The sequence below is a fragment of the Vulpes lagopus genome, chromosome 22, assembly GCF_018345385.1.
Source record: "Vulpes lagopus strain Blue_001 chromosome 22, ASM1834538v1, whole genome shotgun sequence".
In the NCBI taxonomy this organism is placed as follows: domain Eukaryota; kingdom Metazoa; phylum Chordata; class Mammalia; order Carnivora; family Canidae; genus Vulpes; species Vulpes lagopus.
This window is the reverse complement of record NC_054845.1, coordinates 25,818,473-25,932,710: the sequence shown is the minus strand read 5'-3', so window position 1 is coordinate 25,932,710 and position 114,238 is coordinate 25,818,473. Positions and strand designations below refer to the sequence as shown.

General features: G+C 52.0%; 12 protein-coding genes and 2 long non-coding RNA genes across 31 annotated transcripts in view; 8 read left to right on the top strand and 6 right to left on the bottom strand.

The window, feature by feature from the left end:
* Window positions 1-3,300: 3,300 nt before the first annotated feature.
* Window positions 3,301-9,691, bottom strand: LOC121480622 (tubulin alpha-1B chain-like). The gene is made up of 4 exons (XM_041737322.1): window positions 9,674-9,691; window positions 5,951-6,173; window positions 5,084-5,232; window positions 3,301-4,281 (listed from the first exon to the last, which is right to left on the bottom strand). The coding sequence occupies exons 1-4, from the start codon at window positions 9,674-9,676 to the stop codon at window positions 3,301-3,303; spliced, it is 1,356 nt and encodes a 451-aa protein (XP_041593256.1). The 5' UTR covers window positions 9,677-9,691.
* A 1,722-nt stretch (window positions 9,692-11,413) lies between these two features.
* Window positions 11,414-14,922, top strand: LOC121480628. Its single transcript, XR_005985033.1, has 3 exons — window positions 11,414-11,532; window positions 13,593-14,066; window positions 14,846-14,922. It is a non-coding gene; the product is annotated as an uncharacterized LOC121480628 (long non-coding RNA).
* A 4,079-nt stretch (window positions 14,923-19,001) lies between these two features.
* Window positions 19,002-22,873, top strand: TUBA4A (tubulin alpha 4a). Its single transcript, XM_041737323.1, has 4 exons — window positions 19,002-19,145; window positions 20,912-21,134; window positions 21,431-21,579; window positions 21,829-22,873. Exons 1-4 carry the CDS (start codon window positions 19,143-19,145, stop codon window positions 22,798-22,800), a joined length of 1,347 nt encoding a protein of 448 aa, XP_041593257.1. The 5' UTR covers window positions 19,002-19,142; the 3' UTR covers window positions 22,801-22,873.
* A 1,442-nt stretch (window positions 22,874-24,315) lies between these two features.
* STK16 (serine/threonine kinase 16) lies at window positions 24,316-28,219 on the bottom strand. 2 transcript variants are annotated; one of them, XM_041737329.1, is made up of 8 exons: window positions 28,117-28,219; window positions 27,628-27,816; window positions 26,362-26,581; window positions 25,964-26,097; window positions 25,669-25,789; window positions 25,446-25,541; window positions 24,904-25,025; window positions 24,316-24,788 (listed from the first exon to the last, which is right to left on the bottom strand). In XM_041737329.1, the coding sequence occupies exons 2-8, from the start codon at window positions 27,711-27,713 to the stop codon at window positions 24,650-24,652; spliced, it is 918 nt and encodes a 305-aa protein (XP_041593263.1). In that variant the 5' UTR covers window positions 27,714-27,816; window positions 28,117-28,219; the 3' UTR covers window positions 24,316-24,649. The 2 variants fall into 2 exon arrangements, with proteins under 2 accessions (XP_041593263.1, XP_041593262.1); XM_041737328.1 differs by lacking the exon at window positions 28,117-28,219 and having other exon boundaries at window positions 27,628-28,110.
* Window positions 28,220-28,237: 18 nt separating this feature from the next.
* GLB1L (galactosidase beta 1 like) lies at window positions 28,238-37,925 on the top strand. Of its 5 annotated transcripts, XM_041737316.1 has the most exons (18): window positions 28,238-28,407; window positions 29,178-29,235; window positions 29,345-29,652; window positions 29,828-29,994; window positions 30,239-30,389; window positions 30,557-30,617; window positions 34,266-34,360; window positions 34,448-34,622; window positions 34,706-34,764; window positions 34,857-34,978; window positions 35,085-35,125; window positions 35,324-35,442; window positions 35,755-35,829; window positions 35,948-36,037; window positions 36,179-36,292; window positions 36,545-36,676; window positions 36,910-37,125; window positions 37,503-37,925. In XM_041737316.1, exons 3-18 carry the CDS (start codon window positions 29,584-29,586, stop codon window positions 37,770-37,772), a joined length of 1,956 nt encoding a protein of 651 aa, XP_041593250.1. In that variant the 5' UTR covers window positions 28,238-28,407; window positions 29,178-29,235; window positions 29,345-29,583; the 3' UTR covers window positions 37,773-37,925. The 5 variants fall into 5 exon arrangements, with proteins under 5 accessions (XP_041593250.1, XP_041593255.1, XP_041593254.1 ...); XM_041737321.1 differs by lacking the exon at window positions 29,178-29,235 and having other exon boundaries at window positions 29,526-29,652; XM_041737320.1 differs by lacking the exon at window positions 29,178-29,235 and having other exon boundaries at window positions 29,514-29,652.
* LOC121480627 lies at window positions 33,055-37,087 on the bottom strand. Its single transcript, XR_005985032.1, has 4 exons — window positions 36,951-37,087; window positions 35,110-35,277; window positions 33,671-33,802; window positions 33,055-33,554 (listed from the first exon to the last, which is right to left on the bottom strand). It is a non-coding gene; the product is annotated as an uncharacterized LOC121480627 (long non-coding RNA).
* On the bottom strand, window positions 37,877-44,069 carry ANKZF1 (ankyrin repeat and zinc finger peptidyl tRNA hydrolase 1). 2 transcript variants are annotated; one of them, XM_041737314.1, is made up of 14 exons: window positions 43,911-44,069; window positions 43,507-43,684; window positions 42,551-42,654; window positions 42,222-42,324; window positions 41,906-42,099; window positions 41,423-41,535; window positions 41,180-41,327; window positions 40,681-40,909; window positions 40,372-40,521; window positions 39,204-39,690; window positions 38,929-39,040; window positions 38,626-38,793; window positions 38,403-38,488; window positions 37,877-38,206 (listed from the first exon to the last, which is right to left on the bottom strand). In XM_041737314.1, the coding sequence occupies exons 2-14, from the start codon at window positions 43,652-43,654 to the stop codon at window positions 38,083-38,085; spliced, it is 2,166 nt and encodes a 721-aa protein (XP_041593248.1). In that variant the 5' UTR covers window positions 43,655-43,684; window positions 43,911-44,069; the 3' UTR covers window positions 37,877-38,082. The 2 variants fall into 2 exon arrangements, with proteins under 2 accessions (XP_041593248.1, XP_041593249.1); XM_041737315.1 differs by lacking the exons at window positions 42,551-42,654; window positions 43,507-43,684; window positions 43,911-44,069 and having other exon boundaries at window positions 42,212-42,324.
* A 165-nt stretch (window positions 44,070-44,234) lies between these two features.
* On the top strand, window positions 44,235-53,494 carry ATG9A (autophagy related 9A). Of its 6 annotated transcripts, none has more exons than XM_041737309.1 (16): window positions 44,235-44,423; window positions 45,404-45,460; window positions 45,866-45,997; window positions 46,123-46,166; window positions 46,707-46,771; window positions 47,583-47,744; window positions 47,937-48,078; window positions 48,243-48,991; window positions 49,075-49,228; window positions 49,334-49,513; window positions 49,901-50,149; window positions 50,334-50,512; window positions 50,638-50,755; window positions 51,559-51,781; window positions 51,964-52,109; window positions 52,431-53,494. In XM_041737309.1, the coding sequence occupies exons 3-16, from the start codon at window positions 45,895-45,897 to the stop codon at window positions 52,434-52,436; spliced, it is 2,520 nt and encodes an 839-aa protein (XP_041593243.1). In that variant the 5' UTR covers window positions 44,235-44,423; window positions 45,404-45,460; window positions 45,866-45,894; the 3' UTR covers window positions 52,437-53,494. The 6 variants fall into 6 exon arrangements, with proteins under 6 accessions (XP_041593243.1, XP_041593242.1, XP_041593246.1 ...); XM_041737308.1 differs by having other exon boundaries at window positions 45,401-45,460; XM_041737311.1 differs by lacking the exon at window positions 44,235-44,423 and adding an exon at window positions 44,430-44,744.
* Window positions 53,495-53,856: 362 nt separating this feature from the next.
* On the top strand, window positions 53,857-61,269 carry ABCB6 (ATP binding cassette subfamily B member 6 (Langereis blood group)). The gene is made up of 19 exons (XM_041737609.1): window positions 53,857-54,710; window positions 55,023-55,160; window positions 55,415-55,601; window positions 55,796-55,897; window positions 56,066-56,249; window positions 56,878-56,999; window positions 57,528-57,637; window positions 57,959-58,024; window positions 58,205-58,330; window positions 58,466-58,542; window positions 58,632-58,695; window positions 58,814-58,899; window positions 59,131-59,188; window positions 59,405-59,509; window positions 59,891-60,065; window positions 60,212-60,324; window positions 60,563-60,657; window positions 60,733-60,801; window positions 60,983-61,269. Exons 1-19 carry the CDS (start codon window positions 54,162-54,164, stop codon window positions 61,083-61,085), a joined length of 2,529 nt encoding a protein of 842 aa, XP_041593543.1. The 5' UTR covers window positions 53,857-54,161; the 3' UTR covers window positions 61,086-61,269.
* A 105-nt stretch (window positions 61,270-61,374) lies between these two features.
* Window positions 61,375-64,231, bottom strand: ZFAND2B (zinc finger AN1-type containing 2B). 2 transcript variants are annotated; one of them, XM_041737610.1, is made up of 9 exons: window positions 63,981-64,231; window positions 63,633-63,727; window positions 63,294-63,425; window positions 63,011-63,162; window positions 62,655-62,750; window positions 62,519-62,579; window positions 62,363-62,430; window positions 61,974-62,046; window positions 61,375-61,769 (listed from the first exon to the last, which is right to left on the bottom strand). In XM_041737610.1, the coding sequence occupies exons 1-9, from the start codon at window positions 64,033-64,035 to the stop codon at window positions 61,725-61,727; spliced, it is 777 nt and encodes a 258-aa protein (XP_041593544.1). In that variant the 5' UTR covers window positions 64,036-64,231; the 3' UTR covers window positions 61,375-61,724. The 2 variants fall into 2 exon arrangements, with proteins under 2 accessions (XP_041593544.1, XP_041593545.1); XM_041737611.1 differs by having other exon boundaries at window positions 61,375-61,665.
* A 16,874-nt stretch (window positions 64,232-81,105) lies between these two features.
* Window positions 81,106-87,067, bottom strand: RETREG2 (reticulophagy regulator family member 2). The gene is made up of 9 exons (XM_041737385.1): window positions 86,659-87,067; window positions 86,280-86,386; window positions 85,124-85,154; window positions 84,642-84,777; window positions 84,148-84,232; window positions 83,672-83,815; window positions 83,425-83,519; window positions 83,137-83,272; window positions 81,106-82,874 (listed from the first exon to the last, which is right to left on the bottom strand). The coding sequence occupies exons 1-9, from the start codon at window positions 86,943-86,945 to the stop codon at window positions 82,243-82,245; spliced, it is 1,653 nt and encodes a 550-aa protein (XP_041593319.1). The 5' UTR covers window positions 86,946-87,067; the 3' UTR covers window positions 81,106-82,242.
* A 14-nt stretch (window positions 87,068-87,081) lies between these two features.
* On the top strand, window positions 87,082-92,619 carry CNPPD1 (cyclin Pas1/PHO80 domain containing 1). Of its 3 annotated transcripts, none has more exons than XM_041737386.1 (10): window positions 87,082-87,333; window positions 87,448-87,616; window positions 88,320-88,407; window positions 88,816-88,924; window positions 89,463-89,544; window positions 89,711-89,831; window positions 89,914-90,042; window positions 90,611-90,672; window positions 91,041-91,158; window positions 91,382-92,619. In XM_041737386.1, the coding sequence occupies exons 3-10, from the start codon at window positions 88,339-88,341 to the stop codon at window positions 91,925-91,927; spliced, it is 1,236 nt and encodes a 411-aa protein (XP_041593320.1). In that variant the 5' UTR covers window positions 87,082-87,333; window positions 87,448-87,616; window positions 88,320-88,338; the 3' UTR covers window positions 91,928-92,619. The 3 variants fall into 3 exon arrangements, with proteins under 3 accessions (XP_041593320.1, XP_041593321.1, XP_041593322.1); XM_041737388.1 differs by lacking the exon at window positions 87,082-87,333 and adding an exon at window positions 87,720-87,781 and having other exon boundaries at window positions 87,529-87,616; XM_041737387.1 differs by lacking the exon at window positions 87,082-87,333 and having other exon boundaries at window positions 87,467-87,781.
* A 1,598-nt stretch (window positions 92,620-94,217) lies between these two features.
* SLC23A3 (solute carrier family 23 member 3) lies at window positions 94,218-100,884 on the top strand. Of its 3 annotated transcripts, XM_041737747.1 has the most exons (12): window positions 94,221-94,527; window positions 94,663-94,820; window positions 94,980-95,074; window positions 95,292-95,365; window positions 95,573-95,754; window positions 96,073-96,196; window positions 96,353-96,467; window positions 97,401-97,654; window positions 98,208-98,313; window positions 98,605-98,772; window positions 99,996-100,091; window positions 100,188-100,884. In XM_041737747.1, the coding sequence occupies exons 1-12, from the start codon at window positions 94,327-94,329 to the stop codon at window positions 100,475-100,477; spliced, it is 1,863 nt and encodes a 620-aa protein (XP_041593681.1). In that variant the 5' UTR covers window positions 94,221-94,326; the 3' UTR covers window positions 100,478-100,884. The 3 variants fall into 3 exon arrangements, with proteins under 3 accessions (XP_041593683.1, XP_041593681.1, XP_041593682.1); XM_041737749.1 differs by lacking the exon at window positions 97,401-97,654 and having other exon boundaries at window positions 94,218-94,527; window positions 96,104-96,200; window positions 96,420-96,467; XM_041737748.1 differs by lacking the exon at window positions 95,292-95,365 and having other exon boundaries at window positions 95,710-95,758.
* Window positions 100,885-103,122: 2,238 nt separating this feature from the next.
* NHEJ1 (non-homologous end joining factor 1) overlaps window positions 103,123-114,238 on the top strand; it is an 82,688-nt gene continuing 71,572 nt past the window's right edge. Inside the window, exons 1-3 of one of the 2 annotated variants that reach the window (XM_041737720.1) lie at window positions 103,123-103,312; window positions 107,729-107,905; window positions 108,495-108,707. In XM_041737720.1, coding sequence (XP_041593654.1) covers window positions 107,729-107,905; window positions 108,495-108,707 — 390 coding nt within the window. In that variant the 5' untranslated portion in view covers window positions 103,123-103,312. Of the gene's footprint in view, window positions 103,313-103,507; window positions 103,855-107,728; window positions 107,906-108,494; window positions 108,708-114,238 lie in introns of those variants that run through there. The other variant, XM_041737719.1, reaches the window with a different exon arrangement.

The following is a 114,238-nucleotide window of genomic DNA, read 5'->3' as shown; positions in this document are numbered from 1 at the left end:
CAGGGGGAGGCAGCGTTCCAGAAGGAGGGAATGGTGAGAACGTAGCTTTGGAGACAGGCATGTTCTTGACACCCCAGAGATGAAGGAATAAATGTGTTGGGTGGAATCCACTTTGGGAATATGTCTCTTGTGTCTGCCTACAGGAGGTAATTGTACCCTGGTTTTAGAAGCATCGGGGATGAAAGCGCCCTGCACTGAGGGAGTCCCCGGGAGCCAGGCTGGGTGGTGCTCCTGGCTGTCCCGTGGAGGTCTGGGTTGCCACCTCCCACACCCATGCCCACACCCACACCCACACCCACACCCAGTCCAACTTAGGCCTGCCAGTGCCTGCCAGCAGACTTACTAGCTGGGAGGCCTGGAAGGGTCTGAGAGGAGATAATGTGGGATATGAGGCAGAGCTGATGAAAAGGAAAGAACCAGCTCATGCTATTTCAACTGCCCAGGGCAGGTGGGCTGGTGCAATAGATGGGGGGATGCCTGGCCCCCTCTCTGCTGCCCAGCCACCCTGGCTGGTTAAAGACCTCACATCCTGCTGGGCTTTTCCAAGCCCTCACCTCACCTCCTATGAGATGTTGGGGCTGGGGGCCCTTTCCAGAGGGCATGGAGAGCCCCCAAACCTGGCCCCAAAGATGCTTCTGCCCTGGTTCAGCCCCAGAGGCTGTGTCTCTGCCCCACCTAGTGCCCTTCACCGCAGCGCCAAGGCAGAGGAGCGTCAAACATCACCCCCTCCTTGCCTTTGAGGTGCCTGAGTCACTGTCTGGGCATTAGAGATCTGGCAGGTTTTGAGCCGCATCTGGAGGCGTGCCTGGAACTGCTGTGGCGGGAGTGGGGAGGGCAGCTGAGGGAGGGGAGGACAGCACCATAAGCTTCTGTCCAGGCTGACCTGGGTTTGAATCCCACCTCCTCCATTTGTAATTGAATAACCTTGGGCAGGTGCCATAACTTCTCTGAACCTCAGTCTCCACGTCTGTAGAATAGGCATTCACTTAGCAAGTCTATTCAATGACCATTCAACACATATGTTGCCTAATTTGTTCACCCAGCAACATTCTAGGTGCTGAGAATAGAGTAAGCCTTGTTTCCTGAGGCTTCCAGTCCAGTGTGTGTAACTGTATTTACCTCAGGATTTTTTTTAAGATTTTGAGAGAGAGAGAGAGCATGAGCAGCAGGAAGGGGGAGAGGGAGGAGAAGCAGACCCCCTCCTGAGCAGGGATCCCCAATGTGCGACTTGACCCCAGGACCCTGGATCATCACCTGAACCCAAGGCAGATGCTTAAACAATTGAGCCACCCAAGGACCCCCCACCTCAGGATTAAACAAGGTCATATGGGTACAGGGCCGAGTACATAGTAGGGACTCAATAAATGACAATGTTTCTTGGGATGTGAAGGGCTCCCAAAATGACCCATTTTCACTTCCCAAGTTTGAAACCAGGTGAGAGAGAGAAAGACCCAGGAGTCAGAGATTTGAAAGTCAAGCCCTTTGGTGAGGGAGAAAAGTGGATGTGAGGGTATAGCTGAGCTCCTCAGCCAAAATGGGCTTCTAAATACTGCCACTGAGTTAAATTACTCCCCGCGCCAGCACCGCCACACACGCGTACACACAAAACCACAGGCGCCTCTCTCCTCGGGACAGAGCTGTCCCCGTAAGCTTACATGTCATAGAGGAGTTGGAGAACACTTGCTCTCCCTGGGCAAATAATTGCAAAGTGGAAGGAGCAGGCTGCTGTGCTGGGCCTGCCCACTTTCTTCCTTAAACCCCCCACCATCTGTTGCTTTCACCGCATCCTCTGCTTACTACAGAGTTATTATCTGGATAAGACAGGGATAGGTGATGCTACCGGGAGTCACTCCGTTTCCGGTTTGGTTTGAGACAGGCCCTGAATGCTAGACCTGGTGTGTGTTTGCTCCAAGCTCCAACCCCCCACCTTCCCAGCCCGCTCTGTCTCTCACTCGCTGCACCCCCTTGTAGCTAGGCCCCCTTGCCAACTAGCTCCTGCCTAGGTTCAGAAAGTGGGAGCCGCCAGCCAGAGACTGAGGGTGCAAGGAAGGAGAAGCCAGGGTCTTTCTCTCCCTCTCTCTAAATCAGGGGGCACCTCTGGTTTAGTGGTTGTGTCACCTCCGTGGCTCTGGATCTTGCCAAATATCCCTCCCTCCTCGGTTCCTCCTGCCACCTCTGGGCAGCTCCACTGCGGCTCCAGCTCCCACCTGGCATCTCAGCTCCAAGGCTCTGGCATCACCAGAGCTTGGCTCCTCCAGCCCTAGGGTTGCTAGCAGCTTCCTGGTGTTGCTGACCTTTCGGATGCCTTCCCAGCATCCAATCTGAGGAAAAGGGAAGCTGCAGAAAGGACAGATCTGAGGGCAACACTGAGCATTGAATCTCTTCGGTGGGAGGCAGGGATTGCCCTAGTTTCAATTATTCTAATGGTTAAATCATCCCTCCAGCCACCAGAGGCTACAGAAAATCCATATATAAGGATTTTAGGGCCAGCCGTCTGGTTGAAGGTGGGGGCTTGGAGCTGTGCTTGCATAGCCCGAGGCATGGAATTGAAATAAAGGTCATTTGTCTGTTATCAAAAAGTGGGACTATCGATGCAGATCACAGGGAGGTCAGCCCCCACCCCAGCTGTTTCCCCATTGTTGCTGCCACTGGGCCACCGTTCTGCCTTAATGCCAGCTTCTGGACTCTCGATACCCAAACCTCCTGCCTGAAGGAGACAAACTTGTGATTTGTGGGACAGGACTAGTGAGCACCAGCTCTGTCTAAGGCACACTGCACACCCTCCTGGCCTCACTAGACTCTCCTTGCAGCGCTGTGTGGCTGGGACCAACGTCACCCATGTCCTGCCCCAGGGCTTCCCTGTGGGCACTGCCTCCCGAGCGTGTGCCACACAGAAGGGCAGGGGCATTCGTGCTTCATGGGGGGAAGGCTTAACCAATGGAGGAATGGGCCAGTGCATACATTTCCCCACCGTCCCTTCCTCTGCTGCCCCCTCACCCAAGAGCTGATCCCGAGATGCCATTTATTCTTCTCCGGGGTAAATTCTGTCTCCTTCTCTGCTTTAACCTCCTTGATCCCCATTGTGCTTCTTTTTTTTCCCCCATTGTGCTTCTTGGAACTTCACTCTTTCCTAAAATCTGGAACCAGATCTGGTTTCTGGGGAACCCAGGTTAAGATCCCAGCCTTCCTATCTCTCTTGAAGCAGAAAGCCCTGCTCTGCAGATTTTCCCAAGAGCAAAAGACACTTGCGAGAGGGGTAAGGCCACAGCACTTTATTTAGGACAGGCACACGGGGTTCCCCTAGTATTCATCTCCCTCCTCTTCTCCCTCCCCCTCCACGCTATCCATGCCCACCTCCTCGTAATCCTTCTCCAGGGCAGCCATATCCTCCCGGGCCTCAGAGAACTCCCCCTCCTCCATGCCCTCGCCCACGTACCAGTGCACAAAGGCCCTCTTGGCGTACATCAGGTCGAACTTGTGGTCCAGGCGGGCCCAGGCCTCGGCGATGGCGGTCGTGTTGCTCAGCATGCACACGGCGCGCTGCACCTTGGCCAGGTCGCCCCCGGGCACCATGGTGGGTGGCTGGTAGTTGATCCCCACCTTGAAGCCCGTGGGGCACCAGTCCACAAACTGAATACTGCGCTTGGTCTTGATGGCGGCGATGGCGGCGTTGACGTCCTTGGGCACCACGTCGCCCCGGTACAGCAGGCAGCAGGCCATGTACTTGCCGTGGCGGGGATCGCACTTCACCATCTGGTTGGCGGGCTCGAAGCAGGCGTTGGTGATCTCCGCCACCGACAGCTGCTCGTGGTAGGCCTTCTCGGCGGAGATGACCGGCGCGTACGTGGCCAGCGGGAAGTGGATGCGAGGGTAGGGCACCAGGTTGGTCTGGAACTCCGTCAGGTCCACGTTGAGGGCCCCGTCGAAGCGCAGGGAAGCCGTGATGGAGGAGACGATTTGGCTGATGAGCCGGTTGAGGTTGGTGTAGGTGGGGCGCTCGATGTCCAGGTTGCGGCGGCAGATGTCGTAGATGGCCTCGTTGTCCACCATGAAGGCACAGTCCGAGTGCTCCAGGGTGGTGTGGGTGGTCAGGATGGAGTTGTAGGGCTCCACCACGGCTGTGGACACCTGGGGGGCGGGGTAGATGGAGAACTCCAGCTTGGACTTCTTGCCGTAGTCAACCGAGAGCCGCTCCATCAGGAGTGAGGTGAAGCCCGAGCCGGTGCCCCCTCCGAAGCTGTGGAAGATGAGGAACCCTTGGAGTCCCGTGCACTGGTCAGCCTAGAAAGTAGACGGTGAAGAGAAATGTGGGATATGAAGCAGAGCTGATGAAAAGGAAAGAACCAGCTCGTGCTGTTTCAAATTCCCCAAATATTTCTTTCATTGAATCCTTAGAAGATTTTTTTCCAAGAGCACAAAACAGATCCTCATAAGAAGGGCCCACTCTCTCTCCTCTTGTTCCTCTTCCTCTCTAAACACACCTGAGGTCTCTAAAACAGCTCTCTAAAATCTCGTGACATAGTCACTTTTGTCACCATAACTTGCCAACCCCACCCAGCTCCATACCTGTTTACCCCTGATTTAATTTCACATGTTTCTGGAGGGCTTCCGTACTGAGATCAACAACCCAGGAACCTGATCCCCCATCCTCAGTGGAGGCCAATTTTGATCATAGAACCCTGGGTCAGGATTATTTGGATCCCTGCTTTTCATTGGGATTTCTGCCAGATCCCTGCAATTCCTATTTTAGGAATGCATATGGACCTCCATAGCTTGGCCAGGCAGCCCATGGTCATGTTTGCCCTGGTGGCCACTCTGCCAGGCCTCAGGCTAGTTGCTATAGGAGGTAAAGAGGACACCCAGCTCCAGGCTGGAGCTTACGCTCTACCTCCCCTGATCAATGTGTAGGGCCCCTCCTCACTGGTCCTGATCCTGCATCTTTAAAACTCATCCAAAAATAAAATAAAACTCATCCAGGAGGCTCTCCCAAGGGCTAAAGCTGCTCTTCCTGCATAGTGTCCAGATCTCTTCACTACAGGAATCCAGATTCCTCCTTCCCCAGCCCTCAGCCACCACCACTCACCAGCTTCCGAATTCGGTCCAGTATGAGGTCGATGAGCTCCTTTCCAATGGTGTAGTGACCTCGGGCGTAGTTATTGGCAGCATCTTCTTTGCCAGTGATGAGCTGCTCTGGGTGGAAGAGCTGGCGGTACGTGCCTGTCCGAACCTCATCTGCAATGGGCAGAGTTGTCGTTGTTTTTTTTTTTTTTTTTATGATAGTCACACAGAGAGAGAGAGAGGCAGAGACACAGGCAGAGGGAGAAGCAGGCTCCATGCACCGGGAGCCCGACGTGGGATTCGATCCCGGGTCTCCAGGATCGCGTCCTGGGCCAAAGGCTAGGCGCTAAACTGCTGCGCCACCCAGGGATCCCAATGGGCAGAGTTTTAAACGCCTCCCTGCCCTTGCAGCCTGGCTCCCCAGGTTACCCAGAAGGGGGGGGGTCACCAGGCCCCAGGTCCTACCCTAGGGGAGCCCCATTCGGGCTGATGCTATTGCCCTTGACTCTTAGTATTCTTCGACAAACAAGAAAGGGATATGGAGCAACCCTGAGACTCTGGAGCTGAGTGGCAGCAGATCTATGTTTGTTTTGTTTTTAAGATTTTATTTATTTATTCATGAGAGACAAAGAGAAAGAGGCAGAGACATAGACATAGGGAGAAGCAAGCGCCATGCAGGCAGCCCGATGTGGGACCCGATCCCCAGACCAGGATCACGCCCTGAGCTGAAGGCAGGCGCTCAACCACTGAGCCACCCAGGTGTCCCAGATCTGTGGTTTAATGAGCTGCCGCACATGGGAACTACAAATTCTAGTGCTCTAGTTATGGAGAAGGACTTGCTGTGGTACCTGGGACAAGGTGACACATGTGGCAGAGACTGAGCATCACTCACCAATCACAGTGGGCTCCAGATCCACAAACACCGCCCGGGGCACATGTTTCCCAGCCCCAGTTTCACTAAAGAAGGTGTTGAAGGAGTCGTCCCCTCCACCGATGGTCTTGTCACTGGGCATCTGTCCATCGGGTTGGATCCCATGTTCCAGACAGTAGAGCTCCCAGCAGGCATTGCCAATTTGCACACCGGCCTGCCCCACATGGACTGAAATGCACTCACGCTGAGCAGGCAAAGTGCAGAGAACACTCTTAGCAGAGAGGAGACTGTCGTGCCTGGTCACGGTTCCTGCCTGCAATCCTTTCCTGAGTGGCTCTCTGGCTGAGGCCAAAGGTTCCTGCCCAACTTGCCCCCTCTCCTGTGTCTAAGCATTGACTGGTGGCCTCAGAGATCCACAGGCAGTGGCTCCAGGGGGCTGGGCCCAAACTGTCAGGAAGCAGATGTGGGAAGTTCTAAGATTACAGTTTTGCTCAGTGACTAAGCATCTTAAGGAGCGTTGAAGGGGTCAGATGAGTCTGGAAGAGCATGATAGTCAATCCACCCGTGTTCAGAAAAAAAATTAAGGGCCATTGGCGAGAAAAGTAAGATCCAAGGCAGGTTTCAGGGATCAGAGGCAAGGGAGAGGTTTTGAAAGCAGGAATATCTCTAGATTCGTGCTACAGCTTAGAAATGCCAGCAAGGAAGGGAAGAGTGGACCTGGAATGGAGGGGGATATGCTGTTTTTTCCCCCTCTTGGGTGTGCATAATTCTGCAGTGGAGTGGAGTGGGGCTGGGTAGAAGGTCTTCCTCCCATGATTCAAGGCTGGTGTCAAAGAATTCTTGGCCCCTAAAGCAGGACAGGCATAAAATTCTTGGTCCCAGAAATCAGAAGGGTCAATGCCTTCTCCTGGGGAGCCCCGTGAGAATCAAGATGGTTGGACTTCTGGCTTCATCAAATATTTTGAGGCTCTGCTATGCTCCTGACACTGTGTTGACACTGGGGATACATGGCACCTAATGCATGGTCCCTGGCTTCAGGTGGCTCACTGTGGGGGGCCAGGAGAGTTTCACACATTAACAGGTGTGTGACAGTGTGGTAGGCGGGGTAGCAGACTCTGCCTCCTTGCTCTGCTTGTGAAGTAATTACCACAGGCCTTAAAAGCAAAATGAGCACATCCATCAGGTTTCCCCAAGCTTTAAGGCTTAACCATGTGGAGGATGTGGAGAAATGGGATCCCTTAAATAGTTGGTAGAAGCCTAAATTGATGATCTCTTTTGGAGAAAAATTTGGCAATATCTAGGAAAGCTGATGATGTTCTTGCTCTAGAGAAGTTCTCACACAGGTAAACAAGAATAGGTGCAAGAACAGTCACAGCACCATAGCAACGGAAGCCAATTAAATGTCCTTCCACAGGAGAAAATGGATGAAGAATGATTCAGAAGTAGAAATGGATGAGTTACAAGAAAGAATCTTACCAGAAAGTTCTTACCAGAAAAACAAAAAAGCAAATTAAGGAAGAATCATACCATATGATACCATTTATAAAAATCTTTAACTCGTAAAACAATGTTGTGCATCATTTACAGATAAATTTATATTTTACTAAATAATCTTGTAGTGTGTATATTACAAAAATAAAGAAAGCAAGAGAAAATATTAACACCTAAATTTGGAACAATGGCTCTCTCGATAGAAGAGGGAGGTGAATGCAGTTGGAGGGAGATTCTATTTCTTAAGCTGGGTAGCAGGTGTTTATTATATTGTTCTTTACACTCTCCTGCCTGGAATATTTCATAATTTTTTAAAAAGATTTTATTTATTTATTCATGAGAGACACAAAGAGAGAGAGGGGGGCAGAGACACAGGCAGAGGGAGAAGCAGGCTCCATGCAGGAAGTCCAACGTGGGACTTGATCTCAGGTCCCCAGAATCACGCTGTGGGCTGAAGGCAGAGCTAAACCGCTGAACCACCCGGGCTGCCCATATTTCATAATTTTTAACGAGGATGCTTTCTCCATAAATTTAACACTTGACTGACTTTTTAAAAATGTGACACAAGGGCCTTGATTTGGATTTTGAGATGACTGGGATTAAATCATGCATCGTTGTTACTTCTCTACTTGCCTTGGGCAAGAGCGTTAACCCCTCTGTGTGCTTCCCACCATCCCATGAACTGGGGCAATAATAAGAGTCCCCCCCCCCCACAGAATTCCTAGGAGGATTTTTTTAAAAGATATTATTTATTTATTCATGAGAAACACACACACACACAGAGGCAGAGACACAGGCAGAGGGAGAAGCAGGCTCCATGCAGGGAGCCCGATGTGGGACTGGATCCCTGGTCCCCAGGATCAGGCCCTGGGCTAAAGGCAGCGCTAAACCTCTGAGCCACCCGGGCTGCCCTCCTAGGGGGATTAAATGAAGAAATGCCTACAAGTTGCCTGGCTCACTGTTTATGACACAAACTGGGTGCACCATACATGTTGGGTCACCTGCCCAACTCCCATCCCCCAACCTCTGCGGTCATTAAAAAGAGAAGGTAATGAGTTAAGCTGGGGATGTTTAGGGACAAAAGGATTCCAGAAATCCCCCTATCTCACAGGGAGGACTAACAGGGTTTACCAATCCACTGACAGCCCAGCACCGGCTGTTGTAACCAAGCCCGCCCAGGCTCTGTCTACAAAGCCAGACAACATCTTGGCCCCTGTGACTGCTGCAGGCCCACACAAGGTGTCTCTGACCTCTTGGGTATACTTGAGATGCTAGAAACGATACCCCTTACTGTGGGGCAACAGGTGCAGGGCAAAGAACTCAACCCCTGGAATCACATAGATTTAAGGTCAAGTGCCCATCCCCCTATGACCTCAGACAAATTATTTCTCTTCAGCGTCTCTAGTGCCCTTTTCTTGAATGTAGAAATAGTATGATCTTGTACCTGTTGGGCTTTGTCATTATGCCACTTAGTTCCCCTGTGCTAAGCATTAATTAGGGACCCTATGCTAAGCGCTCCACCTAATGTTATCCCATTTCATCTTCGTGACAACCCTGTAAGTGGGTACTTTCATGCCACCATTTTGCACATGAGGAAACTGACCCTCAGAGAGATTAAGCAATGAGCTCAAGGTCATGAGTAAACCAGTGATATTCAGAGTGAGAACAGCTTGGCTCCAGCCATGCTCTTCACAGCTCTTCTATCCCTCCTGATGGGGAGCCTGGCAAAAGATAAAATGAGCCCCCGACACAGCCAGCTTTCAATAAGCAGGAGCACTTTCCCTTTCCCTCCCCTTCCTCCTCACTCTCTCTGTTGAAATAAGGGGTCAAATCAGACACATCAGCTGGGCAGGGTGGTAAGGATGTGTCCCTACAGCTGGGAGGTGAGATGAGAGGCCAACAGTAAATCTGCTGTGGGGCCAGGTTTGTAAAGTGCCAGCACTTCCTGCTCCAGTCTTGCTGAGTCTATACCCCCTACCCCTAAATTCAGAGCCCCTCAGCAGCCCTGCTCCTGAGCAGAGGCTCAGACCCTCATCCTGGTTCCCATAACCCTGTCCTCCACCTCTGCATGCGTTCTCACATACCTATACACTTGGGGAGCCACACTCACATCTGGAAGTCTTTCCTTCTCCCCACCTCACCTGGCCACACACCAGCCCCGGGAACACTTGGACTCCCCAAGGGTCCTTCACACCACCCACCTAGGGCCACTAGGATCCTCACTTACAGGCCCAAGCCCCCAACCCTGCTTACCATGCTGCTTCGCTTGGGGCTGGCTAGGATTGTCTGTTTATCTGTCTGCTGTTTGATGAGAGGCAGATATGGGTCTGTGAGAGACCCACCTGCCTCCTTATACTCTGCAGCCGACTATCAGCTGGGAAAATGTTGTTAGAAACGGCCCCAGGAGGGCAGGCTTGTTGACTTGGTTACCAAGTGCTGGGCCTGGGCTCAAACAGGGCAGCAAAGTGGGGTGGGTAGAAGAGGGGCTCCGCTGCTCACCCCACACAGGTACCCAGGCCCCTGGGTACACAGTGTCTGCTCCTCAGTCCCATTTCCTGGTGGTTCAGCAGTCTCTTGCAGGTGGGAGAGGATTCAGAAGTCAAACCCCCTGTGCTCTAGCTGCAAGGCCAGCCCTAGGGTTGGTGAGGACTGGAAGTGGAATGGGGGTGGTGCCAGGAAGAGTGCACTGAACCAGAAATAACGAGTCCTAGGGCAAGAGATCAAGCCCCAGGGTCTTCTGGGTGGAAGCTCAGAACATTATAGGTCATAGGGAACTAGAGCTCAGGCTCAGTGCCAGCTCTGGTATTTAACTTCTTTTCCCACCTCAGTTTTCTCATCTGTGGAATGGGGAGAGGAAATATGGTGAGGATGAAACAAGATAAACTTCTGTAAGTGCTTAGTCTAGAATTGCTGTTGTTCTCCACAGGGAAAGCAAGATGAGGAGCAGGGGTTCAGGGCTAATCCTCAGGGTCTCTCCCTATGCCAAGCAAGTGGCTGCCAGCCTTGCTTGGCCTTATTTCCCCACAGGAGTCTCCCTATGGCCTTACGCAAACTTGTGAAATACAAGTGTTAATCTCTCACGTTTGTACCCCACTTTGTGGCTCTTAAGGTGACTACACCCCTTACCTCCTTTGAGTCCCTCAACAGCTTTGTGAGGTAGGCAAGGTGGGGCCTCCATTCTCCCAGAGGAAGAAAAGGAAATGGAGCCTCTTGCGTCTTGCCCAAGGTCACATGGGGGTTCATTAGTGGTGGAATTAAAATTCATCTGGGACTCAGGCTCCATGCTTCTCTTTCCACAAGGCAGAGCTCTCACTGTCCCTCACCCCCTTCCCGTGTCTTTATCTCCTTCCTTTCCATCTTAAATTCCTTGGTGGGTCATGATCATTCTCTTGCTTCCCTCCAGCTTTAGCATCCTCATCGACTAAACCACAACCCTGGTTCATCATCACCAACTCTGTCTGTACTGACCCAGCTAAACAGTAGCTACAGAAAAACCCAGAACCAGGCTGGCTGATCTGACTTCAAATATATGACCGCTAACCTCAAACGGACGTTAACGCTGCCTGGAAACCACACTACGTCTCTCCAGTCATTCTCCAATTAACAACCATGACCAGGAATAGGAATGCCAGATTTAGCAAATAAAGGAATTTTATTTAGCAACCCTATCCATGAAGCAGTTGCTAATATGGAATTTCAGTCATTGTGGCAAATGGTGGGGAAGCTATTTTGAGGTGGGGGCTTTTTCAGAGCCCTTCTCAACACAGGATGCCAGGGAGTGACCTAGAATATCAAGATGGTTAACTCTGGTTTTGGCTGTGGACTACAGTCATTGTTCTCCCAGCTGGAATTAAGAGGCCAAGATCCCCAGAGAGAAGAAACAGCAAACCAACACTTCAAAGGTACGTAAGCCCAGCCTACACTTGGTTGATCCACAAAGCCATAGACTTCAGGAATTGTTTAACAGATGGAAGGATTTGGGACCCAGAGAGCCCAGTGTCCCCCCAAAACCTCTTGTCTAGCACTTCAACTTCCTTACTGGCCTTCAAAGTTCGGTATCTGAAGAGACAACATAAACATCACCAATTCTGGAAAGGAAAACTATCTTTAAGGTAGGCCGGGGGAGGATCTTATGTACAATCAAGTAAAAAGACTGAGATTTTTAAAGCATATTAATATATCTCAGTTATAAAATGAGAGGAAATCCTTAATTTCTTCAACAAATATTTATCGGGTGTGTCCTATATGCCACGTACTGTTCCAGGTGCCGAGAATACAGTGGTGGACTTGTGCTTATAAGGAGCATGCATTTTCATGGGGAAGACGGATAATGAATAAACAAACTAGGCAATTTCAGTTAGAAATAAACACATGAAGAAAATAAACCAGCATAATGGTGCAGAAAGAGATAAGGAGGGCTACTATTGAGAGGGAACAGCTCTCTAAGAAGCTGATGTCTGAAGAAAGGAAGGAAGGAAGGAAGGAAGGAAGGAAGGAAGGAAGGAAGCAAACAAGCAAGCTAGCTGATGTTTTAACTGAAACCAAATGCCAAGGAGTCAACTATAACAAGATGTGGATCGTAGTGCTCCAGATCAAGAGAATAGTGGGGACAATGGAGAATAGTGAGGACAAATGAAGCCAATGGTGTGTTCAAGGAGGGTGGGGGAGAGCTCTACAAGATGAGAACACAGAGTCTGGGAAGAATGGCTTCCATCACTGGGGCAATGAGAGGTTTAAGCAAGCATCATTGCCTACTTTGTGTTTTAGACAGATTATTGCAGCTGTTGTGTAGAGGATGCATTATAAGGTTAAGCAGGTCCAGGGGTTCAAGAATAGAAGCAGGAAACCAGTTAGGAGGCTACTTCAGGCATCCAGAAATGAGGGACGGTGGCTTGGACTGGGGTAGGGATTGTGGGAAGTAGCTGGGTTCAAAGTAAAGTTATAGGACATGCTAACGTGGGGTGTGCAAATCTACCCAACAGCCTTACCTGCCCCCTGACTCTATTTCATTTTTGCTGGCTGAAACTCAGGGTCCTGGGTTCGTATAATTATTTACCCTCCCACTTGCTCAAGGAAGATGGTCTTTCCCCAGACCTAGGTGTGAGTGTAAATTAGTCTAAACCATTCATGGTAATTCCATTCGCTCCTTCCAATGACTGGTTGAAGCAAGGCATTAGTGACACACATGAGAAGTCTGCAAGGGTGCTTGAAGGCAAGGTTTTTCTCCCTGGTAAAAAGAGATTATGGGAGGAGATCCCCCTTCCCAGCCTTAGTAAATGAGGACATGACACTTGGAGCTGCTGAAGCCATCTGGTGATCATAAGGAAAGACATCACCAGCCCACTGAGGATGTCAGAGCAGATAGCTGGAAATGCTGGAGTTGTTGGTAACATCACTGAATCAACCCTGGAAACTTCCCTACACTCAGATTTCTTGTAGGATAATAAATATCCTCATTGTTTAAGCCTCTGTTAGGCTTTCCATTATTTGCAACCAAGAAATTTCTAACTAAAAAAGAGAGGGAGGAGAAAGGGAAAGAGGAATGTAGGATGATTCTAGGTTTTTAACTTAAGCACATGGGTAGAAGACTTGAAAGCCTTAGGACAGATGCATTTTGGGCAGGGAGCAGGACGAGGGTAGGACATTGGGAGTTATACTTTGAATGTGTTATGTTTGAGATGCCTAACAGACTTTCAAGTGGTAATGTCAGAAAGTAAAATAAGCATGTGAGTCTGAAATTCAAAGAAGTCCAAAAGGACATATAAATTTGAGCAAATATATAAATTATTAGCATATAGGTGATATTTCTTCCTGTTCTTTTTCTATGGTTTGAGAATGTATACACTCTAGTTCTATCTCTTTTTGAATAACCCTAAAATGTTACAGTAACTTTTTATTAAGGACATTTAAAATATACCCAGGGACACCTGCGTGGCTCAGTGGTTGAGCGTCTGCCTTTGGCTCAGGTCATGATCCCAGTGTCCTGGGATCGAGTTCTACATTGGGCTCCCCAGAGGGAGCCTGCTTCTCCTTCTGCCTGTGTCTCTGTCTCTCTCTGTGTCTCTCGTGAATAAATAAATAAAATCTTTCAAAAAATAAAAATACACCCAAAAGTAGAGATAACGTAACAAAACCCCATATACTTATCACTTACCTTCAATTGTTCCTTCAGGGAGAAAAACAAATGAAAAAAAGAGAGGCCCTGGGAAACACTCATTAGGGGTAAGCCATCAAAAACCACCAAGAAGGAATGGCCAGGACCAAGAGAGGGATGTGTCACTGAAGCCAAGAAGAAAGTGTTTCAAGGAGGCAGGAAGAATCAGCTATCTCTAACATTGGTGAGAAGCTGAGAAAGATGTAGAAACGTGACCTTTGGCTTTGGCCAGTTGGAAGTCACTAGAGATTTTGGCAAGAACATCTCAGTAGAGCATATGAACCAAGCCTGCATGAACAGTGAAGAGAAGAGAAGACATGAAGATATCCCTTTGGAACGATTGTGCTGTAAGGAGGAGGACAGGTGGTAGATGTTCCATCCAGTCTAAAGAAATGGAAGGATATGTACTAAGGCCCCACTCCACCTTGCCCAGATGGAATCAGTGGAGACATTTTAAACTTTGAGGACCTTGCTGCAGCGCTCCAAGACAAGGTGAGACTCTGGGAAGGGGTTAGAAAAGAGGGAGATAACAAAGGGCAAGGGGAAGAGGGAGAGAGATCCAAAGAGAGAGTGGTCTACTGGACACTCCTGTAGGGTAGACACACTAAGCGGTGATTCAATTGGAAAAATGAGGAAGTGGCTGGCATCATCTTCTAGATGATGTCCATGTATGTGAATGTCTAAGTTTTCAATCTGGTAATATGGATTGTTAGTGTACACCCACCCAAACATTGTGACCCTAATTCAAGAGATGCATTCATACTCACAATCGTGTGCACATGTACATGAGTGCACACCCACACACACATAGAGTCAGAGTCAGAATCTGTCTGCCACTAACATGCCTTGGACGTTTCTCCCTGCACCCCTGTCTTCTCCATCTTGCTTGCCCGAAGTCCTACTCCAGGTGGGGTGGGGTGGTTATAAACTCCTTGCTACAGGGGGCCAGAGTAATGTAAATATGTTACAACTGAGTATATGATGGTAAATGGTAGATGGAGTGATGTGGAGCAGCTTGCTGTCCATCCTAAGAAAGGAGCCATCACCCAGCTCTATCTGTTGCCAAACTGGTTTCCTACTGCTGTTGTAACAAATTGCTACAAACTTAGTAGCCCTAAAACCACACAATGTTATTATCTTACAGTTCTGGAGATCAAAAGTCCAAAATAGGCCTTATGGGGAATGCAATACTGTGATTCATAAGAAAAATATTTATTTGGTTATTCAGATGACTAAAATATATTCCTGGTATATATTTGGTCTTTGTCTAGGATTCCTGGCTCACAGCTGCTAAAACCCTTGGAATTCCATAAGGGTTGAGAATGATGAAGATATGTTTTGTTATGTTAATGAGGTAACTTTTGGAAATCACCCTAAGATTGGGGGCTGGTTGTCAGTGGAGCCAACCAAGTGTTAGAGGGTTGGAATCTTCAGTCCCCTCCAACTCCAGAGAGGGGAGAGGGGCAGGATATGGAGCGCAAACATGGTCAATGGTCAACCATGCCTATGTAATGAAGCCCTCATAGAAACCCAAAAAGATAGAGTTTGCGGAATTTCCAGTTTGGTGAACATGTGCAAATACTGGGAGAGTGGGATGCCCAGAAAGGGCCTACAAACTCCTTGTCCCTTCTCCATACCTTGCTCTCTGCATCTCTTCCATCTGGCCATTCCTGATTTATATCCTTTTTTTTTTTTTTTTTTTTAATTCCTGAGAGACAGACAGAGAGAGACAGAGAGAGACAGAGACAGAGACAGAGACACAGGCAGAGGGAGAAGCAGTCTCCATGCAGGAAGCCCGATGTGGAACCCGATCCTGGGACTCTAGGATCATGCCCTAAGCCGAAGGCAGACACATAACTGCTGAGCCACTCCGGCGTCCCTATATCTTTTTATAGTAAACCAATGATACAGTAAGTGAAATGTCTCTCCAAGTTCTGTCAGCCACTCTAGAAAATTAATTAAACCCAGGAGGAGATCATGGGAACCTCTAATTTATAGCCAGTTGTCAGGGGACCAGGTAACAGCAAGGGTGCTGGAGAGGCAGTTGTATAGGACTATACCCTCAACCTATGGAATCTGATGCTATCTCTGGGTAGGTAGAGGCAGAATTGAGTTGAATTCTTAAGACACCCTGCTGGTGCCTGAACAATGTTCCGTGGTGTATGGGGAAGCCATCCCTACCCCACCGCCCACTGGAATTAATACCAGAACCTATTTAGGTACAAATAATTTAGAGATTCTAGGAGAATCTATCCCTTGCCTTTTCCATCTTCCAGAGGCTGCCCATATTCCTTGACTCATGGCTTTCTTCTATCTTGAAAGCCAATAATCGCATCACTTTGACCTCTGTTTCTGACTTCTCCTTCCCTGACTCTGACGCTCCAGACTCCCTCTTCCACTTATAAGGACCTTCATGATTATATTGGGCCCACCAGAAAATGTAGACCTCAAGGTCTCTACCTTAATCATATCAGCAGTCTCCTGGCATGTAAGACAACAATCACAGATTCCAGGTATTAAAATGCAGACTATAACTCTGCCTATCACAGTTGCTAAATGGGAATGCAGGTCTCATATAGCCAGATCTTCCAATTCGCTTCAAGGCAAGCTAGAAATCTGGATTGTTATATGACAATGCAGAAAGAGTTAACGCAGCAGGTTGAGACTTCTCCTTAGAAAGGTCTACTTGTAAGACAAGCCCTTGTCTTGGCCCTTAAAGTGTTCCCAGTCAATGGGTAATAGACCAGGCTGGTTTGTTGTGCCTAGACTGTGTGTATAAAGAATATGGTTTATGCTGTGGGGCACCTGGGTGGCTCAGTCATTAAGTGTCCAACTCTTGATTTCGGCTCAGGTCATGATCTCAGGGTTGTGAGACTGAGTCCCAAGCCAGGCTCTGTGGTGCTCAGCACAGAGCCTGCGTGGTATTCTTTCCCTCTGTCCCTCCGCACATGTTATCTCTCTCAAATAAATAAATAAATAAATAAATAAATAAATCTTTAAAAAAAAAAAAGAATATGGTTTATGCTGAACAGCTGCTTTTCTCCTAGACTCTGGAATTTGGGTATGTGCAAGGCAGAGGTGTCTATGTGACCAGCCTTCACTATAAACCTTGGGTGCTGAGTCTCTAACGGGCTTTCTTGGGCAGAAACACTTGCAGGGAAATGTTGCCCCATTTTCATTTTGGAGGCAGAGTGTGCTGTGAATCCCCCCGGGAGGGAGAGAGCATAGATTCCTTCAGATTCTGCTTGTGTCTTTCCCCCTTATGATCCAGCTGTGTAGCCTTCCTACCTCTGTAATAAACCCTAGCTGGGGGTACAACTTTATGCTGAGTCCTTCTAGTAAATCTCCTGACATGGGGGTCAGGTTGGGGATGCTCTAACACAAAGGTAGTCCCTGATTTTTCTTTCTACAGGCTATAGGGATTAACACTGTGAGGGTCAAACAAAACAATTCTGAGAGGGAACCTGGCCTCCAGGCTGCCAATTTGCAATTTCTGGCTTCTTAGAGTTCTACCCTAATTTTACTCTCATCTCTGAACTGAAACAATTCTTCTGACACACATTTGCCAAATGCTTACCATGTGCTAAGCTCTATGCTAGGATCTAGGGACACAAAGATGAATAAGACACAATCCTTACCTGGGATGAGTTTGCAATTTATAAGACGGACGTGCACACAAAAACTGCAGTGTGGTGCGCTAGCGCACTGAAGTAAAAGAATAAGATGCTCTGAGAATCCAGAGAGCCACTTACACAGCACTTTTGCCGTGTCTGTGCACATCCCTAAATTCATCTGGTCCTCGCAATGTGAAGTTATCCCTGTTTCACAAAGGAAGGACCTGAATCTGAAGGTCAAAGGAGTCTGGGGTTTTACCTGAGAGCTCAGGTCTCTTGCCAGACTCATTCTGCTGGGGTAAGGGTGTCTTGCCCCATGAGGGTAAAGGAGGTCCTGGGAAGGTCTGCAAGAGACTGTATGTGCTGGAATTACCAAGGGTCCTTCTCTGTAGAGATCATGACCCCATTTCCCAAAGCAGCCTCACAGTAAAATATGCCCTTGACACTTTCCATTTTTATAAATGAGTCTTGTTCTCCCAACCATGTGGCAAGTCTACCGAGAAGAGAGACCTTGGCATACTGCACTGTATTCCTTCCCATGCCTTGCCTAAGTAAGGTGTCAATTAGCTACTCTGTTGATAGGAAGTTGCCATCGCTAGTTATTACAGCCTCCTGGGTTGTCATGCCAGACGGCTCTGGCCCTAGGAAACACTGTGGTAGGAGAGGCAGGTGAATCTTTTCCAAGTGACTAGCCTGGGAGACAGGTTTCTTCAGGGCACGTGGATGGGCACAGGGGGCACTTCCTGATGATTTCCCCAGCGAAGGGAGGCAGAAAATGTAAGACATGCAAGGGAAAGCAGAAGATGGAAAAGCCCGTCCTTGCAGGAAGTGGACATGAAACATGGAAGGAATAACTGCCATAGAGGCCTCCACCTGAGCCCTAAGAGCGTCAAGACGCGGGGGTAGATCCCCGCCCTGGCTGGGGGAGCCGGAGAAGATGGGAAAGTCAAAACCAGCTATGATATCGGAATCTCTCCACTTTCTTTTTTCCTCTTCAGAGTCAACACGCGTTTGGATACCTCCCGGCAACGCTTTCAGTGTGGAATCATTATCTCCTTTTCACCGATGAATATGCCAAGGACTCAAGGAGGTCAGGTCACCCGTCCAAGGTCGCAGGGCAGTCGGGATGCGAATCCCGGTCCCGAGGGCTCCGTCCAGAGCTCCGGCGGCTCTGGCAGCGGGGCAGCGGGGCAGCGGGGCAGCGGGCCGGTGGCGGGGGCGGGGGCGGGGGCGGGGGCGGGGGCTCGCTAATAGTGACGGCGCTGATGACGGGGCCGGTGACCCGCGGGCCGGCGGCGAGCCGCGCCAGATGCCTGGGGTCGGCCCTCGCGGACGCGCTGCGGGGCTCGGCGCCCTCGGGCACTCAGGGATCGGCACCCTGGGGCTCAGCTGTGCAGCTCCCGGTCCGCGGCCGCCCACAGGCATTGGCGAAGGCCAGCCGTCCCCGCCGAGGACCAGCAGGCCGCGGGCCGCGGCAAGGGGCTCTCCGGGGCCTGGCCGGAGCCTCCAGGCAGGCAAGGCGGGGAGGGGGGCACGGGCGAAGGCCCGCTGCAGCCACCTCGCAAGGACAGCCTCTGCAGCACCCGGCCTAAGTCGGAACACCTGGGCCGCGGGCGCCCCCATGACTCCGGTGAGGGCGAGAGGCGCCCCGGCACGGCGCCCTGCGTCCCCGCGGTGGAGATCCGGAGCCCAGCGCACCGGCTCGAGACCTGGAGCGAAGGGCTAAGGCCCGGGTCGCTGCGCCCAGCCCGAGTCAGACAGGTGAGAGACCCGGACCCGGCAGGGGGAGGGGCCCCGCGCGGCCCCACCCTCGGGGCCGCCCACCCGGGGCGGGGCCTCCGGGCCGCGCGGGCCCGCCCCCCGCCTATAAGAGCGGTGCGGCACTGCAGCTAGCGCAGTTCTCACCGAGACCCGTCGCCCGGACTCCACGTGAGACCCACCGCCCGGACGCACCATGGTGAGTGCGGCCCCGCGGGATCGCGCCCCCCGCCTGGCTGCCCCGCGCCCCGGGGCCTCGCCCCTGGGACGCCGCGCGCCCCCGCCCGACCTTGCGGGTCTCCAGGAGGTGCGAGGGGTGGTGCGTTCCCCGCCCCCACTCCCTCCTGGTGACTTGGGCCGAGCCGCGCGGTCCACTTCTGGAGGCCGGGGAGGGAGGTGGGGCGGAGGGGGACTCCTCGCCCGCAGAGGGGAGTCCTGCTGGCAGTCGCCTCCCGCTCCTCCAAGCATTTGTGCCCTGAGCCTCCTGAGGGGAGCGCGGTCCCGCGCCCCGTCCTTCCTGCGGGCCGGGGAGACCCGCCGAGCGGCCCTCCGCCCCTGGCCTCCCCGACCCCGACCACCACCCGCGCTCCCAGGACCTGACCGAGCACGTGCTTAGCGCTGGAAGGTGGTAGGGGGTCGCGCTACTTGGTCCAGCATCCCCTTTCCTCCGACTGTGCGTGCATCCCTCCTACCCACCCCCCCACCGGTGACTCAGCACCCCGCTTCTGAGCCGGGAGGGGTGGCGGGAATGGGGTTCGGCCTCGTGAGGCGAGCCGGCCCCTCTCCAGCCCGGCCGAGTGAACGGACGGGCAGAGACAGCTGGCGCGGAGCGAGCGCGCGGGCCGGCCAGGTTGGGGGGAGGGGTACGAGGTGTGGGGGGGCTGGTATTTATAGCCCGGGAACGGGGGCCGAAAGCCAGTCTTCGCTTTCCGCTGGGATGTAACTGGAAAGAATCTAGAAGGGGGGCGAATGCAGGGCCCGGGGCAGGGTGGCCCCTGCGCAGGGGCCAGGCGGGTTACCTCTGGGGCCCCACCGCAGGTTCCGCTTCCTTTTCTGGGTGTTTGGAAACCGTCACCCCGCCATTTCGGTAGGGAGGCTGCGCGGGCCCTGCGCCGCACTACTTTGGCTCTTTAGGGGTTAATTTCCGACTGGCAGGGATGAGCCCGAGGCAGCCAGTGCCCCAGTGCCCACCACAACCCTATTGCCCGCCTGCCATCTGCACTCTCTGCTATTTCCGTGAGGGCCGCACGATGGAAGAAGGTGGTGAAGACACCCCAGAGTGCGTGGGTGGAGGTGGGGAGAGGAGCCAGCTGGGATCGATCCCCAGAGCCAGATGGCATTTAGAGGTGGGGGAGAGGGCATCCTGGTGGCCAGTGTGGTCGGCTGATGCCAGACTGGAAGGCTGAGACGTCTCTGCAGCTCACAGGAAAGAAAGGGGGAGAGGGTTTTTCGAAATTCTAGTTGTTTACCCTCAAAGAATTAAGTTGGGGGGCTTTCAGCTATAAATTCATGCCTCTGGGAAACCTGAACCTTCTCAGGCTGGGGAAGGTGGCTTCGGGAGCAGAGAGCTGCAAACAGCTGAGAAGTCGCTTGTCCTTGTCTGTTACTGCAGTGTCTGCCTGTCTTTCATATGCACTTGCCCTCTCTGTCCTCCCTGAGTGTCTCGTGAGTGTGGCAGGGTCATGTGGAGCCACAGCTCTTACTTGACAAGGTCCCCACAGAGAAATGGGCTAAGGGATTGTTTTGCTCTACTGGGTGCCTGGAGTGGTTAAGTCCTACGGGAGGGTGGGGGGAGGGGAGCCTGGGCAGGCTGCCAGCCTCTCTCGACCTCTGCCCAGCCCCAGGCCTCCACTTTTGCTAACCGAATCATCCTACCTGGTTAGGGGAGGGGGTGGAAGAGAGGCTCGTGAGAGGAGGACTGCAGAGGTGGGGCTTACGCCGTGTCCCCTTCTCTTTATCCTTCAGCGCGAATGCATCTCAGTCCACGTGGGGCAGGCAGGTGTCCAGATGGGCAATGCCTGCTGGGAGCTCTACTGTCTGGAACATGGGATCCAGCCTGATGGGCAGATGCCCAGTGACAAGACCATCGGTGGAGGGGACGACTCCTTTACCACCTTCTTCTGTGAAACCGGCGCTGGAAAGCATGTGCCCCGGGCAGTGTTTGTGGATCTGGAGCCCACTGTGATTGGTGAGATGAAGATGGGGCGGAATTGAGGGGAGCAGAGAACGACTCTAAGCTTCTCTCTGGAGAGATGGCAGCCAGGCCAGGCTCTGCTGGCCCTGCAAACGCTTTGCCCTGTTTGAAGCCGAAGAAGGGAGGCTCACCCGCAGGCTGCTCTGGGTTTCTCACACGCTGCTATCACAGGCTGGCAGGCGATGAGCTCTTCCCCACGTCTGACCGCAGCTGCCCCACTGGGGGAGGGAGATCCCTGCTGTGCACGGCCTCGTGGTTTGTGCCCTCATGATGTGTTTGTGCCCTTCCAGATGAGATCCGAAATGGCCCCTACCGGCAGCTCTTCCACCCAGAGCAGCTCATCACTGGGAAGGAGGATGCTGCTAACAACTACGCCCGTGGTCACTATACCATTGGCAAGGAGATCATTGACCCGGTACTGGACCGGATCCGCAAGCTGGTGAGAACTTGGGATGGAAGGGAGGGAGTTTCTGAGATGATGTTCGTGGTCAGGAACATTGTTTTTTTCCCCCAGGATCCACTTTAGGGGGTCATCTCTAATTTTGTGTATTGTAGAGCATGCTGCTGCTATGAGATGCTTACTAGTCCCTGCCCTGACTCCTGAAAGATTTTAGGCTTTTGGGGAGCCAGAAGGTAGGGTTTCTCAGGCCCCTCGCCTACACTGTTCTTTGTCTTTTCTGCCTTTCAGTCTGACCAGTGCACGGGACTTCAGGGCTTCCTGGTGTTCCACAGCTTCGGAGGGGGCACCGGCTCGGGCTTCACCTCACTCCTGATGGAGCGGCTCTCGGTTGACTACGGCAAGAAGTCCAAGCTGGAGTTCTCCATCTACCCCGCCCCCCAGGTGTCCACAGCCGTGGTGGAGCCCTACAACTCCATCCTGACCACCCACACCACCCTGGAGCACTCGGACTGTGCCTTCATGGTGGACAACGAGGCCATCTACGACATCTGCCGCCGCAACCTGGACATCGAGCGCCCCACCTACACCAACCTCAACCGGCTCATCAGCCAAATCGTCTCGTCCATCACGGCTTCCCTGCGCTTCGACGGGGCCCTCAACGTGGACCTGACGGAGTTCCAGACCAACCTGGTGCCCTACCCTCGCATCCACTTCCCGCTGGCCACGTACGCGCCGGTCATCTCCGCCGAGAAGGCCTACCACGAGCAGCTGTCGGTGGCGGAGATCACCAACGCCTGCTTCGAGCCCGCCAACCAGATGGTGAAGTGCGATCCCCGCCACGGCAAGTACATGGCCTGCTGCCTGCTGTACCGGGGCGACGTGGTGCCCAAGGACGTCAACGCCGCCATCGCCGCCATCAAGACCAAGCGCAGTATTCAGTTTGTGGACTGGTGCCCCACGGGCTTCAAGGTGGGGATCAACTACCAGCCACCCACCGTGGTGCCCGGGGGCGACCTGGCCAAGGTGCAGCGCGCCGTGTGCATGCTGAGCAACACGACCGCCATCGCCGAGGCCTGGGCCCGCCTGGACCACAAGTTCGACCTGATGTACGCCAAGAGGGCCTTTGTGCACTGGTACGTGGGCGAGGGCATGGAGGAGGGGGAGTTCTCTGAGGCCCGGGAGGATATGGCTGCCCTGGAGAAGGATTACGAGGAGGTGGGCATCGACTCCTATGAGGACGAGGATGAGGGAGAAGAATAGAACAGCTGCCTGGAGCCCACGCACTATGTTTATTGCAAAATCCTTTCGAAATAAACAGTCTCCTTGCACGGTTTCTTGTCCCCTCTGTGAGTGCTTGAGCTTGTGCTGCTGCCGCCCGCTGCTTCTGCTGCTGCCCTCATTCGTTGCTGCCCATGACCCTTTTCCCTTCCACGGCTGAAGGTGAGACCTGCCAAGGGGTCCTTGCCAGGCCCGGAAACGTGGCCCCAGGGACCTTGATGTAAGACCCCAGGGGCGCCCAGGATGGTAGAGAGAGGAAATGAGGACTGACTCCCGGACCTGGGCTGGCCAGCCACAAGCTGTTGAAAGATGCAAGTTTTCACTTCCTTTCCAAGTGGGAGTCTAAGTCCAGCACAGTTTCTGTATTTGAGTTAGATTGCTAGCCCGTTTCTTCCTGCTGCTTCTGCATTCACCAACTCTGGAAGCTTGGCCCGGGCACCTCTGTGCGTGATGAGGGCTTGGGAGCGGGGCTGGGCAGGCCCACAATTCCTGGGCATGGAGCCTAGTCATGAGCTTGGGGGATGGGAGGGGACGAGGGCAATCTCCTCAAGTTGTTTGTGTCGCCGCACCTCCAAGCAGCTTCGCACAGCTGTCTCTCGCTGCATTGCTGGGGCCTAGGGCTGTGCCATTAAAAGTCAGGTCGTCTCCCCTCTGTTTGTTCTTTATTTCTGGCCTCAGCCTCTATGCTAGCCTGGGGAGCCTCCCGCCGGGCCCTGGGGAAGATTTCAGCATTGCTAATAGGCACCCCAGGACCCATATCCACGTCAGCACGTGGGGGTGCACACTGCTGGGGTGGGGGCAGTCGGGGCGGAAGCTTCAATCTCAGGAGCAGGTGATGCCAGCCCTGCCCCTGCGTTCCCCTCCCTGGTGATTCAGGGACGCAGTGCCCTTCCCTAGGGAACAGGTTTCAAGCCCGGCAAAGGCAGGGCCCCTGTTTACTCAGCAGAGTAGGGCAGGAAGTGGCAGCTGGATACTGCTGCACCACACTGGCCTCATTAATCATTAACAGTGTGTGAGCTAGAACCCTCTGGGAGAGACTGGGCCAAATGGCTGCCACCTCCACTCCCCTTGCCCCCAGGCCGAGCCTGGGAGAGACCTGTTAAGTTGCTGTCAGGAAGCTTCCTCAGGTGTCTCCACCCAGAAGCCCTACCCTGGCAAACCGGCTGGGCTGCTTTGACTCAGCTACCCACTCCTGGGAATGAAGGGAAGAACAAATTCAACGTGCTTCTAGGGGGCCCTGGTCCTAGTTCTTAGCAGAGAAGCCAGCTCCATCCAGAAGAGCTTTAAGTTTTTGACTAAGACAAGCTAGGACAACTGACTCCTCCCAGCTAGTCAGATCTAAGGTAGGGACACCTGCCTCCTTAGGCAGAATGGTGAAGTCATGCCATTCCTCATTAGGCCAGTCCCTCTTCCCAAGCGGTTCCCTTGGAAATGGCAACCAGACCCTGGGCCCCGGGCACCTCTTCTCCCTCATTCCAGGAACAATGAGACTTAAGATCCACACCAAGCTGCTTTCACTTTATTCTTCTATTTATACATTCTCCTGCTCCCAGATGTGAAGGCAGACCATGATGTAAGCTCAGCAGTCCTGCTCAGAGCCTGTCTAGATTCATCCATTTCCCCTTCCCCATCTCCTACCCTCGTCCACACCCAGTCAGTCCCCTGTCCAGTTGTTGCAGAAACAAAGAAATAAGACTGAGCTGTCGGTTCCCATCCACTTGCCCCCGATGCCAAGAGAGCAGTCCTGGAGACACCGGGTGGAGATTCTAATGAGGGATGAGAGCCTCCTTCCAAGGCACAGGGCCACCTCTCAACGTAGCCACTGGTCTGTTTAGATTTGGGTGGTGTGTTGGTCTGAAGCTGGGGGTTGCAGTGCCTCCAACTGACTGAGGAGGAGAGAGATGGGAGGGCGCTCCTGGGGGTCTATAGTCATCATTGAGGCCAGCAGCTGCCGCAAGGCTGAAGAATGCCTGTGGAAGGAGGCGGGCAGGGTGACTGGAGGGTCTTCATTCCCCATGCTATGGTTCTAACTCCACTAATGCCAGGGAGGAGTCTGAAGTGTTTCGTACCCCTTTTATTGCTCACCTGGAGCTCTGCGGGATGCTGAGTTGGTTCTGCACAGCGAGGGCCACACTGTCACCCTTCTGGAACACCATGTCATATGGGCCTTCCCCAAACATCATGGCGTACAGCACGCAGCCTAGGGACTGAACATAACTTGGTTATTACTTGACAAGGGACCAAGAGAAATGATCTCTTTCCTCTGGACTCTGTAGTGAAAGGTGACTACATAAGCTAATAAGAATAGGCTGACCTCAGCCCCATGACACCACCAGGGTCCAGAGAAACCACCAGCTAGCTGGAGACTTCTGCACCCCCTGCTTGCCACTGCCTTCAGTCCTGACACTTAGCTGTACTCATTCTGTTCAAAGGGAGGAATGATACCACTTCCTGAGCAATTGAGTACAGTGTCAGTGACGGTTCCCAGGAAGGAAGTCGAGGGGGATGGGGACATACGCGGTTCCTGGGGCCCCATGCACTCGAAACCAAAGACCTGCCCCTCTGTTGCACAGCAGGTACAGAGCGGTACTCCTCCCCATCCATGTGCCCCCCCACATGCTCCTCACCCAGACATCAGTCCGCTCATCAATGACACAGTGGCTCTGCACGGAGAAGAGCTCCGGGGCGCGGTAGGAGATGGTACATCGCTGGGCTGCCCAGTCCTGGAAGAGTGGCCCCATAGCTCAAAAGAGAGGCATAGGTCATAGTCATGTGACCAAACTGGGGCATGCAACAGGAAAGGTTGAGGATGGGGAACAGGAGGGCAAAGGAACCTGGACACTCTTTTACCTGCAGGGCCAGAGCCTGGCGGGAGCCTTCCACATGGATGCAAGCTTGATTCATGGAACCCAAGTCCATTAAAACTGGCTGCCCCTCATCTCCAAGCAAGATATTGGTGGGCTTCAGGTCCCTGCAGGAAAGTGGAAATAAATGGCCCATGAACATCCCTGGACAGGGAGACTAGAATCCCTGGGGGCAAAAGAATCATGGGGACTGTTCCTTGGGAGGAGAGCAGAGACCACTCAATCCTTTTGGTGAGGCTCTTTCTTTCTGCCCCATAAGCACACTGGGCCCTCCCACTGACCTGTGGGCATAACCTCTGGCATGAATGGCCTCAAGGCCTCTGCAGATACCCAGCAGCAGCTGAAGGATTTGATCTTCAGTCAAGAAGTTGCCTTTGTCCTTCAGCCTTTCTATCTCGTTCCACAGCGTACCCCTCTGCAACACAAGTTTCCCCACGGTTGGACAGGTTTTCTGGGTCTCTGCTCCCTCAGCCTGATCCCTTCCCTGTGTCACAGCCTAGCAGCTCTTTCACCACACACACTACACACCTCACAGTCCCACTTGGGTTCCCCTAAACCCCAAATCTGAAGCGGTCCAACACAGGACATGGTCTCTGCTTCCTAACGTGCTTGGCTACTCACACAGCCCTCGGTAGATGACTCTGTTGCAAGCCCCTCCACTGCCAGGAGACTTTCTGACCTTGAAGAAGGGTAGCAGCAGCCAGGCCTCATGTTTAGTGCCCCGCTCCCTCAGACAATAAGCCACAAGGCGGAGGATGTTGGGGTGATGGAAGAGGCGATGCATGTCTGCTTCTCGTTGGGCTTCCTCCCGATCCTGCTGCTCGTGACACAGGATCCGCTTCAGGGCGTAGAAGTGTCCATCATGTAACCCCTCCACTAGGTCCACATAGCTGAACCCACTGTGGGCCAAAGGGGTCAGTGAAGGACCACGGTCATCTCCCACACTGCTTGGACCCAGAGGAACTCCCTGGGTGGGGAGGGGAGGGGGTGTCTTTCCCAGTCAGCAGAAACCCTCCCAAGACGTGGCTTCAGGAGAAGTCTGAAGATTTTACACTTTGAGCTCAAGGGTAGGAACACAGCAATCTTTGAGGTACCTTGGTCGTTATGCGCAGCTCTGCACATGACAAATGCTCCGGAAATGTTACATGAGTAACAGTCAACATCTGTCAAGTGCTGTGAACCGGGCCCTGGGTGAGATGATTTCTTTTCTTTTCTTTTTTTTTTTGGTGAGATGATTTCTATGCACTATCTCATTTAATCCTCACAACTCCATCAGCGACAAAAGATAATTATCTCCAGGGCAGCCCGGATGGCTCAGCGGTTTAGCGCAGCCTTCAGCCCAGGGCCTGATCCTGGAGACCCAGGATCGAGTCCCGCAGGGATGGAGTCCCTCATCGGGCTCCATGCACGGAGCCTGCTTCTCCCTCTGCCTGTGCATGTGTGTGTGTGTGTGTGTGTGTGTGTGTGTGTGTCTAATAAATAAAATCTTTAAAAAAAAAAAAAAAGATGATTATCTCCATTAAGCAGATGACAGAACCACGGCTTAAGGTCACACAAGGTGGAGCCAGGAGGCCTGGCTCCAGAATCCACTTTCTTGGCATTCGGGTTGCTGGGCTCTGTCAGGGGAGCTAAAGGCTACTTTAAAAGGATGAACCTGGGTTCATCCTTGGGTGGCGCAGTGGTTTGGCGCCTGCCTTTGGCCCAGGGCGCAATCCTGGAGACCCGGGATCAAATCCCACATCAGGCTCCCGGTGCATGGAGCCTGCTTCTCCCTCTGCCTGTGTCTCTGCCTCTCTCTCTCTCTCTCTCTCTGTGACTATCATAAATTAATAAAAATTAAAAAAAAAATTAAAAGGATGAACCTTCTGAGGCCCTATCACGTGCAGACTGCTGTCCTTCACTCTCCAGAACCCGGGGGCTAGCTAGGCGATTTCCAAACACTCACCCCTCCCCCAGTTTCTGGATGAAGAGGTAGCGCTTGTTGTCAATGAGGACGGTTCCCCGGGAGCAGACACACAGCGCGTGGCCCATAGCGTCTCAGTCATCCTCCTCAGGGGCGGTCCGGGCTGCCGACGGCCGCGTGCGGGCTGGGGGGGCTCTTCCAGGCGACGCGCTGGGGGCCCCGCGGATCATGCTGGAAGGCAAAGGACGGCAGGGTCGTGGGCCAGGCCCAGGCACGACCCCCGAAGTGCCGACGTGCAGAGCTGGCGCCCGGGCCTCGGAACGCAGAGGAAACGAGCCTTGGCGACGCCGGCTCGGCTGCCCTGGAGCCTCGGGCCAGGCCGCGTCCTCGCCGCCAGCCCGCCCGAGATCGGCCGTCGGGCCGCCTCAGCAGCCGCGGAGCGTGGGGGCGAGGCCCGGGCCCACCCGGCGGGGCCCGCCCCGGCCTCGGCGCGCAGAGCCCCGGGAGGGCCGGCCCCGACTCCCCACTGACCTGGCTCCGGCCGGAGACGAGCGCCGCGGACCGGAAGGGGCGGCTACGTCATCAGGCCGCGCCGGCGTAACGGCCTGCGGTATCCTAGCAACCGCAGGGCACCCGGAGGATGTGGGGGCGCGGAGCTGAGAGGCCGGGGGCGGGCTAAGGCGGGGGAGCGCGGGTCCCGGGACCCGGGTGAGGGTTCCACACAGGCCTTCAGTAGTGGGCAGGACGCAGGCACCCGCGCCCAAGGGGAGCAAAGCCGGGCTCGGCCCGAGGCCCCCAGGCCCCCGTCTCCCAATGCCGGAGGTAGGAAGCTGCAGTCCAGCCCCGAGGGGCGGGTGCCGGGCGGGTGCCGGCGGCCTGGACCCCCACAGCGCCGATCGGTACACCCTTCGGGGCTCCGGCCTGCATCCCACTACCCTAGTTTCAGTGGTTAAGAGCTTACTAGCTGCGTGACCTTGGACGACTTAACCTCGCAGAGCCTCGGGTTCCCCAGTTGTAAACACGCTCTAACAGTACCTAAGGTTAGGAGCCCGGACGGTGAGGCCAGGCTGCAGCTCCCAGCTCTGCTAAACTAGCGGCGTGACCTTGAGCAGACTATTTAAAATTTCTGCCTCTCAATTCCCTCATGGGTAAAATGGGAGTGATAATTACCAACTGCACGGAGCTTGTTGAAGATGAAGTGAGATGTAAAGTGCTTAGCACACTATCTGACACAGCCCTCGGTGTCAATAAATAGAAGTTGCTGTTATTTTTAGTATGATTCGATTTTTCTTATCCTGGTCCTTACATCCCAGGCTTGGGACTGTGAAGGCAGGAGTCATGGAAATTCATAAATTCCCAAGCCTTGGCCCCAGGTAGTTGCTCCTGACAGCTCTCGCGGAGGCAGGCAGGGATAAATAGAAGAGCGGGGGACATCCAAAGAAGACAGAATGGCTGAGGTGGTCTCTTTTGCTGTAGCAGGGCCACTAGGAGAAAAAAAAATCCCATTTATAACTCGGTCCCTACTTTCACACCACTGGGAAGATTGATTCTGCACCTGTTTTAGCCCCCTGGTCTGACATTCATTCATCTAGATTTAACCTGCTATGTACCGAGCCCCGTGCTAGAAGCTGAGGATGCAAGATGGACAAGGTACTCTTCACCCTCAGGGAGCTCAGTTTAGTACCACAGTGCTTCTCAATCTTGAATGCCTTTAGGATCGCCTGGGAATCTTGTTAAAATCCAAATTCTGATTCTATAGGTCTGAGGTAGGACCTGAGACTCTGCATTTCTAACAAGCTCCCAGGTGATGCTGATGAAGCGGATTCAAGATGTAGAGGATCTTACAAACTAGTAGAGTAGCGCGGGTGGACAAGTCCAGGCTAATCGCCTGGTGACTTGAGGTGGTCTCCGCCCCCTTGCTCGCTGAGGTTCCCTCCCAGGAATCCACCACGTGACAGCCGGACCGCCCTCTCTGACTAGAGGAGCCCTGTTAGCGCCATGGCTCCCAGGAAGCGGCTCTGCCTTCCCGTCCTGCTGTTGCCACTTCTGTCCCTGCTGCTGCCCCAGGTAAAATGACAGGATTGAATTGGCAGGCTGGGCGTGGTGAGGCGGGATGAGATCCAGCCCGGGAGAGAAAGTGAAAATAACAGAACAGCAGGCTGGGCTAGTTCCATCTCCTCTGCAGACTCTGACCCCTCCCTCTGTTCCAGGCCTCTGCTGACCCCGCGCTCTCTCTTTGCAGGCAGACAATCGGTCGTTCATAGTGGATCGGATAAATGACAGATTCCTTCTAGATGGGGCCCCGTTCCGCTACGTGTCTGGCAGCCTACACTACTTTCGGGTACCACGGGTGCTTTGGGCAGACCGGCTTTTCAAGATGCGAATGAGTGGCCTCAACACTGTACAGTTGTAAGAAGCGCTCAGGATGAGCCATGGAGGGTGGGATTTACTCTTCCTACCACCCCCCTCAGAAGGGGATTGGGACAGGACAACTAGCTGGGTATGAGAGCTCCAGGGCTTCCAGGCCAAGGGTGGGAAAGGGTGGGCCAGGACCTCCTCCCAACAGCTTCCTGGAGATTCCCTGCAAGGCCTGAGCCCTTAGGCCTCTCCAGCACCTCCCGCCTTGGGCCCTGTTAACCTCTTTCTTTCTCAGTTACGTGCCCTGGAACTACCATGAGCCAGAGCCTGGGGTCTATAATTTTAATGGCAGCCGGGACCTCTTTGCATTTCTGAAAGAGGCATCTCTAGCGAACCTGTTGGTCATACTGAGACCAGGACCTTACATCTGTGCAGAGTGGGAGATGGTGAGTTAGAAGGGATAGAACCAGAGCCACTCCTGTGCAGTTCCTTCACTCCCCCCATCTGCCCACACTGTAGGGCCACTTCCAGTGCTATACTCAATATTCTACCTTCATACCTCTTCCACCCCACTCCCAAACAACAAAACCTGCTGTCTTTATGTTTGTCGCAGGGGGGTCTCCCAGCCTGGTTGCTTCAAAAACCTGAAATAAATCTGAGAACCTCAGATCCAGGTGAGCTGAGACAAAGGTTTCAACACAGAAAATAAAAGCAACCGATAGGAACACAATGAGTCATTTGGGTGCTCAAAACTGAAGAGACTCTCCCCAAACTGGAGATCATCCATGCAGATATTTGAGTGTTTCCTTCATGCCAAGCAAGATGCTACAAACTGACACCAGGCAGACCCAGTCCCTGTGTAGTGGGGCTTATGGGGGAAAGAAACAGTTTTGTTTTGTTTTTTAAAAAAAACCTGTAAGATTATTGCAAGTTGTAAAAATACCACACAAGAAAAAAACAATACTCATGAGGCCATGAGTAACAGAGAAGGCCTGTTTTGGGTAGGGAGGTCAGAAAAGGCTTTTCTGAGATGATGATGACATTTCACTTGACTCTAGGGAAGGAAAAGCTTTGGTCATATGAAGAATGAGGTGAGAACAACCCAAGTAGAGGGAACAGCATATTCTAAAGCCCAGAGGTGGGAAAGAAGTGGTATGGTTGAGGCCAACTCGGCCAGACCATAGTGGGTAAGGGAGAGAGGAATGTGACGTGAAATTGGAGATAGATAGGGACTGTTAATGCAGGACCTTGTAGGCCACCGTAAGGGGTTGGTATTTTATCCTAAACACAGTAGAAAGCCATTGAAAGAGCTTAACCAGACAGGTTTGATTTGTTTTCAGATTACGTTAGCCCGGATGTGGAGAATGGAGGGAGGGGGCCAAGCAAGGATGGAGGTAGAGAAACTAATTGGGAGACTCAGGCTGTGATTGAGGAAGGAGGTGATGGCTCGTGGACTAAGGTGACGGTGGTGGTGGTGGAGATGGGAAGAAGAGAGCAGTTTTGAGATGTAGGTTGAAGATCAAAAATCACCAGGCCTTGTTAGATTCTGATGGGAAGGAGAAGGGTGGGGCCAGCATGAATCGGGTCTGGAAAGAAAGGAGTCATGTTTCCAATGAACATGGTGGTGCCATTTACTGACACAGGGAAGTAGGAGACTAGGGGTGGCAAAGGACCACCTTTTTTGGGGGTAAAACAGTTCTGGTTGTGTTAAATTTGTGTCATCACACACAAGTTAGGGTGTTAAGCCACAGGCTGTGTGAATGTGACGCTCAGCTCACGGGGAGCTCTGAGCTAGAGATAAATTTGGGATTTATCAGTCTAGAGATGGCATTTAGATCCATGGCTGTTGAGACATTGCCTGAGGGAAAGAGCATCAGGAGAGAAAAGATGAGAACTCAAGATTAAGCTCTAAAATGCCCTATATTTTAAGGAGTTTGGATTTTACTTCAAGTGTAGATAGGAAGTCATCAGAACAAGGGAGTGATCTTATCTGATTTATCTTTTAAAAAGATCACTCTAGTAAAAATGCTTTGTATCTGTTGGGGACCAACCGGCTTCTTAGGGCGCTGAATAGCTCTATGCTCCTCAGAACAATTCCCCAACTCAGCTGGCTCTGAAATACATTTGAAATGGCAAAGTAGTGCTGGCACACCGGCATGCAGTGTCCACTTTTCCCAAGAAAGCAGCGACCTCTTCACTGCAAGTCCACAATTCCTTTCCAGGCCTCTCGCCTCCTTGGCCAGTCAGGAGCATCCAGCCCGGCTGTCCACCCCATCCTTTCACATACACTTTTCTCTTGGCTCTCCAGATACCACCTTTATGTGGTCTGTGCTCCTTTCCCTGGATCCCAGCCTTGCTGACCACTCCTTCTTAATCTCTTGCTGGTTCTCTGCCCTTTCTCTTTCTGCTAAATACTGGGTGGGGTGCTGAAGGCCTCAGTTCTCCAACACTTCTCTTTTCTATGTGTTCACTCCTTAGACAATCTCATCCATTCCCATCGCTTGCTTTTTTTTTTTTTTTTTTTTAAGATTTTATTTATTTATTCATGAGAGACACAGAAAGAGGCAGAGAGGCGGCAGAGAAGCAGGCTTCCCGCAGGGAGCCCAATTCAGGACTCACTCTTTCCCAGGACCAGGGATCACGCCCTGAGCCAAAGGCAGATGCTCAACCTCTGAGCCACCCAGGCGTCCCTCCCATGGCTTTCAGTCCTATCTAGTAGCTAACAACTCTGAAATAGGAAACCTCTGCAATAGGTTCTCCTCTCCTTCAGAATATGAACCATGGATTCCTTAAAATGGCCTCTCAGGTCCTACCTAATGGACCCAGTCACCTCCCTGACCTCTACTCTTTTCTTCATTGTTCACACTGGCCTCATTGCTGTTTTTCAAACCTATCAGGCACATTCCTACTTTGAGGCCGTTGCACTTGGTGCTCCCTCTATCTTCCTGCAGAATCACCTTTTCAGAGAGGCCTTCCCTCGGCTGCCCTCTAAAACTTAAGCTCTTCTGCCATTTTATATCCTTCCCTGCTTTATTTTTTCTCCTGGGTATTAACATACTGTGTATTTTAGCTATTTATTTATTGCCTGCTTTCCTCACTTGGAAGGAAATTCCACAAGGGCAGAGGTTTTTATCTATTTTGTTCCATTCTGTATCCCTAACACCTAGAATGTTGCTGGGTACATGCTAAACACTCATAAATATTTGTTGGATGAGCTTTAATATATGCTTGGATAGAAGGAGGCAGTCAGACCTGGCACCCTTTGTACAGAATGCAAAATGGAAAGGAATTGAACGTTTTAAGAATGCAAAAATACCCTCCAGTACATCTTCCATTGAATCCATTTTTGAGTCTGCTACATGTTAGGCATTGTCCTCAAGGATAGGGATGAGGCAGATGGACCTGACAAATAGGTTCCTGTTCACTGGGTGAGGGAGACTGACAGGAGACACTTAGAGAGGGGCACCTGGATGGCTCAGTCTGTTAAACGTCTGCCTTTGGCTCAGGTCAGGATCCGGGGTCCTGGGACGAGTCCTGCATCAGGTTCCATGCTTAGTGGGGAGTCAGCTTCTCCCTCTCCGTTTGCTGCTCCCCCTGCTTGTGCTCTCTCTCTGTCAAATGAATAAAGCCTTTAAGGGGGGGGGGCATTTAGAGAAATACTGATAATTTGTTATGTGCTTGAAAAAAAGTAAGAGGTGACATGAGAGTATGTAACAGGGACACCTACCCTCATCAGGATTATCAGAGGTTTTCTTGAGGAAGTGAAATAGAAGTTAAGATCTGAAAACTGTACTGAGAATGGCCAGATGAAGGATGGTGGAGAAAGTGTCAAGCGGAGGTCATAACAGGTGTGAAGACCCTGAGGATGAATCAACAAAAATCACAAATAGGGGCTGAGATTTTAAGGCACAATACTGAATATAGTGGTCTTCTGATGGGTGACTTAAATCACCAGAACTGTCAGTTCCATCAGGGTGCAAGTCATCATTCTGCATTTTTGTGAACTCCCATGCTACTTCACAGCTCTCTCAAGTATACATCGATTACTTAATTAGTTCCCTATGATGCTTTTAACATTTTTCTTACATTAAAAATTTTTTTAATTTACAACTTTAAGGTTTCCTGTGCTTAGATGTCCTTGCCATGCAAATTCACAAGTGCTCAGGGTTCAGTCACCACTGCTCAGGTTCATTTGTGGGCGAGTGGGCTGCAAACAGTAGCCCAGGGTTCAGGCAGCACTGAAGTTGCTGGCCTTGATGCTATGGGTGGGGGCTGCAAAGGCAGTGGTGTCCTAATGAGCAGAGCACTGCTCCTTCCTTTAGACTTTCTTGCTGCAGTGGACTCCTGGTTCACGGTCTTACTGCCCAAGTTATATCCATGGCTCTACCACAACGGGGGCAACATCATTAGCATTCAGGTACAAGGGACTGGGTGAGAGGAAGGAGGTGCCAGGGGTCCTAACCTCCGCTGCATGGCTGAGCTCCATTTTCCATTTTCCTGGCAGGTGGAAAATGAATATGGTAGCTACAGAGCCTGTGACGTCAACTACATGAAGCACCTGGCTGGGCTTTTCCGTGCGCTGCTAGGAGACAGGATCTTGCTCTTCACCACAGATGGGCCTGAAGGACTCAGATGTGGCTCCCTCCAGGGCCTCTACACCACTGTGGATTTTGGCCCAGGTCTTCTGAGCGAGGGTGGAGTAGAGTCTGGGGAAGGGGCACCTCTTCTATGTTTATCTTTCACTTTTGTCTCCTCTCTGCAGCTGACAACATGACCAAAATCTTTGCCCTGCTTCGGAACTATGAACCCCATGGGCCACTGGTGAGGAGCTGGAGGGGAGGGCAATCAAAGCAGGAGTTGGGGTTGGGAATGGGTCGAGCTCAGTCCCCATCTCACTTGTGGCTGCTTTCTAGGTGAACTCTGAGTATTACACAGGCTGGCTGGATTACTGGGGCCAGAATCACTCCACACGGTCTGTTTTGGCTGTAACCAGAGGCCTAGAGAACATGCTGAAGCTGGGAGCCAGTGTGAACATGTAACTGGAGACACGGGGGCCAACATGAAGGCAAAACGGGATGTTGGGGAGGAAAGTGATTCAGTGGGTCAGCTTTTCCCTTTCCCCCCACCTTACCCCCCTTCAGGTACATGTTCCATGGAGGTACCAACTTTGGATACTGGAATGGTGAGTCCAGATGGTCCCTGGGGTGGAAGCAGGGAGGCATCAAGGAATTAGAATCCGAGGGCTGGGTAGATTAGGAGGTCTCAAAGCTGGATGTGGCCACCACTGCCCCTTCTGATGGCAAAATTCTTTTTGTGAATTTCTTTGCTTAGTGCCTGTCATTTGAAAGACACTGAATGAATGAAATTGGTTTGACCCCAGGTGCTGATGAAAAGGGGCGCTTTCTTCCAATTACTACCAGCTATGACTACGATGCACCAATATCTGAAGCAGGGGACCTCACACCTAAGCTTTTTGCTCTTCGAAACGTCATCAGTGAGGTGCCCTACTACTTCATTAAGCGCCAAAGGCTTTTATCAATTTGGGGAAAGGGAGTACCTAAATTGTTAGTAATGGGATCCCATAAATCATTGGTTGTTGTCTGGGCCGCGGAGCCTACAGAACCACTTCCCAGCCACCCAAACGGGACTATTTGGGAAGACGCATATAAGCATGTGCAAAATTACAGGATCTTTGTGACCCCTTAAAGCCTTTCCCCGGAGCCCAGGTTGAGAGCCCTGTGCTTAGTAGGGTCTGGGAGTAGGGGTTGTTTGTGTGGTTTTCCTATGGCTCCTGAGAGAATTTGGGCTCAGTTCCAGGAAATTCCCTTGGGACCTTTACCTCCCCCCAGCCCCAAGATGATGCTTGGACCTTTGACCCTGCATCTGGTAAGCTCTGGATCATCTTTTCTCTGATCCTACCCCTTTGTTCTCTAAATGGCCCAGACTTTCTGGCCCTCTATTCTGACTTCCCTTTTATTCTAACACCTTCCCCTTATCCTAACAGGATGGGGATTTGCTGGCTTTCTTAGACTTCCTGTGCCCCCAAGGGCCCATCCATTCAATCTTGCCCTTGTCCTTTGAGGCTGTCAAACAGGTAAGGGACAATCCCATGTCCTGGAGGCACGGGAGCCTTCCCCAACAGCCACAGCCAGAGGTTCCCTCTGCTGCCCATCTTCCCCATAGTATCCTCTCTTCCTCTCATTTCATCTTAAGTACTTAACTCTTCCACACCCAGGACCACGGCTTTATGTTGTACCGGACTTTTCTGCCCCATCCCATTCCTGAGCCAACGCAGTTCTGGGTGCCTAACAATGGAGTCCACGACCGTGCCTATGTAATGGTAGATGGGGTAAGGACCTCATTCCGGGCTACCCTGTGAGCCCATCCCCTCTCCTCCCAGCACCCCGTATCTGCCCATGTTTGCAGGAGGGGCCACAGATAAGCTGGGATGAGGAAGAATTTGAGGCGAAGGTTCCAGAATACATGGGTAATGAAGGACGGACTACATTCTCTTTGCTCTCCAAACACGTGTGCTAATGTAGCTTCCTGTGTCATGGCCACAAGCTAGAGCCCTTCCTCTCAGAGTGCATCTTATCCACAGGTGTTTCACGGTGTCTTGGAACGAAACATGAAACACCAACTATTTTTGACGGGAAAAGGCGGGGCCAAATTGGACATCTTACTGGAGAACATGGGGAGGCTCAGTTTCGGATCTAACAGCAGTGACTTCAAGGTGAGCTAGCCTTGCCTGTCCCTTCTCCTGCATATTCGTGTCCATCAAACTCCCTTGGAAAAATAGGGGCCTAATGGAAGACAAACAAGAGCCCTGTGCTTAGGAGTTAGGCAGCAAAGTAGTCGCTTGTGGGGATCTAGACATGGCCACTAGTTGCATCCCAGGGCTTGATTAGGGACAGTTACACCATAAGAACTTAAGAAATGATGAATTTTTATTTGCCTTCTTCACAGGGCCTACTAGAGCCACCAGTTCTGGGGCAAATGGTCCTTACCCAGTGGCTGATGTTCCCTCTGAATGTTGATAAACTCGTAAAGTGGTGGTTTCCCCTCCACTTGATGAAAAGTACACGTCCTCAAGCTCCTTCTGGCCCCACCTTCTACTCCACAACGTTTCCAATTTTCGGAGAAGGCGGGGACACTTTTCTCTTTCTACCTGGATGGACCAAGGTACTGCTGACATTGGGGTCAGGGTGATGAGAAGAAAATAACGTTAGAAGGGGGAGTGGAAATTATTCCTAATTAGAAACCCAAAAGGAGGGACACCTGGATGGCTCAGTCAGTTGAGTATCTGACTCTCGATTTCGGCTTGGGCTGTGATCTCAGGGTTGTGCAATTGAGCCCCACATCAGGCTCCATGCTCAGCACGGGGAGTCTGTTTGGGATTCTCTCTTTCCCTCTCCCTCTGCCCCCCTACCCCCACTCCCGTGCTTTCTCTTTCTCTAAAATAAATCTTTAAAAAAAAAAAAACAAAGAAACCCAAAAGGGGGTGATTTTACCCCCTTGAGAGCTGACCATTTTCTTCCACTCTCTATTCTCTTCTTCAGGGCCAAGTCTGGATCAATGGGTTTAATTTGGGCCGGTACTGGACAAAGCGAGGGCCACAACAGACCCTCTATGTGCCACGACCTCTGCTGTTTTCTAGAGGAGGCCTCAACAAAATTACATTGCTGGAGCTAGAAAGTGTGCCTCTCCAGCCCCAAATCCAGTTTGTGGATAGGCCTATACTTAATAGCACTTCACATAAGACATTTGTCTATTCCCTCTCAGTTGAAACGTCAAGCGCCCCTGAACCAATGGAGTTAAGTGGGCACTGAAAGAAAGGTAACCTTGGACCTGGGACATGGAGTGGGCAGGATCCCTTGGTGCTGGCCACGGTGACCGCCAGGAACCAAAGGCCACAGCCTGAATGCAATACAAGTGCAGTTTCCTTGCCAAACTTTATTACAATTAAAGTTCCAGAGACAGTACCAGCTCCACACCCCTCTGTGGCCCTATCTTTGCCCTGGTTCCTGAGTGTCCTTAATCTTCCAAATACTCCGGTTTCACGGGAAAGAAGAAACCTAGGGCTACTGTGAATGCACCCTCTCAGGGCCCAGAGTTGGCCCAGGTGCAGCTGTAAAGAGGTCAGGAAGAGGGCTTGGTGGCCTGGCAGCGGTGATCCCGGAGGCAGCGTGTGGAGCAGAAAGAGAAGTCAAGATAGTGAAAGGGAATGAGGCCTTGGAGGGATGTCCCACAACTCCAGCAGCGCCTGGACAAGAGGAAGATAGATGGCTGAACAGGTACCCCAGAAACTTCCAATCCAAGCTCTTCCCCGCTCCTCCGGCCATATCTGGTTTTGTTCCAGAGGTTTTCTCAGAACATCTCAAGTCCCCCCTTCCCCCAACAGCCTTTTGGAGGACTCTGCAGCATTCATTCCACTTGCCCACACCTGGCCCTGTACTTACTGAGCACAAAGGGTTGCAGGACCGGGCGTCTGCGGGGTGGACACTCCCAGCTGGGCAGCCAGCCTGCGCTCTGCGGCCAGAGCTCTCTGAGGGGAAGAGAAGTCTTATTAAGGACAAGGCCTCAGAGGTGGACAGGGTGCCTAAGAAGTGACAGCTGCACGCTGGGAAGGGGTCAGACCTCTGAGGAAATCAGGGCTGTGGAAGAGAGAACCTCCAGCCTCACCTTCTCACGATCGCTGAGGGCGGCAAAGCGCCGCTGCTCTTCTTGCTCCCTCTCCTCCTGCTCCCGCTGCTTCCGCTGCTGTTCCTCCCTTTGCCGCCGGGCAGCCTTCTGCTCCCTTTTCCGCATAGCCTGCCGTGCCTCCATTTCTGGCGTCAGTGGCCCTGGCACCTGGAGGATTTCCAGGGAGGTGTAAGGTAAGACCCATACAAACTGTCCTTGGGAAAACTATAAGAAAGTGGAAAAGATCTTAGCCAGGATCAATGCTGCCTTCCTACTCTACTGCTGCTTCCTTTTCCAGCTGACCTGAGCCTTGCTGTAATCGTAAGCATCTGGATTCTTCTCCATGAACCTTCGGAACTCATTACGCGTTGACTTGTCAGCTGCAACCGTATATGGTGGCCGGGCCCGGGAGTCCCTAGGTGCGAAAACCCCCCAAAGTGGGTTCAACTCGCCTCTTCCATCTCCCAACCTCACCCAAACAGATCAAGGGGAATACTGTCAAGTAGCCAGTACCAACGTTAGCCTCCAGATGATCCTCTCTGTACCCCAAAGGGCTCGGTTTGGGGACCATTACTTACTGTACAGTGGGGTCAGCACCTGCCTCCAGCAGCAGGCGAACCACTGAGCCTCTCCCAGCTGCAGCTGCTGCATGCAGGAGGGTGAAGCCATTGGAGCCCAAGGGGGCACTGAGCAGAGACAGAACTCCAGGGTCTGTGGGGCCAGCAGCTAGCTGGAGTTTCAATATCCCAACATCTCCAGCTCTGCAAGCAGCCAGAAGCATGTCCCAGAGCTCTGACTGATCAGGGGTCTTGGCCTCATCCAGGGAAGGCCCCAAAGGGGCTGCATATGCCTGGGCGGACTGTGAGAAGGCCTCATCTCCTTGAGGTTGCTGGGGAAGAGTCACATGCACCCCGGCTTCCAGGTCCTGGCTTCTCTCCTTCTTATTCCTTTTTCTCCTTCTCCGCTTTGGCAATACCTCAAACTCACGAAGATCCAGGGTCCCTACTGTCAATTCTACTAGCTCCAGCTCCACCTGGAAGCTGTCCTCTCCCTCCGACCCTGAACCTAGGGAAAAATACAATGTTAGGTCCATCTAAAGAAATACACAGAGGGTGGAAGGATGTGGGCTGTCCCAGATGTATAATAATACATAAAAAGAGAATCCAGATTGTCTTGAAATGAAATTAAGTATTTGTATTTTGTCACCAAAGATCAAGTAGCACATTAAGAGCTGAATCCATTAGTATCCCATGTAGAAATGAGGCTCTCAGCTCAGATGGAGACAGGCCCAGAAGGACCCACGCAGGGACAAACGTCCTTAGGCTCTCCCCTTGAGCAGCCTTAGGATGGTACACAACAGGGGAGAGCATGGGAGCTGTGACAGCCGTGCAGGCTAAGAACCAAGCAGGCCTCAGCTCAGCTCCAAACTGCAGCATCCAGTAAGAGGGCAATTATGTGAGATTCGCGCCACACAAGCCTCTGTTTCACATACTTATGTCATATTTCCTAAGTGCTGGGGATACATCAGTGAACAAAAGAGAACAGGAAGTTGGGAAAGGTGATTAAACCCATCTTAGTAATTGCTACCAGGTGCCCCTTATCGTAACAGCCCTATGCATGTGTGTAATGGTATGTGTGTTATGTAAGGGCTCATTATAAAGAGGCAAGTGACAGTAGGAGATTTGACACTGCATTTCCAGGATAGACACCCAGATAGAGTTGACAGTTGCCAGATGGTGCTCAAACCCTGTTTGGGAGATTCCTCATTCTGCCCAAGTGTCTCATTTTCATCACTGGAGACCTTTCTTTCTGCCTCGAGAGCCTTCTTCCCCACTCTCATTGTCTTCCTATGTGCTTGAGGTGAGTCCAACCTGGCTGTCTCCCGGGGGTCTTCTCCTGCCATAAAACAAAAGATGTTTCTCAAGTTTAGCTGAGGAGAAGCCAGCTCAGGTCTCAATGAAGATGCTGTCTGGATGTACAAATGAGAACCCAAGGCTTGGGCTGGAAGGTACAGGAAGATCTAGGGAGTCTGGGGGGTCTGGATCAAAGGCTCACCATGGACATGCAAGGTGGTCAGCTTATGGAACACACGCTGTAGCTCTCTGAAGGTAGGTCTGCGGGTAGCGAGGGGGATATCCCAAAGTCGGGGGTCCCCTCGTTGTAGGGGTGCACCATGGCCTCTGAAGAACAGGGACCGGCCAGAGCGGGGGGCACGCAGCAGTATTGTCCCAGCCTCCTCCAGTGCTTTAGCCCAGCCTGGCCCTGCCAGCAGGTCACGAACATCCTAGGGAAGAGAGTAACTCAGCCCTGTGTATCTTCACTTGCTATTTTTAAATCTCCAAACCCAAAAAAATGGGCCACAAGATGATGTATAAGGAATGTGAAATAGAAAATAATACGAGGGAAGAATGAGAGGATGAAGACTCTTGGGGATCCATTCCTAGTCTACTGTTGCCTTCCCAGAAATAATGGGGTCAAGCTCCCCATGCTAACATTTGATGAGAGGGGGGAAAAGTAGATTAGTAAACCACCAGATCTGAGACGCCTAACTTACCTTGTATAATGTGGCTTCATTATAGCGCCTCAGGTTGGCTCCGGCAGACCGAGAAGCCCCACCCCGGGCATCGCGAATTCCCTGGGCTGTGCCCCGCTTGGCCCGCACTGTGTAGCGGTGAAAGGTTTTGTGTGTCACCACGTCTCTTCTGTAGACAACACAGACTCAGTACTGGAAATTAGCCCGTACTCCCAGGCTAACGGGGTCCAGTCCATCCTTCTACCCCATGCAGCACCCTCTCACCCTTGGAAAATGGCGCCAGCAAAGTGCCCAGCTGCAGCCATGAGCACCACATAGGATCTGGGACCTCCGTTCTGCAGGTTCTGTAGCAGCAGTTCTGGTTCTTCTGGTGGTACCTGGACGACAGCACAAACATGCCCACTGTATTCACGGAGAGGAAGAAATCAGTGCCAAGTGTCTCACGTGCATGATCTCATTTCATACAACCATCCTGAGGCTTGTCTTCACTTTACAAATGAGGACATTTGAGGCTTGTAGTCGCGATCAAGTGGTAGCACAACCACTCAAACCTATATTGGTCTGTTTCCGAACTTAATTCCATTACACTTGACCTCAGATTCAGGCCAATTCAGTCCAACACTGTGCTGTCCATTGTGGTACCCACATTCAACAGGAAGAAGAGAAATAAATGGCCTGGGCTTAGGGGAGATCTAGGCTGAGTGCTCAAAGGCCACAGTTGACCACACAACTTATGCTGCCACTTGCCTGGCGAGGGCCTAGCACACAGCGATAGGCATAAAGAAACTGGCCCTGGGCATTTTGGAAAAGAACCCGGTGTGGGTGGAAGCCTTGGGGTCTGCTGGGCTTCTCAAATTCAGCCCTCTCCTCATCTGGTATCTGCAAGTCCTCCTCACTGGCTGAGTCTGAGTCTTCTGATCCTGAGATGCTGGAAAGATCTCCTGAAAACGACACGAGGTGCACAAGTTTGGTGTTCCATCTTTGACCTTTCCTCCAGCTCCTAAACTAGGGCCTTCCTCCACCCCCATGTCCTACTCAACACAGGTCTCCTACCAGCCGTCACCTGTGGAGCTCTGCTTTTCAAAATCCAGGGCAGACAGGAGAGGCTTGTCCTTGAGACGCTGCTTTAGGTTAAACCGATGCCAGTCAAGTTTATAATGTTCCCTCTGGTAGGAGGCAAAGAAGGAGGCTGATGTGGAAATATGCCCCAGCCTGGCCCTTAATAGTAAGTATTCAAGACCAGAGAACTCCAGGAAGTATGACCAGGTAATGCCAACTGCCTTAGTCAAAACATGGACCTTTATTAATTAAAGACAAATCACATGTCTGCCTCTCCTCACCCACCATTATACTTTTTGCTTCTACCATTTAGCTCAGCACCTGGCCTTTTACCTGTTCCTGGTGGTTCTGGAAGGCCTGGTCACAAGTGGAACAAAATAACTTCTCTGAAATATCCAGGAGACCCTGGGGTAGTTTTCTTTCTGGGCTTGCCGAACCTAAATAAGGGGAGGGTAATTAGAGGTGGAAAGGGAGTCCAAATCTGCAGTACCTAGAAATTACATGCAGTGTCTGATACACAAATGAAAAAGGTGGCACATCCTTTCCTTCAAAGAATTTATAATCTAGGAATCATGAGATAAATGGCACAGTGATCACTTTATACGGGAAGTATGCTTCTGAAAAGATGTGAGACCAACATCTATCAAACAGTCTGACGGGATGGGCTAAGGGAATCCTGTAGAAACGTTAAAATTTTTAACTGCAAAAAACACTTCCCAAATGCCCAGGTTTTAGCTTACATTTACTTTTTTTTTTTTTTCTTAAGATTTTATTTAGTCATGAGAGACACAGAGAGTGGGGGGGCAGAGACACAGGCAGAGGGAGAAGCAGGCTCGATGCAGGAGCCTGACGTGGGACTCCATCCCGGGTCTCAGGGATCAGGCCCTGGGCTGAGGGCGGCGCTAAACCGCTGAGCCACCGGGGCTGCCCATAGCTCACATTTCCAATTACCGTGTGGTTTGTTTAAAAAAAAAAAAAAAAAGTCTAGGAAAAACAGCCAGAGACAAATTAAGGTTGTAAAAAAAAAAAAAAGTTTTACATTCAGCAAGAACGAATGATTTGATTGGAATCCAGTTACATTTGGACAATAGGAATTTTGAAGGATTTTTTTGCAGGCAGTCTCACCCAGAGACGGAATGAATGTTAGATAAATTTTATCAGTAGGAAGATGTCAACAAGAGCTCTTAAACCGGGGAATTTATCAATTAGAATGTGTTCCCTGGACAAGCGCTAAGCTCTAAAGAGCCTGTCCCGTTCCTCGTGGGTCCTCCCCAAACCTTCCCAGGTACCTGGACAGGAAGTCCGCAGAGCCTGGGCCGGAGCCGCCTCCGATGGGAGGCTCACCAAGCTCAGGCCCTGACACACCGGAGCATCCGCGTTGAGGTCAAACAGGGAGACCAAGGCAGGAACCCGGGCTGCGGCTGAAACCGGCGACATGGCTGGGCAGAAATTATGTGGGAGCAGCTCCTGGAGCAGAAGGGAGTGTGTGTGGGGGGGTAAGAACGGAGCCCCCCAGGGCGCGATCCTACCGCCCGGCGGCCTGCCTCGGCCTCCTCCACGCCGCGGGGCAGCCAGTCCGCTCTCGGGGTTAATACGTGACCCCAGCCCGGTTTCTCAAGGGGGAAGCATCCGGCTCCCCCATCGAGTCCGAGAGAGCTGAGGCTCCCCCAGCTCCTCGACCGCTCCTCGTTACCCGTGCGACGAGCTCCAGCAAGGGCTAAACCGCGTGGACTCGCCGCCGCCCCCAGAAGCTGCACCAAAGGTCCCGGGCAGCCGAGCGCCACAGACGTCCACGATTCCAAGCCCGGATTTCTGCAACACCACAACAATCTCGTCACTACGGGGCCGCGGAGGGGACACGCGGCGTCGCCCGCACCTTGGCCCCGCCCCAAAGGCCGCGCACTATTGGTCCTCTGGCTGCGCGAAGCCCACTGCGAACCCTTAGTCCCGCCCCCGAAGCCGGGAATGGGCCGCCGTGTCTCCGCCCCCTGCCGCTCATTGGTCAGACCGGCTGCGGGTGACAGTGAGTGGCAGGCGCCGGGCCTAGAGCTTCGGGTCCGGACGAACCCAGTGGAGCCGACCGAGCCCCTGGAATCACTCGGGTCACGGTTCCTGAGGTGAAACGCGAGATCGACTCCTGGGATCTCCGGGCCCGGGCCGGGCCTGACGGAGGGCGCCCGCGGGGCCCTAAGCGAGCGCACGGCGGGTAACGGGGGGCAGGGGGCGCCGCGGGAGGGGCGGAGGCGCGCGGCCGGAATGTTTTGATGGCGGGGGCGCGCGGGCGGGGGCGCGCGGGCGTCGGGGCCGCGCGCGAGGTTGTCCGCTGTTGGGAGCCGAGCCCTCGGCCTGGCGCCGGGCGACCCAGGGGCGCGCCGGGCTGGGTCTTGGCTGGGTGTGGGGAGGCAACCCAGCCCACCCGGGCCGTCGGCTGTCGGGCTGGCTCGAGTCTTCCAGCATCCGCAGGCCCCCCGAGCCCGCCCGGCCCGCGGGGCTCCTTGACCCTGGGGCCACACTGCCCCCGTGAGTGGTGAGTGCCCCGAGCGGAGCGCCGTCAGCCCTTCCGACCCCGGGCTCCCACTAACCCAGGGAATCCCACTGGGGCCAGGCCGGGCCGCGTTCCACGGCCCCCGGGGTCTGCACCGGCGGGTGAGTTCCCCGAGCGCCGCCTAGACGCGCCTGGCTGCAGGGACCTACAGACCCCACAGTTGGCCCAGGATCTGGGTCCACACCGGCCCAGTCAGTGTTTCCCGTCCAGGAATTACGCCTGCCTGTTGGGCCTTTGGTGCTAGGGAGCCAGGGGAAGAGGATGAACAGAAAAGTCTTTTCAGAAAAGACTCTTCTTGGGTGTTGGCTTTCGGGGGGCTTTGAGGACCCTGTGAGGCCTAATTTCTGAGAATGAGGTGGGGCGATGGAAAAACAGTCCAGGGTAGCTGTCTGACCTCAGGCCTGTACTGACTCAGTCTTTACAGGTTCAACAAGCCACTTCTTGGGATCCTAGAGTTGGATGAGTGGCCCAGTATAGTACAGACCGGAGGAAGTACACGGAGCCCCCACGCCTCTCCCCCACTGCAGCCTCCCTGCCCCATGCTTGGCCTCCTCTTAGTGGAGGGTGGGTGGGCAGGAGGGCTGGCTTTCTTTTATCCCCACTCCCCACTCTCTGGGGCCTGACACCTTCTCCTCCAGCAGCTGCAGAGCCAGGGCATCAAGGGCTGGAGTGTGGAGCAGACGCTGTCCATGGAGCTGGTAGGGCCATGTGCTTATCTCAAACCTTTGTTTACAGACTGCTTCCAAACTGCTAGTCTCTTGGGAGACCCGGGTTTCTCCAGGAGGGCAGAGGGAAGTCCCCTTATCTCCACTAAATAGAAGGTGAAACAGCACCCCCCCACCACCAGCACCAAAGGGGCAGAGGCTGGCTTCAGACCAGCAGGACCTCAGTAGGCACTCAGTAAAGGCTCTGGGATTGACTGGCTTCCCAGGCCCCAAGCTCTCGGCTCTCCTTTGGTAACTACTCCTCTGCCTCTGAGTGGAAAAGACTGGAAGTAGACACCAAGCCCAGAGATCCTTTCTCACTCTTTCTGGTCTACGAGGCAGGGCAGGAGACAAGCAGCACAAGAGTCTGAACCTGGATCTCTTTGTCCTTACCGTTAGGTGGACAACGTGGACAGGGGGCGGTGGTGATGGCGCAGTTCGACACGGAGTACCAACGCCTCGAGGCCTCCTATAGTGATTCACCCCCTGGGGAGGAGGACCTATTGGTGCACGTCCCTGAGGGGAGTAAATGTGAGTTCTTGGACATGACAGCAGAGCCGGGGCATGGAGAGGAGAGGGTTGGTGGAGGAACATCGAGGGAGCAGGGGGGCTCGTGTTCCTTCAGGGCTCTGACCTCTCTGCTCCTGCGCCCACAGCACCTTGGCACCACATCGAAAACCTTGACCTCTTCTTCTCTCGAATATCCTTTGTGTCTCTGTGTTGGAGCTGTGGGACCGTTAGCCCCTCTCTAAGCTGGGCCCCAGATGCGAAGTTGGGGTGGCTTTGATTCTAATCTCTGGAAGGGAGATGGGAACTCTTCTGAAGGCTGAAAGAGGCTGGGGCAATGGTGATCGTTATAGATAATGATACCTCACGTTTCCCAAGAGCTACGTGCCTTTCACTTTGTGGTGTCAGTTTTTATAAGGAACCTCTCTAAAGAGGATCTTTCTTTTTGACGGGACACTAATAACTATAATAATTAGTATCTTTTGATTTACTCTGTGCCAGCTTTGTGTTAAAATACTTCACGCTCATTATCTCATACCTAATAATACCATGAGACAGGCGCTATTACCTCCAAAGTACCACTGCAGACGAAAGTTGAGGGAGTAACATTGGCCAAAGTCACACAGCTAGAAAGTCCTAGAGCCAGGAGTTAAGTTCAGGTATGTGACTCCCCAAAGTCTGTGTCCCGAATTGCTGTCTCTCTAATCAACCACATTTTTCTTGACAATTCTACGTGTATAATCTACACCAGAAGAATGGCTTCACTTGCATGCTCATCGGGGAGGTCTTTGAGCTCATGTAAGTCTAAGAGGGGACGGTGATGTGGGGAAGCACTGTGTGTCAGCCTTTTCCTCTTCCTGAGCTCAGCCAGCCCTGGCCATTCCTGCCAGTGCGGCTCAGTCCTCTGCTCAAAACCCTGCACACCTAAGAGTTCAGGGACTGGGTGTGGCATCCAAATTCACAATCCTGTTTATTTGTTATCTCTCTTTTAAGGAATTCTTCCTAAATCCTCACTCTTCTCTGAAGAGAGCTCAGACTTGACCATTTCATCAGAGCTCCCGTGGGATGGACAGGGTTCAGTCAGGAGGTCTCAGAGATGCCCGCCACTTAAGAAAAGTGTGTGTTCTGCTTTGGTTATACCTAGGAAGGCAGAGCGCTTTCTCAAAGGAAGAAGCCACAAGACCTTGCCAAAAGGGAAGGGATTGAGAAACCCTCCCTCAATAACTAAAGACTGTAAATCCCTTTCGGGCTTCTAAATACTATCTCAAAAGGAAATCAGGGATTGGGAAGCCAGACCACAATCACAAGATCTTGGAGCGACTCTAGTAAATGGTGGTAGAGATTACCATGCGGTGAGGTGAGGAACGCAGGCTAATTGTGCGATGCCCAAGGCTAGGAGGAAAAAGCAGGAGCTGGTTTGGGCCTAAGAAGGTCCCTGGGGCTGAGCAGTGGAGAGAGCCCATGGGGAGTTTTCCAGCCTCAGCACGTCCCCCGGGGGTTGCTCTCTCACCTCATTCTGCTGCTTCCTCAGACTCTTCTCTCTGCCCCACACTATTTCACTGGTGCCCCTCTGACTCTTGGGCTGTGGCCCCTCTTCCCAATTCCTCAGGCAGTTCCTTTTTGTGGTTGCCTTCACCACCTTCTTGGTCAGCTGTGTGGACTATGACATCCTATTTGCCAACAAGATGGTGAACCATAGTCTTCACCCCACGGAGCCTGTCAAGGTCACTCTGCCAGACGCCTTTTTGCCTGCCCAGGTCTGTAGTGCCAGGTAAGGGCCGCAGGTCAAAGGACACCAGAGCCAGAGTTCCACCAGCAGGTAGGGAATGGAGTGGGGTGTGAGGCAGTAGCGCATCCCCTAGAACACAGACCGAGGCTCAGCCCCGCCATAGCCTTCAGGAGTGTCCTGTCTGCCAAGATTCCTCAAGGGCCACCCCTCCTCCCCTGCTATTTCCCCCACCAGGATTCAGGAAAACGGCTCCCTTATCACCATCCTGGTCATCGCTGGGGTATTCTGGATCCATCGGCTTATCAAGTTCATCTATAACATTTGCTGCTACTGGGAGATCCACTCCTTCTACCTGCATGCTCTGCGTATCCCCATGGTGAGGCTGGGAAGTTGGGCAGCTGGCACCACAGCCTGGGGAAGGGTGGGGCCTCACTGGCAGGTCAAGGAGCATCTGCGTACAGGCTCCAGCGGGCTAATGCGAGGCGAGGAGTCCAGGCTGCAAGCCAGCCTTGCCTAGCGTGTCCCTCCTCCGCCCTGCAGTCCGCTCTTCCGTACTGCACGTGGCAGGAAGTGCAAGCACGGATCGTGCAGACCCAGAAGGAGCACCAGATCTGCATCCACAAGCGTGAACTGACAGAGCTGGACATCTACCACCGCATCCTCCGCTTCCAAAACTACATGGTCGCCCTGGTTAACAAATCCCTCCTGCCTCTGCGCTTCCGCCTGCCGGGCCTTGGGGAGGCCGTCTTCTTCACCCGTGGCCTCAAGTACAACTTCGAGCTGATCCTCTTCTGGGGACCTGGCTCCCTGTTTCTCAACGAATGGAGCCTCAAGGCCGAGTACAAACGCGGGGGGCAACGGCTGGAGCTGGCCCAGCGCCTCAGCAACCGCATCCTGTGGATCGGCATTGCCAACTTCCTGCTGTGCCCCCTCATCCTCATCTGGCAGATCCTCTATGCCTTCTTCAGCTACGCTGAGGTGCTGAAGCGGGAGCCCGGGGCCCTGGGAGCACGTTGCTGGTCACTCTACGGCCGCTGCTACCTCCGCCACTTCAACGAGCTGGAGCACGAGCTGCAGTCCCGCCTCAACCGGGGCTATAAGCCCGCCTCCAAGTACATGAATTGCTTCTTATCACCTCTGCTGACGCTGTTGGCCAAGAATGGCGCCTTCTTCGCCGGCTCCATCCTGGCTGTGCTTATCGCCCTCACCATCTACGACGAAGACGTGTTGGCTGTGGAACACGTCCTCACCACCGTCACACTCCTGGGGGTCACCGTGACCGTGTGCAGGTGGGCTGGGGCAGCAGGCGGGAGCAAGCTGGACCAGCGTCCCTGGGAAAGGCTTGTCTCTCACCATGGCCCCGATCCCCCAGGTCCTTTATCCCGGACCAGCACATGGTGTTCTGCCCCGAGCAGCTGCTCCGCGTGATCCTCGCTCACATCCACTACATGCCTGACCACTGGCAGGGTAATGCCCACCGCTCGCAGACCCGGGACGAGTTTGCCCAGCTCTTCCAGTACAAGGCAGTGAGTGGAGTTGGAGTTAGGGCCTGTTAGAGACTGGCCGATGGCTCGGTGGTGAGGGCTGGGAGCCCTCCTGCTCCCCTCTGACCTCGATCCCCTCCCTTATAGGTGTTTATCTTGGAGGAGTTGCTGAGCCCCATTGTCACACCCCTCATCCTCATCTTTTGCCTGCGCCCACGGGCCCTGGAGATCATAGACTTCTTCCGCAATTTCACCGTGGAGGTTGTAGGGGTTGGAGACACCTGCTCCTTTGCTCAGATGGATGTTCGCCAGCACGGCCATCCCCAGGTACCAGGAGGGTACGGGGGCAGGTGGCCAGAGCTGATGCTGGCAAAAAGACACCCCTCTGAGCCAACAATTTGCAGAAAGGCAGCCCTGCCTCTGGGCAGCCATGCACGAGGGTACACACTGCTTGGTGAATAGGAGCTTCAGCTGGATTTTAGCCTTAAACTTGCACCTTTGGCCAAGTGCCCTTGAGAAAGGCACAAACCAAGCAACTAGCCCAGCGAGCCGACTGCGCCGCCTGGGGTGGGCCTTGGGGCTGCAGACGAGAGACAGACAGCAGCGCATTGCTGTCTCGGTCCTCCAGGGGCAGGGCCTCCCTGCTGGCAGGAAAGGTACAACAAGCGTTTCTGTCAGAGGACGGTCCTGCTCACTGGAGCCTCCCTTGTGCAGTGGCTGTCCGGCGGGCAGACGGAAGCCTCAGTGTACCAGCAAGCTGAGGACGGGAAGACAGAGCTGTCACTCATGCACTTTGCCATCACCAACCCCGGCTGGCAGCCACCCCGTGAGAGCACAGCCTTCCTCGGCTTCCTCAAGGAGCAGGTTCAGCGGGACGGAGCAGCCGCTGGCCTCGCCCAAGGGGGGCTGCTCCCTGAAAATGCCCTCTTTACGTCCATCCAGTCCTTACAGTCTGAGTCTGAGGTGTGTCCTTGGGGACTAGGAGGTGACGGGCAGAGTGTGAGCTGAGGGCCAGGCCTGGGGTGGAAGGGCCTTGCTACCTGGTTGGTTTCCTTCTGTCAGTTCAGTCTGTGTCCTTGGGTGCTGACACCCAGGGCCTTGTGGCCTCCCTGCTGCCCTGGGAATTCAGCTCACCCCTTTTTCACAGCCACTGAGCCTGATTGCAAACGTGGTAGCTGGCTCCTCGTGCCGTGGCCCCCCACTGCCCAGAGACCTGCAGGGTTCCAGGCACAGGGCCGAAGTCGCCTCTGCCCTGCGCTCCTTCTCCCCTCTGCACCCCGGTCAGGTTCCCGCAGGCCGAGCTCCTAGCACCATGACAGGCTCTGGGTGAGTAGAGATGGGCCTCGGTGGAAGGGCGTGGCAATTCCAACCCCCCCCCCCCCCCCGCCCCAGTAACTTTGGGGCTCTTAGAAATGTTGACGGCTGCGGTCTGTCTGTGCTGGGAGGGACAGGGTGGATGCCAGGACAGCCAGCTCCGGGAGCAGCGTGTGGGAAGGACAGCTGCAGAGCCTGGTGCTGTCGGAGTACGCATCCACCGAGATGAGCCTGCACGCCCTCTATATGCACCAGGTGAGTGGGCAGCAAGGGGCAGAGCCACAGAGTCAAGCTGGCCACTGACAAATAGAATAGAGGGTTCTAGGCGAGGAAAAGCAAGACATGGGTCTGGAACCCTTGTCTGTTATTCACCTACTCTAAGCTCCATTCCTGCAGATACCCTTTTGCCATCCGTTTTTAGGCAAGCTTATTGTCATCCGGGGCCTTGCTTGACACATTTGCTATTTCCCTTGCCAAGAATCCACTTCCCTGAGATATGCTTATGGCTCCCTCCTTTAATCACCTGTCTGTTCTTAACTGTTCCTTGAGACGGTCTCTGGCCACCCTGACCAAAAGAGTCTCCCTTGGCCACCCCCGACTCTCCCTGCTTTTATTTTTCTCTGTAGCATTTATCTGATCTATTGCATTTTTCCTTTTTTATTTTATTGTCTCTGTTCCCCCCACCACCACCTCCGCCTCCAGCATACAAGCCATACAAGGGCTGAGATTTTTTTCTGTTGTTCAGTGCTATCTTCCTGGCACCTTGAAAGAGTGCCTGGCACTTAGGTGTACCACCAACTTGTTCTTGAGAAATGACTAGGCAAAATGAGTGCCATCACAACTTATGCAACAGGTTCGTTCCAGGGATCTGCTGAGAGTTTAACCTATAAGATGTCGTATGTGTCTTACACACTGTTAACATGATAGTTACTCTGGGTCAGTGATTCTGGGCGCGGTGCCAGAAATGGGAACATTTGGAACAGCGTAGTGGGGGCAGCTGTTTCAGATATCCTAGCCTTAACTAATGAGTGTCACCCTCCACTCCCCACACTTCTCAGCTCCATAAACAGCAAGCCCAGGCCGAGCCTGAGCGGCATGTGTGGCATCGCCGGGAGAGCGATGAGAGTGGGGAGAGCGCCCCTGAAGAGGGGGGAGAGGGCTCCCGGGCCTCCCAACCTATCCCCCGCTCTGCCAGCTATCCCTGTGCTGCACCCCGGCCTGGAGCACCCGAGACCACCGCCCTGCAGGGGGGCTTCCAGAGGCGCTATGGGGGTATCACAGGTATCCAACGGGGGGTACAGCAGGGTACAGTGGCTCTTTGGGGGGGCCTCTTGGGGAGGAAAGAAGTCAGAGGGATCAAGCCCAAAGAAACTAACCCTTACCCCCACCCCGAACAGCCCCAAAACCTTGCTCCACATTTCTATTTGTGTTTGTTCTAAGACCATGTTCACTTGTGTCTCTAGATCCTGGCACGGTACCCCGGGCTCCCTCTCACTTCTCCCGGCTGCCCCTTGGAGGGTGGGCTGAAGATGGGCAGTCAGCATCAAGGCACCCAGAGCCGGTGCCCGAGGAGGGCTCAGAGGATGAGCTTCCCCCTCAGGTGCACAAGGTAAGGGCCCCAGGACCGGAGAACAGCTACCAGAGGTAGTAACTTCCAGGCTGAGATCAAAGTCTCCTGTGAAAGAAGGCAGGCCTCTCGTATGGAGGTACTGTCCCTTCCCCTCCAAAATACACTCCCCTTTTTTGCCTCCCCTACTCTGGAATCCAGGGCTTAATTTTCCCCTTCACTTTCCTCCCCTGGAATCAAGCTTTCCCCTTCATTTATCTCCAAGGTTTTTGTGTGTGTGTGTGTGTGTTTTGTTTTTTTGCAGGAAGGTGGTAAGCAGATAGCTGAAGATGGTCTCCACTATTGACCCTTTTCTCTCTACAGGTATAGACAAGGCTGAGGAGGGTCCCTATGTCCCAGGATGGAGGCCACGGTTGCCCTGCCATCCCATCTGCCCGCCATGGAGGGCTCCTCTGACTGTTGCCTGGCTCCACGTGTGTGGTGTTTGTGTGTCTGTGCCTGGCCAAGGGAGGTGCCAACGCTGGGCTTGCCGCAGCCCCAGGAGAGAAATTGGGGGCCCAGGAACCAAGGCACACAGGACTCTAGCCTCATCCCCAGGACCCCCCTTGGCTCAGAGTGTGGTGCTAGAAACTGGTCCCCGGTCCAGCCCCAGTACTGCCACCTTTGCACCCACCCCTGCAAGTCTCCAGAGGACTGCCCACCACAGAAGCTGCCAAGCAGGGAGAACCTGTGCCAACTGTGGAGTGGGGAGGTTGGGCCCGGACCCTCAACCTCTGCAGCCTCCCTCCCCCACCCCGAACAGATGAGTAGCTCAGGCTGTGGCCCTTACCTCACCCCCAGTTCTCTCCCAGTGCTACAGCCTGCTCACCTCTCCTGCTTCCTGCACATGACAGGCATGTATGCCGCTTACTCCTGTTCTGTTCGCTTGCTCCCGTTCTGTTCAGCTTTTGCTTCGCACTGGTGTGGAGACCCTAGCTCCCAGCTCCTCTCATGCTACCTTTTGACACTACGAAGGAAGGTTTCTAAAAGGCAGGAGCAGGATGGAAGTTCTTTGCTGCCCTCTCCAAGTTTGAAGCAGGGCCCCTGAGAGACTGAGGCCGTCCTGGCCTCCATTGCTGCTTATTGTACCCCTTAACCGCCTGCACAAAGGACGGACTGGGCTGGTTGTGCCCTCGGCTGTCTACCTCCCAGCAAGAGAGCTCTGGGCTGCCTCCCGCTGTTCCCCCGGGGCTGGAGGGGCGGCCGGAGGCCTGCGCCCGCGGCTGAGCTGCCGCACTGCATGCTGGGACCCAGCTCCTACTCCGCCCCACCCCTCGCCCGCCCGGTCCGCTGCGGTGTGGAACGCGGCGCTGCCCGGGCTCACAGCGGAAGGCGTAGGAACTGTGTACAGCTTGAGAACCCTTAATAAAAAAGGGACTTTGACCGGGCTTGTTGTGTCGCGCGGCTGGCATCCCGGGAAGGAGCGGAGTGGGGTGGGGGCCCGGCCGGGCGGTGGGAAGGTGGGCCTACGCCGGCACTCGGATAAGCCGGGCGGGCCAGCGAGCGGGGCCAGCGGCCGGGACCACCTCCCAGCGCCGGCGCCGCGGAGGTCAAGGTCTCGGGTCGGACGTGCGGTCAGATTTCGCGCTCTGAGCACGTGACCGGGCCGGCCCCGCCCCTGTATTTTGCCTTTTCCGCGTGCACGCTCTCCCCGCGCCCCGCCCCCTCGGCGAGGCTGGCCAATGGGGGCCCCCGGTAGGGGCTGGGGCCGCCCTGTGGGCGGGGCTGCCGCGCCGGCGCCGCGCCGGCCGCACGCTCCACATTCCTTGGGCCCGGACGCGGCCGGAGGGTCCCGGGCGGCGAGCGGGGGGCGGACGGACGCGCGAGGAGGCCGTGCGTGCCCTGCGTGAGTGCGCGGCGGCGGCGCGTGCGCGGAGCGGGGAGCGTGGGCGGGCCCACGTGTGCCCCTGCGCCAGGCCCCCGCGGCTCGGCGCCCCTCGGGTCCATGACCCGAGACCCCGCGGCCTCCGCGCCCCGCCCCGAGCCGCGGGTCCGGGTTCCCGCCCCCGCAGCCCCCGCGGTGCCCGCAGCCCCGGCCGGCGGCCACGCATCGCCATGGTGACTGTGGGCAACTACTGCGAGGCCGAGGGGCCCGCGGGGCCGGCCTGGGTGAAGGGTGGCCTGAGCCCCTGCTTCTTCTTCACGCTCGTGCCCTCCGTACTCATGGGCCTGGGGGCTCTGGCCTTGGTGCTGGCACTTCCCTGCAAGCGTCGCGAGCGGCCCACTGGCGCCCACGAGCGCTCTTGGACCGCCGGCCCTCTTGTCGCTCCCTACGTGCTGCAGTTGCTTCTGGCCACGCTTCAGGTGGCGCTGCCCCTGGCCAGCCTGGTCGGCCGGGTGGGCACTGCCGGGGGCGCCCCGCTGCCAGGCTACCTACTGCTGGCTTCCATCCTGGGGACTCTGGCCAGCGCCTGTGGCCTGGGGCTGCTCGTCGTGGAGCATAACCAGGCCTGGCAGAAACTAGCAATGGGCATCTGGATCGAGTTCAGGCACAGCGCGGGTCTCCTGCTCCTCTGGACTGTGGCGTTTACAGCTGAGAACTTGGCCCTCGTGTCTTGGAACAGCCCACAGTGGTGGTGGGCAAGGGCAGACTTGGGCCAGCAGGTAAGGGACCTCCTGGGGACAGGAGAGTCATGAGGGGCAAGGGCTGGTTAGAAGGATGGTGTGTCTGGCCACACTGGCTCCATACTTTGGGATGCCTTTAAGGAGGTGAAGGGGGAGGCCTGCCTGGCCTGGTTGCTGATAGCCAGCTGGTGGGGTGTGTCTGTGCTGAGTCACTCTAAACTTTTTCAAAGCCTTCTTGATGCTGGGGCCCTGACCTGGGTGTGTGCCCTACCCCAGATCCCAGCCCTGTTGTAAGCGGTAACAATGGCATTTTGGCCTTCTTTGATGCTCTCCCTACACGTTTTATCCTAGGTTCAGTTTAGCCTCTGGGTGCTGCGATATGTGGTTTCTGGAGGGCTTTTTATCCTGGGACTCTGGGCCCCTGGACTTCGTCCCCAGTCCTATGCCCTGAAGGTTAATGAAGAGGATCAAGATGTAGAGAGGAGCGAGGTATATACATGAACTTCTGAACCACAGGGTCTGTCTGAATTTCATTGCCTGTCTTCATTCACATTTTCTCACCGTAGTACTTCTTTCCCAAATCTCAGTTTGTGCCCTGTAAGCCTTTCTGACCTCATCAGGGGATCATTTGTGAGTCTGAGATCACTGGGAGCTGTAATCCCATACGTTTTCCCTAGAGGAGTTCGACTAGGGCACTTCTGTTCAATTTCTGAGCTCCCCTCCTCTGTGTTGCACCATCCTAGGTTCAGACAACAGAGGCACCCCCAAGATCTACCTGGCGAGACCTTGGCAGGAAGCTCCGCCTGCTGAGTGGCTACCTGTGGCCTCGAGGGAGTCCAGTTCTGCAGCTTGTCGTGCTCATCTGCCTGGGGCTCATGGGGTTGGAACGGGGACTGAATGTGTTGGTCCCCATATTCTATAGGAACATAGGTGAGGGAGAAGGGGTGCCAGCTCAGCTCTGTGGTCCTTCATTGGCTGGATGAGGAGTAGGGACCCTAACTTAAGGGAGGTGGGACAGCATTAGGAACTGGATGATCAGAAAGAGGCTGTGGCTGGTGCCTGGAGTAGTTTCTCCTGAAGAATCCCTGGGGCCAAAAGTGGGCTCTGACTTATTTTCTCTGTAGTGAACTCACTGACCGAGAAGGCACCTTGGAACTCTCTGGCCTGGATTGTTACCACCTATGTTGCCCTCAAGTTCCTCCAGGGGGGTGGCACTGGCAGTACAGGTATGATAGGACTCTGCTGTCACCCTGGTTGGCGTTGGGCTCTCCTCCACTTCCCCCCAAGCATCCCTCCCCTGGCCCCTTGGTGATCTCAGACCTTTCATGTCTTGGTACTGGGCTGATATCATCTGGCCCCTAAGTTCTACTGAGGTCCACCCTGGCTTCCCCTAGGCTTTGTGAGCAACCTGCGCACGTTCCTGTGGATCCGGGTACAGCAGTTCACATCACGGCAGGTGGAGCTGCGCCTCTTCTCCCACCTGCACGAGCTCTCTCTGCGCTGGCACCTGGGGCGCCGCACAGGGGAGGTGCTGCGGATCGTGGACCGGGGCACATCCAGTGTCACAGGGCTGCTCAGGTGCCAGGCCAGTGGAAATGGAGTGTGGGAGGGTGGAGCTGGAGAAACAAGAATGAAGGGGCTGGCAGGAAACAGCACCCTGCTTCAGCTACCTCTTTATTCTTTTTTCTAATCCTTTTATTTTATTTTTTTAATCCTTTTTTTTTTTTGAGAGTAACATATATGTGCTTTCATGATAAGACGAATAAAATGGAAGAAGTACTTCATAAATTCGACTCCTTTCTCCAGAGGTTCCCACTCCATCTAGGATGTTGAGTTCTGCTCTTGGCATTTTTACATACGTTATGCGTGCAGACTCACAGCACTAATATGTTATTGGGCAGGGTTTTCCTAAAACACATGAGATCATGACATAGGTATTGTTCTGGAAGTGCCTTATTAACAAAATATTATGGAGATCTATTCTTTATCCTCCGTGAAGATCCTCCTCGTTCATTATAATTGACCCAGAGCATTCTGTACTTGGGGCATGCTACAATTTATTTGGCCATCCACCTCTTGAGGGGGCATTTAGCTTGATTCTAGTCTCTCGTCACTGAAAAACAAAATACCACATGAGACTCTTGGGGGCAGAGTTTCTGGCTCCAAGCCCCTAAACTGTCCTTTGTTGCTTGATTTGCATTCCTAGCTACCTGGTGTTCAACATCATCCCCACACTTGCTGACATCACCATTGGCATCATCTACTTCAGCATGTTCTTCAATGCCTGGTTTGGCCTCATTGTGTTCCTGTGCATGAGTCTTTACCTCAGTGAGTGCTGCTTGGTGGGAGTGTCTTCCTGAATTGTGGTAGGGACTGCCTTGGGTATGAGCCCTGCCCCTACTCAGTGGCCCAGCTAGGAGAGGCTGTCCATTGGTGGACTTGAATAAGCTCCTGCTGCTCCCCAACATGATGGCTTGGCCTCCTCCTCTACCAGGGAAGCCTTAGCTGAACCTGGATAGAGGGCCAGGGAAGGGCATCCTGGTCACATTGGGGGCCTGCTGTGGGGTGCACATCAAAGAGAAACCTCATTTTCTGTAACCAGATGCAGCTCGCCTTCGTTTGGTCGCCAACAGCATTTTCACACACAGGGCTTGGTGCAGGCTGCAAAGATATCTTGGGCACAGCCCCTTCCCTCAGGGAGCTTAGGGCTCTTTCCCTTTGGGATCTAGGTCCCTGGTCTGTAGCTCAGGGTTCATGTGTATGTGTTAGGTAGCAGACCTCCCTCTGTGGTCTCTGGTGTTGGGAGTGATGTCTTGATCTCTTCTTCTCCTTCTTCCCCAACCTATTACTCTGTAGTCATGACCATTGTGGTCACTGAATGGAGAACGAAGTTTCGACGTGCTATGAACACACAGGAGAATGCTACCCGGGCACGAGCTGTGGACTCTTTGCTAAACTTCGAGACGGTAGTGAAGGCCTTGGTGGCAGTAGTGTGAGACACAGGGATGTGGAGCAGTGGGGCCACCAGGAAGCTGGGGGTGGGGGTGCTGTTTAAAATGAGGAAGGCAGGGCACCTGGCTGGCTCAGTTGGAAGAGTGTGCAACTCCTGATCTCAGGATTGTGAGCTGGAGCCCCAGGTTGGGTGTAGAGACGACTTAAATAAAAATAAGACTTAAAAAAAATAGATAAAAATACGATGAGGAAGGAGGCATTGGGAAGGCTGGAGGAAATGATGCAGGCATTCATGCTGCAACCGTGTCTTAACACTGGTGATTTGACTTGGCCAGGTGAAGTATTACAATGCGGAAGGTTACGAAGTGAACCGCTATCGAGAGGCCATCACCAAATATCAGGTGAGGATGCTGGTTTGATGCCTGTTGAGAGCAGTGGCCTAGCTTTGTGGAATTGCCAGGGCCAAGAGGAGTATGGTTTGGGCTGAAAAATCAAGGTTGAAGATACCTGGGTCCAGTTTGGATTTGGTGAGACTGTATACATGACATTCCACTTACACCCCCTTATTATTATTGCCCTAGGATTTGGAGTGGAAGTCAAGTGCTTCACTGGTTTTACTAAATCAGACCCAGAACCTGGTGATTGGACTTGGGCTCCTTGCTGGCTCCCTGCTTTGTGCATACTTTGTCAGCGAGCAGAAGCTACAGGTGAAGAAATGGTGCTGGGGACTGAAGAGGGGCCCGAGGCCTACATCCAGGCCCCCAGGTGTCTGGGTGGGAAGTGGGCAGGGGGACAGCCTGTTGGTGGCTGGTGACTCCGTATTCCTCGTTGGATTTCCACAGGTCGGGGACTTCGTGCTGTTTGGCACCTACATCATCCAGCTGTACATGCCCCTCAACTGGTTTGGCACCTACTACAGGTAACCTGATCTCTGCCCCTCACCTGTCCGGGATGCACGGTTATTTCCCCAGCTCCTCAGAGGAGCCCCAGCCAGCACTGTTCTTGCAGGATGATCCAGACAAACTTCATTGACATGGAGAACATGTTTGATCTGCTGAAAGAGAAGCCAGAAGTAAGTGAAGTGAGGGGAGTTGGGGGCAGGGTGGGAAGCGGCAGTCTGCGAGGTTGCTCCTGGTGTCTGGAGAACCCCAGACCTATGATGGCAGCAACCATGGGTGGTACTCTCCTAGGTAAAGGACCTCCCTGGAGCAGGGCCCCTGCGCTTCCAGAGGGGCCAGATTGAGTTTGAGAACGTGCACTTCAGCTATGCGAATGGGTAAGGCCCCGCTTTTGACACCTCACAGCGCCCTTTTGCATCATCCACATATACATGGATAAGTATGTATCCCCACAAGTATCCCCACACCCCATCCCTGCCTTTCCACCCACCACTGCCTAGGAAGAGAGCTTGAGCAGGGGAGGAGCAGGGCCCAGTAGCAGCTCTCCCGATAGAAGGAGTCACTGGGAGCGCAGCAAGCCTGCTGACCGTGCTCACCCTTCCTTCCAGGCGGGAAACCCTGCAGGATGTGTCCTTCACCGTCATGCCTGGACAGACAGTGGCCCTGGTGAGAGAAGACCCAGGCACTCGGCCCCGACTCCTTGAGTTTCCCTAGCCCAGTATTCATGGAAGTTTGTGACTGAGGCTGTGGAGTCAGAATCCCGTCACGACAGGCCACAGGATTGAATGTAGCAGCCTCCTTGGACGTTGGTGGCTTTTTGGAGAGCAAGCCTTAAAAGCCAGCAGGCCTGAAAGTGTTCTCCCTTTGTTTCCAATGCAACAGGTGGGCCCATCTGGAGCGGGGAAGAGCACAGTATTGCGCCTGCTGTTTCGCTTCTATGACATCAGCTCTGGCTGCATCCGGATAGATGGGCAGGACATCTCTCAGGTGCGGTTGCTTGGGAGAAGATTGTAATTTAGGGGCCCGTGTGTGAAAGAATGGCAGTTTGTGAAGTGCTGGCTACTCTCCAGGGAGAGGAGATGTCACCCCTGCAAAAAGCTGCAGCAGGAGACCTCAGCCTTCCTGGCACCATGTAACGTACCCAAGTAAAGTAGTCATGAGCATAAAAAGCATCTTTTCTCTTTATAGGTGGGGAAAAAGACTTAGGGAGGTCGAGTGATTTGCCCTCAACAGCTAGGATTTGGGATGGTGGTGACAGGGTTCCTGTACTCATCCCTTGTGCTTCCCCCTCCAGCTCGTCCTACCTCCCAGGCTTGGGGGTGGGGTGGGGCAGTCTCACAGCCTGAGCATATGGTCTTCTGGCCCCAGGTGACCCAGATCTCCCTCCGGTCTCACATTGGAGTCGTGCCCCAAGACACCGTCCTCTTCAATGACACCATCGCCAACAATATCCGCTACGGCTGCATTACAGCCGGGGACGAGGAGGTGATGGCTGCTGCTCAGGCTGCAGGCATCCATGAGGCCATTATGAATTTCCCTGAAGGTGAGCCTCCCGGGAGAGAGAGTCCCTCCCCTGCCTGGTTTAATCCCATTGTTCCCTCCGAGCTCTGTTCCATCCATTCCTGCTCATGTGGTCACGGAAACCCCATGTATTGCGTGTGACTTGAGAGAGGTGGGCAATATTCACAGGTTATGAGACGCAGGTGGGCGAGCGGGGACTGAAGTTGAGTGGTGGGGAGAAGCAGCGTGTCGCCATTGCTCGCACCATTCTCAAGGCTCCAGACATCATTCTGTTGGATGAGGTGAGGGCCCTGGGCAGCCTGCTCCCCTCTTCCTCCCTTGCCCACTCCCGGGCCATTCCTACTGGATGGCTTTCCATTGCGGAGAGATACTGTGAGTCCCTGCTTCATAAAAACACCTTAGGGTTCTCAAATACAGAGAAGGTTCTTTTGATTTCTGAGGTCTCAGCTAGCAGCTTGTATCCTCCTTCTACTTGGATTTTGGGTGGTGGGGGCAGGTTTACCCAGATCCTCTCTGTAGGCAACATCAGCACTGGATACGTCAAACGAGAGGGCCATCCAGGCTTCTCTGGCCAAAGTCTGTGCCAACCGCACCACCATCGTAGTAGCCCACAGGTACAGGACTGGGCTGTGGGCAGCGGGGGGGCCCGCTTGTGTTGTGTGGTGCGTAACTCAGCTCTGATCTCTCAGGCTCTCAACCGTGGTTGATGCTGACCAGATCCTTGTCTTTAAGGACGGCTGGATCGTGGAGAGAGGACGGTAAGGAACACAGCTGGATGAACACGGCAGGGTCTCCAAATTGGGGGCCTGAGAGAAAGGAAATCCCAGGGGTTTCTGAAAGGGCTTTCCCTTGAGGATCCCTCTCACCTCTGTGGGCTGGCGGTGAGCACTCTTGGGGTGAACTGGGGAGTCGGGACTCACACTTTCCTCCTTGCCCCAGGCACGAGGCTCTGTTGTCCCGAGGTGGCATGTATGCTGACATGTGGCAGCTGCAGCAGCGGGGACAGGAAGAAGTCTCTGAAGACACCAAACCCCTGGACTGAGACATGGTGACCAAGGCTGTGGCCACGTCCCTCCCAAGGGATAATTCAGTAGGGAAGAAGATGTAGCCCTTTTCCTGGTATATTTCAAGCCAGTGTTGGGGTATGGTGCTAGCTATAGGAGGGAAAAGAACCTTCCAGAGAAGCACTTTTTGGGGGAAATAAAAAAGTGTGGATTGTGCTCGGATCCTTGTGACTGGTGTGGGGTATTGCGGGGGGCCCCTACCCTTAGGTCAGGGGAGCTCCTCTGCTTTCAGTCTGACAGGAGAAAGAAACACACTCGGAGGTCTTGTTGACTGCCAAGATCCTTTATTCCTTCCAGGACCTCTTGCCCTTAGAGATGGGGGCAGCCCCAGCGTAAAGGGGGATGACACGATGCAGGGGGCTGCCCTGCACGGGGCCTGGCCAGCACTCTCCCGGGGCCCAACCACCGACGGTTGTAACTGCTCTCTCCCATGCAGCTGGAGAGGCCAGCAGGGCCGTCTGTAGGCTCCGCTCCACAAGCTGCTGTTCCTGCTGCTCCCTGGAGGTGGCTTGCTCGTCTTCACTCCTGGCTGCTCCCAGCCTCCTCTCTCTGTGTACCCTAGAGGTGTGGGGGCCACAGTCCTCCTCAGTTGAGCCTCCCTCCCCAAGCCCAGGGCCCTAGCACAGGCTGCAGTTGGACGGCTTCAAGCTGCGGCTTTGGGCCTGGAGCAAGGAAAGGGGAAGGAAGGGAAGACAGGGCACGATGTCAAGGAAATGAGAGCCGGTCCTCACTTCAGAGCTCCGCGTGGGCTGGAGTCACGACAAAAACGGGAAGATGACCACCATTCCAAAACACTGTACAACGTGAAGAAAGCCCCCGGGCTTCCTCCTCCCAGGGCAGGACTTCAGCTCCCCCAGCCCTCATACCTGCTGCTGCCGGTACTCTGCCTCACTGGCTGACAGCGCCTGTGCTAATGCTAAGTCCTCTTCCTCCTGAGAACTGAGAGGGAGGTGCAAGTTGGAGGACAACAATATCTAAAACATGAGCCTCTGATCTGTTAGGCATCCTCCTGGTGCTGAGCATATGAGTATTCTCTGAGTCTTCACACAGCCCTATGGGGTAGGTAGTAGCACAGTCCCATTTTACAGAAAACCCTCAAGGGTTAAAGAACTTGTCAAAGGTCATAGAGTTAATCAGTTTACTTTTGAGCCCGGGTTCCTAATTATTATCCTACACGGGGTTGGAGTGGTCCCACGGCCCTCCTTCCAAACTGAACCACTGCCCACATCCCACCATCTTTCACTCGGCTAGGTACCTTGGGACCTGGGGTTTGGTCTCTGCCAGTGACAGTTCCAGGGCTCGTTGCAGAGCCTCGTCCTCACTCTGTGAGAAAGAAAAAGAAGACCAGTCGCCTTGCACTTTATTCTCCACGTGGGTTTGCTTCTGTCTGCCCAGCCTCCGCCCAACTCACCAAGCCATTCTGCAGGGCAATCACTGGAGGGGCTGTCCGGGATGGAGACTGGGTGGTTGCTCTACGGCAGACATTCAAGAGACTCAGGTCAGAGACGCAAAGGGAAAAGAGGGAGAGAAGAAACAGGCAGGCCTACCTGCTGGGAGAGGTAGACGAAGGCAAGGTCCGACTTGGGCTGGGGACGGTGCTCGTAGAAGAAGCTAAACCTTGTGCTCTGGAGATGGCAGCAAGTCTGTAGGGAAGAGACACTCTTGGCATGCCTCCAAGAACAGCCAGCTTGCATGCTCCTCCCAGGCCTTACCCAGGAAGTCAGGAGGGAAGTTCCTCCAAACAGTCTGGAAAAATAGGCACTTGAATAGGAAGCTAAAAGACTCCTCTGGCCAAAGGCAACAGGTTTGAAGCTCCCCAACTGGTAATGATAGATAGATGCTGAGTCAGTTCCAAAAGGATGGGGTGATCCGAAAGGCAAGTACTGGACTTGGTTGCAATTACCCTGCCCGGCTGGTTGGGTGACTCTGCCCAGAACAATCATGGTCCAGTGGGTGCCGGTGCTTGATGCAGAAGTTCCGGCCGCAGCGCTCACAGGTCAGTTTCATCATTTCTCGCTGCCGGCAGCCAGCGCGTTCACACTTATTGGTGAAGATCTGAGGCGGAGAGGGAAGGTTTCTCTCTGCTGAGACCTGGGCCCGCATCTCCAGCGCCATCATAACAGCTGTTGGGGCTTGCAAGCATCCGTGGCCCAGGCTGGGTCATGGCTAACCCCTCCAGTGCTTACCTTACGTTTTTGCTGGGCTGGATCTGAGCGGCAGTCTCGGTCAATGTGCTCCCCGACAGCGCGGTCGGGGGGCTCCCCTCTGGCCACAGGCACAGGCACATTACAGAGCGGGCATACAGGTACCTGGATGTCCTAGGGTTAAGGAGCAGGGCTGAGGCTGTGGCCCGCTCCCAGCCCTGAAATCCTTCCAGGCTCCTCCCTGAGAGAACCCGGATGTGCCCCCTACAAACGCACTAGGAAACAGTGCTCCCAGCACCGAGCCTCAGAAACACAAAGGAGAGGAAATGGGAGGCCGAGGGACTCCAGAGTGGCCGCAAGCACCTCCACCCGCCCCCTCACCTTTTGGTACGCGGATCCACAGTGATGCTGGGCGTAGGCCACATGGTCTGCGCAGAAGATGCCGGAGCAGGCGTCGCACTTGAGCGGCAGAAAATCTGCAGGGAGCGGGTCGGGTTGCAGGTCCAGCGGGACCTCGACGTCGTGCCCCCTCAGAGGAAGGGAAAACGCCGCCCGGTTTGCAACAAACTGCACCGGGTCCGAGGCCCCGCGCGCCTTAGCCACGCCCCCGCGGCCACCGCCCCCAGCGCCTCCCCCCGCCTCTCCCCGCGCTCCCGGCCCCCGAGACCCCGCCGCCCCGCCGCCCCCGGCCCCCGGCCCCGCCCCGGCCCCGCGCGCTCCGCCCCTCACCCAGGCGCTGACAGCTCGGCTCGGAACAGTGCGCCCCGAGGTCCGGAAACTCCATCGCCGGGCCGGGCCGGGCGGGACCTGCTGGCGGAAGCAGCGGTGCCGAGCGCGTCCGGGGCTCCCGCTCCGGGCCGGGACCACGACCCCGCGCTCGCAGGGGGCTCCGGCCCCGCCCCCCTCCCCCGCCCAGCCGGGGTTACGGGAGCCTCAGCCCTTCCCGGCCAGCGACTCCCACTCCTCCCCCCGCCGGCGCGCGCGGCCGTGCTGACGTCATCGCGCAGGGCGGGCGGGGCGAGGGGCGGGGCCTCCCTGCTGGGCGGGGCGGGGCGGGCGCGCGGCGGCGCGGGGCTGCGGGGTCCGCGAGCTGACCGCGCCCGTATTTCCTGCCGGTCCTTCCCCGGGTTTAGCTCCGCGGCCCTTTCTGTAAAACCTCCCTGGGCCTCCCCGCCCCGAGGGAGAGGCACGTGCTGTGGCGCCCGCGGCCCCTTCAGCCAACCCCCCAGCCCCTCCAGCCCCCCCGCCTTCTCCCCGGCCCCCTCCAGCCCCTCCAGCCCCCCGCCTCCCCGGCTCCTCCAGCCGCCCCCCCCGCCTCCCCGGCCCCCTCCAGCCCCTCCAGCCCCCCCCCCCTTCTCCCCGGCCCCCTCCAGCCCCTCCAGCCCCCCGCCTCCCCGGCTCCTCCAGCCCCCCCCCCCCCCCGCCTTCCCGGCCCCCTCCAGCCCCTCCAGCGCCCCCCCCGCCTCCCCGGCCCCCTCCAGCCCCTCCAGCCCCCCGCCTCCCCGGCCCCTCCAGCCCCTCCAGCCCCCCGCCTCCCCGGCCCCCTCCAGCCCCTCCAGCCCCCCGCCTCCCCGGCCCCTCCAGCCCCTCCAGCCCCCCGCCTCCCCGGCCCCTCCAGCCGCCGGCTCACCCTCCCGGGATCCGCTGTTCACACGCGCGCAGATAAATGTGCTGGGAAACCAGGGACCACCTCCGCCTTGTGCTGGGTCCCCAGCACCCGGCGCAGCGCCTACAACTGTGTGGTTTTGTGTGTGTGGGTTCGATACGACTTCAAAAGGTTTCAGTCGTAAAGTTACTTTGACCTAGGAATGAAGTAAGTTGTGTCGGGATGTCATCATCTGTTCTCACAGGTGAGAACTCAGGAGCGCAGCTGCTGAGGGGCCCCTGGGGCTTGTTAATAAACATATGAAGCAGCTGGATGATGCATGCAGCCGTGACTTGCAGGGCAGTAGATCTGTATATGTGGCTCAGGTGCCCCGAGTCTGGGCGGACACGTATTCTTCGGTCAAAACCTGGAAGGGTGAATGGCTGTTGGCTAGGTGAAGGCCAAGGGAGACAGGACAGAGGGGAGGGAGATGGTATTCCAGGTAGAAGAATCAGCAGGACAAAGGCTTGTAGATAGGAGAGGGAACGAGGTCCTTGAGATGAGCTTTTAAAAAGCTCTGGGCATCTGGATCTTGGGGTATAAAAAGCAGTCTGCAGGAAGTGAAGCTGGAGAGCTAGCAGGGGCCAAATTAGCTCAGATGGTGGAGGGCACAGCAGTATTGAGAATTTCAACATAAATATAACAAGAGACGAGAGATAGCTTTACGCAGGGGAGTGAGATGATCAGGTTTGCATTCTGGGAATGTCACTCTGGCTTCAGAGTGGAGAACAGATCAGGGAAGCATGAAATTGGAAGAAGGGAGACCAGGTGGGAGGCTGTTGCTGTAATCCAGGCAAGAAATAATGGTGGCCTGAACCAGAGTAGGGGCAATGTTTAGAATTAGTGAGAGTTCAGTAGAGAGTTTAGGTATGAGACAGATATTTTAAAATCAGTAACTTTCCAAGATATCACTGAAAGAATAAAATGGGTGGAGGGAGTGTTATTCTATTCCCAGAGCAATTATGAAGTACTCAGAAAAAAAAATTAATTAAACGAAAATTCTAACCGTACCTGTGGGAAACACTTTGACTCACCTCTATGCAAAAGTTCAGCCAAACAGTGGGTTAGTGTATGGAGCACCTTTGGCCATTCCTTGGGGGAGATTCTGACAGTTTCTTCCCTCGCCCCACCCTCACACCCTGGGGTGGCTCGGGACAGCCGTGTTTCTGCCCTCGCAAAGATGATTGGTCTGGGAGTGATCATCTGACACATACTGAGTAGCTAGCTAGGTTTGTGCTCCCCCAAAAGCATAGCCTGAGAGGCAAGGATTTGGGTGCAGGTAGTTCATGTGGGAGGTAATCCTAGCCAAAGTAAGAGAGACAGAGAGGCAAGGAAGGAAGGAAAACCAGTAATGTTATTGAGCTGATTACCACTGTGGTAATAAGAGCTCAATTCCATTGGGAACCGTAGGAAAAACCATATAGAATGCCCCACAGAATTATCTTCTAAAAGTCAGAAGGCTGGGCTGACTCCTGCCATAAGTTGGCGTTGCTGCTGGGGGAGATAACTCTCCCACACCCACTTTGCACAGCCAGTCTGCGCATGTGTGCAAGCTGACTGAGAGTGATGGAGGTTTTGTCTCGAGGCAGAAATGGCTAGGCTGGGCTTTGAGGTGGGAGCCATTAGGGCTTATAGGAACTGTCCACAGCATGGCACAGAGCCCCAGGAGCATCTGCTATACTTGGCTATACCAGGCCAATTAGTTTCTCTTCCAAGAATTTGGAATCGAGGCCAGGAGAACCAGTGTTCATAAAACCATGGGGCCTGTAACATGTAACCTACGGGATGGCCATCTGCCATACTTCCATACTGTCATACTGACTGGGGGAAAGGAAAAGAGATTATTGTCTGCAATACTCTATTTTCTGCAGTGGGACACAGCGTCATAAAAAGAGGTTGATCTTGTAGCTCACATATATGGGCTTAAGTCATATCATCAGCTAATTATTTTGCCTCCTCTCGAAGTCTACACCTCAACAGAACTATAGCTAACTGCCATTACTCACTGACTTTGTCTGTTTTTTTATTTTTATTCGTGAGAGGCATAGAGAGAGAGGCAGAGACACAGGCGGAGGGAGATGCAGGCTCCCCACGAGGAGCCCGATGTAGGACTCAATCCCAGCACCCTGGGATCACGTCCTGAGCCGAAAGCAGACGCTCAACCACTGAGCCACCCAGGCGTCCCACTTCGTCTGTTTTAAGATAGTTATATAAGTCATCCCACTAGATTCAGGGTATTTCTCAAGGTTTTGTCAGAATCTCTGATCACAACCCAAAGGCAGGTAGATGACATTGTGGAGGCTCCTGATACAGTGTATACATTAGGGCCCTCTGCCATGGGGGTTTAGCTTTTGACCTAGGCTTTTTAGAAAGAAGAGTTGTTGCCATTTGTGAATTCCAGAACTCCATACCTGTAAAATCTAGCACTAATTCTGTTAGACTTAAACTTACGAAATGGCTAATATTTGTTTTTTTTTTTAATTTTTATTTATTTATGATAGTCACACAGAGAGAGAGAGAGAGAGGCAGAGACACAGGCAGAGGGAGAAGCAGGCTCCATGCAGGGAGCCCGATGTGGGACTCGATACTGGGTCTCCAGGATCATGCCCTGGGTTGAAGGCGGCACTAAACCGCTGAGCCACCCGGGGATCCCTGAAATGGCTAATATTTGACCTTTTTTTTTTACTTAAAAATGTTTCAAATGGGGTGTCTGGCTGACTCAGTTGATAGAGCATGAGACTCTTGATTTTGGGGTCATGAATTCAAGCCCCATGTTGGGTGTAGAGATTACTTTTAAAAAATGAAATATTGAAAAAAATTATACGATTTAATCTAAGCTGCATACATCATGGGCAAGAACTATTTTTCTCTGACCTTCTATCTAATCCTCAGCCTGCTGGGTTTTTGAGCCCAGACATGAAGGCAAACAGTTACTGTCTGAGAGTATGGTTTAAGTCCACACACCTTAAAAACAGATGTGCCACATCTCTATGTACCTCTGCCCTTCAAACTTCCATTTTCTACTAATCATATATAAGAAAAGGATATTAGATAGGATACAAGCTATGCCGCCATAACAGGGACTCAAAACCAGTGGAATAAAGAAGAAAGAAGTTTACTTTCTTGTTTGTGTAATAATCCAGGGCTGGTAGGAAAGCACGTGTCAAGGACCTGGACACTTGCTATTTTGTGGCTTCATCAACCTAAACTGTTGCCTTTGTACCTACAGTCTCAAATGGGTAGGAGACCAGGCAGCAGAATGAGGGAAAGAAAAGGAGGTCACCCCCAGTGATTTAAGGGTATGATCCTGAATTTGCAAGCATCACTTCTGTGTGCTTTGGATGGACCAACACTTAGTCACATGATCATACCTAGCTCCATCATGTTCATTCCCTAGCTGGGGAAATGGAGTTCTTAGCTGGATGGCCATGTGCCCAGATCAGATTTCAATTATTACGTCAGTAAAGGAACATAGATATTTGGGAGAAAACTTGTGTCACAAGAGGAAATAAAGGATACGTTTTATGATATGTGGGCCATCTTAAGCTTGAGGTGATGAAGCAAGGGGGTGGGTCACTTAACATCACATAGCAGCCAAGACTGTAGAAGGCTTCTTAGCTCATGTGATCTGAGGATGAGAAGGACAGGATTGAGCACCACTTGACCAGTCTCCTGTTGGTTGTCTACCCAATAATTTTTTCCCCAGCTCCCTCCTTGAGGACAAAACGTGATTTTAAGCACTCTTCTCGAAACAGTTGTGTTTTATAGGGATCCCTTTTCAGCCCCCTGAATGAGTCTCAAATGGCCTAAGTCAGTGTTTTTCAAACTTTTTAACCACTACCCACATTTTATACCCATTTTCTAACTATATTTTATAGCCTGACACACACTTAGGCCAAAACTGATGTGACCTTATTATGTTTGATACATTCTGATGTTACATTCTATTTCATTTTTTATTTATTTTTTAAAGATTTTATTTATTTATTCATTAAATACAGAGAGAGAGAGAGAGAGGCAGAGACACAGGCAGAGGGAGAAGCAGGCCCCATGCAGGGAGCCCGATGTGGGACTCGATCCTGGGACTCCAGGATCACACCCTGGGCTGAAGGCAGGCGCTAAACCACTGAGCCACCCAGGATCCCTATTTCATTTTTTAAAAATCTGGTTGCCCATTCACTATATTGATTTCCATCTCGCCATCCCATTAATGGTTTCAACCTTGGTTTTGGGGGCGGGGAGAACAGCCCAGCTGGTCTAAGCCAATTAAGCTGCCATCATTTCCCTTGGTTAAAACATATAGCATAGGGATCCCTGGGTGGCGCAGCGGTTTGGCGCCTGCCTTTGGCCCAGGGCGCGATCCTGGAGACCCGGGATCGAATCCCACATCGGGCTCCCGGTGCATGGAGCCTGCTTCTCCCTCTGCCTGTGTCTCTGCCCCTCTCTCTCTCTGTGACTATCATAAAAAATTAAAAAAAAAAGCATATAGCATAATTTGTATCTAAAAGATAAATTTATCCTTAACTATTTTTTAAAAGATTTTATTTATTTATTTATTCATGAGAGACACACACAGGGAGAGGCAGAGATGGAGGCAGAGGGAGAAGCAGGCTCCAAGCAGGGAGCCTGATGTGGAACTCAATCCCGGGACTCCAGGATCATGCCCTGGGCCAAAGGCAGACGCTCAACCACTGAGCCACCCAGGCGTCCCAATTTATCCTTAACTTTATTTTTTAATTTTTTTTTATATCCTTAACTTAAAAAAAAAACAAAATTATGATCATTCTCTTTAAAAAATAGAATACTAAAAAAGATAATGCTGGAGTTTTTCTAATAATCCTACATGACCTTCATCTGGTGCTCTTGGAAGCATAACTGTTGTCATATTTGGCTAACAATCCACTAATGGTAAAAGCACAGTTTACAGTTTTGTAGCATTGACATGTGGAAACTGATAAGTTGTTCTTCACATATAGCCTTGAAGAAACTAACCCGAAAGGCATTATTTTTTTTGCCCTGTGGAACGTTAATCAGTTTGTAACCAACCTAGTATTTTGTTCATTTATTGATATGCAGATTTCTTCCTTGAAAACACCAGCTTTTTGTATTCTTTACCAGTTCCCTCGCTCATGATTTAAATAAAGGCTTTATATGCACATACTGTCTATTTAGATGAGAATTTATTTCTGTTCTAAACATACCTGTGACATGCTGCACATAGTGACCATGAGTGGAGCCAAGCAGAGAGGATGACATCTATAACATCAACATGCTGAAGATGGCAGAGAAGAGAGATGGAAAAGACCCAGGACCATTGATAAATTAACTACACTGACCACATCTGATCTTTTGTTATAAGAGAGTAAGTGTCCTTATTAGCAAAATCTTCTGCATTTTGTAACCCAAAGCTTCCTTTGTGGTGTGCCTGTTATGGAAGCTCATATCAATAGAAATGATATGACTATCATATCAATAGAAATGAATATTTGATTCATTCATTTGGAACTTTTTGCTGGTGTATTGTCTACATACGGTGTTGGCTGTGATGGTAACAGTAGAATGATTTCTGAGCTCCCTAAACCAAACTTATAGACCCTACCCTCACAGCTCTGGTAAGACTCTTGATATACTAACATTACACTTTGTGCATTAATATTCTATTTACTTCTTTTTAATTTTAAATAATTTCTAGGGCTCTATAAGCACTTTTATTTTATTTATTTTTTAAAGATTTATTTATTTATTTATTTATTTATTTATTTATTTATTTATTTATTTTTGATAGACACACAGAGAGAGAGAGGCAGAGACACAGGCAGAGGGAGAAAGCAGGCTCCATGCCCGATGCGGGACTTGATCCCGGGACCCCAGGATTGCGCTCTGGGCCAAAGGCAGGCACCAAACCGCTGAGCCACCCAGGGATCCCCAAGTGCTTTTATTTTAATATACAGTTGTCAGATTTTATTTTATTTTTTATTTTTTTTTCAGTTGTCAGATTTTAAATCATCTTCATATTAAACTATAATCCTTTGGTTTCAAGTTTTTTTTTTTTTTTCTCTCCGCATTCATCAGTGGCTTTAGAATTGTAGGCTTTCAGTTTTTGGAACCTTGTTTGGAGCAGACTAAACAATGATAAACACTGTGTCTCTCCCCACTCCTGCTCCAAGGTTGCTCAGATAACCCAAGGCTTAGAGAACCCTGAAAATAAAGTCTTCAGAGCTCTCTCTTGGGCATGAGCCAAAATGTTTTAACCGTCACAAGACTTTCTTCAGACACACAGAGACCGTAAGAGAGAGTGAAGCTCTCTCTTTTTGAGGCAAGACTTCTCCTAACGAAGGGTTAGAGTCTAAGCTATTCGTGGGGATCAACAGCCCAGGAACTTTCCAAGGCTTCAAAAGGGCGATGAACAGATCAAAGTCACCACTCCTTAGTGCAGAGTTTGGTTGTAGGTTCTTCACTTTCTGAATAAAGGAATAAAGGAGAGAAATCCAATAACATTTCCACCTTGACCAAGCTGTATCAGAAGGGATCAGTTAACAATTGAGCACTGAGTAAAGTCTCTTTTATTGTAGCCCAACAAAGCCTACACAGACCTGATAAGCAGCTTTGTGCTTCAGCTGCGAATAACTGAGCAGCAGCCTCCTTTCTGGAGTAGCAGAAATCAGCTCCTCTACAGCTTGGCAGGTGGGGTCATGGCCGGACACCTCTTATCTCATCAGCAGGTTTAAAGCAGACAAGGTCAAAGTGAGGATGTCAGCAAGGATGTCTCGGGCCCAATTCTACTCAAATATTAGCTTAATGGTATCTGTTCGGTGGTTTTTGTCCTCCTCAATCAACTCTTAGAGAAAGAGGGCATAAGGAAAGGGAAAGGAAGACTGTTGTACACCATCCTGTCCTGCTCTTCCTCAGGTGTTAATTTAATCCCATTTGAAGTAGATATTATGTGTTCCCATTTTGCAGGTAAGAAAACTGAGTTTGAGATAAGTTCTTTGCTTATGAAAATGGGATCTGAAGCCAGATTTTTGTATTGCTTAAGTCCCATATTATTTCATTACACAACATTGCCTCCTTGAAATCTACTCTATAGCCTTCTTAACAACTGAAAAGAGGAGCCTTAAGTGGTGCTTTGTTTGTGGGAAATCCCAAATCTCTTTATGGGTTATCAGTAATCAAACACCCTATCACAGCAAGGTCTTTAAATAACCAAGTGAGATAACCAGGATGGAGAAGCTCTTTGGAACTGGCTTCAGGGGACGCCTGGTTGGCTCAGCGATTGAGCGTTTGCCTTTGGCTCAGGTCGTGACCAGCCTAAGAGAAAAGATCCACAGATACTGGTATATAATAATATTTTTATTATGTATAATTATATGTAATGTATGGTTATAGGACACATTAGTAATGATTAATACAATATCTTTACAGAGCAGATTTTTCATCTAACACACAAGAGGAAGAAACTATAACAAAGGATATTTGGAAAACGAAGTGCTTAGAAATACAAAATATAATCACAGAAAAAAAATTCAGGAGAATGGTTGCCATCTAAAATTGAGAAGATCTTTTAGAAAGTAGAGCAAAAAAGAAATGTAAAAATGGAAAAGAAAGATAAGAACATCTCTGTTTTAAAGAAGGAGTCAGAGTTGGCCAGGAGGAAAACATAGGGAACCATGTTCCCGATTGAGAGACACAAATGCAGAGGAGTGACTAATGACAATGAGGGATTACAGATACTTGTGCTGTGGTTGGAATATCAGATCAGAGGAGGGGAAATGGACAGAGACAGAGGCCAAATAGCCAGGTAACTTCTGTATTATTTTGAAATGTGTGCTTATAAACATTTATACACAACTAGTAAAATAGCATTCAAACTCATCTTGATTCCAAGTGTAGTATTTTTTCTATACAGCCAGGGGCGGTATAATTTAGATCAATAGTTCTCAACAGGGGGCAATTTTGCCATGAGGGAACATCTGTGTAGGTGGAGGGGAATCAAGGAGGGTGCTACTACTGGCAACTAAGGGACAGAGGCCAAGGATCCTGTTATCCATTCTACGATAAACAAGAAAGTCCCTATCACCACCGACAAAGAATTATCTGGCAAAGAAGGTCAATAGTACATTTAGTCAGTAGTTGAGAAACCCTGGTTTAGATGAAATGTAAAATTGAAGCTATTCTGAGTGAGCTCAAATCAGTGTCAATAATTACTCACTGTTAGGAGTTAACAGATCAGAGCAAAATGACTTCACTGGTATTTCAGTATTTATTTTACATAAAACAACCATTTATTTTACAGCAAAATGCTTAACATTTTTAAAATTCTTTTTAAAAAGATTTTATTTATTTATCCATGAGAGACAGAGAGAGAGAGGCAGGGACATAGGCAGAGAGAGAAGCAGGCTCTGTACAGGGAACTAGATGCAGGACTTGATCACAGGGCCCCAGGATCACGTCCTGAGCTGAAGGCAGACCTTCAACCACTAGGCCACCCAGGATCCCTGCTCATCATTTTAAAAAGTAGTTTCTGAATACCATTGAAAGACATATACAGGGCAGCCCGGGTGGCACAGTGGTTTAGCACCGCCTTCAGCCCGGGGCGTGATCCTGGAGACCCCAATCAAGTCCCGAGTCAGGCTCCCTGCATGGGGCCTGCTTCTCCCTCTGCCTGTGTGTCTCTCTGTCTCTCATGAATAAATGAGTAAAATCTTTAAGAAAAAAAAATACCTATGCACATAACTAAATGTAAAAATGTAAGTTTAAGAAGCATGACTATTAAATATACATTATTTTAATACAAATTACTAGGATATAAAATTAATAAAATTATTTTAAAGTACACACTAAACACTAGTACAAATTAAAATGTGATCATAAATCATTGAAAATAAAATTATTTGCTCTTTTTAAGAATAGTAATCTCTTTACGAAAATATATAAAGGTGTCACTGTTAAGTCTTAAGTGTATTTTTTGTGCAAATTTTCCTAGCTGCTGAAAAAGCCCTTTCTGGTACGATACTTCTAAGAGAATGTGAGGATATGAAGTTATAAATCTAACTTCAAATATAGTTATCTGACTCTTCCTTATTCAAGTAAATTCATCTCTTGATTTTAACTTTTTTTTTTTTCAAAGATTTTATTTATTTATTCAAGAAACAGAGAGGCAGAGACACAGGGAGAGGGAGAAGCAGGCTTCCTGCAGGGAGTCCAACGTGGGACTTGATCCCGCGACCCCAGGGTCAGGCCCCGAGCTGAAAGCGGCTCTAAACCGCTAAGCCACCCAGGCCTCCCGATTTTAACTTAGAAAATTTTTTTTATTGGAGTTCAATTTGCCAACATATAGCATAACAAACACCCAGTGTTATGTCAAGTGTGATTTTAACTTTTTAAAGGAATAGTTGACACACAATGTTACATGAGTTTCCAGTGTACTGCATAGTGATTTGACAAGTCTATACATTGTGCTGGGCTCAGCACAAGTGTAACCAGGAGATATTTTTTAGCCAATATTTTTGTTTCTTGGGTTAAATGTGATGTTTTTCCTTTGATTTCTGGCAGCTCTAGTTTTTGTTTCAAATACAAAGTTTCTGATTTGTATCAATCTCTTCAATCTCATAGATTGAGATTCTGATGCAGAGAATTGAAATTAATTTTAATATTGTCCTGTTTCTGGGATGCCTGGGTGGCTCAGTGATTGAGTGTCTGCCTTCAGATCAGGTGGTGATCCTGGGATCCCAGGATCCAGTCCTGCATCAGGCTCCCCACAGGGAGCCTGCTTCTTCCTCTGCCTGAGTCTCTGCCTCTCTCTGTGTGTCTCTCATGAATAAATACATAAAATATTAAAAAATATATATTATCCTGTTCCTAATTGTACTAGTTTAAAATATTTCTGAACTAGTACCACTATTCTTGTTAAAGAGAAGCTTGTTTTGTTCATTGACATTGTCTCTCCTCCCGAAGTCCGTGAGGTGCAACAACACTTTCTAAACAAATAAAACGTTGTGTTCAAGTTTTTCATCATTTATAAATGATTCAGAATTCAGATTTCTTTTTCTAATGTTGAAAGAATGATTTTACCTCAACTAAAATTCTATGTTGGTAATTTAAAATATGAGGCTATATGGGAAAACCAAAATACTGAAAAATAGTGCCATAACCACAACTAGCTGTGTAACCTTGGGCAAGCCCAATACCTCACTCAGCCTTAATTTCATCATCTGTAAAACGGGCAGGGGCAGGGGAATCCTACATCAAAATGCAGTGGTGAGGATCACATAAAAGGATATGGGTAAAGCACTTAGATCTATGACTGACATGTGTGTGTGTATATGTGTGTGTGTGTGTATATATATATATATATATGTAATATATATATAACTTAGCAAATGCATATAATTAGTTATTACTAAATTACCCACTTCCCATTAATACACTGGTCTTTTTTTAAATATGTAGATTATCAGTCCAAATCTTTTAATATAATTTCCAGATAAGCTTGGCGTGGTGGTTTTAAAATGCATCCATAAATGCTTTGCTACGTCTCCCTTCACAGGTGTGAGCTGGACTCAGTGATTTGCTTCTAACAAATTGAAGACAGTGGAGTGTGACTTTTAAAAAAAGATTTTATTTATTTAAGAGAGAGAGCTAGAGAGTGAGCATGAGCAGGAGGAGGGGCAGAGGGAGAAGCAGACTCCCCTGCTGAGGCGGGAGCCCAATGCGGGGCTGGATCCCAGGATCCCAGGATCCCGAGATCATGACCTGAGCCAAAGGCAGATGCTTAACTGACTGAACCACCCAGGCATCCCATAGAGTGTGACTTTTGACACTATGTCAGAATGAAAATGCATTATGGCTTCCTTCTTGCTCTCTCTTGGATCACTTGCTCTAGGGAAGGTAGCTATCTTGTGATGATACTCAAGCAGCCATCGGAAGAGGTTAATATGATAAGGAATTAAGGCCTCTTGCCAACAAGTGAATAATTGAAGCTTTTAGCCAACGCCGTATAAAGGAGCCATTGTGCAAGCAGATCTCCTGGCCCCGGTCAAGCCTTCAGATGACTGCAGCTACCCAGCCCTAGCTGACATCTTCATTGCAACCTTGTGGAAGACTTTGAACAAGAACCACTGAGCTAAGATACGTCCAGATCCTGATCCTCAGAAGTAGTGTGAGATAATGTTTTAGACTGCCAAGTTTTGGAGTAATTTGTTGGGCAGAAATAGATCATCAATACACTTGGTATTGACATTTTTTATTGATGTATAACATACATACAGACATGTACATGATTGAATTTTCACAAATTCAACACTCCCATATAACCAGAACTTTGATCAGGAAATAAGACATTACCACTCTCAAGAAGACCTCTCCAATTGCTGCTCCTCTACCCCAAAGGGTAGCCACTATCTTGACTTCTAACAATATAAATGTATTTATATAAATGGAATCATACATTATATATATGTGTGTGTGTATATATATATATATGTATATATATATATATACTTAAGATTTATTTTTTTATTGGAGAGAAAGAGAGCACAGGTGGGAGGGGCAGAGGGAAGGGAAAGAGCATCTCAAGTAGACTCTGCTGAGCATGGAGCTTGATGTGGGGCTCGATCGCATGAAGACCTGAGCCAAACAAAACAAAACAAAACAAAACAAAACAAAACAACCTGAGCCAAAACCAAGAGTCAGAAGCTCAATTGACTGTGCCATCCACGCATCCCATATATCATATTTTTTATGTCTAGTTTCTTTTACTCAATATTTTATTTATGATATTTACACATATTTTTGTACTTAATTATAGTTTGTTCATTCTATTTAGTTTTCTGAATATACAACACTTATCCATTGAATAGCAAACTTCTATGTGTTATATTTATATGTATTTCTTCCCAACATTGTGCCATATTTGCTTTATCATTCTCTTTCTCTTCACACACACACACACACACACACACACACACACACACACACACCATATATTCATACACTCATTTATTCACGTTTCTAAATCATTTGGTATAATTTGCAGAGAGCATAACCCTTCACCTCTAAAATCTTTGGAATGTGTAATCTTCTCTTATATAAACAAAATGAATCTCAAGAAGTTTCAGCTTGATGCAATCTTTTATCTAATATACAATCCACATTCAAATTTTACCAGTTTTCCCAGGAGAGTCCTTTATAGTAACATTTTCCTCCCACTTAGCATTCCATCCAAGACCATCATTTATTGCCTTTATTGTCATTTCCTTTTGGTCTCCTTTTTAATCTTGAATAGTTCATCAGCTTTTCATTACCTTTTATGAAATGGACATTTTTGAAGGGGAGTCAACTCACTTTTCATACTTAAAAAGAAAAAGTGAGATTTCTTGTAACCTTATCCCATTTCTGCAGAATCACATTTTTTTCAAACAAGCACTGATACATCTAATTGGATTTTTGATCAAACTATTTAGCTGTGTCTAAATAGTTTGGTCAAGATTGTTTTTGAAATAATATGATACTTCTATATAATCGCAGAAGATCAAGCCAGTTGGGTAATCTTGCTTTAAACTCAGAAAAGCCTTTAGCTCCAAAACCAACAAATATGAACCTCCTCCAAATCTAGATCATTTTCACTGCCTTTGGCCTAGTCCAGGAACAAAGAGTTCATAAGCCTATATGCAGATTACCTTAATTTAGCTACCATCCGCTCTAAAAAATAACAAAGGCAAGATATCTACTCTCAATAGGCATGTACCAATCACCAAAATCTATTTCTGTTGGCTGCTTCAAAAGTTCAAACACCATTTAGTTTAGCTTAACATATGTTTATTGAGTATCTACTATGTGCCAGGCACTGTGCTGGGCTCTGGGAATATCCAGATGGCTAGAACATAGTCCTTACTTTCAAGAATAAGCATTACAGTGCAAGGTACACATATACACATACATCTATGTCTCCTATACCACACTTGTATAGAGAGAATGAAGCTCCTAAGTGATATGTAGAAAAAATAGAAGTACACTGAGGGAACAGTAGAAGAGCAAGTCTGATATGGGGGCAGGTGACCTGAGACATCAGGGTAGTCTTTGTAGATGGAGTATGGCCTAAAGTACATGTTAAAAGACAAATGAAATGTTTGCCAAACAGAGGGATAGGGTGTGTGTTTGTGTGAAGGTCAGGGGTGGGTGAGGGCAGAGTAGCCAAGCAGAGGGAAGGACAAGCTGTTTGAAGTAGTGTAAAAGCAAGACAGGGCATACTCAATTTTCAGGCCTCGCTGAAATAAATTACATTCTTGTTTCACCACCAAAATAAAAAAAATAAATAAAATAAAAAAGTCAAGACAGGCAGGGGCAGATGTCAGAGGCTTTTCAACCATTATCAGGGAGCTTGATGAAAGTTTGTAGGAGAGCCTTTGATCAATATTAAACGGTAGAGGGCAGCCCCGGTGGCTCAGCTGGTTAGCGCCACCTCCAGCCCAGGGCGTGTCCTGGAGACTCGAGATGAGTCCCATGTCAGGCTCCCTGCATGGAGCGTGCTTCTCCCTCTACCTGTCTCTGCCTCTCTGCCTCTCTCTCTCTCTCATGAATAAATAAATAAAATCTTTACTGCAGAAAGGTCATCAAATTTGTATTTTAAAATAATCTAGTGACATTTGGGGGCATGAATTTCAGTGAGGGACAAGAGTGTAGACAGGGAAACTGTCATAGTATGTCGGGTAAGAGATGAGGAGGATGTGAATCAGGGCTGTGACACATGTGACAGAATCAAGGAATAATTAGGACATCAAGTTAGCACCAGCTGTGATTGGGTGTGGGATGAGGGAGAGAAGTGGGCCTTCATAGTTGGTGGTGCCAGCAAGCAAGATGGAAAATACAGAAAAAGTCTGTTTAGGGGAGGTGGGGGGTGGCGTGCAGAGTGGAAAGTACCTATGGGATGTTCAAGTGGAGATGCCTAGTTGGAAGTTCTGGGCAAAGAGTTGAGCTAAGATGTAGAAGCCATCATCACGTGAGTGGAAATGAAGCAGGGGAACATGTGAAATTGCCCAGGCAGTGAGAAGCAAAATGAGCCAGTGACACTCATTGACCAGCAACATTTAAGGGAGCAGGAGGAAGAAGTCCAAGGAAGCTGAAGTCAGCCATTAAAAGCAAAGCCATGTGATTATATATTGTCCTTTCATGATGGAATGAACAATTCTTGGCCTATTAATCCTTGATTATTGTATTTTGAGAGATCATTTACATATACTCTGTTCTGCAATATCCCTTGACCAGAAAAAAAAAATCTGCCTAGCACTATTATTGATCAAATTCTTCTTGAAGGCTTCGTTTCTGCCCTCTGAAGTCCTACAGGGCACCCTTCAAAGTCTGAAGGCAGCTAATGTAGCTCAACTCCGCTCTCTCTTCTTGGAAGCTTCTCTGTTCCCTCCATAGTTCCCCGTAAGACCCTATGTTCAGAGTTCATCTCTGGCGATCCTTTCCTGGGAACACTGCAATTTGTCAACTTGTTCATGAGCAAAGCAAGTCATCTCCTGGCAGTACACTATATACAGGTATTAACTTCCTAGATTTGGAGACTATTTCCAGTAATATAGCCTAAAATTTAGTTTATAACCAGTCACCTTACACTATGAGCTGTTGGGAGTATGTAGTTGACTAGAGCGCACTGCCCTTCCCTCCAATGTAAACGTAACCCGCTCTTCCTGCCCCCGCCTGTACTCTACTCTACAGGTGATTTTTGTTTAGCCTAAATTGTAGGTTTCATATTTCTGCTCACTTTTCTTTCACTCACAGGGAAAGCTTTCTTGTCTCTAGCCAGGACAACCAAAAAACTAGATTAACATGGAGCAACCATCAGATCAAGGTGAATGTCAACAACTGACCCTCATTGAACTCCAAATCTGTGGCGAAGGTTTTGATCTAACTAAAGCTTCTAGCTCCATCTTCAGACTGTAAGTTTAAGGAAACGGATTAAAGGTGAGACGTAGGGCAGCCATTGAAGTTCTGATTAGTTGATTCTATTTTTCTTGAACTTCCCGTTTTTTTTTTTTTTTTAAATTTTTATTTATTTATTTATGATAGTCATACAGAGAGAGAGAGAGAGAGGCAGAGACACAGGCAGAGGGAGAAGCAGGCTCCATGCACCGGGAGCCTGATGTGGGATTCGATCCCGGGTCTCCAGGATCGCGCCCTGGGCCAAAGGCGGGCGCCAAACCGCTGCGCCACCCAGGGATCCCAAACTTCCCGTTTGTTGATTAAAACCTTTTCCTATTCCCTTCTGAGACCTCTAGATGATTAAAAGTTCATGTTCCTTTGGAGGCAGAGGATGGCCCCAACTCTAAAAGATGGTGTCTCGGGAGAGGGTGAAATAAATAGAAGGGAAGATATTCTCACACTCTGTGGAGAGACATAGCATAGGAGTCAACTCCAAGAAGTCAGGTAGCATCACAATCAGGTCCCTCCCACTGAAGGCAGAGGATGTGAACTCATCAAGAGGCCACCTGCTCCGGTCAGGGCTTTCTCTAGTGTTGTTCTTCCCCGCAAAGAGCAGGACCACTATGAGTCCACTCCGTGAAGCTGAGATACTAGATTGGTTCTCTATAGTTCCCGTGTCCTTGGGCATCTCCCCATGTGTACCCTTTTAATGGACAGGGGCTTTCTGTTCCAGTGCGATCACTGGAGTCATTCACTAGGACTGTGAGCTTCAAAAAAGTTAACTGATATGTAAAATGGAGTATCTCAGGATTATGAGGGAAAAAGTGAGTTAATAAATATAAATCACTGGGGCCCCTGGGTGGCTCTGGCTCTTGGGTTTCAGCTCAGGTCATGAACTCAGGCTCAGGAGATGGACTCCCGAGTGGAGGGCCGCGCCTTGGTGCAGTGGGCCTGAGATTCTTTCCCCCTCCCTTTCCCTCTGCTCCCCCCACCCCTGCTCACACACACTCTTTTTTTAAAAAGTAGACATAAATTACTCAGAAGACTGCTGAGCACATACTATGCTTTCAATGTGTTAGATACTATTTCTTTAGTGTACTTTGGCCTCAAAACAGTTCTGACATGGGCATGAAGTCCTCCTTGTTTGGGTCCCCAGGATACAGAAGCCATGGCTGAACGTGCTGTTAGCGTGGATTGGTAAGGACTTCTGAAGACATTAAGGTTGTAGGCGACATAGTAAACAACAGTTACGGTCCTCAATTTCTACTGATTGGGAAGACGAGGCAATTTCCTCCTGCATACACTTTATTCACACATGCTAAATCTCACTAAACATATCACGCTGTCAGGGAAGATGACTAAGGGCAAGTTAGGGCTGTTAGGGTAATCCTTGCTTCTGGCCTAGTTTTGCACCACAGTAAATATAAATAGCCAGGAGCAAGACTGGGGACAGGGGGGCGAGGAGGGAACAGAGCAGTGTGGGAGGCAGCTGGCAGTGAGGCAGGCAGGCAGGCGGCAGCAGTTCTAGCCAATCAACACTTTATTTTTCCAGTCAACACTTGCACAGATGTTACTGTCCACGTCCTGACCCTAGTAGCGGGGGTCCCACCACACTGGGAACATCCATGGCCCCTAGAGGGCAGTCTCTTTAAACCTTCCTAGGATAGTAAGAAAGCCCTTCATCCCAACAGGATGGAGCTGCTGCTCACTAATGCAGTGCTGGTGCACGTGCTGTGGGATTCCCACTCTCCTCCCTTCTCAGGGAAGGTTGGGATGAAGTAGGGCAAGGGTGCAGTGGAGTTTTTGTGAGCTACAGTGACCTAAGCGCATAACCACTGGCCTGACCTACCACTCCAGGTTTAGTCTGTACCACCCAGACAAGAGCCTCCTTGAAGCTTAGCCACAGCCTGCTGGGAAGGAGGAGCTGGCAAAGAGTGCAGAGTGAGCTGCAAAGGACAGGACACAGCCAGGAAATAAAGCAGAGAGGGACATGGGACAGGAGAGGAAAAGGATAAAGTGCCCAAACTAAACCACCAGTGGGACACGAGGACAGAGCAGCACAGGTCCCTGAGGATAGGAGGAAAATAGAAAGGGCCAGACCACCAGGGCTTGAGGCATAGTGGAATGAGAAGAGAGATGAGGCAGGGAGGCAAGTGCAGGGTGGGAAGGACTTCCCTTAGCCCTGTTCACATCCACTAACCCAAGTGTAAAATTATTTACAAACTTAAAACCAATCCCAGGCATGGGCACTGTACCAGGCCTGGGACAGCAGGCAGGCAGGCAGGCAGGCAGGCGGAGGGTGGATGGGCTCCCATCTGACAGCCAGCTTCCCCACACATGCCCTCTCCCTAGAGCAGGGAAGAGGAACCAGGGATGCCCCTAGCCAGGAAACCCTACTGTGCCTGCAACTCCTTCCCCCGTGGCTCATGGCTCTGCCACGGCCTGAGCCTCCTGGTCTGACTGTACCAGAGACAGGGTGTCGGGCCCCAGGGATGGAGGGGGTGGGGCATCGGGGGACTCTGAGGATGTCTCTGGCCCCAACCCCAGCTCGGCATTCAGCTGTTCCAGCTCCCCCTGATCCAGCAATTCGAAGTCCTCCGTGGTGAGTGCCTCTTCTTCCTCGGGGGCAGGCAGGGGCTGGGGCAAGTCTTGGGGGAGAGGGGGGAGCATGGAGGGGGAGGGGGAGGGGGCTGGGTCACTCTCAGCAAGGCAAAGTAGGGGTGACAGGGTGCTCGGTGCAGTGGTGAGGTCACCACTCACTGCCTCTGGGCTCAGTGTCTCCACTGGTCCTCCCGGGGACAGCTGCACTCCATCTGTGGGAGAGCCCGCCCCATTGAAGTGCGTGTTCACAAAGTGAAGGGGGGACGAGAGCCGAAGCAAGGTTTCCTTGGCTACCACATCTTCCTCCTCCTCTTCCGAGTCTAGGTCTTGCCTTGAGAGGGCCTGAGGGGGGCCCAGCAGGTCTTCGGGGGGGGCCGGCTCGGTCTCCTCTCCTTCTCCCAGCTCCCGACTCAGGGCCTCCTCTGGCTCACTTGGCAGGCTCTGCTGGTCCAAATCTGTGCAGGAAACAAACATCTGTCAGGAATGGGTGGATGGGCCTGCTGTTCTGAACCATCACAACAGGCACTCAGTTCAAGGATGAGAACTCAGGACATGGAATACTGGACCAGCCTCAGGTTTTAAGGTCTTTCAGGAGCTTGAAGTCGAATTAGAGGATCAGTTCCCAGAGGAAATATTTACGGGGGTGACAGCCAAAGAGCACAGCCAACATCCACAACAGGAAACAAGAAGATTGGAAGGGCAAAAGGCTTCTCATACCCTCGGAGACATCAGTTAGTTGTGGAGTCGTGGCCCGGGACACAGAGAAGCCACCACTCTCCAAGATAGAAGCCTCCTCATCTGACAGCTCTGAGTCTGTAATGGCCAAAGCCAAGGCTGTTTTCTTCACATCCACCTGCAGGAGAACCCAGATAACACAACAGGTGAGAAGAAATCCAATTATTCAAAAATACCCCCCACTGACTCCCAGTCCCTTGGGAGGTGGCTGCTCTGAAATGGATGCTCCTCCAGCGTTCTACTTGACATCCCATCTCCCTTGGACCTCACCACCGGGGAGAAGCCAGCCAGTTCTGCTTCACTTTCACTCTCGGTCTCTGCCAGTGGCTCATCACCTCCGGGGGGTGCATTCTTCCCCTGCCGCTCTAGAGAAATAATAGCAGAGTAGTGACCAAGTAGAGACCGTGGTGGAGGACAGACGTGGCCAAGGAACTGGAAAGGAAGTTCCAAGGCACTTCATGAGCCGTAAACCAATGCCCTCCCCCAGGATCCCCTCTTGGGTACAGGAGCCCCTTACTCTTCTTGTCATGTTTGTGATGCAGGGCATCAGCTTCTGCTTTCATGCTGTAGTCCAGCTGCATGAGCAGGGGCTCCAGGCGAGTGTACATCCTCTGGATCAGCTCATGATAAACCACCAGGGGCCACAACAGGATACTCAGCACTAGGGGTTAGAGAGTTCACTCAGAGCTCCCTGTGCCTATTTCCTAAGGGCCCCCATTTAACCAGTTCCTAAACAGAAAAGACTGAAGGCTTTCTGGAGGCTGTACCAACCTCCTCCCTCCACATCTCCTACTCTCCTCCCCAGGTGACTCTTCCGCTGTTACTAATTCTCCAGCATCCCCTGGAGATCTCCGTGAATGGACAACCAGAGAGGAAGAGAGAAAGAGAGAGCGCACGCACCACCCTCCCTTAGAGTCAGTCAGTCCCTTTAATCCAGTGCAGTAAAAGAGAAAGAAGGGCCTTCGGGAAGGACAGAGATTGAACCCTACTCACAGACAATGTAGGAAATCATAATCCCCGGAACGTAGTGTCCCAGCACAGCCAGCACAGCACAGCCAGAACAAACTCGAGCACAAAACTGCAGAGAGAAGCAAGGCTAAAAGGCATACGCCCCATTCACCTGGGCAAGACACTGCTGCTCAGCTGGCAGGAGCAGGGGTAAGGATGTCTTCTAGGGATGTGGTGACCCACTCTAGTTAAGAGGATGTCCAAGACCACCAATTCAAGAAGTTTACCCCAGACCTCACCAAACAACTATAATCCAAGCTGCCTCTGCCTTAACAAGCAGCAGCACGAGAACATCAAACACATTATTCCTGAAATGAGACTACTCCTGTACCAGGACACTACCTGTGAATGTTGCCTTAAAAGGCACCAGCCCTCTTCCTTCAGTGTCCATCCAGGGATTTCATGTTCCTCCTCCCCATCTGCCACACCCCCTCTGTTTCCCCACAGCACAGAAAACTGTTTTATGACATGGAGGTTACCTGAGCTGGATTCTGCCTCTTGTACTGCAGCAGCTCCTGCAGGTGAATCTGGAAGGTGAGCCAGCTCTCAGCCAGGTATCTGCACAACTCGGGCACACTCAGCAGGTGCGGCCGGGCGCCTGACCCCGCACCCTCACTGGGGAGACAGGACATGACCCCTGGAAGCCTCAGACACCAGCTTCCTAGGCACTCATAACCCTCTGAGAATGCCAAGGAGATCTTCAGTCTAAACATGTGGACAACCCCACTTCCCAAAGGGAGGCTGGCCTGGTCTCGGGAAGCAAAGCCCAGAGTTTCCAACCCTCTGCCCCAAAAGGAGCAGGCACCCAAACACCTAAACAGGAACCCAGGACCAAACTTGTTGCCAGTCCATTTGCTATGCTGGGGTCTGTGCTGTAGTGTCACCCTGCAATGTGGTGACACTGGCACCAAAGCAAGATAGGGTCTGGGGTATTTGTCTTCAAGAGATGACCTGCACTCACCTGTCAGAGTGTGGCTCCTCTGGGGATGATGCTATAAAGAGAGGAGGGGAAAATTATTGAGTGGAGACATGTCCCAGGGCAGGAATAACTGCCCCACCTCTGCATTCCCAGGGCACTTTATTCAGATGCCAAATGCAAGAAGAATTACATTGTTATTATGGCTTGCATTTGTATGCCTGACTCCTTTAAACCTCACTCTTCTTTTTCTTTAAAATTATTTTTATGTAATCTTTACACCCAACGTGGGGCTTGAACTTACAATCCCAAGATCAAGAGTCACATGCTCTACTAACTGAGCCAGCCAAGTGCTCCAAACTTCTCTATTGGGATGCCCAGGTGGCTCAGTGGTTAAGTGTCTGTCTTCAGCTCAGGGTGTGACCCTGGAGACCCAGAATCAAGTCTCACATCGGGCTCCTGCATGGAGCCTGCTTCTCCCGCTGCCTGTGTCTCTGCCTCTCTCTCTCTCTCTCTCTCTCTCTGCGTGTCTCTCATGCTCTAAGATTTATTTAAAAGAGAAAGATGCAACAGGAGCAGTAGGGGAAGAGGAAGAAACAGAACAGACTCCTTGCTGAGCAGGGAGCAGGATGAGGGGCTTGATCCCAGGACCCAGAGATCATGACCTGAGCTGATGGCAGATGCTGAACCGACTGAGCCACCCAAGGGCCCCTAAACTTCACTCTTTTCAAACACTTTACTCGTGTTTACATCCCAAGCAGCTCACACAGCCTGACATCTAACTGCTCCAAAAATACCTATTTAATAACACCAATAACAAAAGAACCTAACATTGCCATGATTCCTCTAATATGCGGAACTCTATCATAAGCACGTAACACCTATGAGCTCGCTCAGTCCTCCCCTCTTGACTAAGTACATTTTATTACCCTCGTTTCATAGAAGAGAAAACCGAGGCAAACACAAATTGAGTCGCTATTACAAGGTCACAGGCACGGCGAATGGAACCCGGGCAATGTGGCCGTAGAGCCCACGCTGTTTACTACACTCACGGTAACACGGATTTTGAGCTGGAGAAGTGGTGGTGCCTGGACGCTGGCGGCCCGCCGCACGTTCGCCCTCCTCCCCAGTCAACCCACCCGGCGGGGTCGGGCACGGGGCAAGTGCAAGACACGGCTTGGTGGGCGACGTTAACACTCACCCGAGAGGTCCGGGAAGAAGCGAGGCTGCCAGAGATCCAGCAGAAAATAGGCCAAAAGTGAGACGCTGAGTAGGAAGAAAGGCCGGAGGGACGACGAAGAGAGCAACCTTCGGGAGAGACGGGCACCGCGGCGCTGAGCGGCTGAGCCTCCCGCATCCACCGCGAAAGGCGGAAAAGCGCCCACTGATGGGGGAACGGGAAGCTCCGGGCCTAACTCGAGACCCCAGAGAGAGGGATGGGCAACCCCGACGGGGGAGCTTCCCCGCGGCGAGCGGCAAGCCCGGGCACGGACACGGGGCTCCCGGGGCTCCCGCGCCCCCGCCCCCCGCGCGCCCCCGCGGCCCGGCCCCGCCCCCTCCGCCTCCTCCGCGGCGGTTACCAGAAGAGGCCGTTGAGCGCGGCCGCCGTGACCAGGCTGTGCAGCGGCTTCTCCCACACCAGCAGCCGCTGCGCCGCCGCCAGCACCGCCTCCCAGCCGCGGAGCCGCAGCCACAGCGTCGTGGCCAGGCGTCCCACCGCCTCGGCCGTGGCCGCCTCCTCCTCCGCCTCGCCGCTGGCCTCCCCCATGCCCAGGCTCAGACCCAGGCCCAGCCCGAGGCTCAGGCCCAGCCCCGGGCCGCCCCCCGCGCCGGTGCTCCCGCCGCCGCCGCCGCCGCCGCTCGCCATGGCCCCGTCGCAGCCGCCGCCCGAGCTCGCGAGGAGCCAGGGCTGCGCGGCCGCCGCCGGGGGCGCGTCAGGCGGAAGGGGGCGCACGCCGCGGAGAGCGCAGCCCGGGCCGCCGAGGCCCGTCACGTGACGGCGGAACGACGAGCCCGTCACGTGACGCGCCGTAACCGCCGGGAGAGCGCGGCCCGCGCCTGCGCGCAGGCGGCTGCGGGCCCCCCTGCTCCTGCGCAGGTTCGTGCTGCAGCTGCTGGAGTCGCGTCGGCGCTGGGGCCGCGGCGCTGCTCTGCCCTTCCGGCCCGAAGGGGCCGCGAGGCCTCACGCCCGCCCGATTTCTCCGCCCTGTACGGGCAGGGCGGCTGGGGGGCCCGTGACTGGCCCGGCGTTCCCGGTGCGCTGCGGGCCGAAGGGGCAGCAAGTCGGCTTCCCGATGCCCGGGGTCGCGGGTGGGACCTGCTGCGGCCGCCGCCCTGTTACTCAGCCCCTGACTTTCTGGTCCTCCCAGGTCCCTCCCCTCAGCGGGTAAACAAACACGGGCGCGTGACCCGAGCGACTCAAACAGCCTCACCGAGGCTGAAGAGCAGTTTCCTCCCCGTCCCTTTCCGTAAACTGCTGCCAGCGCCTCTCGGAGCTCTTCCCAGTCCCTCGCTCAAACAGGAGGTTGGGGTCGCGGGGTGAGTCTAAAAATAGAATCCTGTTGAGCTGTTTGCTCTGGGGGCGCGTGTTCATGGTGTTTACTGAGGCTCCAGAGTCCCTCGTGATCCCTGATTTCTGCAGCGACCCCACAAAACACCTGCTTGTACGTAGCAAACTCCGGACAAGGAGGGATACGGCGAGACGTAAGTTTTTTCCTCCGCCCCCTCGACCCCGGGGCACGCGCTGTGAAGCGTCTCTGTATGTTCTTTCCAAAAGTGTTGTCCAGGCACGTTAGGTGCGGCTTCGAACACACAGACTAGAAAACATTTGGCGGCAATTCGTTGTCGCGCATCTCGCTTTTCAGCGGCTTGAACGTCTGCGTCGGTACAGAAGGCGGCCGGCGCGGTCACCCCCCGCGAGGCGTGGCCCCCGGGGCTGTCCCCATCGCCCAGGCGAGGGCTCGCCGCGCTCGGGGCGGCGGGGGGGGGCGGCCGGCGCTGGGTGAGGTGAGCGCCCCGGCCCCGAGGCCCGCACCCCGCACCCCGCGCCCCGCGCCGGGGCCCGGATCGCCGAGCCCGGAGCCCCGCCCGGGGCGGAACAGGAAGAGGCGCCCGCCAGCCCGGCCCCGCCTGCCGCCGCCGGCGCGAGGAGCCGAGGCCCCGGGGCTGCGCTGGGGAGGGCGCGGGCGGGCGAGGGCTCCGCGGCTCCCGGACACGCGCGCGTTCCCTTCCACGTTCGCAGGGCGGCAGGTGGCGGCGCGATGGACCTGGCCGGGCTCCTGCGGGACGAAGAAGGCACCTTCTGCCTCACCGGCTTCCAGGACTTCACGGTGAGAGCGCGGCCCGCCCCCTCGGTGGCCTCCCCGGGCGCTCCCGTCGGCCGAGCGCGGGCGCCAGCGCGCCTGCCTGCCGGCCGGGTCTGCAAGCCGAGCGCGAGCCCCTCGAGCCATGCCTACCCGAGGCCCTGGCGCCTTGGGCCCAGGGGTAGAGGAACGGGGTAGGGTTGTCTCGGGAGGACCTCCCCGGGGGCGAGCCCGTGGTGCAGGATCTCCCCCCACCCCCTAGGTAGGCCGCCGTTGGCCAATACTCCCGAGAACCGGGCGGGGTGGGGGCACGGGCCTCCTAGCAGTGAGCTGAGCCTGCCGCCCCGCACCCCACTCCCCACTCCCACCCGGAGCCAGGATCTCCACCGTAGCCTTCCTTCCCTGGCCTTCACCGGCCACCACCTGCCGTTTCAGTTCCTCCCAGGACACCAGAAACTGAGTGCTCGGATCCGAAGGAGACTCTACTATGGCTGGGACTGGGAAGCTGACTGCAGCTTGGAGGAGCTCTCCAGCCCCGTGGCAGGTTAGTGTTGTGTGGTTAGAGAGAAGCATGAAGGTGGGGCTGTCAGAGGCCACCAGAGTGACTGGGTGTACACCCCACGAGCTGTGTTGTCTGCTCATAGCTAACTTATCAATACCTGGTACAAGGAGTGGGTTTCCCTTTCACAATTTTTTTTTTAGTTCAGATGAGTAAAATACATCACTGTCTTACGAATTTGTATCGCTCTTGATTTGTAAATGGGCAACGTAACACATGTATCCCAAATTTACAAGGTGTGTTTATTTTCTCAGATGGGTGGGATGAAAGACAAATCTGGGTAATTTCAGGTGACCTGCAAATAAGCCCTTCCTGCTGGAAGAAGCTGAAAGTCAAATGTGGAATGGGCTTTTTGTCTCAGGATGGGAGAATTTGTTTTGTTTTACTGTGGTTCTGTCCCTAAGGCCTCAGATTATACTGATCCGACTCTTCTGCTGATAGCAGTGGGAACTAGGTGTGCGTGGGGGTGAGGTGGTAAGGGAGGAGTTGCTTGCCTATCTGCCTGCCTTTTTGCCTCCTGCAGACATTGCTGTGGAACTGCTCCAGAAGGCAGCCCCCAGCCCTATTCGTCGACTCCAGAAGAAATACGTAGCTCATGTGTCCAGGTGAGCCTGGAATTGAGGCCGGCAGGACAAGAGAGTGTTTGGGCCCCAGAGAAAGGGAAGTGTTTATCTGTAAAGCAAAGGTGTAAAGGCACAGGGATGAGCGTTGTAAGAGTGGTAAGGGCTGAAAGACCCTTGGGGTTAATTAGAGATCCTTTCTGCCACCCAGGGAGGCGTGCATCTCCCCATGTGCTATGATGCTTGCCCTGGTGTACATTGAGCGGCTCCGGCATCGAAACCCAGGCTACCTACAGCACGTGTCATCCTCTGACTTGTTCCTGATCTCCATGGTAAGACGCCCCCTCCCCTCCATCTCCCTCCCTCAGAGGCTGGCCCTGAGCTCCTGTGACACCGCTTCTGGCTTCTCTGTAGATGGTGGCCAGTAAGTACCTCTATGATGAAGGGGAGGAGGAGGAGGTCTTCAACGATGAATGGGGAGCGGCAGGGGGCGTGGCCGTGCCCACTCTCAACGCCCTGGAGCGTGGCTTCCTGAGTGCCATGGTGAGTAGCTGTTCTGTCTCACTCAGCTTCTCTGAGCTCTCGTTATGTTCCTTTCTTTTTTTCCTTTTCTGGTAGTGCTCTGTAGTTTCTTTGTTTCTCTTTTTGCCTCTTTTCCTTGTGTCTTATTAGTGGCTTCCCTTCCCAGCCCTTCTGGACCAACCACAGCCTTTGGAGGTTCCTGGCATGGTGAGGCCAGAAATGAAGTATCCCCCACCCCTTCCTTCAGGCCCTACATGTTACAATCTGAGTCAGAGCTTATCTCACTGGATTCTGAATATTTGCCTCCAGACTTTCTCTCCCTCACAACCCTGAGCTTCCTATGGGCATGAACTGTTCTTAGGATTATTTTCAATCTCTGCCTTTAACTGAGGGGTGTACTATGAAACAAAATAACATGGTGTTAAATGAGTTAATATGTAAAAGCTCTCGAAACAAGTATCTGCATGTAGGAAGTGCCGAGTAAGTATCTGCCGGAGTGGTGGTTGTAGTTGGTGCCATGGTCCTGGTTATTCAGTGACTGTGGCTCGTATCTGAGTTTGGTCTGGCGCCCTTGTTTTCCTGCCCACAGGATTGGCGTCTCTATACTGATCCTCGGGAGATCTTTGAGGTGCTGAGCTGGCTGGAGAGCTGGTAGGTTCTAGAGTTGGGGAGAGAGGCTCAAGGGATTTGGGGGCTTAGCCCTAAATCGTAAGAAGGAGACAGAAATAAGGGTCTGTGTCACTGGGGGGAGGGAAGAGAGAGGAAAGAAAATTGCCCAAGATAATGGCTCCTAAACCTGTCTGCCGTCTTTGTAATCACCTTTGGAAGGGCGGGAGAAGCTCCTTTAAAACACAGATCTCAGTTTCACTCTCAGTTTCTGGATGAACAGGTAGTCTAGGAATCTGTACATGTAACAAGTTCCCCAGTGTGTCCCGGTGGGCCCCCAGGGGAAAGAGGGTGCCACTGGGCCAGCTGCAGAAGAGCTGCAGACGCCCCTTGTCTTTCTCCCCTGCCAACAGTGTGGCTGAGCAGCAGGGACGGCGGCGGGGCTGGTATACCTACACAGACCTGTGTGTGCTGCTGGAGCAGCCGGCCTGGCAGTTGGCCCTGGGCTCCCTCTGCCAGCGCCTGGCAAAGGTGAGGACGGCTGCGAAGGCGAGGGGCCTGGAGCCGGCTGACTGCTCTGTAGGTGCGGGATGGGCAAGTGCTGCAGGTCTTGGGAGATGGGGTTTGAGACTAGGCAGTGACAGCTCTGACTTGAGCACAAGCTTTCAGACAAGGAGTGAGTGGGTTGAAGACAGAAGCAGATTTTAGGGGAAGGGTGTTTGGGAACTGACTTTTCTTACATTCTCTCTTGCAGCTGTCCTGCCTGTTGGCTATGGCATATGTGAGCAGTGTGGCCCTGGCGGTGGCGTCGGTGGCCGTAATTCATCAGTCCTTGGGGCTGTCCTGCAGCCCCTCCCCAGGCCCCCCCGACCTTGGACTGGTCTCCAGGTGCCTCTTGGAACCCTGCCTACCTTCTTCTGTGCCACAGTGCCTGCCGCGTCCTGTTAATGTCTCCAGCTGCCTAGAAGGCGACACAGGGCTGCGTTCACTCTGGGGCAGTCTTCTGGCTTCACTGACACCTCCACCATTGCCTCCCCCAGACCCTCCTGCCCCTCCCACTCTGCTCCATAACTGTCCCCTCTGCCAGAAGCTCCAGAGAGAAACCCCAAGCTGCCACGCCTGCCACCACTCCAACCATACAGTCCCCACTGGGCCCCCCAACCCTGGGTACCACTCCCGTAACCTGGCTCCCCCCTGGCCCTGGAGCCCAATGCCCCCTCTGCTCCCCCAGCCCCAGCAGTGTTCCCTTTTCAGTGTCATGGAGCTAGCCCGTCTCAAGTCTTTCATTTTCCCAGGCTAGGCGGGCCTCTGAGGAACACACTAAGAGGATCTGGGAGTCCCTGAGAACCTGGAGGGGCAAAGCTTGATTTAGATCCTCTCTACCTCTCTGGGTCCTTGGCTGGTCCCTGTCCTCCTAGGCGAGGGAGCTTAAGGGGCTGTGGGGCCAAAGGACTGAAGGTCACTCACTCTCAGTGGCTGGCTGCTTGGCCAGGGCAGTGATGATACCAGGGAAGGCTGCAGCTTGGTGACCAGGGCCATGTCACGACCAGGGCCTTGTCACAGCCAGACCAAGAAGATTCCATGTCTCTCTACATCCCTCGGTTCTAAACTTTGGCTTTTAAGGATGGAAGGGGAAAAGTGGGGTGAGGGAGGGAGGAAAAGTTGACTGGGGGCCTGTGTGATGTCCCTGAAGCAGGAGAGTCAGGGACTGATAGGGCCAAGGTGGATCTGCCGGGGGAAGGCTGGGTGAGGTGGGGAACCCTCTCCACACCCATCCCTCAGATGTAGCCTCAAGGAGCCAGGGACTGCTGGGACCTTCGGCCTTTCCCTTTTGTCTTCCAACCTCTTCTTAGTACTTTGCTCCTGGGCTTCCCCTCTTCCCCTGGTTCTTCTCCTGGGTGTTCTCTTCACAGGCCTCTGTGGCCACTGCTTTGTATCTGGGTTTTTCACACTTTTGTAGAACTGAGGTTTCAATAAACAGTTTCAGTTGCACGGCCTGGATTTTTTTCTTCTGCGGCAGCCCTAGCAGAATTTCCCCCTCGTCTCTGTGTTCTAAGCCTTTATACTTCCTGAGCCCATTATCTTGCAACTCATTCTCTCAGGGCCCCATTTTAGAACTTCCTGTTGTTTGAGGGGCGCCTAGGTGGTCAGTGGGTTGGGCGTTCAACTTTTGGTTTCGGGTCGGGTCATGATTTCAGGGTCCTGAGATCGAGCCCTGCATTGGGCTCCATGCTCAGCGAGGAGTCGGATTGAGAGTCTCTCCCTCCCCCTCTGCCCATCCTCTGTTCTAGCATGCATGTACATGCACAGTCTCTCTGTCTCTTTCTAAAACAAATTAGAAAAAAAAAAAACTTCTGTATTGTTTAATGGTTACAGGCTTCCATTTCCAACGTCCCCTCATCCCTGCTTCCAGCACCCTGGGGCCCCTGGTGTTGCTTGACTTGGGTCCTATGGGATGCCTGAGGTGGGCCCTGTCCTTGTGGATCCTTAGAGGCCAAGATCAGCATCCTCTCTCTACCCTGACTTCCAGTCTCCTGGAAGTTTTTTATTACATGGTAATAATGGGTAGTGTTAAGAGGAGTCCAAAGCTGAATTATCATTGGAGGAAGGATAACCCTTCTGGCACCTGGACTGAGGGCATTTGGGACAGGTAGTACTGCCCCCTAGGGGGCATTCTGGTAACTTACAAGGCATTTTTTGAGGCAAAAATGTGAAGGGATGCTGCTGGCGTTTAGCTGTTATGTGCAGGATGCTAGGCAACCTGAACTGCTTGAGACTCTTCCCTTATTATGAAGAATTCCCAAGGCAACTCTTGAATGACCCACTGGACATCATGTATATGAAAAGCCTGTTTATGTGAACCTAGAACTTTTTAGCACGTAAACACGAGATAGTTTGCACATTTTGAAAAAGACTGTTTGCCAAGAATGTACCTACGTGTAAATTAAAACTGGACTTTGCTTGGTTCAGCACTTTGCCAAGAACTTGCTTGTTATTTTGGAACATCAGGTCACCAATGGCAGCGTGGCTTGTGGCACGTGAGTCACCAGGAAAGCACCAGTATCATTGGGCATTGTAGACACCACATCCACGGTGATGCGACATGCGGGCTGGCAGTGCATTACATTGTTTCCTTGTTTAGCTGGGCCCAAGCTTTCACATATGAGATACTTGTTATCAAGCACCTTTGTTTCTCCTTTCTGTTATGGTGAGGATATTACACGGAGTTATGGTCACTGTTGCCACGTGCCACGTATGGATGTTACCCATGCATTTCCTTCCTGCGGAGTCCTGGGGGCTGGACTCCGAAAAGGCTGAAAACTGGTGTAACACTGATCTTTCCAGTTGCTGGTGGTGAGGAGGGAACACTGTAAAACTTCCCCAGGATCTTTGATACGTCTTCTCCCAACCCCTCCTCTCCGCGTTGCAGAGCGTAGAACAGGGGATCTAGATGGAGATTCTTGGGGGGAGGGGTCTAGAATGTGGTTCCACAGTTAATGGGTGATGGAATTTGCACAAGAGCTGGGCAAAGGTGAAAGGGCCTGTCCAGCCCCAAATCCCTCACCCCTTCGCTCCGCTTCACTGACACCTCTACCCCCTCCCCACACCAAGCAGCTAACTTCATCCAAACTCTGACCTCTTACACTCTCTACTTAGCTCTGGCCCAGGACAGCCAAGACAAGAAGAGAGCAGGGCTGCATGAGCCGATCACCCCACCATCCTATCCAACTCCGATCCATGGACCTGCAGGATGCCCTGGCTCCTCTGCCGTTGTCGTCATCACCACTGCCATCACCGCTGCCGCCACCACAGTCTGCTGTTCAAAATCCCTCCTCTCACCTTTGGGCTTCTCAGTGTGGGCCTCCTCCCTGGGGCCTCAGCTGTCTTCTGGCTCTGCAGGTAGGAGCAGAGGTGTAGGAGTTGGTGCTGGCTGAAGAAGAGTTCTGGGGGGATAGGTGTGACCTGAGAAGCCCTCTGGCAAGGGGTAATTACACTTTTTCCTGAAGACCACCCATCCCATTCCTCCTCCTGCAGCATATCTTGGTCCTGGCTTCTCTGCTCTGTGCCTCCCACCTGCTCCTGCTTCAAGGACTCCCGCCAGGAGAGCTCTCTTCCTCCCCTGCCCAGCTCTTGGCCTCCAGCTTCTTTTCCTGTGGTGTGTCTACCATCCTGCAAATTTGGATCGGCAGCAGGTGAGGGGAACTCCCTGAAGAGAAGGGGGCGGGGTCCCACGTGTGTGTGTGTGTGTGTGTGTGTGTGTGTGTGTGTGTACTCGTGTGAGTGTGGGAGAGGCCTGAGGAGTCCTTTCAGCTGCTGCGTTTCCAGACCTGCCAGGGCTGCTGTTCCTACAGGCTGCCTCTTGTCCAGGCTCCATCCTTAGAGTTCCTTGTCCCTGCTCTGGTGCTGACCCAGAAGCTACCTCTGGCCATCCAGACCCCTGGAAACTGTGAGCACAGAGCCAGGGCAAGGGGTGAGGGTGGGGTGGGGTGCCAATCTGAGCCTCCGGGTGTACATGGGTGCCGGATCGAGAGCGGGCAGGGATGGGAACCACCAGGCTGTGGGGGCTTGGAGCTGTGCCAAGCACCAGCTAGGACTGTAGAACACTGGGGTTCTGTCCCGCTTACCGCTGTCTTCTCCACACCCCCAACTTGTCCCTGTCCCAGCCTCCCTTGTGCTGCGCCGGTGTGGGGGGCCTGGCTGCCCTGGCCTGGCGCTCTGGAACACTTCTCTCCGAGAGGTGAGTGCCTGGGGATGGAAGGCAGGAGGGCTGGAGGTGATGGCAGGGTGGAGGCGGTTCTTGTTTCCAGCTGGTGGGGACTGAGATGGTCTGGGGGAAGGAGCGAGGGCAGAGGCCCACCCCCAAGAATTCATCAAGAAGTCCAGGTCTAAGTCAACTTCGTTGAGCAGTATGCTCCCTCTTTGTTCTTTTTCTTGGCTCCTCCAGGTGTCCGGGGCTGTGGTGGTATCTGGGCTGCTGCAGGGCACGCTGGGGCTGTTGGGGGGTCCTGGCCACTTGTTCCCCCACTGTGGGCCCCTGGTGCTGGCCCCCAGCCTGGTGGTGGCAGGGTTCTCTGCCCACAGGGAGGTGGCCCTCTTCTGCTCTACTCACTGGGGCCTGGCCTTGCTGTACGTAAGTCCTGAGAGGTGTGGGGTGGTGACCAGTGGGCTGTGCGGGACCTGGGGGCGGGGGGAGAGCAGCTGGCCCTACCCAACTCAGCAGCCATCTGAGCAGGGCCAGTCTCTTGTGGATTTGGAATCCAGGATTTTGGCTGGATTCGTTTGGCCTCCCTGGCTTTTACACTGTCCCCCGCTAACCTCCCCCCAAGACATCCTCCTTCCTCTCTTCTCTGGGACCCCTTTTAACGAATTATTCCATTCTTACCTCTATCACCCGGCACAGGAGGCCTGCTTCCTCTTGCTCCTAAAACTCCTTCTCTCCCCTAGGCTTATCCTGCTCGTGGTGGTCTGTTCTCAGCACCTGGGCTCCTGCCAGGTACCCCAGTGCCCCTGGCGGCCAGCTTCAAACTCTTCACCCCACACTCCCATTCCTGTCTTCCGGCTCTTCTCGGTATGTGAGAGTCTGGCCAGGGGCAGATGAGGGGAGAAGGAATGGCATAGAATGCTCGCTCAGCCTGCTATCTTTTGGCTTCTGTCTACCCCTCAAAGGCTGGCCTGGAAGGTTCTGGGGGAGGGGTTCTTTCCTGCCTCAGTTTTTGCCCCTCAGGTACTGGTGCCGGTGGCCTGTGTGTGGATCATCTCTGCCCTTCTGGGGCTGCACCTCATCCCTCTAGAGCTGGCTGCGTCCCCCAAGGCACCATGGGTCTGGCTGCCTCACCCAGGTAGGTTCGTTCTTCGTCCTCCATCCTCATTTCTTTGGACTCAAGATTTAGGGAATTTCATTTCTGAATTAAATCCTGTGTTTTCTCAAAACACACGGGGGAGAGAAATTGCCAGTCTGAGGGGGGCAATGGCAGCCCCTTGCCACGGGTGTTTTTTGGGGGTGTGAAGAGACATCTGCAGGCCCACCGCTCCCTGTTGATACTCCTTACCCAACTTACACCTTTGTGCTACCTCCCCCCACAGGCATTTGAGTTGGTGACCTACATATACAAATTGCTTTTGAGGCGTTGTGTACAAAAGTTGTTCATTCGTCGATTTAACAGAGGTCTGTGGTGTGCTGATTTTGTGCTGGGCATGTGATAGGGGACGTGGTGATAAATATGACACAGTACCGATACCCCTGAAGGTTATATCTGCTGGGGAATGCAGATCCTGATTAATAGTCACCCAAGTAAATGTAAAATTGTATGTGGTAAGTGTGACAATGGGGAGATACCTTGTGTAATGACAGCTTATCATGGAGACTCTGTATTCGAGAGATCAGGAAAAGTATTCTTGAGGAAGTGATCTCTGAGCTGAGATGTGAGAGATGAGTAGGAGCTAAAAGAGTGAAGGCCAGGGAGAAGAGTGTTCTAGGAGGGAGAACAGCACATGCAAAGGCCCTGTGGTAGCCAGCAACACACCTAGTACAAAGGGCCTGAAACAAGGCCAGTATATCTGGAGTGAAGGGAGTGAGGCAGAGTGTGGTGAGACATGACGCCTTGTAGACCATGGTAAAGGGATGAGTTTCTCCTGGGTTTATTGGTTTTGTCGCAAGAGATTGTCTTCAAAGACAATGGGGTCTCAAGAATTCCTATGGCACAAAACCTTGGAGGCAGGGAGGTGCTCCAGCCTTGAGTCTGGCCCCAACACAGCTCTTTCTCCCTCCCCAGCTGAGTGGACCTGGCCCTTGCTGACACCCAGGGCTCTGGCTGCAGGCATCTCCATGGCTTTGGCAGCCTCCACCAGCTCCCTGGGCTGCTATGCCCTGTGTGGCCGGCTGTTGCAATTGCCTTCGCCCCCTCCACATGCGTGCAGTCGAGGGCTGAGCCTGGAGGGTCTGGGTAGTGTGCTGGCCGGGATGTTGGGGAGCCCAATGGGCACTGCATCCAGCTTCCCCAACGTGGGCACAGTGAGTCTTATCCAGGTATGTGTGTGGGGGTGGGGGCAGGGGAGCAGGAGATGCGGGCGATGGGGGGACACTCGTGCCGCCTGGTTGCCACCTGCGTCCTGCACTCTGTCACACTCGCCACCTCAACCATCTCATTTAGGGAAGTGCCTAGAAGTGGAAAGGGGCTAGGAGTGTGAGGAAGACACTAAGCCACCATTCCATTCCTTCTGTTCCCTGGGCTGGGAGTTGGTGAGATCAAGTCTTATAAAGTCCCTGCTCTCTTGGGCACTTCAGAGAGGGAAAGGCAGACAATTTAAGGAAAAATGTAAGATAATTTCAGAGTGATAGGTGCTATCAAGAAAACAAAGCGGGTAAAAATTAAAAATAAAGTCTTTAAAAACAAAAAAGAAAACAAAGCAGGGTAGTTGTGGGATAGTGGTTGAGAAAAGGAGGACCCTTCAGGTAGAGTCCTTGGAAGGGTCCCATTTGAGTTGGGATCTAAACGATGAGATGGGCCAGCCAGGCAAAAACTTTGAAGAGTTTTGTTTGAATTGGTGGCTGTGTCTTCCAGCATGTCTCCTCCCCCTAGGCGGGATCTCGGAGAGTGGCACACTTGGCGGGGCTGCTGTGCGTGGGGCTTGGGCTCTCCCCGAGGCTGGCCCAGCTCCTCACCGCCATCCCACTGCCTGTGCTTGGTGAGTGGACGTATCAGCGGGTCTGGTACTGAACCAGCACTCCCCTCCCCCTCCAGGATGGCCCAGCTGGTTGCTCGAGGCTGGCGGGCACCCTCTCTTTCTGAACAGCCCCCCTGACACGGATAGCAGCGAGCTATCATTTTCCCCAGCCCAACGTCTTGGCCTCTTGAGTGGGCTTCTGGCGTAACTGGAAAATGAGTTGTCTGTCTCCATCCCAACCTGCCCCACCCTGCAGTCCTCCCTGCCCTGCCAGCCCTTCCCAACCCCCTTGGTTACTTCCCTACGAGACAGGTGGGGTACTTGGGGTGACCCAGGCCGTGGTTCTGTCTACTGGATTCTCCAGCTTCCACCTGGCTGACATTGACTCTGGGCGGAATGTCTTCATTGTTGGCTTCTCCATCTTCATGGCCCTGCTGCTGCCAAGATGGCTTCGGGAGGCCCCGGTCCTGATGAGCACAGGTGGGAGGAGGAGGGATGGGAGGAGGAGGAGACCCGGGGCTGGAGGCTTCGGGGCTTGGAGGCTCTGTGGACTCCAGGTCCCACACCCTTTCCTAGGCTGCGGTGTAAATAGTTCATCCCTTCGTATGGCAAATATTTATCAAGCATCAGATAAGCCCCTTGGGATACAAAGGTGCCTCCAGAGGTTACAGTCTAGTAAAAGAGAGAAGAGCTATGTACAGCTATAACAGGAAAGGGTCAGATAAGGAGCTGGGGTGCTCCTGGAGTTTCTGTTTAAGATGATCCAAGTTAGGTTTTACGGAGAAAGTAACATTTCGCTGGTTTGAAGGATGGTAAGATCTGAACGTATTTAGTGAGAGGAAGCTTGTTTCCGATGGGGGAGCCATCATAAACAACAGCCTAGATGTAAGAAGTCATAGGGTATGTCCAGGGAGCAGCAAATACCCTAGTTTGTTAGTGCAGCCTAGCTAATAGCAGTGGCACTCAACAGGAGGATTTCCCCCTGCAGGAAATATCCAGAGACATTTTTGGTTGCTACAAAAAAAGGAGGGGATTGTTATTGGCACTTAGTAGGTACAAGGATGCTGTTAAGTATCCTACAATGCACAAGACAGGCCCCCTCAAAGTGCTATCTGGTCCAAAATGTCAGTAAGTATTGAGGTTGAGAAAACCAGGCTAGAGCATGGAAGGTAAGAAGTGGGGAGCAAGATTGGGGCATTTATATATTTATTTGTAAGATCGATTTATTTTTATTTTAGAGAGAGGGAGAGAGAAGGTGCTAGTGGGGGGAGGGGCTAAGGGAGAGGAAGAGAGAGAGTCCACAAGCAGACTCCGCATTAAGCTGGGAGCCTGGGAGCAGGCTTGACCCCAGGGCCCTGAGATCATTATCTGAGCCAAAACCGAGGGTCGGCTGCTTAATCAAGTGAACCATCCAGGTGCCCCATGGTTGGGGCTTTTAATATCAAACTTTCCAGAGCCTGGAACTATCAAAATATATCTGGAGGGCCTGTGGATGGTCAGAAGACAGGATGATGGGCTGGGATCTTGTGGGAAGGGCCTAGATGAGGGAAATACAGAGTAGGGGGGCAAAGGCCGGGGGAGACGAGATAACAATTCAGAAAGATCTGTTCTCAGCCTGAGATTTAGATTTAGGTATAGAAATAGATTCTTTGACCCTGCATCGGATCAGAGTTCCCCTCTTGCCTGGCCCCAACCCTCTGTAGGCTGGAGCCCCTTGGATGTGCTACTGCGCTCGCTGCTCACAGAGCCCATCTTCCTGGCAGGACTTTTGGGCTTCCTCTTAGAGAACACCATTCCCGGTAAGTTGAGGCCAGGCCCCAGCACAGTGGGGGGAGTAGCCAGGATGTTCTCACTCCCTGGATGGGGCAATGGCCTGACCAACGTTTCTTTTGCAGGTACAAGACTTGAGCGAGGCCTAGGTCAAGGGATGCCATCTCCTTTTGCTGCCCCAAAGGCTCAGATGCCTGAGAAGTCCAGGGAGAAGGGTGCCAAAGAGTACGAGCTTCCTTTCCCCATCCAAAAGTTGCATCCCTGCATCCCCCAGCCCCTCCGTTGCCTCTGCCCGCTGCCTGAAGATCCTGGGAATGAGGAAGGAGGGCCCTCTGAGCCAGGAGAGACAGCCGACTTGTTGCCTGGCTTTGGGGAGCAGTGTCCTGAGTCTAGCAGAGAACTTGGGTCCCAGTGATTACCAGGACTCCTACTCCTGCCCTGGTTAGTTTAGCCCTAACTCCCAGCTTGCTGGAGACTCAGCTCCCAGGTTCTAATTTCTCCTAGAAAGAGGGGTAGAGGTGTGTGTGTGTGTATGTGTGTGGGAAATGGGCCCATCTAAAGCTCATTTCTCGATAAGTGTGTTGCCTTTCCTTCTTTTAATTAGGCCTAACTTCAGGCGGGGGCCATGGTTTAGTGGGCCAGGAATGAACAAATGAGATTCTGCATGTGAACTATCTATAGTCGAACCCCAGCATTCACTTAAGAAATATTTATTGAAGGCCTCCCATGGGACGCCCAGGTGGCTTGGGGGTTGAGCACCTGCCTTCAGCCCAGGGTGTGATCCTGGAGTCCAGGGATCGAGCCCCACATGGGGCTCCCTGCATGGAGCCTGCTTCTCCCTCTGCCTGTGTCTCTGCCTCTCTCTCTCTCTTTCACTCTCTGTGTCTCTCATGAATAAATAAAATCTTAAAAAAAAAAAAAAAGAAAAAGAAAAGGTCTCCCATGTGCAAGGTCCTGGAATTACAGATATGGATAAAACACAGTCCCTGCCTTCTTTAAGGTACTTACCATTTAAAAAGACTTATGTAATCACTAACTAAAATCTAAGGCAAAAGGCAGTCTATAATAAACATTAAAACAATGCTATGGGAGCAAAAACGAAGCAACAATGAATTCTGACCATGGATAGGGGCAAACAAAGGTGGCACTGAGGCTGGCCTCGACACGAGGAGGATTTTGGGTTGTGGAAAGTGAATGTGGAGACTATTTCAGGCCCAGGTATTCAGCAGAAACAAAACCATCAGTTGTACAGAGTAGATAATGAGTTGTGGGGCTGCAGGTTTCTCCGTGGTGACGGGGCACACGCATGGGGTTAAGCAGAAGGAGAAATATGGGATGAAGGCCGACCATGGGGTTTGTGGGGGAAGACCCCCTCAAACAATTTGAGTGCGCGAGGACCAGAGAGATTATCTAGTGAATTTCAACCTCCTCATTTAAAAAATTTATTTATTTATAAAGATTGTATTTGTTTGAGGGGAGAGGGCAGAGGGAGAGGAAGAAGCAGACTCCCTGCTGAGCAAGGACCTCGGAGGTGGACTTGGGGCTTGGTCCCAGCACCCTGAAATCATGACCTGAGCTGAAGGCAGACTCTTAACTGAGCCAGGCATGCGCCCCTCCTCATTAAAAAAAAAAAAAAAAAAAAAATTGGTTGGACAGGTAGGGGCGGTAAGTGACCTGAGCTGCCGACAGGGCCACATCCAGGGAGCCCTCCCGGGCTCTGTGCAGGGCCTCTGAGGGGCACCGCCCCGCTCCCCGAGCGCTCCTCCCGCTCCCCAGCCCCGAGCGCTCCTCTCCGGGCCCCCCCGGCGCTCCTCCCGCTCCTCCCCAGGCCCCCGGCGCTCCTCCCGCTCCTCGGGCCCCCGGCGCTCCTCCCGCTCCTCGGGCCCCCAGCGCTCCTCCCAGGGCCCCCGGCGCTCCTCCCGCTCCTCCCCGGGCCCCCGGCGCTCCTCCCGCTCCCCAGCCCCGAGCGCTCCTCCCCGGGCCCCCGACGCTCCTCCCGCTCCCCAGCCCCGAGCGCTCCTCCCCGGGCCCCCGGCGCTCCTCCCGCTCCTCGGGCCCCCAGCGCTCCTCCCCGGGCCCCCGACGCTCCTCCCGCTCCCCAGCCCCGAGCGCTCCTCCCCGGGCCCCCCGCGCTCCTCCCGCTCCTCGGGCCCCCAGCGCTCCTCCCCGGGCCCCCGACGCTCCTCCCGCTCCCCAGCCCCGAGCGCTCCTCCCCGGGCCCCCGGCGCTCCTCCCCGGGCCCCCGGCGCTCCTCCCCGGGCCCCCGGCGCTCCTCCCGCTCCCCAGCCCCGAGCGCTCCTCCCCGGGCCCCCGGCGCTCCTCCCTGGGCCCCCGGCGCTCCTCCCGCTCCCCAGCCCCGAGCGCTCCTCCCCGGGCCCCCGGCGCTCCTCCCGCTCCTCCCCGGGCTCCTCCCAGGGCCCCAGGCGCTCCTCCCGCTCCTCCCCGGCGCTCCTCCCAGGGCCCCAGGCGCTCCTCCCGCTCCCCGGCCCCCAGCGCTCCTCCCTGGGCCCCCGGCGCTCCTCCCCGGGCCCCCGGCGCTCCTCCCGCTCCCCAGCCCCGAGCGCTCCTCCCCGGGCCCCCGGCGCTCCTCCCGCTCCTCCCCGGGCTCCTCCCCGGGCCCCCGGCGCTCCTCCCGCTCCTCCCCGGCGCTCCTCCCAGGGCCCCAGGCGCTCCTCCCGCTCCTCGGGCCCCCAGCGCTCCTCCCTGGGCCCCCGGCGCTCCTCCCCGGGCCCCCGGCGCTCCTCCCGCTCCTCCCCGGCGCTCCTCCCAGGGCCCCAGGCGCTCCTCCCGCTCCTCGGGCCCCCAGCGCTCCTCCCTGGGCCCCCGGCGCTCCTCCCCGGGCCCCCGGCGCTCCTCCCGCTCCTCCCCGGCGCTCCTCCCAGGGCCCCAGGCGCTCCTCCCGCTCCCCGGCCCCCAGCGCTCCTCCCTGGGCCCCCGGCGCTCCTCCCCGGGCCCCCAGCGCTCCTCCCCGGGCCCCCGGCGCTCCTCCCCGGGCCCCCGGCGCTCCTCCCTGGGCCCCCGGCGCTCCTCCCCGGGCCCCCGGCGCTCCTCCCGCTCCCCAGCCCCAGCGCTCCTCCCCGGGCCCCCGGCGCTCCTCCCGCTCCCCTGCCCGGAGCCCCAGATGCCCCGCCCACGCCGGGCCCCGCCCCCCGTCCCCCGCCCCCCGCCCGAGAGGCCTCCACTCTAGGCCTTTGGGTTGGCGCGGGCCGGCCTGCAGCGGGGAGGCCGGGAGCTGTCGCGGCCGCTCACGGTAGGCGGTGTCGGGGCCTCGGGGCCGGGCCCGGGGCGGGGCGGCGCGGCGAGGGGCCGCGGGGACCCCGCGGGCTCGCAGGCTCGGGCTGGCGGCCCCGGAGGGCGGCGGCGGGCCTGCGGGGCGGGGCGGGGCGCGGGAGCCGCGCGTGCGCAGTCCGCCTGCTGGCGGCGAGGCGGGGCTTGGGGGGCCGCCGGCGGGGGGCTCCTCGGTCCCCGGGGCGGGCCGCCGGCTTCGTTACCCCGGGGGGTCCCGAGCCGCGTCCCGGGGCCGCCGGTTGTGACGAGCAAAGGCGGACGGCGAAGGCCCTGGCAGCGAAGGCGGGGGCGACTGCGCCGGCCGGGCCCCCGGGGGTGGGGGCGCTGCGTACAGGGCGCGAGGCTCGGGCCCCGCCGCGGGGAGGGTGCGGCTCCGCCCGCGCGGTCGCGGGCCGGCTGCCCCCTGCAGGATGGCGGGGGAACTGCGCCGGGAGCGGGGGCTCCGGGGGCCCGGGGCTCCGGATGGCTCTCGGGCCCTCTGCGTCGTTCAAGAATAATAATCGGGTGAATGTCGGTAACGTGGCGGTTAGGGACGGCCCCGAAGGGAAAAACGGGACGGGGTACAGAGCCCTGGACTCAGTGGGACGCGCTGGGCGGGCGCAGCCAACGCCAGGTCTGGAGCTGAATGTCTCAGACCTTCCTATGGGGCCTGTGGATCTCGGGCACATTTTAAAAAAATTTTATTAATTAATTTTTAAAATTTTATGTTTATTAATTTTTAAGTTTATTTTGTTGGAGTTCAATTTGCCAACATATAGCATAACACCCAGTGCTCATCCCGCCAAGTGTCCCCCCCAGTGCTCGTCACCCAGTCACCCCCCCCCCCCTTCCACCACCCCCTTGTTCGTTTCCTAGAGTTAGGTGTCTCTCATGTTTTGTCACCATCACTGATATTTTCACTCATTTTTAAATTCTTCCCTCGCAGGTGTTTGGGTGGCTCAGTGGGTGAAGCGTCTGCTGTCAGCTGGGGTCATGATCCCACGGTCCTGGGATTCAGTCCCATATTGGGGCTCCCTTCTCAATGCGGAGTCTGCTTCTCTCTCCACCCCTCCCCCTTGTTTTCTCTCTCGAATAAATACATTTTTTATTTTTTAATTTTTTTAAATTTATTCATGAGAGACACACAGAGAGGCAGAGACACAGGGAGAGGGAGAAGCAGGCTCCCTGCAGGGAACCTGATGCGAGACTCCATCCCTGGACTCTGGGATCCTGACCTGAGTCAAAGGCAGACGCTCAACCACTGAGCCCTCCAGGTATCCCATTTTTAAAACAAATAAATAAACTCCTCCCCTGTCCCCCAAACAGGACCAAAAAACAAAACAAAACAAAAACACAACCCCACAACGACAAACAACCCAACCAATTCAGTTTGAGGGTTTTGAGCTCCCAGGCTTTCCAAAGTGATGGACCAGGGAAATCAACCCAATTTGGGTCACTCTTACGGAGCACCCTGCAGAGTCCTACGGGGACAGGCAACCTCATTTGTTCCCTGAATCTGTGACCTTTGGCAATGTGGAACTCTAGTGAGGATTGGCTTAATCATTCCAAGATCTCCTCCCCGTGGGAAACGACTGTCGTCCCATCCTCCAAACACAAGGTTTTGAGGCTGCTGCAAATAAAAATCGCTGTACATATTTACTTTTCACCCAACTATGGGCTGCACACATGAAGTTTTGTTACAGGGCCATACTTCAAAAGCTAAATTATGGTTGGAAGAATGACTGGAGGAACAGAACTATGTTAGCTGTGTGAATGAAATGCAAGGAATTTCATTCACTTTGTATTTATAGACTGAAAAAAATGAAGAGAATGGTATCACTCTGCCCCCTGCTCCCCCCCACACACAGAAAAAATGACCAAACTTCCTGCAAAATAGCCATAGTCACTAAATATCTACTAGGTTAAAACTACAAACATAGTCGTTGAAGTAGAAAAGTTGGTTTCCAGGATTTCCAGGGTGTACAGCAGGGCATGATGTTGTCCATGGCTGTACTTGGGTTGGGATATGGGGGATGAGTGAAGCCGACTTTAATGAATTGTTTCTATCTCTGTGAAATGCTGTGTCTTGTGTTTATGACTTCTTAGTCATCTAGGTTCTTGAAATGGGATTTGGGGCTTTTCTTTGTTTGCTTCTGGACACAGATTATTAGCTCTTTATTTGTGTCATTGATTCCCTTGAGAATTTGACATAGCTATGGACCTCTTCGTCCCAAATGGCTATATGCACGTCTACACAGATTTTGCTGGTAATTCCAGAAGATTCACATGCATAGGCTCTAGATTAAGAATCCCTCTTTTCAGGAATGTATCTATGTGTATATAAATATTTAGAGAATATACATACATATATATACAGAGAGAGAGTGTGTGTGTGTGTGTGTGTATTTGAAAATCAGATTTTCTGGAGTTTTATTTCTAGATAATGATCAGATAATTTAAATTTCCTGCTCACGACACTTATGAAGATGTTTTATAAGACAAGAACTGTATCTTCTAGAAGTTCTGGGAAAGGCTAGCATTGGCATATTTACTAGGGATATGGTAAAGAATGGTTTAGGTTTCCACATTAAGTTATATTGTTAGAAAGCAGAAATACTAAGACTAATATGCTGAGGCTTAACCACTATAGAAGAAAGACATGCCCTTTAGGAACTTAATTTGAAAAATTGAATTCTTTTTTTTTATAGTGAAGATTTATTTTTAAATAATTATGGAGTTTGTTCAGGGATACATAGTGTGTACATGAATATTCTAATTTTTTCAATTTACTCATCTTGTGATATATAAATCTATGCATTACAACAGTGTAATCAACATATGCTGGTTGATTTTTCATTTTAAAGACAAGACCAAAATCAAAACCTGTGAACTTATTATACTTTTCAAACTGAAAGAATCAAATAGCTAGCTACAATTCTAAAATAGCATCAATAAATCCAATATTTTTCTTGTAAGTATCAACAGGCTATACTGAAACAAGGTAAAATATAAATACCCTACTCTGTACTTAATTTGGAGTGTTACCACTGAAATCAATTACAGATGTTTATTCTGAGATGCTACTATGAAGGTTGTAGACTCAACTGCTGATAATGGTAATCAAAGTTAAATTTATGGGATACCCAGAAAACAGGCTGGATTGAAACCTGTACAATTTTAAAATACTCATTAACAACAATTTTTGAAAGACACATAGAAGGCTATTGTTTTCATATAAACTGGGAGTTTTAAAATCATCTCCCTTTAGTGCTTCAATTGTCACATGGCCATAAACCAAAGACTAAATCACTTCAAATGATCACAAATACTATTTAGGCAAAAATTCTCATGTGTCAGTACTTTTAATGTTGTATACATCAAATTATAGTAAAAAGATGACTATAAACAACATGCAGCCCCGCTATTTTCATGAACGGCACAACAGATTACAGTGAACCGAGTTTATATTCCACCATCAAGCGTGGTTCTCCCATTAGTTCACTTTGTGATGGGTCATTAAGAATATCTTCAGGGGATCCCTGGGTAGCGCAGCGGTGTGGCGCCTGCCTTTGGCCCAGGGCATGGTCCTGGAGGCCCGGGATCGAATCCCACGTCGGGCTCCCGGTGCACGGAGCCTGCTTCTCCCTCTGCCTATGTCTCTGCCTCTCTCTCTCTCTCTCTCTCTCGCTCTCTCTCTCTCTGTGTGTGACTATCATAAATAAATAAAAAAAAATAAAAAAAAAAGAATATCTTCAAATCCAATAGTCTCATCATTACCCCTTAAAATATCCAATGAAGGGTTTGAGCTTGCAAGAAATGGAAGACGCTGAACCTGCTGCACTGCCTTGAATTCCATTTGTAATTTTAGTGGAGCAAACAGACCCTGGATGTTTCTTAGTGTAGAAAAATTCATTTTATCTTGGTTGAGCTGGAAATTTTTTTCTGATAATTCAAGAGGATGACTGGGCAAAAGTTCATTTTTCACACAAGGGAGACCTTTACGAAGAAGATAATGCTGTTCAAAAGGTCCACTTGCTGAAAGTTCAGTAACTGGAATACTCTCCTTCAGCTGAGATCCAAGTCCTCTGGCATTCATCTTCACTTGCTCTGTGAACAGCCGCTCGGCCCTATTACTGTCAGCCGGCCCCGCTGCTCACTTCCCTGAAAAATTGAATTCTAAATAGATTTTTCATAGCCAGGAGGTAGTAAGGTGGGGCAGGGGATGGTGTGTGTGTGTGTGTGTGTGTGTGTGTGTGTGTTTGTGTGTAAAATGTAAATCCATGCCTTCCATCTCCTTAGGGAGGAGTCCTTCACAAGACTTATTTGATATAGAACTGTTTAAGTGGTGCCTCATCCCCAGACTGTGGGGCCACTTTCCTAAATTAAGGCTTTTCTGCAGATGAAGGAACTGGAGCAGGGCCTGTTGATGCAGCCATGGGCCTGGCTACAACTTGCCGAGAACTCCCTCATGGTCAAGGCTTATATCACCAAGCAGGGGTACGCCTTACTGGTTTCAGATCTTCAACAGGTGTGGCATGAAGAGGTGGATGCTAGTGTGGTCAGCCAGCGAGCCAAGGTAAGTTGAAGAGAAGTACTGCTGTGGGGGCGGTGTGGATATAATTTCTCTTAGTGAGGGTTGGGGTGTATTCACATCAACCAGCTTGTGGGCTTGTAGGTGGCCAAGGGAGGTCAGATCAGGTTGAGACAATTCCAGTGAATGGCCTGCCCTTCCACCTAAAGCCCTGGGATCTTTCCATATTTCTGTCCTTATGTTTGTTTTTTTGCGCTGCCCACAGTACAAGGTAGGATTGTGAAGTAGGCCAGTTGCTCTCTCTGTTTTCTTCTTTCCTCTTCCTGTTTATTTTTTTTTTTAATATTTTATTTATTTATTTATGAGAGGCACAGAGAGAGGCAGAGACATAGGCAGAGGAACAAGCAGGCTCCCCATGGGGAGGGACTCGATCCCAGGATCCCGGGATCACCACCTGAGCTGAAGGCAGATGCTCAACCACTGAGCCACCTGGATGCCCCCTCTTCCTGCCTTTTTGTCTTCTCTTCATCTCCACTGCGCTGTCTTCATGTTAGCCAGAGTTTTCCTTTACTGTTGGGGGGAGTCTGTTTCCTTGTCACACCCCGACTCCATACAACTCCTGCTGTCTTTTTAGGAGCTGAACAAGCGCTTGACAGCTCCACCTGCGGCTTTTCTCTGTCATTTGGATGATCTGCTTTGCCCACTGTTGAAGGACACTACTTTCCCCAGCGAAGCTACATTCACCTGTGATCATGTGGCCGAGGCACTGATACTACGGGTGCGGAGTGAACTCTCTGGTCTCCCCTTTTATTGGAATTTCCACTGCATTCCTGCTAGCCCTTCCCTGGTGAGTGTAATTCAAGTGTGGAGTGGGGAAGGGGAATGCCAGCTGCTTCAAGATGAATCTTTAGGTGCTCTTATTTTTGTGTGGATTCCACTTGAAATTCTTCTTCAGTCAGAACACTTTCCTTGATTAGACAGAAGGCAAAACAGATTCTCGACTGGTACATCCTTTCCTTGCAAAGGGAGCAGGGTTTGGGTTTACCTGCTTTATTGAGCGTCTTTATTTATTATTCAACATTTATTAAGCATCACTTTAGATTGGTTGTTAGGTGTCCAGATCTAAAACAAATAGCCTATTCCTGGAGTTTATAATCTAGTGAGAAGATAGGCAGGAAGCAGAATAAAGTATGGTAAATTCTTTGGTTGAAGTAAGCTCAGGATGAGTGAAAGTTTGAAAAACCTTTTTTTGAAGAGTTTTTTTTTTTTTTTTCCTTTAGAAAGTGGAGGGCGAGCAGGAGGGGAAGAGGGAGAGAGAGAGAGAGAGAGAGAGAGAGAGAGAGAGAATGAATCCCAAGCAGGCACCATGCCCAACAGGGAGCCCAACTTGGGGCTCAATCTTACAACCCTGAGATCATGACCTGGGCCGAAATCAAGAGTTGGATGTTTCACCGACTGGGCCACCGAGGCACCCCATTGAAGAGATAGTTTCTAAGTTGTGTTTTGGAGATGGGGAGGGGATAACTGGGAGAAGATCAGGTCAGTCTAGGCTGGAGTGCATTTTGAGAGGCAGGGAGAAGTATAGGTGTGGGGCAAGGGAGGGAATTTCATGACTGCAGGAAGTTGTGGGAAATGAGGTGGGCAGTGACCAGCTTTTGAAGAATTCTAATGAGTTTGGATTTTATCCTTAAGGCAACAGAGATTCATTGAAAAAGTTTATTTTATTATTAGAAAATATTTAATTTATTATTTGAGTGAGTAAGAGCCAGAGAGATCAGAGGGAGAGGGACAGGGAAAAGCAGACTTGCTGCTGAACAGAGATCCCAATGTGGGGCTTGATCCCAGGACCCTGAGTCATGACCTGAGCTGAAGGCAGATGCTTAACCGACTGAGCCACCCAGGTGCCTGCATTGAAAAACTTTAAGCAGGGGTTTAACATGATCCAGTTCAGATCAGTCTGGCAATAGGATAGAGTATGTGCCAGTGTTAGCTACCTTTCTGAACATTTGTCATTGGATCCTCATGACTATCCTGCAAGATAAGTAGTATTTATTCCTTGTTTTCAGAGTAGGAAGCCAAGATTGAAGGCAATGTGTCCAAAGTCATCTAACTTATAAGTGAATGAGCTGGAATTTTACTCCCAGGGAGGTCTGATTCGAGAGCCTATTTTCAAGGACTAGGATGATAATGTCTTCTGCTTACACAGCTTTCTAGGCTCCCAGAGCTTTTTTTTTTTTTTTTTTATAAAGATTTATTTATTTAGTTATGATAGACACACACACACACACAGAGAAGCAGAGACACAGGCAGAGGGAGAAGCAGGCTCCATGCTGGGAGCCCGACATGGGACTCGATCCCGGGACTCCAGGATCGCGCCCTGGGCCAAAGGCAGGCGCCAAACCGCTGAGCCACCCAGGGATCCCTCCCAGAGCTTTTATTAGAAATTAGTTTGACGTGGGAGACACCTAACTCTGGGAAAGGGGTAGTGGGGAAGGGAGGTGGGCGGGGGGTTGGGGTGACTGGGTGACGGGCACTGAGGGGGGCACTTGGCAGGATGAGCACTGGGTGTTATGCTAAATGTTGACAAGTTGAACTCCAATAAAAAAATAAAAAAAATTAGTTTGAGAGAGACGCTGGGGTGACTCAGTGGTTGAGCATCTCCCTTCAGCTCAGGTCATGATCCCGGGATCCTGGGATCGAGTCCCACATTGGCTTCCCCGCAGGGAAGCTAAGTAGTACTTAGCTTCTCCCTCTGCCTGTGTCTCTGCCTTTCTCTGTGTCTCTCATAAATAAATGAGTAAAATCTTTAAAAAAATAAATTAGTTTGAGAGTAAACAGTAAGAACTTGTTTGCAGGAATTACTGCCACTGGTCCCTTCCACCCTTTTATATAAACAGAGCTGTTTCAGTCAGTAGCATTAGAGGCCAAGGTCTTCTATGGGAGGTCTAAGGGTGTAGGTTTATCAGCAGAAGCACTTGAAGACAAGTGGGCATCATTTCCTATATCCTTTCTTTAGTTTTCCTGAGGTCATGTGATCTTTTGGCATCAACGGAGTGGATGGGACAAAATATTTTTGAGAAACTGTTCTTTGGTGGATTTCTTTTCTTAAGATTTATTTATTTATTTGAGAGAGAGAGAGAGTGTGTGTGTGTGTGGTTGGGAGGGACAGGGCGAGGGAGAGAGAGTCTCAAGCGACTCCACGTTGAGCACAGAGCCCAATGCGGGGCTTGATGCCATGACCCTTAACTGAAACCAAAGTCAGAGGCTCAACTGACTGTACCACCTAGGTGCCCCTCTGGTGGAGTTTTGATTTGGAATCCAGTTAAGGTGGACTTGAGTGCTTGGAGAACTTCTCATTCACCTCTGAATTTCTGAGGTCCATCAACAGTGTTTAGCAGATAATAGTTTTGATCTGTTGATTTTTGTGAAATTTTTTTGTGCAATTTTCCATCCTTTAGATAGTTTACCTCTTTGGTTCAAAACCCTGTAATTTTTTTCTAAGTAACACCAGGGGGCACTGTTCCCTCAATAATGCTTGTTCTGGAACCAAAAAAAAAAAAAAAAAAAAAAAGTGTTCCTGGAGCCCTTGGGAAGTCCTAGCAATAGCTAGTCTCACTGTGCATCACACAGCCCTCGAAATTCAGAATAGTGAGATTGAGAAGGTAGTTCTAGGAGGGTGATGGGTTCTGATAGTTTTTTCCCCCCAAATTATAAAGGAAACTTGTATAATGATATTATAGTAGAAAATAATATGTAAAGGGAAAACGAGCTATTCTAGGCAAATTCCTCTAATTGGGCAGCCCCAATAAGAAAAGAAGCTTCAGTATTGGGGAGACCATTGAACAATTGGTGAACAATTAGGCTTTAAGGTAAAATAAAATACGTATTATTATAAAAAAGAAGACTACCAGCCCAGGGAAACCCCTGAGCCTGAGGAAGCTTTATAGGGAAAAAGTTAGAGCCAGCGGACACTGTCAAGGATGTAGGCGGATACTATTCCAGGCTTGTGTGTGTGTCTGTGAGGTCACACAGTCATAATTTTTGTTTATTACTCATTCTTGTGATAGTTTTTATTTCATTTTTTTTCAATGAGTAATTCATGCAAAAGGCAAACATTTCAAATAGCATTAAGAAAGGGTCTAGAGTGAAAAAATAGGTCCTTCTACTCCACCCTCTAGTCTCTTATTTTCCTTCTTTAAAGCAACTACTGATACCATCTTCTTGTGACTTCTTAAGGAAAGCCATATGTAGGTTTGTGTAGATGTAAGTTGTGTGTACTCACACAATCAAATACTTATCTGGGCGTATGGATGCCTTTTCACAAATGGCAGCGTACTATCCACACTATTCAGTAGCTTGCTCTTTTCACTTAATTATAGAACTTAGAAAATATTTGTAACAATCTGTTTGGACAATCTGCTTTAATATTCTTTAATGGTAACATAGAGTTTTATTTGACAGCATATATCAACTTGTATTGAATCGATACACTACTAGTAGACACTTAAGTTGTTTCCATTCTTTTGCTGTTACACATAGTGGCTACTCTTGTATTTACTTTTCCTACGTGTAAATGTAGGAGTAACTTCCTAGCAATGGAATAGTTGAATCAAGGAGTATTTGGGGGCTCCCGGCTGGCTCGGTCGGAAGAGCGTGCAACTCTTGATCTCGGGGTCGTGAGTGTGAGCCCCACATCAGGTGTAGAGATTGCTCAAAAAAATAAATAAATGAACGTAAAAAAAAAAGAATATTTGTATCTTTAATATTGCTCACAATAATGCCAGATTGTCTCCCAGAGAGCTTGCACACCTAAACTCCTACTAGCCATGCAGGAGAGTAAGAGAATACAGCGTGTGGTGTGTTCACGCTAAGATCTCAAGGCTGTGCAGGATATCATGAAATATCTCAGGCCTCGGATCACTGCTTTCTAGCCCATTTCCACTTCCAGCCAGCTTCCTTCATTCCTTCTTCCTCCTCAAAAATGAAGGAGTCCGAGTATGTGCTCGCAATGACTTATCCAAGGTAATACAAATAGAGTGGTGGAGCTGAGTTACAAAAGCATGTGTGTTCTTCCTGCCACACAAAAAACCCGTCGTATTACCTTGGATAAGTCATTGAGTTTTTATGAGACTTGGCTTCATCATTGATAAAGGGGAGGCACCAGTCCCAACCTTACTATGGAATCCTGGGGACTAAATACGAGAACATACATGGTAGTACTTAGCTTCAGCATTACTGTGGACCTTTGAGAACACATACTCGGACTCCCTAATTTTTCCTTGAAGAAAATAAGGACCGTGAGAGTGCTTGGGATTAAGCCATTTTCACATCTAGATGCTCTCAGAGCCAGGGCTAGCACCCAGATGGAATTTCCAGTCTGTTGTTCTTGTCACCATATCCAAACCTGATAGGATTCATTTTGGGATTGATAACTGCCATTCAGCTCTCCTGCCTCTGACTGTCAACATTTCAATGGGAAATCTGCAGATGTCGGGGGGGTGGGGGTGGGAGGGTGTTATAAATAGATTTCCTCTGGAAAAGATTGACAACTCCTGCCTCTGTATCTACCACACTTCCTGACCTCCTTAACTCTCCTGAGCAATTTGAGGGCAGAAGCCTCATGGGGTCACAGCATGTACTAGGCACATAGTAGGTGTCTGTTGAATTGGCTTGTGGAATCGCACCTCTTCATATATCATCGTCTGCAAACGAAGGGGTGGGGGTCTTCCTGACCTGAAGTGCTTCAAGATTTTTCCTTGAAAATCCTTGTAGTATCTATGGATTTGCTTTGAAATCTATTACTTCAGCCACATGACTTGTCCTAATTAATTGATCTAAGCATGCATCTAACTTAGAAATGAGTTATACCCCAATGATTCAGAGTGGTGTAGTCCAATTCTATGAAATTATTTGAAAAGTTGAAATATTTACTGATAAAAAGCTGAATTATTTTTTCTTTTTTGCTATATAGACATTGGCGTCTGGTACATAGCTTCGGGTGCCTGGCATGGCATTACCCTATATATTTAGATACAGCATTGATTAAAAGCTGTTTCTCCTTATGTTTCCTGTTTATTTGCCACCACTCAAAGAGATCGCTGTTAAGGTGGATTCCCAGAGAGAGGCTGGTTGTCACCTTTAGGAGTTTCTGTTATTTGAGGGCTGCCGCCAGAGGGATGGTGATGCTGCTTGGTTACCAATTGCAATTACTTTCAGTTCAGCCCCTCTAAACACGGACTTGCTTTCATACAAGGATTCACCTATTTTTCCACTATTCACCTCGAACAGGACAAAACCTAACAAAATAGTTCCAGGAAAGAAGGTTGGGTCTGGAGCAGATGAATTTCCCCAAAGCAGAACTTCTGCTGCATTTTGAAC

Bases quoted from the DNA above. Each gene is read 5' to 3' on its own strand.
- GLB1L (XM_041737321.1), top strand. From the start codon at position 29,584: ATGGCTCCCAGGAAGCGGCTCTGCCTTCCCGTCCTGCTGTTGCCACTT. The intron at 35,830-35,947 runs GTAAGCTCTGGA...TTATCCTAACAG, and splicing joins GACCTTTGACCCTGCATCTG to GATGGGGATTTGCTGGCTTT. The intron at 36,677-36,909 runs GTGAGCTAGCCT...CCTTCTTCACAG, and splicing joins CTAACAGCAGTGACTTCAAG to GGCCTACTAGAGCCACCAGT.
- RETREG2 (XM_041737385.1), bottom strand. From the start codon at position 86,945: ATGGCGAGCGGCGGCGGCGGCGGCGGCGGGAGCACCGGCGCGGGGGGC. The intron at 86,387-86,658 runs GTAACCGCCGCG...TCTCTCCCGAAG, and splicing joins GCGCTCAACGGCCTCTTCTG to GTTGCTCTCTTCGTCGTCCC. The intron at 83,520-83,671 runs GTAAGGGGCTCC...TTATTTCTCTAG, and splicing joins TCACAAACATGACAAGAAGA to AGCGGCAGGGGAAGAATGCA.
- TUBA4A (XM_041737323.1), top strand. The intron at 21,135-21,430 runs GTGAGATGAAGA...GTGCCCTTCCAG, and splicing joins TCTGGAGCCCACTGTGATTG to ATGAGATCCGAAATGGCCCC. The intron at 21,580-21,828 runs GTGAGAACTTGG...TCTGCCTTTCAG, and splicing joins TGGACCGGATCCGCAAGCTG to TCTGACCAGTGCACGGGACT.
- ABCB6 (XM_041737609.1), top strand. From the start codon at position 54,162: ATGGTGACTGTGGGCAACTACTGCGAGGCCGAGGGGCCCGCGGGGCCG. The intron at 54,711-55,022 runs GTAAGGGACCTC...GTTTTATCCTAG, and splicing joins GGGCAGACTTGGGCCAGCAG to GTTCAGTTTAGCCTCTGGGT. The intron at 60,802-60,982 runs GTAAGGAACACA...TCCTTGCCCCAG, and splicing joins TGGATCGTGGAGAGAGGACG to GCACGAGGCTCTGTTGTCCC.
- SLC23A3 (XM_041737747.1), top strand. From the start codon at position 94,327: ATGAGCCGATCACCCCACCATCCTATCCAACTCCGATCCATGGACCTG. The intron at 95,755-96,072 runs GTACGTAAGTCC...TCTCTCCCCTAG, and splicing joins CACTGGGGCCTGGCCTTGCT to GCTTATCCTGCTCGTGGTGG. The intron at 100,092-100,187 runs GTAAGTTGAGGC...TTTCTTTTGCAG, and splicing joins CTTAGAGAACACCATTCCCG to GTACAAGACTTGAGCGAGGC.
- ANKZF1 (XM_041737314.1), bottom strand. From the start codon at position 43,654: ATGTCGCCGGTTTCAGCCGCAGCCCGGGTTCCTGCCTTGGTCTCCCTG. The intron at 39,041-39,203 runs GTAAGTAATGGT...TTTCGCACCTAG, and splicing joins GGTGCTGACCCCACTGTACA to GGACTCCCGGGCCCGGCCAC. The intron at 38,207-38,402 runs GTAAGTACAGGG...CCTCTTGTCCAG, and splicing joins CCTGCAACCCTTTGTGCTCA to GCGCTGCTGGAGTTGTGGGA.
- ATG9A (XM_041737312.1), top strand. From the start codon at position 45,895: ATGGCGCAGTTCGACACGGAGTACCAACGCCTCGAGGCCTCCTATAGT. The intron at 50,513-50,637 runs GTGAGTAGAGAT...TGGGAGGGACAG, and splicing joins AGCACCATGACAGGCTCTGG to GGTGGATGCCAGGACAGCCA. The intron at 50,756-51,558 runs GTGAGTGGGCAG...CACACTTCTCAG, and splicing joins ACGCCCTCTATATGCACCAG to CTCCATAAACAGCAAGCCCA.
- STK16 (XM_041737329.1), bottom strand. From the start codon at position 27,713: ATGGGCCACGCGCTGTGTGTCTGCTCCCGGGGAACCGTCCTCATTGAC. The intron at 25,542-25,668 runs GTAAAAGAGTGT...CCACTCTTCCAG, and splicing joins GCCAGGCTCTGGCCCTGCAG to GACTGGGCAGCCCAGCGATG. The intron at 24,789-24,903 runs GTGAGCAATAAA...CTCCTTCCACAG, and splicing joins AGCATCCCGCAGAGCTCCAG to GCATTCTTCAGCCTTGCGGC.
- CNPPD1 (XM_041737386.1), top strand. From the start codon at position 88,339: ATGGACCTGGCCGGGCTCCTGCGGGACGAAGAAGGCACCTTCTGCCTC. The intron at 89,545-89,710 runs GTGAGCCTGGAA...TCTGCCACCCAG, and splicing joins TACGTAGCTCATGTGTCCAG to GGAGGCGTGCATCTCCCCAT. The intron at 89,832-89,913 runs GTAAGACGCCCC...GCTTCTCTGTAG, and splicing joins ACTTGTTCCTGATCTCCATG to ATGGTGGCCAGTAAGTACCT.
- LOC121480622 (XM_041737322.1), bottom strand. The intron at 5,233-5,950 runs GTGAGTGATGCT...TGCCCATTGCAG, and splicing joins TCTGGAGCCCACTGTGATTG to ATGAGGTTCGGACAGGCACG. The intron at 4,282-5,083 runs GTGAGTGGTGGT...TCTACTTTCTAG, and splicing joins TGGACCGAATTCGGAAGCTG to GCTGACCAGTGCACGGGACT.
- ZFAND2B (XM_041737610.1), bottom strand. From the start codon at position 64,035: ATGGAGTTTCCGGACCTCGGGGCGCACTGTTCCGAGCCGAGCTGTCAG. The intron at 63,426-63,632 runs GTGAGGGGGCGG...CCTTAACCCTAG, and splicing joins GTGGATCCGCGTACCAAAAG to GACATCCAGGTACCTGTATG. The intron at 62,751-63,010 runs GTAATTGCAACC...TCTTCCCTACAG, and splicing joins CACCCAACCAGCCGGGCAGG to ACTTGCTGCCATCTCCAGAG.